Raw genomic sequence first — 128,142 nt, 5'->3', positions numbered from 1 at the left:
CCAAGCAAGACTTTAGTTTTCCATTTGGTGTTCATGAACACCAACTTTTTTTTGGTTTCATTATCTCTCTAACTTTTTCACTCATCTCTCTACCTCTTTTATTATTTTTTATTCACTTCTCCCTCCTAAACACCAAACCAAGGTGTTTGATAACTAAGGTCTTATTACCTCCAAGTCACAAATGAGTTCTCAACGAACTTGTGTTTTTTTTTTTAAACAGAAAGATACAATAAAAGTTAGAATAGTCTTCTCTTAAGAATGTATCCTAACTTATCTAAAGTTAAAAAATAAGAAAATTTACTATCTATGTATGGGTCAACTTCTTGATGCGTTTATATGTGATAACCTAATGCGGCAACATAATCTGCAGCGCGATTGGCTTCCCTTGTGTTGGTTATACGTCATCCATGATGAATGCTGGTTATACGTCATTCATGATGAATGCAATAATGTGCATATGTGTCAAGTCGAAAAAGGAGTGCTTGAGAATTTCTGTCTGACTAACATGCCAAAATAACTAGTGGCTTTCCTTAAATCAATTATTACAACAATTGTCGACACTTGCTAAAAGTCATATCTATCTCTACGGTTCAATTATTATTTTAATACTTTCTCCGTTCAGAAGATAACACACCATTTATTTTTACAATTTTTGTTGGAAATCCTAGTGAGAATACAAAAGAAAATGAGTGGGAAAATGTGGGAATATGAAAAGTCCCACATGGGAAAAACACAAACCATATTCAATGTTTATATTTGGGGATTTGAGGGAAATATTAGTTTAAGAAAGCATGTGAGTGGCATGGGTGGTCACAACACACACACGCGCGCGCGCCGGGCTCGGGCGAGGGCCGTGGGCCATGGGCCATGGGCCTTGGTATTTGCGGTTCGCGGGCGTGGGGTGGGTTTTGTGGGCCGGGTTATTCTTTTTGGTCAAGGGCGGTTTGATTAAGTCAGAAAACTTAATCAACCCACTAACTTTGGAAACTGCTCCATTAATCACGTCATTACTCCCCACTAGCCGTTTTATGACTGTTGCAGTTCCCCATGACTCCCGTAACTTCTCCACTAGCCTTTTTTTGCTGTTATAGTTTCCCAAAAGCCTCACTATAAATTCATCGTTTATTTCCACAAAATATACGAAAAACTTACAATCACATCTCTCTCTCAAATTCCTCTCTTTCTGGGCAAATATTCTGGTCTCCAATCGGGGATTGTGAGTGCACATAATTCTCGGTGTCGTGTAAACCCTGGAGGGCAACTGCAAGTGTTCTACTGCATCGGAGGTAGCGCGGAATTGTCTTTTAGAGCAGTGGTCCGGCCACGGCACGACAATCGGTTCAGTTCGTATTACGCAATATCCAGTTAAGTCGCTCCAATTACTTATTTAGCTAACAATCTAAAAGACAATTATTCTGTTATGGCTATGAATATGTCAAAATTTCTTATTCCTGATATGTCGAAATTGGAACCTCTTGATGGGAAAAATTATAAACGTTGGGCTGTTAGGATGAGATTTTATTTGGAGCAAATTGATATTGCGTACGTTATTTCTGATGTTGTGAAACCTGTGAATGATGATGAATTGCATGATTTTGAGGTTAAGTTTGCTAAGAATGATAGAACCTGTAAGGGAATGTTGTTGCATCATATGTCGAATGTTTTGCTTGACATTTACATGGGCTATAATCATGCTAGGGATATTTGGGATGGTTTAGAGAAAAAGTATGGAACTGATGATGCCGGTACGAAACGTTATTGTGTTAGTAAATGGTTAGGTTTTCAAGTTGAAGATGATAAACCTATTATTGATCAGATTCATGCATATGAGAATATCTGTATTGCTATGGCTGCCGAGGGTTTGAGTATATGTGATATAACTCTTGCTATTGTTTTAATTGAGAAACTGCCACCCTCATGGAAAGACTTTAGAAACCAGTTAATGCATAAGAAGAAAGACCTTACCCTAGAGGAACTCGTAGGCCACCTAAAAATTGAGGAGGAGAACCGTATTAAGGATAATAGTCAATCTGTATTTTCTGGGTCTGCTAAAGCTAATCTGGTTGAACCTAAGGGCAATTTCTATTCTGATAAGTTTAAGGGGAAGGGCAGTCAGTTCAAGCCTCAAGGGAAAATTCAGAAGTATAAGTTTAAGGGTAACTGTTTTGAATGTGGGAAGGCTGGTCACAAGTCCAGGGATGCAGGGTCAAGAAGAAGCCAGATCAGAATCAAGCTCACCTTGTTGAAGCAGTTGCTGATCCTAACAATTTTATTGCTGTTGTTTCAGAAGCTAATCTGGCAGGTGATGTTGCTGAGTGGATAGTTGATACAGGAGCAACCAGGCACATTTGCACCAACAAAGAAATGTTCACTTCCTACGAGAAGACTGATGGTGAAAATGTATTCATGGGTAACTCTGCTTCTGCAACTGTTCAAGGCAAAGGGAAGATCGTTCTCACTCTCACTTCTGGAAAAACACTCACTTTAACTAATGTTTTGCATGTTCCAGAAATGCGTAGGAATTTAATTTCCGGTAGTTTACTTATGAAAGCTGGTTTGAAGTTGTCCTTTGATTCTGATAGGCTAGTTATTACTCACAATGGGGAATTTGTGGGAAAGGGTTTTTGTAATGGGGGTTGTTTACTCTTGATGTTTCCATTGAAATTATGAATAAGAAAGCTAGTACTTCTTCTGCTTATATTGCTGAGTCTATTGATTTATGGCATGCTAGATTGGGTCATGTTAATATTGCTTCAATTAAAAGACTCAAACAAATGAACATGATTCCAAGCTTTTCTAAAACTGATTTTGCAAAATGTGAAGTATGTGTTGAAGCAAAATTTGCAAAGAAACCCTTTAAATCAATAGACAGACAGACAGAAGTACTAGAACTTGTTCATAGTGACTTGGGGGATTTTAAAAACTATGAAAGCAGGGGCGGTAAAAGATATTACATTAATTTTGTTGATGACTGCTCTAGATTCACCATGGTTTATCTTCTCAGGTCTAAGGATGAGGCTGAGGAGATGTTCCTCAAGTACAAGGCTGAAGTTGAAAACCAGCTAGACAGGAAAATCAAGAGACTTAGGAGTGATAGGGGGGGTGAGTATGACCCTAACACTCTTAAGGCGTTTTGTGAACAGAATGGTATAGTTCACGAAACAACAGCTCCTTACACACCCGAACAAAACGGGATTGCTGAAAGGAAAAATAGAACTTTAAAAAATATGATGAATTCAATGCTTATTAGTTCTGAGCTTCCTGATAATATGTGGGGGGGGGGGGAAGCTATTCTTTCTGCTTGTCATGTTTTGAACAGGGTGCCTCACAAGAAGCTGGACAAGACCCCATATGAGCTATGGAAAGGTCGAGCACCAAGCCTGAAATACTTGAAAGTGTGGGGGTGCTTAGCAAAGGTTGCCTTACCTAGTTTCAAAAGGGACAAGATTGGTCCAAAAACGGTTGATTCTATCTTTATTGGTTATGCTTATCAAAGTTCTTCTTATCGTTTTTAAGTTAAGGGTGCTAACAACTCTTATGCAAGTGGTAACATTATTGAAGCAAGAGATGCTGAGTTTTTTGAAAACACTTTTCCTTTAAAGATCTCTTGCATTAGTAATGATGTACCATCCTCTAGCACCTCTAATGTTTTACCCATTGCTCCTTGTTCCACTACTGATAATGAGTCTGATTTAGAACCAAGGAGAAGCAAAAGGGCAAGAAAGGAAACAAGTTATGGTGATGATTTTGTTACTGCTTTCCTAACTGAACCTTTCTTGATTACTGATGATTTTGTGTATGTATTTATCCTAGAAGACGACCCTAGAACCTATGAAGAGGCAATGAGGTCGGTTGATGCAGTTTTCTGGAAAGAGGCCATTGATAGCGAGCTTCAGTAAATCCTAAGTAATAATACTTGGGAATTGGTTGATCTGCCTAGAGGTTGTAAACCCATCACCTGTAAGTGGATTTTTAGGAAAAAGTTGAAATCATGTGGGTCCATTGATAAATATAAGGCCAGGATTGTGGTAAGGGGTTTTACTCAAAAACATGGCATTGATTATTTTGATACATACTCTCCTGTAACTAAGATTGCAACCATTAGAACCTTAATTTCTCTTGCATGCATTCATGATCTTGTTGTGCATCAAATGGATGAGAAAACTGCATTTTTGAATGGTGATTTAGATGAAGAGATTTATATGGTTCAACCTGAAGGTTTTGTTGTTCCAGGTCAAGAAAACAAAGTTTGTAAACTGGTCAAGTCATTGTATGGGCTTAAACAAGCGCCTAAGCAATGGCATGACAAGTTTGACAAGACAATGACTAGTAATGGCTATCATGTAAATGAAGGTGATTCTTGCGTTTATTATAAACATGATTCTTATGGTTGTGTGATTATTTGTCTTTATGTGGATGACATGCTAATTTTTGGTACTGATTTGGATCGAGTGAATGAAACAAAAAGAATTTTGCTGGGGCGAGGGCCGTGGGCCATGGGCCATGGGCCATGGGCCTTGGTACTTGGTACTTGGTACTTGGCGAATGCGGTTCGCGGGCGTGCCCCATGACTCCCGTAACTTCTCCACTAGCCGTTTTTTGCTGTTACAGTTTCCCAAAAGCCTCACTATAAATTCATCGTTTATTTCCACAAAATATACGAAAAACTTACAATCACATCTCTCTCTCAAATTCCTCTCTTTCTGGGCAAATATTTTGGTCTCCAATCGGGGATTGTGAGTGCACATAATTCTCGGTGTCGTGTAAACCCTGGAGGGCAACCGCAAGTGTTCTACTGCATCGGAGGTAGCGCGGAATTGTCTTTTAGAGCAGTGGTCCGGCCACGGCACGACAATCGGTTCAGTTCGTATTACGCAATATCCAGTTAAGTCGTTCCAATTACTTATTTAGCTAACAATTTTTACATTACGATTTTGGTCTTTTTTGTGATTCGTACGTAAGAAAATTTTAGTCATGTCGGATCATGTTAGATTCGTATTGATATATATTTTCTAAATATTAATTTTTTATAATTTTTACTTGCACACGATTTGAGATATTAAGATTCAAAATAATAGAGGTGAAGGACAATGATTCTTTTGGCGATGAAAAGGCATGAATTTTTTTTTGGTGCTGAAGTGACATGAAATTAGAGAAGGTAGGCCATGATTTTATGTTTGGTGGTGAAGAAACATGAATTTGGAGAAGAAATGAGCATGATATTTAAATAAAATAAGATAGGAAAATGTTTTCAAGGAGGGACAAGCGATACTCTAGTTTTCTTACAAATTTTCATGTTATTAAGTGTTGCCTAGAAAAACTAGAGGTGAAAGTTCAGTTTTCGGTCGGATTATGGCCCAAAAAAAGTACTCCGTAGGATTCACTCAAATTCCAAACTATGTTCTAAAATTTAAAATAAGTACATATGTAGGGCTGTCAAAAGTTGAACTAACCGATTTCTGACAAAAATCGAAGTGACCCGAAAAAAAGTTATCTCACATGCAATCCGCATAAGCATAATGACCCTATACAACTACATTATCCAATTTTACCCAAAATCAATTATACCGGACCCGTAACCGACCAATGACCGGAGTTGACACCCCTAAAATATATAAATGAAGACTTTAAATGGGCTTTTTGGTCTGACTAGGGGATTTTATTTGGATCAAACCTGAACATAGTTATAAAAAAAAGGTTTTGTTGAACCTGAAGTCGTACAGTCCAATCCAAATCGAAACTGAGTTTTTTTAGCATCATTTTTTTCCTATTTGTTTGTTATTTTCCCCACTTGCTTTATTATTTTTATTAGATTCAACTCTCCTTCCTTAATAGCCTAACTAGTTTTTGATTGCCAGCCCACTAAATCTCTGACTCTCTTAGAGTGTGTCGGTCAACATGTGACTCTTAATAAAATACAAAGGGAATAAAAAGTTGTAAATATTGAGGGATAAAATGGGTAACATTATGCATTCCTAGAAATAGTATAAAGGACAGTAAAAAAAACACATTATAAAATAAACTAAAATGGAAATAATAAATATCATTTTGAAATGGTTTAGTATAATTTCCAAAAAAAAAAAATACCTAATGAAACGGGTGTACATATAAAGTTGGCATTACTCAAACTGCAATAATGTTTATTCCATTGAAGATGGGATTGATTACAATTCTAGGGACCTGTGTTGCCTTTGGCTCATATTCGAGACATGTATTTCGTACTATATCTATTATCTATCTATCTATTACTATATACTAAAAGAGACAGCAGGAATGACACGTGTCAATTCCTGGTGCGATTTTTTCCCGCCAAAAATACTTTCCCAAAAAAATATATCTGTTTGATTTTATATTTATTTTCTACATTTTTTATAAAATATTTATGTATGGAAACAAAATTTAGTTTATAAATTATGGCAATAATAGATACGGCGTAATAATAATTATTCTAAATTGGTAATATTTTAGTCAAATTGCTATATTAATATAATGGAAAATATATCACTCAATGTTTTGGTCAAATTACCATATTAGCATTTTAAATAATAATATTAGATGAATAAATTTAAACGAACATGTTAAAAATGTTATAACTATGCAGTAGTTTGGGAGATATTCTGTTAAATATTTTGTGAAAAAATTTATCAAAATCCGTGCGTGCACGGGATCTAATCTAGTATTCTAGATAAGGAACATTTTCCCTTTTATATTTATTCTAGATAAGGAACATGTAGATAAGGAACATTTTCCCTTTTATATTTATACCTAAAACAATAGTCTCTCATATTGAAGTTAGATGCCTTCTGCCCACTTCTCTACATGGATAGTTGCTTTGTTAGCCTGTAATTCACACCATGAATAGTTCAAAATTCAAATCATTTATCATTTTATGGGACATCAATTAGAAAAGATCATATACAAATACGAAATACTTCATTGCCTGTTTGCCACAATAACAGTTTAAGAAGTCGGACAAAGTTCGATGAAAAAGACTATAAGGCTCTGTTTGGTAACTTATTTCAGTTAGCTTAAATGATCAGCTAGTTGAAATTTAAGGTAGCTTAAATGAATATATGTGTTTGGTATCCATTTAAAATCATATTTCAGGAGCTGAAATGCTGAGAAAATGACTGAAACACAGACGCTACTAAAAGTAACGTCTGCAAATCAGGTGCTGAAATCCTATCGCAACATTAGTTTCATCGGTATTTTAATTCGCTTCTCAAGGCCATTAATCTGACATTTTGTTGGTATTAAAGCGCTAATATACGACACCTGTGTATATTTGACTATGATGTAGGTAGTAAATGGGAGCAAAATTTCTTGTATCACTGTATCATAGTGGGAAAATATATTTGTTAGGAAATGTAATTATTTAATATGAATGATCAATAATTATATAATTAATACTTCGTATGAGCAAGTATATAAGGAACAACTAGAAACTTAAATAAAAACATGTTAAAAGTAATGGTCTACTAAATTATAATGAAGAGTTACGAAAATAGGTAAAGTGTAAAATATATTATAATAATAAAATTTCAATACAATGAAAATAAATTGTATAATCATCGTATAATTTAAGTTAGCTAAACATTTACTTTTGCCAAACAGTTGTCGTAATCAGGTAGGTTATCAGTTCAGGTAACTTATCAGTTTCAGACATCATCTTATCAATTTCAGGTAACTTATCAGTTTCAGTTTTATTTCAGCTTGTGTTGCCAAACATAGCCTAAATGGGTAACCTGTAGGCCCGACCCCGAGTAGTGAAAAGAGGGTAAAGGCAATGACAAAAATCATCAAACAAACAACAATAAATAGAGTGAATACCCCAACCAAACACCCCTTAAAGATTGAGCAAAGGGTCGCGCTGATAATCCAGCCAAACTACAGGGTGATTTAGAGTTAAAAGTCTTTTTGAGCTTGGCTTAATGGGCTTTTGTCCCAAAGGGGTTGGAGCTTCAGGCTAAAAGTGTATGTAAGACTGTAAAAGACCTGGAAATCAGGTTTCGGGCTTATTCAGATCTTTCGGGCTAGGCTTTTCTTTTTATAGGTGAAAACCGATTATCAAATAATCTCTCCGTAATTGCATTATTTTGGATCAAACTTTCAAAAGTTTGACCATGAATTCTCAGTAAAGTACAAGAAATAACATAATCATGTCAGGTCGATCTTGTTAGACTCGATTCAGTGCATATGAATTTTTTATTTTTTTTTATAAACTTTTACTCGTGTAAAATTAAGGTATTTAGGTTTTAAGTTGTATCTTGGTGACCGTGAAAAGACTAATGAAGCCAACATTAAGGGACGGAGGGAATAGCAACTTAGATTCACTCTTTGAACTTTAATTACCTCTTTATCCCAGTCGCATTGCATTGTGATGATAGCTAATATCAATGTTTGAACTGCAGTCCCCCCAAAAATCATTCCAGCCCAAACACCCTGAAATCAATTCAAATTTAATTTTTAGTAACAAGACCAAATATAAGTACTAATGTTGGTACATTATCCTAAAGGGTAGCATATCAATAATGATCTCATATGATATTCCGCGCTTAACAACTAATCATGTAGTAAACCGAGTCCGGATTCTCTAGAGTTTTAATAAAACTCTATAAGGTAGAGTTGTATCTAAACCATACATTTTAAAATCAATGCTTCATATTGATGAGAAAAAATAGGGGGAATTTTGGAAAGATAATATATATATGAACCATTGATGTATCATTCAATGGTTGATATGTTCAAACTCTACATCGTAGAGTTATTTTAGAACTCTAGAGGATCCAAACACCCTTGGTGCCCCGAGGATCCAAACTCTACATAGTCACTTGAAAGAAAATTAAGTTCCATTAGGAAATAATTTACCATAACTCCTTGGTCAAATGTCCAGCCTATCAAATACCCAAGTGGTGCCCCAAGCAAATAGTAACATCCGATGTTAATGTAAGCCACCGTGCTTTGCCACCCTGATCCTACCGCGACACCTATAAAACAAAGGTCATAAAGATGAGAATACAAGGCATGGGTCAACTAAATGTTGGCTAGCTACAACCGTTACAAGTAAGAAGAATTCTGCTGAACCAATATTGATGTCACTCCCAAGTATATCTTAGTTGATGGAGCTCGACTTTATAACCTGCTGATCTCTATGTCACAAGGTGAATTCCTCAAAACTCCACCAGCTTGTGTTGGTTAAAAGAAAATGCATTCATTCCCCTGTTCTATAAATATCGCATCATGGTTAACTTTTACTCCTCCAACACCTTATTTTGACTCTTAATATCTCAAATCGCGTGTAAGTCAAAATTATAAAAAAATAATGATATTTAGAAAATATATATATTCGATATAAATCTAACATGACTCCACATGACTACAATTTTTTTACGTAAGAATCACACAAAATGGCCAAAAGTCGTAGTGTAAATAGTACATAAAACAAAATGGTGCGATATTTACGGAACGGAAGAAGTATTATTTAATTGGTTGCGACAATAATAATATTTCTAGACATAGTAGACCGAGAAGAGAAATTACCGGAGAGGACGGGTTGGACACTGTTGAAGAGGATGGTGAACGCCAAGAGGACAGAAAGCTTCTTAACCTCTTCGATGACGGGTGGACTGGTTGAGAAAATAAAAGCAATCTTTTCGTGAAAAATCAAAACTAGCAACCAAAAGAAAATCCCTATTGCAACGGATGTCATAACCGCTACCATGGTTGCAAATTTTGCTCCATTTCCATTCCCTGCTCCTAGTTCATTTGATACCCTTACTCTGTTCACATTTCACTAACCCATCATTATTGTGAAAAAATTTGACCTAGTAATGAACATTCTAAGATCTGCCACTGTATAGGCTGTTTAATTTTGGTGTTTCAAAGTTGGGCAACAAGCCAACATACACGTATTAATAAAGATCGAAACAATACGCGTATTTATGTACTCCCTGCGTCTTTGATTCTCGATTATTGCTTGTCATATACAATTAAAGATGGCATTGGCACGGACCGGCCCGAGACCCTGACAGAAAAGACACGGTCCGGCATGAGCACGAGGTCGCAAGCTGTGGGCCGGACTTGAGCCCTTTTCTTGGAAAAGGCACGACAAATCACATTAAATTAACTAAAATTAGAAATAGATACGAAGCTCCGGCACAACACGAGGGGAAATGGGCTAGGGGATCGTGTTCTGGCCTCATTTTCAAAATTTTCAGCACACCATCACAAAATAAGTGGGTTTGACAACAAGGGGTTGTTCGAACCCAAGGCACTTGGGCTTAGCATGAAGCCCAGACCGGCCTGGCCCGACCCAATGTCATATTTAGTCTTTACATATACTCCCTCCGTCTCTAATTCTTGGTTGCTTGTCCTATTTCGGAAGTCTCAAATTAGTTGTATCACTCATGTTTTTTCAACGGAGTACCTACTTCAGTAACTCAAATCAATTGTAAATTTTCTAAAACTTTGTGTCATGTATTCATCCTAATCAAACATGTTTGGATGGGTCACTTAAATTAATGATACGATGATTCAACTCGAGTTCACTCAAACTAAAACAAATTGGAACAATTTTCGTTGCACCTCTATCCCTGTCCCTTTGTCAATTCAAGTGACCCATCCAATTTGCATAGGTACGAGTCAATTTTACCAATTTTTTTATATGAAAATAGGAAAGTGAAGACACAAACTTACCCAGTACCAGCAAAGAATGCCATAGGAATCATCATCTCCCATCCGTTGATGCTCATACTGTCAAATAAATGACGGTTACTATTTGCACAAATATTAAGATAAAAGTAGAAAAAGGTGGTTGAATATAATTAAATATGGATAAAGTAAGAGAAATGTGTAAAAAAGTGGGTAGGTAAAAAAAAGTAAGAGGAATTGAGTGGAAAATTGTAAATATTGCGAGGTAAGAAAGGTAAGGTAGTAAACTTTCGTATCCAAAAATAGAATAAAAAACTGTAAAGAAAATTATGAAACGGACTAAAACGAAAAGTGTAAAAATCATTGGCAAACGGGTTCATTAGGTTGAAGCATTGAATTATACTTATTCTGGAGAAGGAAAAAGAATCATACCATATGGATAACGCATCAAGGGCTATTTCGGCATTCTCCAGATTTCCAGTCATCAGTATCAATACTTTGTAGTACCAGTTTTCCAAACTGTTCATAATTATATATGAATTACATTATACTTGTTATTAGAGATATTACTCGGTAATAATCAAAATAAATACTAAGATTACAAAATATTCAAATGAATTGCGTACAAGAAAATGAATGCACTCCCTTCATTACACATCTAAGTTGAGACTATTTGATTAACTTACGAAGTATTGTATAAGATTGTTGGGTTACTCTATTTATTACAGAATAATCTGAAATCATATTCGGCTTATATGTTTCTAATTTCTCGATCATGTGTCCTCCAATATCAGTGGCGGATTTAGGGGGTACAAGGGGTACCGTTGCCCCCCATTCCCTAGATCCGCAGAAAAATATATAATAGTAACAGGGTTTTGTATATACTTAAAATTCACTATTATGTATCACATTAATGAGCTTCTCTTAGTTGGTTGAATGTTTAGCCTCATCATATGGAGCAAAGAGATGTAGGGTTCAAATCTTGGTAACCTTTATTTTTCACCACTTTTTTTTCCATTTATTTAGCTCCTTAAAACCTTTATTTTTTGTGAATTTCACTTTTGTACCTAGCTAAGATTAGTTGCATGGGTTATATAATTTTAAAAAAATGAAATTTGTAAACACAAATACACAATGTTAAATGTCATATACTCCGTAAATAGTGAAGAATAATATTTTCAATTCTTTTGAAATTTAATATGATTTCAACTTCATTAATGGTTTTTATATACACAGTTCAATACTCTCTTTATTTTTCTAATTGATCTATTGTTTATCGAAAATATTGAAAGACTAGTAAATCGTTGACAATATAACTGAAGTGAACGGTGGGTTTATATTTTAACTATTTGGACTTAAATATTACAACGAATGTAATTTTGACCCCTTTTTTGGGATCCTTTTTATAGCGGAATTGGACCCGGGATTTTTTTTTTCCCGTTGGTAGACTATATTTTTTATTCGCACCCCCATTTCTCAAATCCTAGATCCGCCAATGTCCAATATGAACTTACTATCTCCTAATTATTGTTTGAACGCATTAATTTTGGTATAATAGGCATAATGTCGTGACTTTTATGTCTAAATCTATTAGTCCTGTTCCAGCAAAAAAATATGATACTAAAAAGGAAAGTGTACAAATCATATTGAAATGAAGATAGTATGAAGAAGAGTATTACCAAAGCATGACGCCGGAAGCGGTAGATAGCTTGACAAACTCCCAAAGGCCGGAAAATGCCTCCATAGAGAAACCATCCCAAGTAAGGGGACACCCACCAAAAGCAGTGTAACCATACAACCCAAACACCATCACCCACCACCCAAAGTTCTGGGCGGCAGAAACACCAATAACGCCACACTTGAACACAGACATAAACAACCAAGACACGAACAAGTGTACCGCCAACGCGACCACTGAGATCCACGCCATGACGTTGGCCTTAAGCTGGCACTGCAGGAACCTTTGTAGCGGTAATTGAAAGGCAAAGCTAAAATGAAGTGGTATCATCCATAAGGTCACCTCTCCAGCCATCTCGGACACGTCGTCCGGTTGGCCTAATAGCTTTAACAAAGGTGTTGCAAATATGTACAAGGGTAACAAAAGGATGCAACATACAAATAACACAATCCATGACCTTTGCATGTAGACGCCCAACATGTGGTACTTCTTTGCCCCATATGCTTGCCCACATAGTGTCTCCAAAGCACTTGCCATTCCCAACTATTTTGTTTAACAAAATTCCTCATTTCTATTAGTACATTATTGCTTAATTTCTTGGCTTAAAATAGGGAGAGAAAACATTTGAACTTGATCAAAACATAATCAACCAAACAATTTAGCATTAAGATGTAAGAGTATATCATATTCACCTGATTTCATTTATACGGACTTAACTTAATTTATAAGAAGTTATTTGAGTTGTAAATTGAATTTAGATTTCAGCGCGTCTCCTGTGTAACTAGCCACACCATCAACTTGATGTGTGACGCGCACGCTCAAATCCCTCACTCACAACACTGGTGTTGCTTGACTTACTATGTTGGTGTTACTTGATTTCCTATGCTGATGTTATTTACACATTGTATTCGTTGTTACTTTTCTTGTTTTATTGCAGTATCTTGAATTTCATGTTAGAGGCTACTTGTATAGACTGGTGTTACTTGACTTTCTATGATGGTGTTACTTATACATTGTATTCGCTGTTACTTTTCTTATTTTATTGCAATTTCTTCAATTTCATATTAGATGTTCCTTGTATAGACTGGTGTTACTTGACTTTTTATGTTGGTGTTACTTATACATTATATTTGTTGTTACTTTTCTTGTTTTATTGCAGTTTATTGAATTTCATGTAAGAGGTTCCTTGTAAAGACTATTGTTAATTGACTTTCTATGTTGGTCTTACTTATACATTGCATTCCTTGTTACTTTTCTTATTTTATTGTAGTTTTTTGAGTTTCATGTTAGAAGTTACTTGTATAGACTTGTGCTACTTGACTTAATTTTTATGCTAGCTGGTGTTACTTATACATTGTATTCTCTGTTACTTTTCTTGATTTATTGCGGTTTCTTGAATTTCTTGTTAGAGGTTCCTAGCTTGTGTAGACGAATGTTACTTATTTTCTATGCTGATGTTACTTTTAAGTTCCCTTGACTAACGTATTGGGCTTATTTATAAGTGTGAACATGCCACATCATCAAGTTGATAGTGTGGCTTGTCACATATAAGACTTTAGGTTTAGATTTTAACACTTACTTTTTCTTAAACTTAATTTCTTAAACTTGAGTAGCAAATCAACTTAATATTTAAACTTTATACTAACGTCCTGATATGTTAACTCATGAGTTCATGCCAGGTTCTTTCCCAACTTTGAGTACTAGAGAAATAGAACTCCTCACAAAACCGTACTCTAGTTGTGAAGTGGTGAATGCAATAAAGAGTATGGAACCGTTCAAGGCCCCGGGGCCCGACGGGTTCCAACCGCTTTTTTATCAGCGATACTGGGATGTGGTGAAGAGTAATGTGATATAGATGGTTTGTGATGTTGTGAGTGGCAAAGAATTCCCAGAGAAACTGAACAACGCGTTCTTGGTCCTTATTCCAAAGGTGGATAGCCCGTACTTGGTTAACCAGTTTCGACCGATCGGGCTCTGCAATATTATATACAAAACAGTTACGAAGGTGTTGGTGAATAGATTGAAACCAGTGTTACCAAAGATGATTGCACCAACGCAATGTAGTTTCGTCCCACATCGACAAATTACAGACAACATAATCATTGTCCAGGAAATGCTCCATTCTATGAGGAAGAAACAAGGTGCTATAGGTTACATGGCACTGAAAATAGATTTCGAAAAAGCCTATGACCGACTTCGATGGAGTTTTATTCAAAATACTCTAGTGGAAATGAGGCTGCCTCAGGGTATGATTGACGTTATTATGCATTGTATCTCGACGACGAGTTTACAAATCTTGTGGAACGGAGAACCTACAGAGAGCTTTATGCCAACACGAGGAATCCGCCAAGGAGACCCACTGTCCCCGTATATATATGTTATGTGCATGGAACGGTTGTCACAACTAATTGAAAAGGCGGTGGATATTGGGGCATGGAAAGCAGTGAGAGCAAGTAGACACGGCCCCAAACTCTCAAATTTAGCATTTGCGGATGACTTGATTTTGTTTGGTGAAACCACAGTAGACCAAGCAAAGGTCATAAGCATCATGCTTAGAACAATTCTGTGAAAGATCAGGAAGCAAGGTGAGTGCATCTAAATCCCGAGTTTTCTTTTCAAGAAATACGAGTGACGAGACTAGACAAGCAATCTGCGAGGAGCTGAACATGGCGGAAGCTGAAGATTTGGGGACCTATTTGGGCGTTCCAACCATAAATGGGAGGACCTCCAAACGAGAGTACCAGTACATTGTCGACCGTATAAACGGAAAACTTGCGGGGTGGAAGGCAAAGACTATTTCTATGGCGGGAAGAGCCACTCTAGTACAATCAGCCATTAGCTCTATGCCCTATTATGCTATGCAGACAACCAAGATCCCTAGAACGACTTGCGATGAAGTGGACCGAGTGTCAAGAAAATTCCTATGGGGAGGAAGCGCTGAGGAGCGGAAAGTGCACCTGGTTTCTTGGAACACTGTAACGAAGGATAAGGTGGAGGGAGGCTTAGGTATCCGTTCGATGCGACAAGTAAATGCGGCTTTCCTTAGTAAGTTGGGATGGAGGATATTGTCAGAACCAGAGTCACTATGGGCTAGGGTACTTCGAAACAAATATTGTGAAGGGCGATGCGACCTCGACATGTTTACTCACAAACAGGGCGCATCCAATGCTTGGAGAGGAATTGTAGATAATATTGATATCCTACGACAGGGAGTGGGAATGGCAGTAGGTAATGGAGGCCGTACTTTCTTTTGGCACCACCGGTGGGCGGCGAAGCAGACCCTGCTAGAGTTAGCTACGACTAAACCTCCGTTGGGAATACAAGACATGACTGTCCAAGAACTTTGGGAGGCAGGACATGGGTGGAAGTGGGAACAATTTTCTGATTTCTTACCTCCTAGAGTGCTCCAATTAATTGATTCTTTTGAATTGACGGAGGATGAAGAAGCTATAGATAGGGTATTCTGGAACGGGTCGAACTCGGGAAAATTCACAATAAAGTCTGCTTTGAAAATTGTTCGTGGAGAACAAGAGATGGGGGTGACAGGAGGGTGGAATTTTGTTTGGAAGCTAAGAGTACCGCAACGGGTTCGGTTCTTTCTTTGGCTATTGCTCCATGATCGGCTTATGACCAATGCAAATAGATTCATTCGAAAACTAACAGATGACCCTAGGTGTTTTGTGTGTGGAGAGGTGGAGGAAAACATAGAACACATCATACGGAGATGCCCTGTAGCTACCCTCGTGTGGAGAAAATTCCCGGGAACGAATGACTATGAGATTTTTGGTCGCTCGTTCAATGACTGGGTGGTGAGTAATATGAGGAACGGTAACTCAAGGGATGAGGAATGGCCGATGGTTTTTGCCACAACTTTGTGGTGGCTGTGGAAATGGAGAAGTATGAGGGTGTTTGATAGAGTGGTGGAGATCCCGGTGGACCAACTGGGATTCATTATGGCAAGGGTAGAGATGAACAGACAGGCGTGGCAACGCGAGGAAAAGGTAGAGGGGAGAGGTAACAAGCCTTGTAGAGAGGTGTATGTGAGGTGGGAGTACCCAAGGGAGGGATGGGTGAAGCTCAATACTGATGGAGCTTCGAAAGGTAATCCGGGCATGGCAGGGGCGGGGGGGATAATTAGAGGGGCAAGAGGAGAAGTAATTGGATTGTATGCGGCAAATTGTGGAGCAACAACTTGTTCCAGGGCTGAGTTCTTAGCGGTGTTGCGAGGGTTAGCACTGACTTGGAACAAGGGGTGTCGCAAGGTAGTACTGGAAGTGGACTCGATGGTGGTGGTCCGTGAACTGCTAGGAGATTTGAGACCTAGCTCTCCTTTATATCATATTGTTCGAAGGTGCAAGGGTTTGATATTCGACCAAGAATGGGAAGTGGTAGTAAAGCATTGTTATCGAGAGGCAAATAGAGCTGCGGATTGGTTGGCAAACTACGGAGTCGGACTCAACCCGAAGCTAGTGATTATGGAGGCGGCCCCCATGGGTCTTCGAGACGTTTTATTGGAGGACCTTAGTGGAGTGGCGCTACTTCGTAAGGTCCCAACAGTAGCGGCCTAGTAGCAAGGGATGCTGTAGCTTTGTTTTTAGTTTAGTTATTTTCTGTTCTTTTGTCTTTCGTAGCCTAACTCTTATTTTTCTTTGCGCTTTGGAGCTTTGCTCTTCTTTTCACACCAAAAAAAAAACTATAGAAGCGAAATCTGAACCTTATTTTTACATTTGTAGCCAAAGTAAGAAAATTACCTATTTTAAACTAGCTTTTTAAAAAAAAAAAAAACTAGGAACTTAAGGAGTGTCACTGCTCCCGCAAGTTATTTACGGTTTGTTTACTTCAACTTATTTTGACTGATTATATAGTAAAAGTAAGTTTATTTTTTTCCCTGAAAGTGGGGTAAAACCCACATAAACAAAGGAAAACTGCAAAAATAAATTCAGATAAGTTAATTTCAGTCAAACTCAGTTATACTCCTACTAATTATGAATGACTCAATAAATATTATTTATTGTTTTAACATAAAGTTGGCATATAAATTACGTACCATGAGACCGTAATCGAGGCCAACGATGACATTGCAACCTATGGACATAGCAGCAAGCTCAAGGTCACCAAGGTGGCCGGCGAAGGCTTGAGTAGAAACCAACATAGTGTAAGTAGCAATACGGGCCACGATTGACGGGCCGACGATGTGCCATAACTTCTTGGATTCGACCCGTACCCGTTTTGCAAGACTACTACTACTCTCATCATCATTATAATTATCAAAATGATTATTTTGGTGGTTTTTTAAAAGGGGAACTTTTTGGTCTTCGAATTTGTTAGAGATGTTGTCTTTAGACATAGTAGATTTTTAGGACTATATTAGAGTCTAATTATCTAATCTAAAAAAAGACAACGAGTTGGTGAATCGATTGAGATTTGAAAGAGAGGGAATATAAAAGAGAGATGGTAAAAAGGCAAAAGGATATGTTATTGTTATGGAACTATTTATTAATAATCATAGGCAATATTATATTATATAGAGTACTATATATTTGAATGTCTTGAATAGTTGAATGATTGGTGTGGTCACTAATTAACTATTCCCTCTGTTATTAAAAGATTATATATTACTTTAAAATATTATTTTAATTTGGAATTGGGTCATAGACTTGATCGACGCAAGAAATTGAGTCATGGACTTGATAAACGAGCAATTATGTTGGCGATCCAGGGTAGAACAAACCCAATATACCAAATTAAGACGAAATGCCTTTTTCTAATCTTCTACTTTCTAATATACTGTATTTTTTATTTTCCAAGTACAAAATAGTAAATGCATTTTTTATTTTAATTTCCTATATCATATAAATAATTAAAAGTATTTTTTTTTCTAATTTTCTATACAAATTAGAATTATTTTTCTAGAATAAGATATTACATTACTCAATTTGTAAAGTAAAATATTAAGATTTTCCTACCTTTTTTGTAACATGTATAATAGGTTATAATAATCTAAATATTTTAATTTCCAAATATATTTATGACACGTAGCCTTGCCATGTCACCACTGTGACACGGCTTAAAGGTCGCATGTTGCGACCTTTATCATTTCCGATGTACAATTTAGAATCCGACACGTACATAGGATTGCGACAACTAAATATTGTCACACCTTGCGACCTTTATCATCACCCCATACTTTAAGGGGGTTTTAATCGACTTCTTAATTCGCTAAAATTGTCCGCGTATTAATGGTGAAATGGCTATAATACCCTTTATAAAAAAATCAGCCCCCTCCTCTCCCCTTATCTTCCCTTCACCCTCACCACTGCAATTTGTTGGTTAGTCTTTAGTCTACTCTTCCACAAGAGACTAACCGGTCAATCACTTGATATTTTCTAATAATGATCAACACATTCAACATTAGGAATACATCATTATCAGAGTGTTGTTTGGATCATAAATTTATCATAATTTCACTGGTAATTCTTGGACAATAATCCATTAGAAAACGTAAATTAAGAAATGTGTGAATTGGTCTCAATTTGACAATTCTAATGCCAAAAGGGATAAAGTTCGAATGATTTTTTTCATTTTAAACTTTCTTCGTATTTTAAAAAGAGATATACTTTGACCGACACGTAATTTTAAAAGAGTGGGTTGAATTTATTAAAATAAGATGAAAGTGGGTAGTGGTTGAATTATTTATTATAGTAAAAAGATAATGGTGAGTAATTGTGAGAATCACAAGAAAGAAAGAAATATTAATATAATTGGAAGTGGGGACCAAGACATGTCAAAAAAGAAAAGTGTATCTCTTTTTAAAATACGACCGTTTAAGTAAATTGTATTTTTTTTTTAAATACGGAGGAAGTAATTATTATGAACCTATGCCGGTGCCGCCCACAAATTGCGGCCATAACCACGGTCCAACATCCCACAAATGGCAGCAGCGGCCATGGCTCAGCTACGCAAATGAGGTTATTTGGGAAAGGTAGCTCCATGATTGTCGACACAATTTTATTTGGAATACTGCCGGAAAATATTGGTCGGAATACTGCGGGAAAATATTGAGGTTGCCATTGAAGGGGTGAAAAGTGGAGGGGTAGGGTAGATTTTATAAGGGTGAATATGTCATTTCAGGTAAATAACGAGAGTGATTTTAGCGTACGCAGACGTCGAATAACGATACATAATTTTAATCGCATGTCTTGTTCCCTACTATTTCGGATTACGTACTTATCGTTGCTCCTATTATGTGTGAAAAAAGATCTAACAGTATGCCGCCTCGTCAAACTCATACAATGGTCGTACTTGCTAAAAGTCATCTCTATCTCTACTGTACAATTATTTTTTTAGATTTTACTTCCGAGTACATGTTCCGGCTTTCTTTTGTCTATTTATTGTCTTCTTTTGTCCTTTTTTCTTTTCGATTTTTGTGTTGAATTATTTGCCAACATAAACCAAACCTAAATTGTCATCTGATAAGTAGCTCACATGTTAGCTCAACTTCAACTTGATCAATTATCCGATTCGAAGCTAGAGTTGGCAATTTCTGATACGACTATTAAAATTATTAGATTAAAAAAAAAGCACGATAATCTATGAATCTATATTATTAAAGTAGAGTGGTAAGGAATAAGAGGCCTTCAAAATCCCAATTCTTAAACCACAACTAATCCACGCCATCACCCTTAATTTCCTTAACTCAAAGTATCGTATGGTAACTAATGGGCAATAAGAAAAAAAAACAAAAACAAAAAAAACAGAAAACAAAAGTTGATTTGATATGTTGATTAATCAACCTGTTGTGATACCATGACAAAACAATAGAGAGTGTTTGAGAAGTCGTAGTCATCTATATTTCATGGCTGCTTAGTAATTAGATATTTATACAAGCTATTGGAAAAACAATAAACAAAGTACCGTATGGTAACTAATGGCAATAAGCCAATAATACTAGTAATGTAAGGTATGAAAACTAATGCCAATAATTCTAGTAATGTAAGGAAACTAAATGGCAATAATTACAAATGTTGATACAATAGTAACATCTTTCTAATAATATGTCACGCGAGTATGTGACACTCTCGCTAATCTTACTTAAATATTTCATGCTATACACATTCATCTATACCTAGTATTTAAAAAGTAACACCATAGATTATTAGAAGCCATGTGGCATCTCATTATTAGAAGACATGTGGCATCTCTCTTTTCATCCATCATTTTGTTTTGTTTTATTTTTTCAATTTTTCTTTATTGTTTCTATGATTTACAACTTCCAATGCCTCTTCCACTCAACTTTCCTTATTCAACATCAAGTTATTAATAGTCTAATATACTCATTAGTAGGGATGTCAATGGGGCGGGGAGGATGCGGATGTACGTCCCTCCATCCCCATCCCCGCCTAAAATTTTCATCCCCATCCCCGCCCCATCACCCATGGCGGGTACAAAATTCATCCCCATCCCCGCCCCAATGCGTGTAACCTAAAATCCATCCCCACCCCGCCACCCAACTGGGTATCCATCCCCGTCTTATCCCCGCTTCATACCCGCGCTAATACCCGCCTAATTTTTCTTATTTAGCAAACATTTGCCATACATACGGAGTACTCAAAATTAACTATAGAAAAAAAAAAAAAACCTTATGACTAAAGTAACCTATATAATCGAAAAAAATACACGTCATAACAAAAAAATCCAAACAAAAAACATAAAAATCATTTTTAAAAAGGAACACCATAGATTATTAGAAGCCATGTGGCATCTCATTATTAGAAGACATGTGGCATCTCTCCTTTCATCCATCATTTTGTTTTGTTTTATTTTTTCAATTTTTCTTTATTGTTTCTATGATTTACAACTTCCAATGCCTCTTCCACTCAACTTTCCTTATTCAACATCAAGTTATTAATAGTCTAATATACTCATTAGTAGGGATGTCAATGGGGCGGAGAGGATGCGGATGTACGTCCCTCCATCCCCATCCCCGCCTAAAATTTTCATCCCCATCCCCGCCCCATCACCCATGGCAGGTACAAAATTCATCCCCATCCCCGCCCCAATGCGTGTAAGCTAAAATCCATCCCCACCCCGCCACCCAACTGGGTATCCATCCCCGTCTTATCCCCGCTTCATACCCGCGCTAATACCCGCCTAATTTTTCTTATTTAGCAAACATTTGCCATACATACGGAGTACTCAAAATTAACTATAGAAAAAAAAAATACCTTATGACTAAAGTAACCTATATAATCGAAAAAAATACACGTCATAACAAAAAAATCCAAACAAAAAACATAAAAATCTCACCTAAATTTATATTATCACCTAAAGATGCAAATAAATCCAAATTCACCCCCATCACCCATGACGGGTATGAAGCGGGGCGAGTGGGGATGGGGCGGGGCGAGTAGGGATGCATGGGGTGGGGAGGGCGGGGATGGGGCGGGTTCAACACAAAATCCACACCACCCCTTTAACATCCAATATTTATTCAACATATAATTTTTATATTTTTCCAACTTCAAATTACACCTCTATTTAATTCATATATTACCAAAAATCAGAAGTACACACTAATTAAAACTTCAAAAGACATCTGAACAACCACTATACAATCGTCCATTCTGTGAATGGACTCAAAAGCTAGTTTATATTAAGAAATATGCGTTGCATAAAACTCAGACTTATGATCTGGTTTGTAAACAAATTAGTTTACTGGCAACCTAAATCAAATTATATGTCCCGTGAAAAAAACAAAACAAATTATATGTCATATTTCATAACAAAATATAAATGAAAATTTAATAAATCATGATTTATTTGGGTGTGCTATGTCATTTGTTAATCGGGACCATGGATTGTGCCTAGATATGGATATATCCAGTGGATGATCACTATCGAATCAACTCTCAACTGAGGGCGCACTTACTCTCTAATAATTTCGTCGCCCGCTCTAATTAAACGGATAAAAATCCGAATTAAATGGATGAAAAGCGGGTGATATCCAGGTCCGAATGCAGGTGATGTTTTTTTATCCATCACCAGACCCACCACCCGTTTATCACCTGATCCATCATCCATTAATTTTATATATATTATTTTTATGTTTTAAACATAAAAAGGGTGTTAGTAAATCTATTATTTATTAAAGTTAGTGTTTATTTAATTTTTTTTGGTTAAAAGTTATGCACGATGAGAAACAATTATATGTTTCGGTAGTAAATGAAGGTATATAAGTTTTCTTTTTTGCTTATTATTATGCATATTCTTAGGTGGTGAATTTGCAGTGGTTAATAGTTTTCACCCGAATATCATCCGATCCACCCGGTTCATGAATGAACAAAATGCGGGTGATGCGTCACCTGATCCAAATCCCACCCATTTCATACTAATTGTGCCTAAATACTAGATGTATTTAAAAACCACTCTGTAATACGAAGTATAACTACTCCGTACATGAGTAGCGTTACATTAAACAATAATAAAAGTTGATAGTGTTTTTTTCTTCTTATACTCCCTCTGTATTTTTGTATAGAGCCACAATTATTACTCCGTACTTAAAGCCTTATTTTTTAAGAGTCACAACTCTACTTTTGATAATTTTTACACCCATTTACTAATACTTTATTATTATTTACTTTTTTATGAGCCAACTTAAATCATAAATAATTATATTTTTGGTAATTTTTACACCCCACTTATTTTTTCTATATTTCTTTATTGTCAACTACTCCACTTTAGGGATGTCAATGGGGCGGGGCGGATGCGGATGTATGTCCCTCCATCCCCATCCCCACCTAAAATTTTCATCCCCATCCCCGCCCCATCACCCATGGCGGGTACAAAATTCATCCCCATCCCCGCCCCAATGGGTATAAACTAAAATCCATCCCCGCCCCACCACCCAACTGGGTATCCATCCCCGTCTTATCCCCGCCCCATACCCGCGCCAATATCCGCCTAATTTTTCTTATTTAGCAAACATTTTCCATATGTACGAAGTAATGAAAGTTAACTTTAGAAAAAAAAAATATCTTACGACTAAAGAGACATATATAATAAAAAAAAATATACCCGTCATAACAAAAAAAATCTAAACAAAAAACTTAAAATTCTCACCTAAATTCATATTATCACCTAAACATGCACATAATACAAACTCACCCCATCGCCCATGGCGGGTATGAAAAGGGGCGAGTGGGGATGGGGCGGGGCGGGCGGGGATGGGGCGGGTTAAACACAAAATCCACACCCGCGCCATCACCCATGGCGGGTACGATTTCTATACCCATCCCCGCCCCATCATCCGCCAAACCTACCTTTATCCCCGCCTACTTGGGGCGGATGCGGGGCGGGTCTCCAACGAAACCCTCCCCACTGACATCCCTACTCCACTTGCACCATTATTATACCAAATTTAACTATGCTTCCTTAATACTCCCTCCTCCCCAAAATTATAGTTTTGTTTTCTATTTCAGACGTCCCAAATTAATAGTCATGTTTCCTTATTTGGACATGATTTTTTCCACTTTCCCATACACAATATTCCACTTTCTCATACATTACATTATGCTTTTCTTAAAACTCGTATTTTAGTCCAACATGAATATAATCTTGGGACGAAGAGAGTACTTATGTTTCAGTAAGTTCATGCCTTTTCCAAGAGTTGCAAGAAATTGGGAATAACTTTTTAGGTGAAATTTGCAACTTGCAAGTAATATTGCATAGCCAAAAAGCCCAAAAGGTTTTACACGTATAAGATGTATAATACATTTATGGTGTATTGGGTTAATTTTTACAGGTAACTTTTTATATATTTTGATTAACTTTTATATTATAAAAAAAAAGGAGGAAGGATAATCATTTTAAGGATGAATTGGTTACCTTTATACAAAAAATATTTATCATCATAAAATACGGAGTAAGTAATCTTAACATATACCGTGGTAACTTTAAGCTTTTTAAATTAATTTATATTCTCATATACAATGCTAAATTTTAGCCCGTGTGATGCACGGATTCTATTAAATTGTTAGGTTTAAATAAAACTCCTATATATATATATACCAATTTATATATTATATTAGATTAGTATTTTATTTTTCATTGAATTTCATTCTAGATTTATTTTTTAATTATGAGAGTGTTTGTTTTTGGATGAAATTGTATATACGTAATATGAATAATTAATGAATAAAAATTTCTATGTTGCACTTAATTATTTATCTAGGTGGCACTCGACTTTTTTAATTCAAAATTAATTTTGAAATATTATTTTTCATTGGCGTAAACCATTATATTTCATACGTGGCGCTCTAATATTGGATTAATGTTTGATTTTAAATTGAATTTTACTTATTTTATTTTAGATTAGTGTTTGATTGTGGATGAATTTTATTTTAGATTTATTTTTTAATTTTTAGAGTGTTTGATTTTAGATGGAGTTGTATATATTAATAATTAATTAATTAAAATATCTACGTGGCACCTAATTAATTATCTACGTAGCAAATGATTTTTTTAATTCAAAAATAAATTAGAAATCTTATTTTTCATTGGCCGAAACCATTAGTAATCCTAGGTGGCGATCTAATATTTCAGCAAATATGCCTCCTTTATATATATAATATATATATTGGTAGTGTTTGGTTGTTAGAGGTTTGGTAGAAAATTAGAGGATTGAAGCAATTTAGAGGTTTGACATTTCAAAACCTCTAATTGGAGTGTTTGGTTGTTAGAGGTTTGGAATAGATGATTCTTCTCAAACCTCTAAATCCAAAAAGTAGCTGAGAGCAGCCTTTTTCATTAGAGGATTGGGATTTTAACGTGTATTTACCATATTGTCCTCAACAACCTAGTGTTTTACATTAATTCATTGTACTGCTTTCATTATTTCATTCTCTTTCATTCTCTTACCTACGGTTCAAAATGAAACCTTTCACCTCCATAGTAGATCCAAGGTAAGAATCCTTCCTTGTAATTTTTTTCTTTTCCAATTTTTTTCTTATTATTTACTGCCCTTTTCTATTTATTTTGGATTTTTTTCTTGAAATTTTTATTTATTTATTTATTTGCACAAACATGTACATATTATTTTTGCAAAATATTGTTTAATTATTTTCATGATATATGTAGTACATTTTATTCCACAAAAATATATTTTACATGTATATCTATCATACTAACAATTTGTACTTTTAAGTTAAACAATTCAATATGACAATGTCTTTATTTGTCATTTTACATATTCAAACAGCTAACAGCTAACAGCTATTTACCAAACACTTTTATACAAACTGTTAATCCAATCAGCTAGTCAAAACTGCTAATTCAATAAGCTAGTCAAAACTGCTAATTCAATCCGCTACAGCTAACCGCTAACCGCTAATCACCAAACAGGGCCATTAGATTTATTATACACCAACTTTAAATTTGGTTTTGTTCAATTTTATACAGTCCAATCCAAATCGAAACTGATTATTTTTTTACTTGGAAAAAGTTTATTCAACGAATCAAGAAACTGAAATGTGTTACTAATTCGGTTTAGATTGAATTGAACTACGATGTTTATTTCAAAATGGCTAAGCCCATTACGGCTGCCCTCATCATCAAAATCACTAAGCCCACTTGTCTTTAACAATCTATAAAGCCCATTAAAAACCCCATTAAAAAGCCCAGGGATAGATGCAATCCAGCCATAATGCAGCCCAGCAAAGAAAACTTCATTCCCTTTGTCTTTGGCAGAAAACTTTATTACATTTATGCAACGTTTCTGCACAATACGTGCACGGTCAAATCGGGCCATCGAATCGGTTATAAAAAAATTAGTCACGTTGAAATCAGTCAATGTTTTTAGTCAGGTCGATTTCGATCAGTTCGCTTAACTTAATTTGGATGAAGTCAATTATATATTGTTTCGGTTTTGGGTTGATTTCGATTCGGGTCAACCTTGGATTTGATTTGAACTAGTTCTGTTTAAAACGGTTCTTACCGATTTGATTTGTTTCCGGGTCGATTTTGGTTCGGGTGTATGTCGAATTTGGGTATTTAGCCGAGTTATTGTGGGTGCGTGTCATGTTAGGATCGAATAAGTTAGGGTTTGGATCAAGTTTGGATATGTGACTCTCGGGTTTGGGTCAATTCATCTCGACGTATCTCGAATTTGGGTCAATTGCGAACAAGTCAGGTCATATCGGATATCGAATTTCAATATCACAGTTGTTATTGGGTAAAGTCGGCTTTCTGATTGTTATTAGATCGAATACGGGTTCTGTTGACCCTGATTTTGGTTGATGACAAATAGCAAACTTCCTGATTAAAGTTTCTGTTGTGTCTACAAGTAAAGTGTTCATGTTCCAGAGAGGAACTTGAGATGGCTGTTGATGTTCCTGAGGTGGAATGCGCAAAGCTAGGAACTACAAACTGACACACATCAGAGGAACAACAAATGCACAGAAGGGTGAAGTTTCCATGTGATGAGTGCCTCTGTCCCTTTGGAGGAACTCACCTGTTCCAGAATAGGAACCATTGCAGCTGCTGAGTGGTAGCTCCAGTAAAAGGATAAACACGAAGCTAGGTAGTTAAATACTCTTAGATTTTGTGTAAAATAATAATAGTGTTAGTTTAGATGAACAACACAAGAGGGGGGGTGAATTAGTGTTTGTAGATGTTGGATCTACTTTTTCGCGGAATTAAAAACATTAAGAGATTGCAAGAGAGATTTTAGCGTGGAAACCTCTCTACCCTAATAGAGAGGAAAAACCACGGCCCCGTAGGGACTTAAACCCTTTTACTAATTAGGAAAATCATAGTTCCCTAAACTCAACTCCCTTATGAACAGTCCCTCAACCGTTCCTTCTCAATGATCTCTCTAGAGATCTTCTCTCTCAACTCTTCAGCTCGACTCAAGCTGATTCTCTCAATTACAAGGTTCACTCAAACCCCTTCCCAACTCTCAAGTATAAAAGATAGAATAACAAATAGAATCTGAAATTCTGCTGGAGCAGGAACTACGTATGTGGAACATGAACTGACGGTACTGACGTGGGTTATAATGTAGATTTGACTTAAGCACGTAACACCACTAAGTCAGACAATTTTCCTAGACTTATGAATGCAGTATATATAGTGATGCATGTTACCTATTAACCCTAGAAGATATATTTTATGTTTATCTTTTATTTAGGAATCCTAGACCTAATAGAACTCTATCATGATAGACTTTTATCCTAAAACTCTAACAAACATATGATCGAATAATAACTCTTTATGCAGTAGATATATTAATGAAAACTCTATCTAAACGACACTCCTTTCCTATCATGACTCTTAAATAAGATAAACATTATTTAACTATTAACTAATGCAATCCTAATTACTATCAAACACATAATCCTAACTATACTAAAACTCCTTAGTACATGACTTAGTATTATTATGTTTAGACTTCTATTAGGACATAAACTCTAAGGTAACGTGATCTAAATACTATACTCATGCAATCCTATATACTATGTGCAGACTAGGACCAGTACCCTCGTCATTGACACTGTTCCACGTACGTTGTTCCACCAGCTCCGAACTTTCAATTTCTAAGACAAATCTATTAAGCACACTAATGCTACTAGATTTTCTTCTCTTCTCTTTCTCTGTACTTGTACTCTTAATTCTCCTCGAGTCCAAGTTTCTCTTCTCTTGGATTCTCTAACTCTTGAATCCTCGTTCTTCCTGTAAGTTTTTGGGTCTTCTTCAAAGTCTTACCTACACACGTCATTTATCATTTTTTTGCATGCATAATAAACCACGTTAGATATTGAGTCAAGTATGATAGATATGCATAAATCATATATTATAATATTTGCTTGACTAAAATACACATAAGATAATGTGGAATATAATATATTAATACATAAATAATATTCCTACCCTAATAAGAACTTTAATATGTATGGAAAATATTATGTGACTCAAATACCTAAAATACAGTGAATCTAAACAGTCCTATATTATGCATAATACTAATTATGAAAGCTTAAACTCTAAGCGTTTAATCTTTCCTAAAATGCTTATGCAAACTAAAACTCTTAGACTCCTAAACCGTCTACAATACATCATAATATATGATAAATGACACCAGCTATGATATGCATTCCTAGAAGACTCCTAATGCATATCTAACTATATGAAGAGTCCTAAGCACATACAACTATATGTACTTATGATAGGATAATATGAGAGACCTAGACTAATGCAAAATTCTACGTCTAATAAACAACTTATCCCAATATGGACTCTTACCTACAATATAACAAATATATTAGGATGCAAATATGAAAGTATTATATGCACTCCTAAACTCTATTAACGCATACAAGTACATGTCGTACATGTGACTAGGAACAGGAACAGTCAGACAACTGGGAACTCTGATAAACAGTTTCTGATCTCTTTCTGGTTGTTCCTGCTGGACCATATAAAGTATCATTTCGTTCTTCCTTTGTCACTGTACTTACCACATGAAGTTTACCAATGTAAATGCTAATTTACATATAAACAACATGTATGACGTAGTCATCTTCACTTTAGTGAACAATAACTTCTTATTGCTCGTGTTACTTGTTTCTTGTTTCAATCATAACTTGTTCATCCTGCGCGAATCTTGACACACATGTTAAATAGATAATCATCATTAGTTTACAATCATCAAAACCTCATTACTCAACAATTTCCCCCTTTTTGATGATGACAAACTAATGATGCTTATCACACTTTAAGCATTAAAAGATTTAGATCTATTCCCCCTTAATTTTATAAACCAACAACTAATGAACAAGTAAAATGATAGAGTAAGAGCAATACTGATAAACACCCAATTAGATAAGTATTTAGACCGTATTATATCAAACAATAAGCATCATACATACTCTTCCCCCTTTTGGCATTATCGAAAAGGGTTATTGTGCACACAATCTTTTTATGTTAACCATACACACCCTGAGTTTATATGTCACACACACCACCTTATAGGTTAGACACTTTTTTTGTCCCAAAAGTACTCGAGTTTCCAATTTTGAACTAAGGATGTTGTTGCTACATAATTACAATTCACAATCCAAAGACCCAATGTTAGAAGCGATGAAGTAACTTGACAAATAATAACAAAAAAATTAGAAGAAATGGTTTCAATGTTAATTGCCAAGGGCGAGAATGAAGTAGAAATGGTGTGAAGAAAAGGCTTGGTGAATAATCGAGTAGAGGGAACCAAGGGTAGATAATGTGTTTGTGGTTTCTTCTTTTAAATGAGGTCCTCAACAATCATTAGAGCTTTTTAATGAATATGAAACCAAACCCAACACACCTCCATCTCTTTGTATGTAGCACCTTATCGTACCAAGTTCCCATATATCACCAATCTTCCATAAGGAACTGACATCATAGTGAAACGTGGACTGACTGCTGAAATCAGTGCCTGCAGTGGTTGTACAACTTACCAAGTTTAGTGGAACAGGAACTAACAATAGTGTTGCTTCCTTTTCCTGTTCCTGGTCCTAGAACCGTCTGTTCCTTTACTGCTCAACGAGTGTATGAGTTTAAATTTCTGTAACTCATTGATATTATTCATAATAATTGAATTCTAGGAGAAAATAATAAAGTACAAGAATTGATCACCTTTGCTTCAATTTTTTGATATATTTTTTTTTTTTTTTTGGTTTTTTTTTTGATTTGTTTTTTTTTTTTTTGATTTTTTTTAGTTTCTTTTTTTTTTTTTTTTTTTTTGAAACAAAGGCGTCATTACAAAATTTTGAGCTTTCCTAGAGTATAAGATCATATAATAATATAGAAAGGACTTACCATTAAATATAAGTTCCACCATCGAATATCAAAATCATGTTCAATGTTCCCTACCTTATTCCCCCTGAGTTCCTTACCATCTTCTTTCATGCGGAACCTTATAGAAGTGAAGTTCCATATGTTACCTAGTAAATTTCTATGTGATACGTACATCATACGGTGATTTTCCTTCAAAGATTTTATTGATAAATAATAACACGCTGCTTCTACTTCATCTTTGACTTCCCTCTCAAAACATATTCATAATTATTACTCTTCATGCATCGTCGAACCATAGGAAAGAAGAATATATATTTTTGGAGTTCAAGGGTAGTGAGAATATGAAGTGGTAGAGTACACATATGATATGAGATAAGGAAAGAATATTCAAAATTATTGAAAGATGATATGGAGAAAGACAAGATCAGGATTGTAGAGTATGATTGAACTTAGCACACACCCACAATCATAAGATTGTAGAATTATGCTAATGGCTCGGCCTGGGTAGGCTCAACCCAATCATGAAAACACAAACCTGACTTGGGGAATGATATTGGTATTGAAAGTTTGTTCCCTCTAAAAGATTTAAAAAGAAGTACAATATTTCAGGAACACTACTGCCTTGTTCCTTCAACGTTTCTTTCATTGTTCCTTTGGCAACTTAGGAATTTTGTATTGGGACAACATCCAAATTTCTCAACGAGTCCTCTAATAATTTTGGGCAAGTGAATATGTCTTTTAAAACATGAGAATTGAGTGTGACACATTGACTTATAGGTGTGCATGATTTACTTCAATTGAAAAGTGTACAAGGGCCCTAAACGAAAAGTTTATTTGTGAAAAGAGTACTTTATGCTCATGTTAGTTTCAACAAGTCTTGTTCCCTTACTATTTGGTGATAGCATCAAAAGCATTTATTCACATGAAATAACATTTAGAAGGTTGCTTAAAATAAACGGTGCAATATTCATGCAATTTGACACATTATTAACATGAGTAAGAGTGTTATACCTCACATGGTTTGATCATTGATGGCTTACTTATGAGTTTCATTAAGTGTTAGTTTCACATTTACTCCAGTTGATCATTGTGGCCCCTTTTATTAGTTGAGATCTTGTTCGTGTTCCTTTTTCTTCTTTGCTGGAACGCTCTAAGTGATGCTGAATGGTTCGTCTCAACTGCTCCCTGTTCCCTGTTCCTCTTTCATCTGAACAGGAACTCGTTCTATTTCCTTTTGTCTTTATGCTTGACCATGCTTCTTCATCTTGGTTTGTCTCTCGTAGATCTGAGGAATAAGTTGCATTGGCCGGTTTGGGGTCTTTATTAACCAGTAAAGCCTTTGTTTTCGCTCACAATGATGTAATCTAAAATCAAAACCCAAGTGTAATCTTTTGTGCAATTATAAGGTTAGTAGATTAGTCTTCAAGAAATAAATATATATATTAGAGCATAGAAATAAATATACAGAAAATTCAAGATGTGAATACTCCCTTTTGATAATCTCTTACAACAGTACACCTTGTTGATGTTCCTTGTTGTATATTTACTAAGAGAGTTGTTCCCGAACTTCTGTTATATTTCTGAGATTGAGTTCCTCATGAGTTGGACCAGGAACTTATACGTCGGCGTCAAAGCCTTCTCATGGATAAGTTGTTTTTCGTTCCTGTATTCTTAGGTACTTCAGTTGTTCCTCCAAATCTTGGTCTCTGTTCCCTTGATACGTGGAACATATTTTTACTCTTCAATTTCATTTACTTCAAGAATAGACCTTCAAAACCTTATCGTTAATTTGCACAACTGAGCAAACACAAAGTGAAGTTAATAATATAAGAAATAAAGGAAACAAAGTAAATCACACAAAGTAAATAAGGATTTTGATTAAACTCCCTTCTTCATATTACTCATAACTCAGTCTCCTTAACGTAGTCTTTGAAACTTCAATTTAATTCATATGAATTTGTTCGTTGTCTTCATCCATCTTGATTACAAGGAACTGACTTGTTGTGGAGGAATTGGATTTACTTTTTACTGTTTCCTTATCCAGTTCCTACTGCGTCTGTTCCTAATATTTCAACGGACCTTAAGGGATACACCATCTTTCCTTTCCTTTTTCTGTGATTTGTTTGCTGTCCATTTCTTCGTTATAGATCTCTTGCATGATGATATAAACATGTAACACAGCTTCTCTTCCAGAACCTCTTTTAAAGGCTTTTCGTGAGACACACTTACATGTCTTCAAATATGTGCATGAATAACATTTTTGTCATGCGCTTTATATTGTCTTTTCTCACATATGGCCTGCAAAATAGATCAGTTCTTGATCTTGGGTACCCAAATTTGCTTGAGTCCCTTGTTGTTAGTAGGAGTAGTCAGATGTGCCTTTTTTCAAACATGTTTTACTATACTACTAATACTAACAAGATTAATTATGCATTCATATGGTACTGAATAAGTAAATAGTTCATAATGCATAACCTTCTTGACTTTAGGCATACTATTTGAAAATATTAAAATAACAGTGCCTAAATAATTCAGTTCCCATAAGTAGGAACAATCAGTTCCTCCAGATCTGTTCCTTGTACTGTTTCTAGTGAGATGAAGATTGATAATTTTTTGAATGATTTGAAAATCTTCTCTTCCATTGAAGACACATAAAAATCGTATTTAAATCAGTTAAAGTCGGATTTCAAATTCTAAAAATAGATAAGGTCATCTTTACTAGAAACAGTTGTAGGAACATGTCTGAGTTCCATCAAAGTCAATTGAAAACTTAAAGTCGGAAATTTCCATATAAGCTACCTACATGTGTTCAACACTTCACCAATAAGAAACTTATTTTGATTCGTAAAACCTGTTTTGAAATTGATATGACTTGTTCCATAAGCGATATATAGGTTGTTCCTAGTAAATTCAAATTTTGAAAATTTTATTTTGAAAATCTGATTTTTCCTTTTTATTTGCATTATGAAGAAGTTCAATAATTTTTAAACACAGATTTCAAAACTCTTTTGGAACCAAAAATTGTTTTACCGAAAACAACACAAGGAACAACGAATCTCAGTTCCATCTCAATAATTTTGGTGTTCATGGTCACGTGGTTCAATTCAAGTTACATGACCTTTTCGACAATTTGCAAAAACAATTTTTGATATCTCAAATCAATATTGCTTTTAACAAGTCTTGTTGCACACATGTTCCTGGTAAAATATTTATGAAACAAATTCTTTGTAATTTTTAAAATCTATTTAAAAATCAAACTTTTCAGATTCAAGATAATAAAATTATATTTCAAACCTTTTGGAAAAATAGAAATATTTTTAATATCGACAAGACTAGTAGAAAATTTTAATTTTGCTGGAATTGTGCAACAAACAAGACCACTTTGTTCCTCTTCAAAACCGCAAGAACTATTTTAAATTTAAAGCAAAGCCCTATTGAAAACTTGTAAATGAACATGGTTAATTCAAGGTTGCTCACAATCAATCGTTGATTTCTATTTCTGCGTTACGGAATGAACACACATATGGCCAATAATATATAAAGTATGATGTTCATAATATTTAACAATTAAGAGCGAACATAAATAATATCATAAAGATTGAAAATTTACCTCTAATTATTTTTCTTCAATCTTTGTGTTAATCATCATCATCAAATACGTGCTATCCTCCTTTTCGTCCATCAGGAACAGCTGAATTGTGGGAACTGTTTCTTTCAAAACATTGTTCATCTTTTCCCGGATCACTCATCAGAATTACCTGTAAAATATAGAGCACCAGCTCTGATACCAATTGTTAGTTTAGATGAACAACACAAGAGGGGGGGTGAATTAGTGTTTGTAGATGTTGGATCTACTTTTTCGCGGAATTAAAAACATTAAGAGATTGCAAGAGAGATTTTAGCGTGGAAACCTCTCTACCCTAATAGAGAGGAAAAACCACGGCCCCGTAGGGACTTAAACCCTTTAATAATTAGGAAAATCACAGTTCCCTAAACTCAACTCCCTTATGAACAGTCCCTCAACCGTTCCTTCTCAATGATCTCTCTAGAGATCTTCTCTCTCAACTCTTCAGCTCGACTCAAGCTGATTCTCTCAATTACAAGGTTCACTCAAACCCCTTCCCAACTCTCAAGTATAAAAGATAGAAAATAGAATCTGAAATTCTGCTGGAGCAGGAACTACGTATGTGGAACATGAACTGACGGTACTGACGTGGGTTATAATGTAGATTTAACTTAAGCACGTAACACCACTAAGTCAGACAATTTTCCTAGACTTATGAATGCAGTATATATAGTGATGCATGTTACCTATTAACCCTAGAAGATATATTTTATGTTTATCTTTTATTTAGGAATCCTAGACCTAATAGAACTCTATCATGATAGACTTTTATCCTAAAACTCTAACAAACATATGATCGAATAATAACTCTTTATGCAGTAGATATATTAATGAAAACTCTATCTAAACGACACTCCTTTCCTATCATGACTCTTAAATAAGATAAACATTATTTAACCATTAACTAATGCAGTCCTAATTACTATCAAACACATAATCCTAACTATACTAAAACTCCTTAGTACATGACTTAATATTATTATGTTTAGACTTCTATTAGGACATAAACTCTAAGGTAACGTGATCTAAATACTATACTCATGCAATCCTATATACTATGTGCAGACTAGGACCAGTACCCTCGTCATTGACACTGTTCCACGTACGTTGTTCCACCAGCTCCGAACTTTCAGTTTCTAAGACCAATCTATTAAGCACACTAATGCTACTAGATTTTCTTCTCTTCTCTTTCTCTGTACTTGTACTCTTAATTCTCCTCGAGTCCAAGTTTCTCTTCTCTTGGATTCTCTAACTCTTGAATCCTCGTTCTTCCTGTAAGTCTTTGGGTCTTCTTCAAAGTCTTACCTACACACGTCATTTATCATTTCTTTGCATGCATAATAAACCACGTTAGATATTGAGTCAAGTATGATAGATATGCATAAATCATATATTATAATATTTGCTTGACTAAAATACACATAAGATAATATGGAATATAATATATTAATACATAAATAATATTCCTACCCTAATAAGAACTTTAATATGTATGGAAAATATTATGTGACTCAAATACCTAAAATACAGTGAATCTAAACAGTCCTATATTATGCATAATACTAATTATGAAAGCTTAAACTCTAAGCATTTAATCTTTCCTAAAATGCTTATGCAACCTAAAACTCTTAGACTCCTAAACCGTCTACAATACATCATAATATATGATAAATGACACCAGCTATGATATGCATTCCTAGAAGACTCCTAATGCATATCTAACTATATGAAGAGTCCTAAGCACATACAACTATATGTACTTATGATAGGATAATATGAGAGTCCTAGACTAATGCAAAATCCTTTGTCTAATAAACAACTTATCCCAATATGGACTCTTACCTACAATATAACCAATATATTAGGATGCAAATATGAAAGTATTATATGCACTCCTAAACTCTATTAACGCATACAATTACATGTCGTACATGTGACTAGGAACAGGAACAGTCAGACAACTAGGAACTCTGATAAACAGTTTCTGATCTCTTTCTGGTTGTTCCTGCTGGACCATATAAAGTATCATTTCGTTCTTCCTTTGTCACTGTACTTACCACATGAAGTTTACCAATGTAAATGCTAATTTACATATAACCAACATGTATGACGTAGCCATCTTCACTTTAGTGAACAATAACTTCTTATTGCTCGTGTTACTTGTTTCTTGTTTCAATCATAACTTGTTCATCCTGCGCGAATCTTGACACACATGTTAAATAGATAATCATCATTAGTTTACAATCATCAAAACCTCATTACTCAACAAATAGCTAATAAGATAAGTTATGGAACTGTAGGATATTTAATTAAATATTTATTAAGATTTTATCAAAATATTTAGCAGCAAGTTTTAAGGAAAATTATACAAATAAAATTTTCTTTAATAAAATCTGTTTTTATCTTTCTAGTCAAAACAGTTTTACTTTCCCTAAAACTTCTCCTAAAATCTGATTTATTTTATTAAGTATTTTTCGCAAATCTTTTAGTGGTTGACAAAGTCTAAACCACGATTTTCTCTAAGGAAGTTTTCAGGGAAGTGGTCTTCCCTTGATCCACAAGTTATGGATCGTGGAGACCAAGTAGTGTAGGTGTGTGAACAGTTGAGATTTGAAGGGAACTAACCCTAAGGATTATCTCTATAAAAAGAGTCGTCTGTTTTCTGAGAAAAATACACAAAAACATTCTACTAACTTTCTTATCTATCAAAACGCTTTCAAAAGAGTTTATAAAATCGATTTGTGTCCTAGCAAAATTCGAGTTCCTAAGTTCCATAAATATCTAAAAAGCTTTATTATTATCTAGAGTCTTGAAAACAAATTGTAATCTGAGTGAGAATAGATTGAGTAATCTTGTAAAGACTTTGAGTTAAAGTCGAGAAAAGAGAGAAACAAAAGAGAGGGTAGTCAGAGTCGATTACGGTGAGAAACTTGAGTTAGAGAGGAACTCAAGTTGTTATATTATTGTAATTGAGGAATTATATTAATATAAAAGAGTTTTGAGGTTTTCTCTTCTTGATTAGAGTCAGGAAGTTTCCTCAAATTGAGTAACTTTTGTTTCTGTGTTTTTCAGTTCCTTTAAATTGCTTTAAAGTCGAAAGAAACTCACTAAAGTTCCAAACACAATTCACCCCCCCCTCTTGTGCGTGTTCCTATTAAACTATCAGATTCAGTTTAGTTATAATTATCGAATGAAATCGGGATGATTATCATATTATAGTGTAATTTAAATCTTCCAGTTCACAGTAGTAATCAGATACTTCATGAATTCCACCTCCTACAATTCGAATTTTCATTTTTGGATACATGAACTCCACCTCCGTACTCCATATTCAATTGAATTTTTGTATTTGATTATTTGTTCAAAGTAATTAAAAACTATCCATTTTACTTTTAAAAAATAATAAAACTTTTATTTGATACAACTAAATTTGTAGGCCCCTAATCATTTACAGCTAGTGTGTGGTTTGGGCGGATGTCCTGGTTGATACTTTGAAGTTTTAATGACTAAATTTGGATTTTTCTCAATTCAGCTCAATATTTGACCAGAGTACGTGTAGATGTAGTCCATAAAAGTGAAAAGATTCTTTAAGTTCATCAACTACACATGTACATTGCGTCATTTATCATGCCAATTAATTTTCAATTAGATTAACTTACAATTCGTTTAATTTTATATTTTAATGGAATTGAATTAAGTGTTTCAAATTAATAAACACAAAATTAGATATATGCAGTGCATTTTTATAGTTAATGCTTATAAAACTTATGATATGATATTATTCGATACAACTAAATTTATAGGCCCTTAATCATTTACAATGTATAATGTATTCACAACCGGCCTTAGGTTCAATTCCTCTTCCTCCATAGCCAACTCAACAATATTCCGTAGCAAGATTTTCCAACTACTACGTAGATTCATCGACTCCACTTTCTAATAATGAGTTTACTTTTTCAACTTCTTTGACATTTGATTCCATAATTTTATATTTGTATACTTTTCATTTTCTCAATTATAAGTATAACACATTTAGAGACGGCCAATGTGATGGGTTGGGTTGGTCGTGAGTGGATTTGGTGGGTCGAGGATAATTGATACACGATCCGCCTCAGGTAAATAATGGTGGGTCGAGTCGTGGGCTGTATCGGAAAAAATGGACACAGTACATGATGGGTCGTGGGTTACGTGGGTCGTGGGTCGAGGTGGGTTGTGCGGGTCGGGTGGGTCTAATGGGTTTGGTGGGTTACGACAATTATGTTCCGGTGGGTTTAGTGGGTTTACATGAGTTTTAGGAACTGATTTGGATCAGGTGGGTTTGGACAATTAATCAAGCGATAAAAATTTATGAAATTTGTATGAACTTAAATTAATTAATTTTTATGTTATTTGCTTACATAAATATGGTTAATGTATATTTGCAAAATAAAATTAGAACTTATTAGCATTTTAAACACACAAAATTGTTTAAATTAGGATGAGTTTCGCGGGTTGCGTTCGTGTGTTGGGTGGGTTGAGTTTGTGTCTTGGGTTGGGTGGGGCGGGTGTGCCGTGGCGGGTTGTGCCAGGTCCGATGGGGTGGGTCGGAATGGGTTGTGTTGAAAAAATTCGACCCACAACACATCAAAAAAATATCCGGGTTGGGTTGGGTTGTGTCATGGGTCATAAGTGTGTCAGACCCATGTAACCCACTATAAGGTGTGTCAGGGTGGGCTGGGTCAAACCCGACTCACTGGCCATCTCTAAACACATTACGGGTTAATTATAAGTATAACACATTATGGGTTAATTTTATATTTGTATAATTTTCATTTTCTCAATTATAAGTACGACACATTATGGGTTAATATTTTTTTGAGGAAAGCTAGTGGCCTAATTATTTTGATAAATCAGAGTTATGCGATGATTTTCTTGAAATGTATTTTAATTTATTCCATCATTTGGATGATTTTTACACTAATTGTATATGATTTAATTAATGATTAAATAATTTTAACAAGTTAATTAATTGTTCAAAGGGGATGTAGCTCAAATGGTAGAGCGCTCGCTTTGCATGCGAGAGGCACGGGGTTCGATCCCCTGCATCTCCATTTCTATTTTTTTTAACCATTACAAAGGGTTATTATAGGATCTATTCCAAAATTAAAACACCTTTTTGCAGTATTTTTAGGGATGTCAATGAGCTGATACACTCGTGAACAAGCTCGGTCAAAGCTCGTTCATTAGTAAATAAACGAGCTTGAACAAAAAATTTAAGCTCGTTTAATAAATGATACTAGCTCGAACAACCTACTGTTCAGCTCGTTTAGGCTCGCGAACAACTCGTTCATGTTCGTTTCTAAGCTCGTTCGTGTTCGTGTATAAGCTCATTTTAAAGCTCGTTTATATCACATTTTTTAAAAATGTTTCTATAGTAAATATAATAAAGTATTAACAAATAATATATATATATATATATATATATATATATATATATATATTATGATATTATTCATAAAATTTAGCTAAAATTAAGGGTAAGAAATTGACTAAATACTAGTATACTACCAAAACTACCAAAATTGCCAAAACTACCAAAACCGTATATGTTTACTATTCTTATTTCTTCAATCAAGGATATATTAATATTCTTAAATCTCAAAACCCTTAGGTTTATATTTTATGTTTTATAATTTTTGAAAATAATATTTCTCTTATTAATATGATTGTTTAAATTCGATCTTGTTTGTTTATTAAGGCTCGTTTGTTAAAAGCTCGTTTATTAAGGCTCGTCTGCTAATATCTCGGCTCGACTCGAGCTTGAACTTAAACAAGCTACTCGTGAGCTAAGCCCGAACAACGAAAAATTAAATGAGCCAAGCTTGAACCGGAAAAATGAAAGCTCGGCTCGAGCTCGAAAATTTCTTATTAAGCCTAGCTCGAACAGCCAAATACTCGGCTCGACTCGGCTCGTTGACATCCCTAAGTATTTTAGAGGGATACAAACATAATATTAACTTAATCTAGGTGATTATTTCTTTTCTTTTGGGTCCGAATAGCTATAAAGTGCAATAATATTACAAAGGAAAGAGAGACATTCGATATGTACCCTATTATACATATGACCTCATTTTTAATCATTATTAGTTGTTGGACGACGCGCTATCGCGTGCCGTCCTCCAAGGTAGGGAAAACGTATGACATAGTTATTTTTATTAAAATATATCAAAATATGTTTAATTAGTATTATAACCATGTATTTGTAGGGAAAAAAACTTATTGTTCAAGGATTGCTAATAACATTTGTTTTGTAAGGGAGCTGAAATAAATTGTGTATATACATATCATGTTGCACACCTCCATTTACGAATCTAGTCGCAATCAAAATATGATGTACAAATACGCCAAAATTGAAACAAATCCAGCAACTTCATCTCATATTAACAACTTAAACCATAGTATCAGAGGGGGTTAAAGCGATACAACTTAAACATTTTATGGGGATTAATTAAAATCAGCTATTCTTTCCTATGGGACATGATACAACTTAAACATTCTATGGGGATTAATTCCTTTAATTTTCCGTTTCGTAGCTGCTCTTCACATTCTCATTCAAACTACAAGCTACTGCAAAGTGTTTTTTAATTTTTTATGTAGGTTCATCAATACCAAAATATTGTAGATCAATTCTGAAACAGCAAAAGAGGCAACAGTTGCACAGCTGGTCTATTTCTTAATGCCCTTGTGCTGCTTATCAATATCACAGAGGACAAATGCAGATGATACAGAGGGAACTAAAGGGAGAGAACAAAGTGCAATTCAATCTCTTAAGTATGGCCGGAGCAAACTGACGAACAATTAGGCTCACTTTGAAGGGATCCAACTGCTCAACGATAGTCTCAAACTTTAATTGCTTCCCCGGCTTTCACAAGATCCTCCAGAGCCTTTGATATGTGTCCCTCATTCAACCCATCCAGATGAACACCTTTTTCAAAACCAAAGTCTACACAAAATATTGGAAAGTGTCAAATTTGGTGATGAAAATCATCAGAAGTAGCCGATCAAACCTCGAAATTGCTGGGACCAAGAAAGTCCAGACGAGAAACAAATCATTTAAGATAAAATTTTAATCCTCCATTACCAGTTTTAATTTTAAACATCGGGTTTGACTTCTATCCTTGCTAAGAAGTCAATGACATTAAAAAGTCCATCTACTACGACTCATATATAATGTGAGGTTGCTGATAATCTTAGATTAATTGATTATATATGCCAGACTAAGTTTTTGAGAGCCTCTTAGATTAATTGATTAAGTAAAACACACCAAAAACCAACCACAACCTATATGCCACACTGCTAACATAGACCTACAGTGTTCCTGATGACAAAGCTACATAGAGCCTAGCCTAATTCTGTATAATTTCCGTTAACTGGCCGGGAATTGACATGACACCTTCCATACAAAAATATGTAAGTGGTCACATAAGGAATATACAAACAATGGCAACCATATCATTTTAAATTCATATTTTACGCCATTCTTTTGATCACTTGTCTAAATTCACTTTATTGTTCATTTCTTCTATCTTTGTAACATTGCACATCCTACTAATCATCGTTATATCCACCCCTCTCAATTTATCAAACTCGAATTTGCTTAATTGGATAACATTTTACTCACACATTTAGTTGCATATTATCCAGCTAATGCTAGTAACTGGTCGTCATGCCAAATTATACAATATACACATCAGAGCAAAGATTATCCGCTAGATTAAGCATACTCTCCCTCCCCTTCCCCAATCGACAAGTTTATTATCTCATACCAATATCTAGTCATTTGGCTTTGTAAGCTGTAACCAAAGAACTTAAGCTAGGTTATAATAATTAAGTTTCAGAAAAGGGGAAAAAGATAGAATTCATTCTTAAAATCGAAATGTATAAACATAGTACGTACACCTAGAAAAATGTTAAAATTCATAAATTGAGGGAAGATAAGAAGAAAATACCTAAAATTCCTTTGAAGTCAAACGAACGAGCGAATGAGATAACTTGGATAGCATCACATGATCAGAATTGTAAACCCTAATCTGAAATATCAAAACCCCAAATAAATCAAAATCAAAATTTATAAACAGGATTACATAACCTAGAAAAATATTTCTCGCAGCAATAATCTAGGTATACCAAATAAATACCCATAATCTTTAATCAAACCTGTGCAGATCGACATGCAAGCAGATGAGGAGTCAAGCCTAATGCCCTCAATTGTCGCACACTATGTTGAGTAGGCTTCGTTTTCTGCATAATAATACAAGAGGTCACAACTCACAACAGACAAAAAAAATGCTCTGAGAAAAATAGAAATGAGCAAAATATGAATTTTATATGGCCATATAACAAAGAAAATGCAAACAATAACAAATTATCTGAGCCCACGAGTCATTTTAGGAGTAAAAAAACCTGCTCACCCATAACACCTAGAACAAGAATCAGCTGACATGAATGAGGAAGATTTTTTTTTTCCTGTAACACACCCAAAAAAATTAATTGTATAGCAAAAACTACTTCAAATCCAACACAAATAATTAGACATACCAACAGTAAAAGATAATGTCCGAAACGCTTCAATAAATGACATTGACTCAATGTCACCTACAAAAGTCGCACAAAGATATTCACGGGTCCAGTTCTCGGAATCAAAAAGAAAATTTCTGTCATTCATGTCAGCCTGACTCCTCTTCTTTTGAATCAAGGATATCAACAGCCACAAATCCAAACTCTATGCTCATTCCGGTCAATTTATCATACATAACCTGAATTAAGCCAACAACTATCGCTTATTAGTTTTACCCAAATGATAAACCTTTCATATATTACCCAAAAATCACATTTAAACATCAAATATTACAAATTCAACGGGGAATACCCAATTACCCACCACCCAACAATTTCCCACCACCGCACTCGCCCCTTTTGTAAGACTGTAACTATGACATATGCTGCAAGTAAAATAAAGGGCCATACCATTACCTTTAGGAAGCCTATCTATAGCTAGCTTCCACCCTTTCACCCCCCCCCCCCCCCACACACACACACATTTAGCTAGCCTTCATCTTCTCGTTCTTTTTGCCTAATGCTCGAATTTTTTGACCCCTTCAGAATTAATCACAAATTTCAAAAACCCACCCTAAAAAATACAGAGTACCTAATTTGTGCTATTAATCAAGAAAAAGAAAGAAAACAAAAACACCAAATCACATCAGAATTCAATTAAACCAAACATATTTCAACAAAATCAACAATTAAAAACAAGAAACAAAACCGTAGTTTGAAAAATTCAGAGAAAGGAGAATCATACCAGGGAGAAAGAGACGAATTGATAGGGAGGAGATTCAAAAGGAGTACGCGTAGTGAGGATAAACCTTCCCTCGGTTCCTAACATCTGCTCCTACTCACATAACCTTCTCTCGGTTCCACCTGATGTGTCTCCTCAATCCGATTCTCCTCCCGTTGGTCCTGATAACAAACCACCAAAATCACTCAAAATTAAATTAACCTAATTTACACAATTCAAACTAATTACCAACATAAACCTAATTACCAACAAAACAAACTCTAAATTTTCACTGGGCTCTATACTCTCAAAAATATGAAACCAAATCGAATTTCAAGCAAAGTGAAGCCCAATGTTAAGAAGATTCTAACCTTAACAAGACAATTGACTATCAAATCTAGGTTTATGGAGAAGGCCATTTTGTAACTGAAATTTTTGGAAACCATTGTGGATCGAAGCTTTCCGAGTTACCAAACGCTGAAGTGAAACTGAAGTTTCGTGTGTGTACTTAGGAAGTTTGAGGGATTTCAAGATCTGGGAGTTATTTTTTTTTGGACGGGAAGACAACTGGGGAGTTGGAGGGAGCCAATAAGTGGGGGAGTAGTTATTACCACGGATCCGTTTAAGGGCGTTGTTAAAACCTGCGTTGGCTTTTACAACTTCTGTAGTAGTGGTTATGCCTGTAAGTTCTTTCTACCCTACTTTGTGTTTTATCTATGGTAAGTTTCTACTGGCTTCTGGATCTCAAAAACCCACCGGTTAATCTCAAGTGACAATGGCACTGAAAATAAACTAAATGATTGGATTAGTAAAGAGTACCTGCTGTTATAGTCATGAAACTCTTCTAATTCCACCTCATCACCTCCATCACCATAACGACTTTGCTATGTGCTTCCTAACTGCCTCAAGCTGCTAAATGGTTGACATCTCTCATTGCAGTACAAGCATAAGAATCTCATTTCACCTAACATATACAGGTAGATAAGAAGTAATGTACAAATTAGACGACATAGAATGAACTACTTGGGTAATGCCTTCAGAAAGTTGTAGTTGCTTGTTACCTTCCCAAAATATGTAAGGAAGCCATTCAAATGTTTTAAATACTCTTCTGGGTGTTTTTTGTGTCTCTAGACGACAGTATAGAACTATTCTTCTCCCTTCACTTGGACAGATGCATATATAGCTGGTGACAAAGCCTCCTTTCTTGCAATAATCAAGGTATTCAACCTGAGAGAAAGAATAAAACAAATTAGCAAACATAAAACAACTCAGCAAGCCTACTACCTCAAAAACAAGCAGCTGCAGCGACTATTGGCCCACTTATCTATTTTGTGTTGACCTCACAAACAGGATGTCATGCTAAACAGTTTAATATGCCTTAAAATCAACCACTATACCAACCAAACATGCCACTGACTGAAAAGAAGCCAAGGAAAAGATCATTAATAAGCGGCATAGAGCTCTAAGTTAGATATGTAACCAAGAAGCCAACTTTTAATCCAAGTTTAGCCGATTTTGCTGCCAAAGCTAGACCAGCTGGACCACAACAATAACCACCATATCCAGCAGTACATTGGCATCTATTTGACGCAGTTGCAAATAAATGAACCAAATAAATTCATAAAGCGCGAATGCATATATGCTGTAGCATCTCGAAACTACATCCAACTGCAGATAACAAAGACACCAACTCTATGTCCGAAGATCAACATTCAAACAATGCTAATCCAATTCAATTTTATCAAAGTTATTCTCACACAGTAAGAATAACCCCTCACCTATCAACTAATAGAGAAAAAGTACAGGGGATGTGTCACATTTCCAAATGATAAGAAGCTAGATATTGTATGTATATCATGTAGGAAAATAGTCCGGTTAAAACAGATAAGCCCTTTATTTTGTACATAAATAACAGACTCAAAAGGAGTAGTTTCAGACTCAAAAGGAATACTTTTTAAAATAAATGGCTTACGGAGTGTGGTCAATGATGTCATGATGAACTGAGCAATATTTCCACGGTGATCAGGACTGTTAGATGGTGAAGGAAATAATGCCCTTGGTCCAAGTATGCATTCTATGTTAAGTCTAATAAGTGCGGTTCAGTATTAATTAACAAGTTAATAATTCAGTGAGATCAAGTGAGCTGAATGCCTAGCTAGAGGCCGCTTCAGTTCAAGTGGAATTAATGATATTAATCCACAGCTTACTCTTGACTGAACCCGTAGGGTCACACAAATAGTACGTAAACGGATCAAGTATTTAATACTCCATCTATGGATATTCGGAATCGACGGATCTTGGTTTCAGTGGGAGCTGAGATCGTCACAGGCAAGAAATGAATACTCCGGAAACGATGATATTGCCGGAAACGGAAATATGGATCGTATCGGAAATATAAATATTATCCAAGTCGTAGATGTTGCCGGAAACGGAAACATGGTACATATCGGAAAATATTATCGGAAATGGAAATATTGCCGGAATCGGAAATATTGCCGGAAACGGAAATATTGTCAGAATCGGAAATATTATCGGAATCGGAAAATAATTCCGGAAACGGAAATATTAAATATTTGTTCGAAACGGAAATTAATTCCGGAATCGGAAATATTAAATATTGTTCGTATCGGAAATGAATTCCGGAATCGCGAAATTAATCGGAAGCGTATCGTACGAATTAGCATCGGACGAGGCCTGCCAGACGAAGGCCCAGCACGAAGCCGGGCCATCGCCCAGCAAGCCAGCGCGCCACAACGCACCAGCCAAGGCTGCGCCAGGCCCACCGCAAGGCAGGCCCAGCGCGCGCCAAGGCTGCGGCAGCGTATGGGCCTCGTGGCAATGGGCTGCGAGCTCACGGGTTGCGCGCGCGCATGGCGCCCCTCGTGGGCTGCTGTGCGCGCGTGTGTGTGTTTGTGTGCTATACGAATCCTAAAGCTATCAGGTTTCGACATATGATTAAATTCCTAAACCTAAAAGGATGAATTAATTAAATAAGAATTCTATTAGGATTGTAGTTTAATTAATTCGTATCCTAATAGGATTCCAGTTCCTTTTCCATACCTCTATAAATAGGTGCCTAGGGTCATAATTTATAGACACGATTTCAAGTATTCAAAGTGATTTTTGAGAGCAAAAATTCAGTCATACAATTGCCTACACTAGCCGAAAATTCTAAGTACCTTAAGGGCGATCCTAGTTGGTCAAACTTAAGGCGGATCCGGACGTGCTGTGGACTATCTACGGAGGGACGACACTTGGAGTCCTAAAGACTTGTTCTTGTTCGGTTCAGGCGCAGCTAGGGAAGGCACGCAACAAAGTGTATGCATCTAAACTATGCTAAATGATTATGTGTAAATAATATGCTTTCCTGGCTTTATGGTTTTTCCGCATGATTTATGAATTGTCACATGTATCATAACCTTACAGATGGATATGTTGTAAGAAGAAGGGGACGTCTGCATTGTCACACAAAAGATGGCAGATGGCAATGCAGAGGGTGACACTACAGAAGAAGGATCAGCCAGGAAATTTAGTAAAAGCATATGCAAAAAAGAGAGGATGTGGCAGAGATGAAGAAACCAAAGAAAACTCAGGATTCAAAACAAAGAAAACTCGAAAACCAATACATCATCCACATCCACCAAATTAAGCATATTAAAAACACAATTTGAATACAAGAAGAAATCAGAACTAACAAGACTCGGGAATAAAAAAAAAAACTCGAAAATGAAATTCTGCAAAGAAAACCCAGCTACCCAGAGTTTATCTGTCAAAATTTCTATCTACTTTTAAACATTCCCACTACAGTCAGATGTTGATGAGAGTTACAGTAAGTATATGTGTAGCATAGATAGTTAACATTTGACAAATTAACACTAATACTCGACTAATGAAAGAAAACTAAAATGAGAAAATTAAAACGAAACCCATAAACAACAAAGAAAGGAATTAACACTTTCAATACATAAATCATGGAAATAAATCAATCAAAGAGTACAGATGAAATCTAATTTGAACTGCAGAAGGATCAGTCAGAAATTTTTTAGTAAGAACATATGCAAAAAAGAGAGGATGTGACAGAGCTGAAGAAACCAGAGAAAACTCAGGAATCAAAACAAAGAAAACTCGAAAACCAATACATCATCCACATCCACCAAATCAAGCATTCCCACTAAGTTGCAAACAAATGGGATATAAAATAAAATCCTAACATCAGTCATGCAGAACTTTAAGTTGTTGTTAAGTCTTGGAAGCAATGCAGAATATGGTGTTGCCAGCCAGAAACCCCCAAACATGACAAAAGGTACCAACAAGCATAAAGGTAGAAAAGATTAAGGCACTGACCTTTAAATCTTTAAGGGTAAGTATAGACACTCGACTTGAACAAAGCTCCAAAAAAACAACCTAAAACCATCATAGCACAGCAAAAATAAGACTTAAAAGCATTCATAAAATCAACCAAATACATAATGATAACTAAAGCAGGCACCTGAATTGGTAAATAACAAACTCAAAGTTGTAATATAGTGATAGAGAAGCACCTCCGGTTTGAAGAAACTGATTACAGATTGAACCTCTCCGCACGAATCCTGCAACAAAAAATTAAAACATGCTTCAACCCTGCCTCTAAATTGAAAGGAAGAAATTAATGTATTTTTTGTCAACATATCACCTAGAATAAAAATTGACGACTGCATGAAAAGCATACTCCGAGATAGGAAAGTGGCTGTTCTATTTCAACACACCTACTTAAGAATATAATTTCCCCTATGGGCCCTCACTGGTAAATTGGACTCTCAAGATCCAAAGTCAAGCCATTTTTATCAACAACGTGAGAAAAAAAAAATCACACAATAACCCACCCAATGCTTTTATCTTTCATTTTCAAATAGTTATATTATTATTGGTAAATAAGAGCAAACAATCATAAAAATTTACCTCAAAGCTGATTCTATTGACCTGAAACTCTGTAAGCCATTACCTAAACAAATTGAGCTTCTTTAATTGTAGATGAGTATGATATCCCTCATCCAAACATAGAATTCATGCAACTGATATTTGTGAAGTGAAAAGAACAAAGATTTAACTGAGAAATTTGCCGTTTTTGATACACGGGTGACTGGGTGGGACTCAAGGTCAAAACCAACTCATAATACAACACCAAAAATGCGCAATGTAATTCACTCCGCCGTGTCAAACACATTTTCCAAGTAAAACAAAGGAGAAAGAAAAAATCAAAACTTATTTGTTTTCCAAATAATTAATATAAACAGATACACCCCTCCCACTAAACATTATGATAAAAGCATTGGTAATTCGTAATTGGGGCAGGATCATTACCCTCGTTGGTAATTGAGGCTCTCGTTGGTAAATAAATCTAATCCCAAGACATTGTTTCAACATTTCATATTTCATCCTTAAATGATAATATTGTTGGTAAGAACAACAACAAACCATCAAGTAGAAATCATATTTTCTGACTAACCCGGCAATTCAATCAAAAAAAATAGCAGTGAAGTGTCAAAATTAAATCATCACATCTTAAAATGTCAAATAAAATTTTCAACAACTAAAACAATGTTCGAATCATCACAATCAATGAATTAATTCCACGAAAAACAATAATCCGACTCAACACTAATTCAGGCCAATTAATTAACAACAAACATAGGAAAAGCAGTAATATAAGCCAGTTAATTAACTACCTCAGACACATGAGCAGTTCCGATGACATAAACGTCGCAAATTTCACCGTCGCCATTGTTGCACGACAAAACAACATTACTTGAAAGCTCTTCAGGAAGAGACCTATTTTCCGATTCTCCGCCGCCGCCAACGCCACCTTCACTCTCACTTTCCCTTCCACTAATTCTCTCTCCTCCATAAGCAGACCTATCATCACTATCAATTGCGATCAAATTAGGGTCGTTGCCGTGAATCGGCGAAAGTGGTCTAATTTTGCGTATGAAGATGGTCGTTTTGTTTTTTTTAGGAAACCACATTCAGTAAGCGTATGAAGATGGTCGTTTTGTTTTTTGTAGCAAACCACATTCAAGGAAAAACTGGAAAGGCGAGCACTTTTAGAGTTACACTCTTCTTATAATTATAGTAACAAAATATATTAAGACGACAAGATCATCAGAATCAAGAGCACAAATAAATCTAATTTTTCATTACATTAGAGCATCAATCCGAGTATATCTTTTATTCTTTTACTACCAAAATTAAACTAACATGCTAAAATAAAATCAGCTACAAAACCAAAAAAAACAGCAACTCATAGCGCTGACTTTGCTCATTAGACTATTGTCGAATCTCAGATATCTCGTTGCCTCTGCTGTAACAAAGAGTGTAGACAATTACAAGTAAGAGATGTGAAGACCAGTCAAAACAACAAAATACAAAGTTAATCCTAACTAATCCACTCACTTTGCACAAATTCAAAAGAAAATCAAACAAAAAGCTAAGAAACATACAGGATCATTACCAAACAGATAAAGCGAACCTGAAAAGCCGAAAGTACCAAGAGTCTGGTTCAAATACTTGATACAATGCTCCAAATTGTTCACATCCGCCAAATACATGTTACTGTCATCAAACATCACAATCGGTTTCTAAAATTCTATGTCATTGTCATGAAAAATCACAATCAGTTTCTTTGAAAACAAAAATAATCAAAACCCTAACTTCAAATTGAGTTCGGCGTTGACGATGAAGCTCATTTTTTAGCAAACTCAACCACTAACCCAAACACAGAAAGGTGAGAAGTTTAAAATACCTTGCACGAAGACGGATTAAGAGCTCGTAGTTTCTCCGGTTTCATTCCCTTTCTGTTTAACACCAAAGCCAAACCATGAATTTTATAACTCTGCATAAATCATAATCACGATCTTTAAACCTAAACCTAATCTAAAGAAAAATTACGAAACTTAGAGAAATTACCATAGAACGCGGAGATAAGAATATTTAACATAACTCACCATTTTCGCCGCGAGGAAGCCTTGGGAAGAGGAGATAGAAAGCAGCAGGGAGGAGGGGAGAGAGTCGCAAGGTAGAAGGAGAAGAAAACAGGGATCGAAAATGACCCGCAAGAAGAGAGGAAAGAGAAAGGGTGAAACAGAAAACGAAGAGGAGGAATAAAGCAAGAGGTTGAGATCAGTGAGTTTCAACACGTGGCAACATCCAATAGCTCGGATAAAACCGTAGTAAAGAGTTAGAGTCGGGGGTAAAATTGTAACAACAGTATTGGATGAATAGTTAATTCTCACTCCTTGCTTTTAAAAGGGTATAAGATGTCAGTATCTCATTAAATTGAAAATTATAAGATGCACCCGGGTGCCCGTGATCCCTCTCGCGTTTTCTTCTTACGTATAAAGGAAAAACTGAGAGAAGATGTCGTACACCCGGATACACCTAATATATTTGCATTCAATTGGTTACCATAGACGATTATGATTCTTTTTCTTTTTCTTTTCTGCCTCGAGTCTAGAAAAAGATCAATTATACTTATAAATTTGAACTACAAGAAAAAGATTAATTATATATATATACTTGTAAATTTGAAATACATAGATGAGTATATATTTTGGCCTAGTGACCAAGATTGATTGCCCACGTATAAAGTGTTGTGGGGTTTTTCCGGTGAGATACCTGGGAGGTTTCTTGGTAACTTTTACAGATTAAACAAGATTGTATTTTTATAGAGAGAGGAAGTAGAGAGAAGGCAGAGCAGTAATTGCTCTAGAATGTATTGATTGTGACCCTTTTTTCTAGGGAAGTGGGAATATTTATAGTACTAGGTTTTTGGGGGAATGACCTAATATTCCCCTTACATGATTGGCTGGGGAATGGGAGGAGGACACGTGTCCTTTCTCCTTACAATTCTCTGGCCTCTTTTGGCAATAGTGGGCTGTTTGGGCCTATTGTGCTTAGTCATTCACTTGGGATACATACTAATTAAGCCCCTTTCCAGGTATAGGTTTTATACATACATTTATACACACTTAAATACATACACTGTAGATACCTAGATTAATACCCATGCCTCGGAGTAGACTTCGTATGATTTCTGCTTTAGGGGGCGCAATACGTGCCATGTGTCACGTCCTCATTGGTACACGAAGGCACGGTAATTTTGCCCACAACATTTGCCCCTCAAGAAGGGCATTTCTGGAAACACATTCCGGGTATCGCTTCTTGACTCTTGTTTTGCATCTTCATCTTTGGGTCAGGTGTTGAGATGGTGACACGTGTCACCTTTCTCCATTTTGCCCCTCCCTATATATAGAGGTGAGGGGGGGTAAATTTCATTTTTTACATTTCATTTTCACAGAGCTTTCATAGGCGATTTCCGGCGTGTTCCTACCACCATCAGGCGATTTTCGGCCACCAGGAGACTCATCCTTTTCCTCGTCACACTCATCCCGTTCTTCGCGAAACTCATCTCGTTCTTCGCGAAACTCATCCTGTTCTTCACCAAGTACTTCGCAGATCTTTCAAGGTTAGTTTTCGCCTTTCTTGTTTTTGTTATCCTCTCGTCATTTTTCCCTTTGTTAGCGGCCGACCTCTTAGTACTAGGTAAGGGTTTAAAGGTTTTATTTAAGATTTTTCCGCCGTTCATCTTTTGTCGGGGCGGACGTCCAATCGCGTCTTTTTCTTCATTGTTGGTCACCCCTAAGCCGTGCTTCGTTCACTATGCAGAAGGCATGGCTAGAACCAAGCAAACGGCAGATCCGACGCGCCTGCGCTTGCGGGAAGAAGCATCGACACCTCCTAGGGAGAGATATTCTTCCACCGCCTCGGCAGTCGACGAAGAATTTGCCGAACTCTTTCAAGAGATCGACGAGTACGTCGAGGCGGGGGAGCAGGCGGCAAGCTCGTCGGAGGGTACAGCGAGCCAGGCAGTGGGGGAGCCAAGCGTCGCTCCATTGTCATCGGCCGCCGAGGAACAAGAAGCTGCTCCCCAGCTTATTAGGCCCAGAGGACGGGAGGAGGCCCAATTGCTTCCGTCAGAGATTCACCCAGACGTGGGCTGGATGCGGTGGCTAGACAGGCACGGAGCCAAGATGAGGGATGACCTCTGCGTGGGGGAAGGGTACCAAATGCGCGTGCCGGCCGGTCTGGACTCGACCGTCAGCCTGCTTGCCGAGGGAGAATTCCCTGTGTATGCCGCGTCAATCAAACTCGGCATGAGATTCCCTCCACACCCCTTCGTTGTGGAGGTGTTAGATGGTTTCAATATTGGGGTGGCCCAGCTGACCCCCAACTCATGGGCGGATATCTTTGGCTACATTGCCAAATGTGCATTGAACGACGTGGAGCCGTCCTTCAACGCCTTTCTGCATCTGGTCTCCCTCTCTCGTTCCCCCAGTGCCGCCAAAGGGTGGTTTAATCTGAGCAGCCGTGGTACCTACCAGACAGTGGTCGGCAAGCTCAGCAAGTGGCATATGTGGAGGAAGAGGTGGGTCGTGTTTTATACTGACGACCAGGAGATGTATGAGAGAATGAGCCGTTGGAACTGTGACGCCAACTTCATGGATCGTGACGAGCCCCTTCCCCCCCTTACTGCCGAAGAGTGGGATCAGATAATGGTCCTGTTCAAGGCCAACACTTACCACTTAACAGTGGATAAGAGTTTCCATGTGCCGGCCGAGTGGTTGCCGCACATTAGCCAGTTTCGGAACGAGGCCTTTCTAGCGGCCGTAGGCTTAGGATATTCCATGACTCGAGGTTGTATGCCAATTTATGTGCCGTTCTGCGTTGGTCTATTCATTTTTTCTAACTTTGGATTTCTTTTGTTCACAGAGGAAGGAATGAGCAAGCTATCGGCGGCGGATATTGGGAAGGGCGATATGACCGATTGGATGGCGGACATCTATGAGGCCAAGATGCAGAAAGCCAAGGCCGAGTTGGAGGAGAAGGTGAGTATTCTTCTTAGGTTGTCGTTTTTTTTTTTTTTTTTTTTTTTTTTTTTTTTTTTTTTTTTTTTCTTTTTGCAAGTTAAACTTCTCCCGTCCAGCGTCTATAGTGGACGTCTTTTTAGTGACGAGCCGATATCCTGATATCTGACCCGTGTTTGCTAAGGTAGGCCTCGTCACTTTTTATTGACGGGCCCCTTAGTTAGCGTTTTTTCAAGTGACTCGTGATTGATAGGGTACGCCTCGTCATTTTTGGGACGGGCGTCCTTTTTAATGACGAGCCACTTTTCTGCGATTGACTTGCCCTTGATAAGGTACGCCTCGTCATTTTTAAGACGGGCGTCCTTTTTAATGGCGAGCCACTATTTATTGAGTGACTTGTGATTGATAAGGTACGCCTCGTCATTTTTAAGACGGGCGTCCTTTTTAATGACGAGCCACTATCTTGTGAGTGACTTGTGATTGATAAGGTACGCCTCGTCATTTTTAAGACGGGCGTCCTTTTTAATGACGAGCCACTATTTGTGAGTGACTTGTGATTGATAAGGTACGCCTCGTCATTTTTAAGACGGGCGTCCTTTTTAATGACGAGCCACTATCTTGTGAGTGACTTGTGATTGATAAGGTACGCCTCGTCATTTTTAAGACGGGCGTCCTTTTTAATGACGAGCCACTATTTGTGAGTGACTTGTGATTGATAAGGTACGCCTCGTCATTTTTAAGACGGGCGTCCTTTTTAATGACGAGCCACTATCTTGTGAGTGACTTGTGATTGATAAGGTACGCCTCGTCATTTTTTAAAACGGGCGTCCTTTTTAATGACGAGCCACTATCTTGTGAGTGTCTTGCGATTGATAAGGTACGCCTCGTCATTTTTAAGACGGGCGTCCTTTTTAATGACGAGCCACTATCCTGTGAGTGGCTTGTGATCGATGAGGTACGCCTCGTCATTTTGAAGACGGGCGTCCTTTTAAATGACGAGCCACTACATGGTGAGTGACTTGCGATAGATGACGAGGCCTAATATTTGACTGTCCTTTCTTTTTTAGCAAGCTAAGGACGCGGCTAGGGCGTCAGGGAAGAAGAAGGGGACGACTCTGTCCCAGCTGAAGAAGAGAGCTGTGCCGGCTGGCTCGGAGACTCCGAGTACCTTCAAGAAGCCAAAACCCCTACCTCGCCGTCTCGTGAAGAAAGACGAGTCGAAGGTTGCTGAGGGGGGATGCCCTGATGACGAAGAGATGGGCGTGGACAAGCCGTCTCTGGTGGTGGACTTGGTGGAGGACCCTCTTTCGGGAATCCCGGCCGACGTCCGCTCTCAGATACCGGCGGAGGTGGCCCGCCGAGCTAGGTCTTCGGGCGGTAAGTATTATTCGAACGTCGTTCAGACGTATCGAGCCTCCTCTGGCAGTTCTTCTTACTCTCCGCGTCATCCTAAGGCCATTGTTTTTCCTATAGCCAAAGACAAAGGGAAGGATGCAGCTGCTGCCGAGGATGAGAACGTACCTGCTACTCCACACTATTCGTCAAAGGATAGGGTGGCTATATGCCGCAAGGTTTTTAAGGCCGTCCCCGCTGAGTATGTTGCTTCTCTTCCTGGCCGCAAGACTGACGCCCAGTTTGGTGCGATCCAGGCCACTCTTCTCGACGTAAGTCTATTTCCAACTTGCTTGTACTTGTCTTCCCTTTTAGAGTCATTTACTAATATGTAGCTTCTTCTGCAGTTGTTCTGCCGCATGGAATTCTGCAAGAGCTGGAAGGCCCGCACTGCTGAGGAGCTCAAAGCTCAGGTGGCTGAGTCCACCCACCATGGTGACTATGCGTTCAAGTCCATTGAAGAGGTCCGCCTGCAGATGCAGACGACCATAGACCTTCAAGCGAAGGAGGTGGCTGCGTTGAGATCTGACAAGGCCGAGCTGCTTAAGAAGATCTTGGCGCAGGACAAGGACATGGTGGCAATGGTCGAGGAAGCCAAGACAGCGGCGGCGGAAATACGGGCGCTTCAGGACCAGTTGCGGGAGTACCCTCAGGTCAAGGAGGCGGCTGAGGAAGCCGAGCATCTTCGTGGGGAGCTAGAGACGGCCAGATCGCAAGTTCGCACCTTGCGTGAGCGTCTTCTGGAATCCTATGATCAGGGGGAACAAGCGACCAAGGACGCTGTTAAGCACGCCTGGGAGAGCCACATGTCAGAGTATGATCTTGGGTGGTTCCAGCGGCGAATGGAGCACAGTGCCGCTGTGTTGGCTGCTGAACGTCTTGGTCAGCCGCCCCCTGAGTTTGTATCATCTGATGACGAGGACGATGCGGCCGCCCCCTGATTTGCTTCCTTTCCTATTTTTTTTAAAAAATTTTATTCAAGCGTTCCAGTGCCTAAGGGCAAAAACAATTATGTTGTAAAGTTTTGGCGCTGATGGCGTCTGTATCATTGTGCCTGCTGAGCACACAACAATTCTCTTTCTTTTTCCTGGTCAGGAATTCTGAGCTACTTTCACACGCCTTTCTACGGGCGTTGTTTTATAAGTAAATAGGTTTTTTGATGTTTCTCCTATCTCGCATTTACTTGCTCTTCATAATTTGATTATTCCTTGATCAATAGGCTTAATAGGCTTAATCAATAGGTATGGTTGCCAAGGTGCATCCGAGAGTACACTAAGCACGTTAATGCCGCAGGCAACTGAGTAGGCGCTAGGCCCTACTTTGGTCGTCACTTTCTTTGGCGAGCGTGTCTATAACGATATTGATTGGCGCAAGTCAATCAATAGGTATGATTGCCGCTAGACATGCTCGTCAAATGGACTGGCCGGCCAAACATTCGTGCCGCCGCGCTTTTTAGCAAGCAACCTTTGTTTCGAAGTTAATCGTGCCGCTGAACTTTTGAGCGGACAACCTTTGTTTCCAAGTGTTTGGTGCCGCTGGCAACTGAGCATGCGCTAGGCCCTACTTTGGTCGTCACTTTCTTTGGCGAGCGTGTCTATGACGATATTGATTGACGCAAGTCAATCAATAGGTATGATTGCCGCTAGACATGCTCGTCAAACGGACTGGCCGGCCAAACATTAGTGCCGCCGCGCTTTTTAGCAAACACCCTATGTTTCAAAGTTTCGAAGTTATACAATTAGGCTTTGTTTCGAAGTTAATCGTGCCGCTGAACTTTTGAGCGGACAACCTTTGTTTCCAAGTGTTTGGTGCCGCTGGCAACTGAGCATGCGCTAGGCCCTACTTTGGTCGTCACTTTCTTTGGCGAGCGTGTCTATAACGATATTGATTGACGCAAGTCAATCAATAGGTATGATTGCCGCTAGACATGCTCGTCAAACGGACTGGCCGGCCAAACATTCGTGCCGCCGCGCTTTTTAGCAAACACCCTATGTTTCAAAGTTTGTTCATGCCGCTGGGCTTTTGAGCGAACAACCTATGTTTCAAAGTTGTTCATGCCGCTGGGCTTTTGAGCGAACAACCTATGTTTCAAAGTTGTTCATGCCGCTGGGCTTTTGAGCGAACAACCTATGTTTCAAAGTTGTTCATGCCGCTGGGCTTTTGAGCGAACAACCTATGTTTCAAAGTTGTTCATGCCGCTGGCACGTATTATGCTGTACTGGTCGGCCAGCGGCTTGCTTATATTAGGAGGGTAGTTGGATAGGTGATCAGCCTACAACTTGGTGCTAATCTGGGCCACTACTTAGGCTTCAAACAATTAGTCTTGCTGAGTTTTTGCTAATCTGGGCCACTTCTCAGGCCGTCATACAATTAGGCTTTGGTTATGCATTGGAGTGTATATGTTTATATTCATTGTGCGAACAATAAATATTACGAAACAAATAGAGTAGTATTATTTATAACTTTGCAAGGCGAATTTAGCCGGTTACAAAAGTAATTACTACCCTACTATGACCATTAGAGGCCGCCCCTTGGGCAATGGATCGTGGTAAGTAAGACAAGGCTTAGCACATATCTTAGAAGAAATATTTCTTGAGGTTGTCGGCATTCCAAGTGCGTGAAATAGGGCGGCCTTGCATGTCTTGAATGCGGTAGGTTCCATCTCTAACTTCATCATAGATCTCGTAAGGTCCCTCCCAAGTGGGCGTCAGCTTACCTTGTTCATTTGCTCGTCCTGTGGACTCCATTTTTCTGAGGACAAAATCTCCCACTTTGAGCACTCTATTAGAGACTCTCTTGTTGTATTCTCTTGCCATCCTTATCTTGTACAGCTGTTGCCTGAGCGCTGCATTTCCTCTAACCTCGGGCAGAAAGTCCAAGGCTGCTTTCATTGTCTCCCAGTTAGCATTTTCGTCATACAGCATGACTCTCAACGTTGGCTCACACATTTCTATGGGTAGGACAGCCTCGGCGCCATAGGCTAGCAGGAAGGGCGTTTCACCGGTTGAATTCTTAGCCGTGGTGCGGATGGACCATAAGACATTTGGCAGCTCATCAGCCCATAGACCTTTGGCTTCGTCAAGCTTCTTTTTAATTCCTTCAGAGATAATTTTGTTGAACGCCTCAACCTGACCATTGGCTTGGGGTCGTCCGACTGATGCAAAACAGGTGTGTATACCGTGATCTGCCAGCCACTCTTTCAGCTTAGGCGTCTCAAACTGGGGCCCATTATCGAAGACTATAGCCTGTGGAATCCCAAAGCGAGTCATGATGTTCTTCCAAATGAATTCTCTCACATCAGCAGTTTTTATGTTTTTGAGCGCTTCTGCCTCCACCCATTTGGTGAAGTAATCTACGGCAACGATGACATAACGCCTTCCTCCTGGTGCGGTCGTGAATGGGCCTAGGAGATCCATCCCCCATTTAGCAAATGGAATTGGGCTTATAATGGGCGTCAGAACTCGTGCCGGTTGATGTATTAGGTGAGAAAAGCGCTGACATTTGTCACACTTCTTGACCAGTGAGATTGCGTCCTCCTTAAGGGTCGGCCAGTAATAGCCGGTTCGAAGTGCCTTTTCAGCCAAAGCCCTTCCACCAATATGCGAGCTGCACAACCCCTGATGAAGGTCTTCTAAAATTTCCTGCCCCTTCTCAGGTGTTACACATCTTAACAAAGGACGGGAGTAGGCCTTTTTGTAGAGGGTGCCGTTCCACATTTCAAACCAAGAACATTTCTTTTGAAGTTTTGCCGCTTCCCTTGAGTCTTCGGGCAAGACTCCATTCATTTTGAAGTTTACTATGTCATCCATCCATGTGGACGTTCTGTCAAGAGTTTCCACTTCCATTTGCTCAACACTTTTGTGCTCTTTTACCTCCCAGAACACGTGCCGAGGGGTATCACAAGACGCGGAACTTGCCAACTTTGACAGGGCATCAGCTTGGTTATTTTCCGAGCGAGGGACTTGCCTTACTTCAAAACTTTTCAGTGGCTCTACTTCCTGATGGACGGCCTGCATGTATTTGACCATAGTCGGATCCCTAGCTTCGTAGGTCCCATTAACTTGGCTCACAATCAGTTGGGAGTCAGATAGTGCTACAATCTCCTCGGCGCCTGCCGCCTTACACATTTTAATGCCACAAAGCAGGGCTTCATATTCGGCTTCATTATTTGACGCCTGGAAGTTAAATCGCATAGCATATTCAAAAGTATCTCCTTCTGGGGAGTGACAGATTATCCCTGCTCCACATCCATTCTGTGTGGATGAGCCGTCTACATACACTGTCCACACTGTGCTTGTATTCTTGGCAAAGTCTGGCCTCGTCATTTCAACAATGAAGTCGGCACATGCCTGCCCCTTGACAGCTTTCCTCGGCTCATAGGTGATATCAAAGGCGTTCAGCTCTATTGCCCAATTCAGCATTCGTCCTGACGCCTCCAGCTTTGTGAAGGGCAGTTTGAGCGGCTGATCGGTGTAGATCACAATTTTGTGAGCTAAGAAATAAGGACGGAGCTTTTTGCTGGCCATGAACAGAGCTAAGCCAAACTTTTCCACTGTAGGATATCTAACTTCAGCATTTTGAAGAACATGACTGACAAAGTATACCGGCATCTGTATTCCCTCCCTCTCTGTCAGTAGAACGGCACTCAACGAGTGCTCGGACACGGCGAGATACATGTACAAAGTCTCTCCTAGCAAGGGACTAACAAGACGAGGCAAGGTGTGTAAGTGCTCCTTTAATCTGACCAATGCCGCCTCGGCCTCGTCCGACCATTCAAACTTGGCCTTCTTTCTGACAGATCTAAAAAAGTAGTGGCACTTGTCTCCAGCCCTGGAAAGGAATCTGCCCAGGGCGGCCAAGCAACCTGTGAGCCGCTGGACCTCCTTCACTGTCTTTGGTGAGCTCATATCAATTACTGCCTGGATTTTGTCTGGGTTAGCTTCAATTCCTCTTTCATCAATCAAGAAACCTAAGAATTTGCCTGCCGTCACCCCGAACACACACTTCTTAGGATTCAACCTCATGTTGTAAGCTCGAATAGTCTCAAATGTCTCTCTGAGATCAGTTATATGCGCCGCCCTCAGCTTACTTTTTACGATCATATCGTCAATGTAAGCTTCAATATTCCTGCCGAGCTGCTTAATGAACACAGTGTTAATAAGACGCTGAAAAGTGGCCGGTGCATTTTTTAACCCAAACGGCATCACCTTGTAGCAGTAAAGGCCTTGTTCAGTAACAAATGACGTTTTCTCCTGGTCGTCAGGCCACAACGGAATCTGGTGAAACCCTGAGTAGGCATCCATAAAGCTCATCATGGCATGCCCCGCTGTAGAGTCGACGAGCCGGTCAATCTTGGGCAATGGGAAACTGTCCTTTGGACATGCCCTATTGAGGTTGGTGTAATCAACACACATTCTCCAGGTACCATTAGGTTTTTTGACGAGGACCACATTAGCAACCCAGTCGGGGTACTGACTAGGCCTGACGAACCCAGCCTCCATCAACTTCTGTATTTCCGCGGCTGCCGCCTGATTTCTATCTTCCCCATGGTTCCTTTTCTTCTGACGAACCGGTTTAACGGTTGGGTCCACATTCAGCTTATGGACGGCCACAGCAGGGTCAATACCCGGCATTTCGTCCACCGTGAAAGCAAAGATATCTTCAAATTCTCTCAAAAGGTGGACCAATTCTGCCGCCAGCGGGTCGTCAGGAGAAATCCCAATGGGCACTACTCTGTCAGGTTTGTCTGTGTTTAAAACCACATTGAAATGGGCCCCAACAGGCTCTGGGCGTCTCTCTTCCATGTGCCCTGCTGAGATAGTTAATGTTTCTTTGACGACCTTGGGTTGCGTGTCGCCACATTTTCGTTTGTTGCTCGACGTCCCTTTCTCTTCACCCGTCCCCCATGCTTCTGGACTCAAGGTGGTTAGGTAGCAATCTCTAGCTTGTTGCTGGTCACCATGTATAGTGCTGACGCTCCCATCGTCACAAATGATCTTAAGAAGCATCAGATGAGTCACAATGACAGCCTTTGCCCTGTTCAATGTGGGACGCCCCAAGATGATGTTATATGCCGTCAGATCTTTCACTATGAGAAAACGGACATCCATTTGCCGAGATTCCTTTTTATTTCCCATCCTCAGAGGAAGGGTAATTATGCCGACTGGGTGGATGACACTACCTCCGAAGCCTATAATGGGATAGTGGATTTTCTCAATTTTTGAGGGATCATGTTGCAGCCGATTCAAGCACTCTAGACTAATTATGTCCGACGAACTTCCTGTATCAACCAAAATACGCCTAACCCTTAGGTTAGCTACTTTTAACTCAATTACCAAAGGATCGTCATGCGGGGTGGAGATTTTACCACGGTCGGCCTCGCCGATTTCAACTTTTGGAAACGGGTCAACTGTGGCCTTGCCGGACAGCATCACTTGTCCCAGTCGCTTGGCATAATCCTTCTGGCCCCTCATGGTCGGCCCGCCGGCGGCCAATCCTCCTGAGATGACTGCCACGCACTCCGGGTCGGTACGATTCCCATCTTCCTCCGAGGGGGGGGATTTGTTTTTCTTGTAGAAGGGTTTGCCAGAACCTCCCGTGTTCCTGCTGATATAACTTTTTAAGAACCCCTTGGTGGCTAGGCCATCCAATGCCCTTTTCAAGCTCTTACATTCATTGGTGTCATGCCCAATGTCACTGTGAAAGTGACAGTACAGTTTGGGGTCCCTACTTTCTGGTGGTGACTTCATGGGAAATGGACGATCAATGTCATATTTGGACCCGACGTCCATCAGGATTGTGTACATGTCTGTGTTATACTCGAAACGCTCCCGATCATAAGTTCTGGGCCGTTTCTGACCTGCCGCTCCGGGGGCCCTGTCTGATTCTTTTGCAATAGCCCACGTCCCGTTAGGCCGGTTCTTCTTTTCAAATTTCTCCTTTTTTGCCGCTAGCTCGGCGTTATCACTTCCTCTGGGGTCTTTCGGGACGCTGCAAATCTCTGTTGCATGAATGAAGGCCTCCGCCTCATCCAGCACTTCTGCCATTGTTCGGACGCTTTTCTTTACCAGATCAAACTTGAAAGAGCCCTTTTTAAGCCCTCGAATGAAGTTATCGAATGCAACACCATCTGGCAAATCCGGAATTTGCCCTGCCTCTAGATTGAATCTCTTCACATAACTCCTCAGGGACTCGTCCTTCCCTTGCTGAATCCTACTCAGATGCATGCTCGTCTTCTTCTCTTCCTTGTGAGCCATGAACCGAGTAGAGAACAATAGCTCGAGCTCCGAAAAAGAGCGAATAGTTCCGGCTGGAAGTCTCTCGAACCACTTAGAGGCTACTCCTTTGAGTGTGCCCGGGAAATACTTACACCAAGTTGAGTCAGTTGTTCCTTGGACATACATGTGATGCCGGTAAACCAAGAGGTGCATGTCCGGATCTGTGGTACCATCGTAAGCATCAATGTTGGGCGGCTTGACTTTGGGTTCCCTCGGGGCTCTCATGATAGAGTCTGCAAAAGGGGTGGTGTGCCCTAATGCCATGTTGGACACCCCCTCCTGAATGTGATATACAGGGTCTTGACGCCTGGAGTAAGGTAGCCGCAGGGAGGACTCGCGTCCGCGAGTTTGACGGGTTGGACGGGTGGCCCCTGGACGTGCCTGGCTCAGATGCGTATAAGTTGGATGAGGGAGAGGTCTATCCGGCATGACGGGGGTTGACCCGGTGTCAGAAAGTTCCGACTCAGAGTCGGGCAACTGCTCTGCGCGTGGCTGCTCACGTCCTCGGGACGTTTCTCCGACCAGCCGCCGTGGCATTCGGCGTGGTAGGTAAGACATGGTCTGATTTGGCTGACTTGTTGGCGGCTGTCTCCTTAGGTCCTCGCCTGTCAGCCTGGTCCAGACATTTGGGGGGCGTAAAGAAAGTGTTGGCCTATTGCTTGCCGGCCTCTCATGATTTGCAGCCACAGCAGTGGTGTAAATCAGCATACTCTTCTGTACCTCAGCATTAACTGTCTTCCCTACATCAGCTTGGAACTCGGCCAAAATAGCCCGAAGAGCACCCACAGAGACAGGCATATCAGGGTTCTCCTCTATTACCGTATCCACCCGAGGATCCAGGTGTCCTCCAGGAGGGGTGCGATTGGCCTGGTCGTCCTCCTCGCTGAGCACCTCTACCTCGGCAGTGTGACGAGGGGTGTGCCCGGCCGCAAATGTACGTGCGGCATCTTCAGTGATTCTTGTGGCCGGCGTATGATGTTCAGTCGGCATTTCTCTTTCGAGGGGTGGCCTCTCTACGCGTGTAGGCCGCCCAGCATCGTTGTCCTGTCGTTGATCTTCCATGTTACCGTACCTCCCCACAGACGGCGCCAAATGTTGTGGGGTTTTTCCGGTGAGATACCTGGGAGGTTTCTTGGTAACTTTTACAGATTAAACAAGATTGTATTTTTATAGAGAGAGGAAGTAGAGAGAAGGCAGAGCAGTAATTGCTCTAGAATGTATTGATTGTGACCCTTTTTTCTAGGGAAGTGGGAATATTTATAGTACTAGGTTTTTGGGGGAATGACCTAATATTCCCCTTACATGATTGGCTGGGGAATGGGAGGAGGACACGTGTCCTTTCTCCTTACAATTCTCTGGCCTCTTTTGGCAATAGTGGGCTGTTTGGGCCTATTGTGCTTAGTCATTCACTTGGGATACATACTAATTAAGCCCCTTTCCAGGTATAGGTTTTATACATACATTTATACACACTTAAATACATACACTGTAGATACCTAGATTAATACCCATGCCTCGGAGTAGACTTCGTATGATTTCTGCTTTAGGGGGCGCAATACGTGCCATGTGTCACGTCCTCATTGGTACACGAAGGCACGGTAATTTTGCCCACAACATAAAGTATTAAGTTCAAGTCTCATTTCCCATTTGTAAAGTGTACTCCCTCCGTTCCATAATGTTCCTCACTTTTCCATTACGCGTGGTCTCCAATGCACTACTTTGACCGTTAATAATTTTGATTTCGTATTAGTAAAAATTATAAAAAATTGATATTTAGAAAATTTATATTGAAACGAATCCAATGATATCCCACAGGTTAACATTTATACTCTTAATCATACTATTAATTACGGTCAAAGTTTATACCACGTGAATAGTACACATGAGGAACATTATAAAACATAGGGAGTATGAGTTAAGACTCATTAGGATTTAGGACCCAAATAAAACGTAGTAATGCACTATCATTGCAAAAGAAATGTAATTCAATTAGACATTAATCACTATTCTTTTTCTGTGCAAATGAGTAAGAAAGGGCAATATAATCAGAGTTAAGTTAAAGGTTGGGGTTCAACCTTTCACATTTTTCACTTTTTAGGACCTACATCTTTTTTTTCACCCTTTGGGACCTCAAACCTAAATTCTGGTGAGTTAACCATAGTCTAACTCTCTTAACCCACCGTTAACTAAAGAAGGAATTTAAAAAAAAAAAAATGCAATTGAATACAATAAAAAATACAAACAAAATATTTAAAAAAAAACAAAAACAAATTTTCTTGTATTTTCTTCAGTAACCCGGAACAGGCGAGAGTGAAAGTAAGAAGCAGGGAGGAAGAAGATGAAGAGAAAACAAGATCTTTTGGTCTCCTTGTTTGCTTCTTGGTTGAATTCAAGGTACTGATTAAGTTCCATCCTAGTTTCCTCTTGTTGTCTTCCTCTAATTAATTTAATTGCTCCGATTTCGCGTTTTTCTTTACTGAAAATCTGCAAATAAACTTCTTTATCATCCTAGTACTTCTCCTCATATGATTTCTTCTCTCCCGAAGTGAGGCTTTTTCACTTGCAGCCATCTCGTTTTTTTATCTAAAGTACAAGTGTACAACCCAACACCCCAACTTTTACTTTACCAAAACCCCAAATTTTAATTAAATAAAAAATCTACCCACTACTATTACCAATCTTTGCGCCATAAGGCGTTCTTTGTTTTACTTTTCTAATTCTTTGTCATTTAAGTTTTAGGAAGACAGATAAAATCTGATCATAAAATCACAATTGATAAATTTCATAAAAACCAAAATCTCCCAAATTAAGAACCCTAAATTGAAATACATTTCAATTGATCAAATTTATCAAAATCGTATATCTTTCCAAATCCAATATTCTAAGTCGAAACTCTAAGTCGAAACTCTTAATATACCAATTAATCCCAAGCACATTACAATTGAAAATACCCTATTTAATTACAACAGATTACAACGGTGAATGTGATTTCTTCTTCATGTTGGTCATTATTTCGCTTTCTCATTGGTTGTTGGCGTGCAAATGTAATGTCGCCGCGTGGAACTTAACCCAAGGGACTCAACTTTTAACCCAAGAGACTAAGCTTTTGTTTGATTTAGTCAATGTTGGCCGGAAAATGAATAATAGGTTTCAAACGGTGGGAAAAAAAAAGTATAGGTTCCAAACGGTGAAAAATGTGAAAGGTTGGACCCCAAGTTTTAGCTTAACTCAATAAAATCGCATGCCCTCGTACTTAACCATCTTTCTTTAGGGGTCATTCTTAACCAAGATTCACAAACGGAAAATGAATTCGAACCTGAGACTTATCGTACATTAATTTTGTCACCGTTGGTAACGATTTTATCATGATTCAGGAGATAGTCGTAGGACGAAATATACATAGAAAAAAAGAATTGAGTTGAATAACAAAAAAGTTTTTTTTATTAATATAATAATCCAATGTACATGGGATTCGTTACAAAAGAATTTCTACTCGACAGCCCAACTAGAATCCATGAAATAAATGTAATCAAATTCAAAATAAATACAAACAAGAAAGACAAATTAATTAATTTAATTTAAAGAAAAAATGATCTAAAAAACCAAGAAAACTCGATTATTTTTACACCATCAAAGCAGCAACGAACCCACCAAAGATCATGGCGCCTGCAACGGCGGACCTTCCGGCGGAGTTAGGGGTGTCACTAGCTGGGGTATCAGCTGAGGGACCACCAGCACCTGGTCCGTCAGCGGAGGGACCACCAGCACTTGGGCCGTCAGCGGCGGGAGTAGGAGCTGGGACGAAAGCGGCGGGGCCAGTGGCGGTGGTTGGTGAAGGGGTTGGGGCGGCAGTTGGGGTGGCGGTTGGGGTGGCAACTGGGGCTTGAGTTGGGGTGGCAGTTGGTGGTGCGACGGGAGCGGGAGTGGTGGTGGTAGGAGCGGGTGCAGGGGTGGTGGCGGTTGGTGGTGCAACGGGGGCGGCGACGGGGGTGGGTGATGGTGCTTGGGCCATACAAGTGGCAACCAAGAGGGACAATAAGAAGAAAACTTGAGTCTTAGTGTTATACGCCATTTGTTGAGATTGTTTTAGAGAGAGAAAATGCGGCGGAGGCGGAGGCGGAGGCGGCGGTTTTAGAGAGAGAAAATACGGTGGTTTTAGAGATAGAAAGAAGAAGAAGGTTTAAAAGTTGTGAGATGACAAAGGAAGAGAATAAAGTATTTATAATGAGGGGTGGGATGACTTTTTTGGTTTGGCCATGACTAAGGCGGTGGAAATGTGGAATGAGTTGGAAATTTCATTCTTTTTAAAAAAAATATTAATAAAATTATTGAGGATACTTTTGTGTAAAATAAACTTTTAATTACTTTCCATGTTTCTCTTATTCTTAGCTAATAAAGCATCTTATTTGTTTCCTTAATGAAAAGGTTTTCAAAGATCAAATAATTGGATTTAATGTGCAAGTATTCAATTGTATATGTATGTTTAGAAATGATTATGAAAATGAGTAAATGTGATCTTCTTTTGATGGGATTTAAAATCATGTTTTAAGTGAGTGTGATCTTCTTTTATGGGACGTAAATACGTAATATCATATGTTTAGAAATTATAATATTCATTTTCACCCTCAAGATTAAGAGCGTATGTAATTTTTGAGTTTTTGGGAGAGTATCGATCCATACACGAGCCTTTAAAATAAACAAAAACAATGAGTTCATTTAGCTATTTATTTAAGTAGATATATGTGGGCTTCAAATGAACGATCCATAACTTTTTATAAATTGTACGGAGTACAACATTGTAAGCTAAGGTGTACAATACATAAATTTTGTATGAGTTTGTTGTACGCCTGTACGCCTGTATGGTTGTATTATCTAGTTTAGGACTTTAGGTTAGATAGCGAAATTTTCATACAGGTTTAAATAAATGTATAAGGTCATTCTCGATATTAATATAGAGTAGATATATGCCACAATACACTATAAATTGTGAAGCTAAAACATACTCCGTAATATTTTACGAGTATTAGTAGAAAAGTTAATTATTATTATTTTTTACGAAAAGTTAATTAATTCAGCTCAAAAATTGTTGATTTTAAAATTATTTTTTACTCAAACATACTCTGTAAGCTTAATTTCGTGTCTACATAAATTGGTACAACTTATTTTCTGTCAAAGGAAAAGTCGAAATAGAACACATATTGTTAATTGCTTGGGTCATAAAATAATTATAAATAAAAAAAAGCTTGTTAATTTTGACTTTAAAACTCAAAAAATAATTAGTGAGAAATGACAATGATATAATTAACCGCGTGAAAGTAGTCAAGTACATTTAGGAAATAGGAATTAGGAAGTTTCTTACTCGTACCTAATTTGTCAATTATGTGAGAGTTTGATTACTTATATTTAAGCATTAATTCTGCTTGCCACCTTTGAAGTTTTCAACCTTTCTGTTTTAATTTAACAAAATAAGCATGTAAAATTGTAAATACTTCGAGTGAGTTTATCTCTCATACTTAATTTTAAATTTTAGACTCTGTCACGTTTGTTTTTCACTGATTTTGGTATTATTTAATTATTATTCAAATTTTTACAAACCTTTCTCCTAAAGCTCCTCAAAAAAACACCTCGTAATAATTTTAGATGACGTGCCATTATGCCATTGGTTAATAAAATAATCACATGTAACTATTTTCCATCCCCGTGTTTACCCATGTGCTCTACCAAGACCAAACAAGAGTACATCTTGGAATGAGTTTGTATTTTTCAAAGCTAATTCCCTATTTTTTTTGGTTAATTTTAGAAAAATCCACTTCAGTAAAATTCAGCTCAAAGAAACAAAGTCTAACTTCAAGACTCGTGATAGTCTTGAACTACATTAAAAAGTATTCCATATTACATAAGACCGAGTAAATTCTCATATCAATACTCCTTCCAAAATTGATATTTAATCTGATCTGATCTGAAATACTCCGCAAATAATAACTTCTGAAACATGGTAAACTAAACAAGGCTCTGTTTTATTGGACTTATTTTGACTGAACTTAACTGAACTTATCTAAACTTAACCGAACTTATCTGAACTTATTTTATCTGGAAAAAAAATATTTTGTCTGAAATAAACTTTTTTGTGTGTGGAAATGTCTGAAAAAAAAACTTATTTTTGCTAAACTTATATTATCTGAACTTATCTGAACTTAACTGAACTTATCTGAATTTAACTGAATTTATCTAAATTTATTTTTTCAGAAATAAGTCAAAATAAGTTAAACAGAACATAGCCTCGAACCTTAAAAAAAGAGGACACGTGTAAAGGTTTAAGGAAGAAGTCAGAGATGTAAAAATGGCGTGATGGAAGTGACAACTATCAATGTCAAAATTAACACGTGTGATTAGTCAGTAAAATGTCCGCGTCTATTTCCGCCATCTTTTCTTTTACTCGAATTTTGGTTATCCGATACTTCCTTCTACGCGTTATTTATTTCTGTGTTTGGTATGTTTGTTGTTCATGAATTTTATGATTAAACAATTAAAATAAGGTCATGGTAAATAGAATGGGTCAACTTTAACAACTAAAAAATGGTCAATCGATGGTTAGAAACTTCTTTTAAGTGTTAACATAAATATTATAAATAAATAAAAATATTATAAACTTTCTTTTTTCCTCTCATTCATTTTTAAATTTGCTTATATACGAGAAGAGATGTAAACGAGTCAAGCCGAGTAATACCATGTTAATTTATATTCAGATTATATTTATTTAATTTTAACTTTGGTGGCTCGAGCTTGAGCCCGAGTTTTCAACTGAGCTCAAAATTCTATTCAAGCCGAATGTCTCGTTTATTATTCGAGTCAAGTTAATAATCGGGTTTTTCTTAAATGAGTCTTGCGCTTTAGCGTTTAAACATTTGAAAATCTCACAAGTTATAATGATATCTAATAATAAATAAATCCTAGAGTAAATCACTTTATTCGATAAACAAACTAATAATCTAAACTAACAATCGTGAATAACATTATAAAACCTTAATTATGTCCTATAAAATTCCTCAAACTCATAATCTCAATTGACATCATAGTTGTTCATTAATTTATATGAACGAGTATAGATGTGTTCATCTTCTCCCTCTAAAATAAACAACATTCCTCCAAAATTGGAGATATTTGGAGGAATAATAGAGTTCACCTTCTCCCTCTTTTTCTTTCCCACTCCCGTCTTTTTCCTTTTATCTTGCTATCCAAACACAACGTTAAAGATGTCTCAAAATCTGAGTTGGAGTTACTTGGTACATAATTAATTAAGATAATTTATTAAATTAATCATAGTATGTTCCAAATAAAATTAATAATTGGAGGACTACCAACTACCAAAGATAAGTTTTAATTTTAGAGCCAGCAAATTTCAGCTTGGAAGAAGCCGGTTATATTATACAGTAGTTATGACCTTGTGTGCGTCAATTATCAATTAATGATTGGGATAATTAGCCTCAACTATAATTTATATGTTTTTTTTTTTTTTTTTTTTTGACAAGTATATATATATATATATATATATATATATATATATATATATATATATATATATATATATATATATATATATATATATATATATATATATATATATATATATATATATATATATATATATATATATATATTATAATTTATATGTTTCCCTCAAAAAAAAAAAACAAACTATAATTTATATGTTGGCCAACAATCAAAGTGATGATTTTCATTAGATACATTTCACCTTTGTGGGTTTTTAAATGATTATTATGGAACAAAAGATTCATAATTAAATACTTCCTCCATTCTTTATTAAACGACACAATTGTACTTTTGGCATTATTCATATAATATACTTTGACCATCAATTGTGATTTATACTTAACAAAAAATATAGTCATGTGGGGTCTTGTTATAATCGTCTCATCCTATAGATTTATAATATCAAACTTTTATAATTTTTAACCATTGATAATAAAAGGTATTAATGGTTGAAATATTGCATTGGCAAACGTGACAAAAAAATTGTGTCATTTAATAAAGAATGGAGGAAGTAGGAGTTAAAATTCTCTATTTTATAATACGTGTACATTTTACGACACTTCATAATTAATCAACCATTTATTTTTATTTTTTTTGGCTACCGGCATCTATTTCTCTCTCTTTTTGTTATTTTTTTTATTTTACTGAAGTCCGATTCTCAGTTACGCGGTCTCTCTTTCCAAGAGCATAACTTTAGCTATTACATTCCTTTAAGTAGAAGGCTCATTTTCTACTAAACTTTTGAACTCTAAAATAAGAATAATAATTTGTATTAACCAATCGAAAGAAATGATTCATAAATTGTGGAACAAAAGATTCGAACACTTAGGCCCTGTTCTGTTCACTTTATTTCTACTTATTTCAGGAAAAATAAGTTCAGATAAGTTTAGTTGAGTTCAGATAAGATAAGTTCAGGAAAAATAAGGGTTGACCAAGTACAATTCATAACTAAAATAACTTCTAATAAGTTCAGATAAGTTCAGATAAGATAAGTTCATAAAAAATAAGTGAAAATCAGGTAAATAGAATGCACCCTTAAATTAATTGTAGTAAACTGAGCAACAATGAGTAGGCCCACTCAATGAAGCTGCTTGAGTGCGAGAGGGTTAACAAAGAAAGCAACAATAATTAACCAGAGTATTTTTTTATGGTAAATGTGCTGTTAATTATGCTTTCCAGGCAACGTTGCCTGGTTAAGTTTTGTAAATGTGCCAGAACGTTCGATCTTATTGCTAGTTTTGCTGCCCACTATACAACTATGCTCATTTGTGACTTTTTCATTCTAAATGGAAATATTGCTCACAAATTGACTACACTCATTGCTCTCCATCTCTTGTTAAATATGTATAACTAAAGAGGGTTGTGGGCCGGGCCGGTCCGAAGTCCGATCCGATACGGTAAAAGCACGTTCCAGCACAAGAAAGAAGTTGTGCGCCGGGTGCGGACCAAGTTTTTCGGGGAAAAAACACGACAAAGCAGGACATGACTCGACTCGGCACGATAAAGCACGCTAAATTTAGTAAAATTAGGCCTGGACACGACAACCCGTGAGTTTGGGCTTGCTTTGAACTTTTCGGCTCGGCCCAACACGATGCAGAGTGGACTTGGCGTGGGTTGGGCATGTTTAGGCCCACAATACGAGGGCTCGGCCCGAAGTCCTACTCGGCCCACGACCATCTTTATATGTACTCGGGTTGAGGTCGAGACTCGAGACAGATGAAATATCTTATATGCACCTCAAAATTAAGGGTGACCCTACTAAATTGGTAGGTACATCGCACAAGTGTTTCTAGCCAGTTTCACAGGTCAGATTCATTGGAAATGATGGAGGATTATAAGGGAAGTCCTCACATATGTAGTTTGATCCCATAACCTTGAGGTAGCATTTACCACTAGGCCAAACCTTAATTGGTTGTTTCAAGTTAGATGGAGTATTTCACACTTTCATCACTTATACTTCGTATTCTTTTGGTGTAGTGTAAAAACAGTTCATACGAGTCTATGACCTAATTTGCCTTATACAGCTAACACAAGTTGGTGAAGATCATAAGGTCAAGGCCCATCAGCTGTGTTAGGGTGGCTTGAGCGTTGACTTACATAGCTTAGCGTTTTAACTAGAGGTTTAGTAAGATTATTCTTCTTTCTTATGAAGTACTGTCTTTATACATACTTACTTAGTATTGTAGTACTGGTGTCTGCTGTCTAAAGATGGTCGTGGGCCATGCCTGCTCGAAGCCCAACCCGTCACGAAAAAAGCCCCGTCTGACACGGGCACGAAAAAAGTACAGCTCAACACGAGCACGAAGTCGTGGGTCGGGCCCGTGCCCCTTTTTTTGTGGAAAAGCACGACAAGGCTCGACCCGACATAGCAACACACGCTAAATTTAGTAAAATTAAGTTGGACACGATGACCCTACCCGACAACCCATGGGCCTTGGCACTGTTTTGAACTTTTTAGCCCGGTCCGATATGATGGAGAGTGGGCCTAGCGTGGGTCCGACCTGTTTAGGCCCATGGTATGTGGGCTCGGCCCGAAGTTGGAGTTGGTGTGCTATGTCTAAATTGGGCCATTAAAGTTGGACTTGGTGTGCTATATATTTTACATGGGCCTTGACATTTTATCATCAATAAAATTATTGATGGCCAGCCCTAAGTGTGTTAGAGAAAAGCCGGTCCATATCGAGGTAGAACACATTGGACTGAAATACAACTGGCCCGTTCTACGAGTAGAACACATATCGTATAATGATATGTTGAGAAGATCTATACTATATACTCCCTCCGTCCCGGAATACTTGACATGTTTTCCTTATCGGACCGTCCCTTAATACTTGACCTGTTTCTAAAAATGGAAATATTCTAACAATATTATATTATTTCTCACTCCACCCCATTAACCCACCTACCCTCCACTCTATACAAAAAATAATTAAAAATTCAACCCCTACTCTCCCCCAACCCCACCTCTTAACCCACATCCCACTAACTACATTAAAATAATACCCCACTATCAACTACTACCTATTAAATTAAATAAGTCAATTCAAGTTCCTTAAACTCTGTGCGGTCAAACCGGGTCGAGTATTCCGGGACGGAGGGAGTATTAAAATGCATTATTCTTCAAACAATAAAGTCTTTACCAGTAAGCTATTACATATTTCGTGTTATCATTGCAAAAGAATATAGAAGTAAATGTGAATGTCATTAATGTATCGTCCAGACCCAAAAACTAGTTATTATGTATACTCCGTATCATGACCTTATAGGCTTTGAACAATTATGATTTTTTTTATTCCTTTTCCTTTTTCCATAATGTTATAATTTCTTTTTAGATACAGATAAGGTCTGGTATGATTATAATCCTAGCATAACCGATCCCGAGTTCTTACCTTAAATTATCAAATTTGCGGTCTCCATTTCATTCTGATTGGGCCGATGAACAAGGAGCAACACCCCATATCTACAAACTGTATAAGAGAACGAGAGAAAAAAAGACAAAAGTTTTCTCAATTTTAGTTAAATGCCACTTACCAACAGTGGCGTATCCAGGATTTTGAAACAGGGTAGACACTTTTAAATGGAAAAAAAAACTACAATTTTTTTTAAAAAAGATACAATGAAAATGACGATTTGCGGAGTATTAATTATAATTTCACCGTTCACCGTTATTTTATAAATTCTAAGATTTTAAAGATTATACAAGATAAATATGTATACGCAGTACTCCGTGTTATATAAGCAAATAACAACAAAACTTTAAAAATATACGAAGTAGAAATTAAAAATCAGTTGAGAATATGACGTGCCACCCGAAAAAAAAAATTGAAATTTTAAATACTTGGCGATCTAAACATGAGGTTTATATTTTTAATCTGCAACAAACTACCATAAAGGCAAGATGCTAGATTGATTAGTGAGGAAATCTAGTTAAGATTGTCACCTTTGGTCATGGGTTCGACTACTACATTCAACAAATTTGTGTTTTTTTTTTCTTTTTTTAAATACCCAGTCTATTAAAATAATTTTTCCGTAAAAAAATTGGGTAGACAAATGTCTACCCAATTTACAATGTACATCCGCCACTGCTTACCAATCGTATTATTTCTATATGTTCATACATATATTTATTTATTGACAACAACACCGTCAAATTTTAGTTCCAAACGAATGAGGTTGGTTGCATAAATAAAAGATTTTGTATGCAAATGGTCTTCGACTCCCTTCTAATTTTCTGAGCTCTCTAATTTTCAACCCGATTCGACCCGAACCCGACCCGAACTATATCCATATCAAGATTGGGAGCTAATGACATTTGTCGAAAGTGGAGGTTGTGTTTGAACGAGGAGAGAGCAAATTCAAAAAGACAAACACGTAATAGAGTTGAATTCTCCGTATCTCCCAAAATTCCAAATTTCCTCTTTCATTCTAACCCGCAAATCAACGTAATTCTCACCTCCACCGTCATCTCGATCCCTAATCTCCGATCAACTCGCCGCCGTAGCCACCGCCATGGAGGAAGTCAAACTCGCTCCCGACGCCACTCACTCCGTTTCGCTGGACGAGGTAGCGCTGCACCGCGAAGACGATCTCGAGCAAGGAGGCAAAAACAAAAAGTCGATGCCGGAAAATGACGTCGTCGATGACACAAACGGATCACCGGATGGAAATTTGAAGGCGGCGAAATCGGTGAAGTGGAGCGAACAATTGGTGTCTGAATCGACTTATACGCCTTCAATTGAACCAGATTCTTCGCCGTATTCTCACTCTTCGGCTGGATCTAACCCTTACGTTTCGCATTCCTCTACTCCTTCTCTTCCCGATGCTCCCTCTTTTAAAGGTCTGGCTCTGATCATCATCATCATTGTAAATGTAATTGTAATTGAATTCTGAGATAATTTGGAAAAAAAAAAATTGATTTTGATTTGAATGTGCTATTTTTGGTGGAAAAACAGAAAGGATGGATTCAGTTAAAGATGTGCTGGGAAGATGGGGGAAAAATGTGAAGGATGCTGCAAAGAAAGCTGAGGATTACGCTGGCAATACCTGGCAGCATTGTATGATTTCTGTCCCCTTTTCATGATTTTGTTTTCTTTGGTTTGTTAATTTGTTATGTTTGACGCTTCTTTTCACGAATTGTCAGTAGATGGGCATTATTTTAGGTGCAGTTGATTGAATATTAGCTTCGTTTCGGTGAACGATAACCTGACAAATGATGATAGCATGTTTTCTGAATAAGATGTAGTTGAATGATGCCTAATATTTATCTATATGGTGCATATTATATTATGTAGGCTTTTTTGTGCAATATGCATTTAAGACTGTTTGAGATAGGTTGAGATTGGAGATGAATGGAAAATGCCCAAATGCACTTTGTTCGAAAATGAAACACTCTTATCTGAATTAAGGACCGACTTGCTTGTTTGGTAGTGTGCAAATTCTGTTGGGTAAGGTGTGACAAAAATATAAGGATAATGCTTCCTCCCTTTTAAAATGGGGTCATAGGGGTAAGTCTTGGGTTAGGATGCTAAAGAAGTTGAGCTTTGAGCTGCAGTAAGTTGTGAGATTTATCATACAAAGACTCCTCATGTTGAAAAGTTTGTTTACAAGGCAAGCTCTAATTTATATATAGGAAAGATATAAGTTTCAAATGTGGACAAATACTCCATCCGTTCCAAACTAGTTGCAGCATTAGCTTTTGGCAAAAAATTGAATGGAAGTGAAACGAGTAGAGAGAAATGTGAGTTGATGAGTTTGGGCACTGGGCAGCGGGCACCAACTTAATAGGTATAGACTAGGGAGGGAGAAGCTTTCCAGAGAGTGTATGTCTATACTAATTTGGGACATGCCTAAAAGGAATACGTGGGGAACGCTTTAGGACAGAGTGCACGTTATGGTGAGAGAAGAAGTGAAGAGTATACTTTGGAAAACAAGTTTTAATTTTGAGAAATTTGTATAAGATTAATGAGAGACTGGACTCTGAAGAAAAGCAGCAGGGTTGGTTTAGTTGACAACTATGACAAGTCTATAACAGGAGAGAAGATGCTTGGACCAATATAAACAAACCTATGTTAGCTATCAACGTAATTTTTTGTGGCGTCTTAACCTACCTTCAGGCCAATCTTGCTATCAATGCAAGTCTTCAACCGTTATATATTTGATTATTAATAAGTAAAGCTTATAAAAAGTTGATTTGTTGATAATATACTTTGAGAAGAATCTAACAAGATCTGGCACGACTATGTTTTTCCGGAAGTATAAACTACTAAGTATAGTCAAACTGTCAAAGTAGAGTATGTGAATAACACAAAATCATAGCGCTACATCTATAAATAAACAGTGGAAGTATGGGACAAAGGAAAGGGAACGGGGCTTGTTTAAAGTAGTTCGTTTAGGGAAAGGAAAACAAGAGGCTTGAGTCAAGGGAGATGCATCATGTATGGGGTTATCATGTCTTGTAAATAAGAGTGTCAACAATGTAACCTTAAGGTTCAGTGGGGTGCCTTAGAGTCAAGGGCCTGGAGCCCTGGATAGTATGATGGAAGTGCAATAGAGTGCTCTCAATTCAGTTGGTTAGGAGCAAGCTTAAGCGGAATGGTGATAGCCTAAGAGGAGGGCTTTGTATCGGTTCTACCATTAAGGTCAATCATTAGTGGATAGATTATAGAAGACACTACCTGACATGTTGTTGGTTGTATGCTTGGAAATGAAGAGTACATTCAGTTTTTTTTTTGGTTTGCAAGTGACCACAAATTTCTTTTAACACACCAGGGAAAATACTAAAATGTCATTTGACTCACGGTGATGAAAAATTGATAAATTGGAGACATGGATGATCAGTGACCACAAACCATATGTTAGATGGGAATATGGGATACATGAGAACCAATGAACCATATGGTTTTATCGTAATTATAGAGGGACTTGGATGCTTTGTTGTGGAAATGTGGGAAGGTCATTGAAACAGGTTGAGAACAATTGAGGGGAGGTGTCATAACTCATAAGCTAAAATTATCTCAATATTTTCTTATGGATGGCATTCCTATCTGGGTATCCGTCACCAACCTATGACGGTTGCCCCTCCTCAACACTAATGCCTCCTAAACTCAAACAACCACCTTTAACCAATTTTTTTTTCAAAAAATTAGAACATCAAATAAAATTACCCGCCTTGTTTTATCCTCAATTTGACAAAATTGGACATAGATCCTTTATTGGCTGGTTGACGGGTGTGTGTGAGAAGGGTAAGGACAGTGGTGAAGAGGCGGATTGTGCTAGTGAACGGAGTACCTGAGAGAGGAGGATACAGGTGGGTTGAAACATTTTATCTCAGTGGTGGTTGTTGGTGAAGGATAGATAGGGGGTGGTTGGGAACAAGGCGAGGGAGCATGTGGAAGAAGAAGAAGAATAGAAGAGGAGAGAGAAATGTTAAATGTCGACCTTTTGGTAAATGTTAACAGATGATAAGTTTTCATTGTAATCGCGTTAGCAATGGTTTTTAGTAGTAACTAAAAAGGTTATTTAGGGGATGGAACAGTAACCTCAAGGCTCCATAGGCAATCTCAAAATGTGAATGTTATTTTTTCTTGGTCTTTTGTTAACTCCGCCACTAGCCCACTAGTCTTGGCTTATCAGAGATGAGCAACTGAACATACTAATATAAAATTCTTCTGCTAAAATTCCGAGTATTGGGGAGCTGACTAATCATGCAATTAGTTTTGTTGGGTTTGGTGGGGAGAGTGAGAAGGTTGCTTTGGCTAGATGCCATTGTCGCTATTTTGTGGACTGTTTGGCTACTCTTGCTGGCTGGACTGGAGTTGCCATTTTTTTCATGATAATGATGTCCCATGTGATATGCTGTGGGAAAAGTTTCCTCGCTAGCTTCTATATGGGGTAAGGCGGTTCGTTCTTGCCAAAATTTTCGACAGGGGAGATTCTAAGAAATTGGGTAATTTAAAGTTGGGGTTTTTCAATCAATTTATGAGCACATTTTATCCTCCTTTTGTACTTTTCTACGTGCAGTAAATAATTAAAAAGTTACGTGTGAGAAGCTCTTTCATGTCATTGATATTTCCCTGTTCTGTTCTTATTATGCATGCGTCTTGGATCACAGACAGAGTGGGAGGTCTTTCTGCCTTCTAATAACTCTGCGCTAATTATTTTAAGTGTACACAGTGCCTGATTCCCTTGTTTTCTGTATGCAAGTGTAGTGGTAAGCTTTCAAAGTAGACTCTACTAGCTGCTTTTGAAGAGCTAGTGTGATGAGTTAGACTGGATGATGTCTATTATTTAGAGTGCATCTTTTTCTACTCGGAGAATCAAAATTATAAAGTTTCATGTTAGTTTGTCCGCATGGAAGTTATGTTGTGATGTGTCGGTCGGGAACTATTGAAAGGCTTGACCACTTTGAAGATCATTAGCATTGAGTTGTGATATGCAATTGGTGGCATTGCTCACACTGGCTTTTGTATGAGTTAGTTATGACTTATGAGCACAATGAAGCTGCATGCTTGCTCTCTTTTGCTCAAGGAAGGGATGTTGTTGGAGCTGTATTTTCTATTTTGTGCATAACAAAATATCACAGGGTTTCTTCTGAAGTACAGTGGGACAGCAATTACTCGTTTTTGAAATATATGAGAACCACATGTTGAAGTGAAAGCATTGATTCCTCCTAGTTGAAAATTCAAAGCCTTGCAATGCATCATTCAAAGGCTTGCATAGTTGTTGCCCTGCTGATTTTGTGAACTTGTGATTAGGACACGTCATTTTCTTCCTTTCCATTCTCAAATTAAGACTTGCATGTGTAAGCTGAAATTGAGGAATACTTTTTCATCACCTTTTTTGGAGGAGGGGGGTGGGGAACACTTTCTTTTCTGAAGAAAAGCCTATCCTCGTTGAATTGGGAGTTGCTTATGAGTTTGGTTTCGTGCCATATGTGGCTGTGTCCTCCGTGGACTTCTGTATACTTTTAGGATTATTTAGGCTGCATGTGATGTCGATTCAGTGGCTAATAGCGATACAGTGAGAGTATTTTCTTTCAATTAAAGATGTAGGTGCAAATTGGATTCTTTTCTTTTCCATATGTCATTTTACAAATGCTAAATGCTAGTGATTTGTTAGACATGCCAGTCTTATTCTTTGACATGTTTTTTCGTGTGCTTTCTGATAGTGAAAACAAGTCCTAGCTTTGCTGATGCTGCTATGGGAAGAATTGTACACAGCACTAAAGTTTTAGCCGAGGGAGGTTATGAGAAAATCTTTCTCCAAACATTTGACACAGTTCCTGAGGAGCAGGTCCAGGATTCTTATGCATGTTACTTGTCTACATCAGCTGGCCCGGTGATGGGAACACTATATGTATCTACAGCCAAGCTTGCCTTTTGTAGTGATAACCCGCTTCCTTACAAAAATGGCGATCAGACTGAATGGAGTTACTATAAGGTGAGAACAATCATATTGGCTCTTGAATCTTTTCAATGATTTTTGTTTTTTTGTTTTTGTTTTTGTGGGTAGGATTGGTGGGAGGGTGGGGGATAAGGATAAATGCTGGAGTTGATAGGATTGTTGGAAGAAACCTGCTATTGTGCTACTATAATAAAGTTTGGCCTCAGTCTATCACTCTTTCAGTACCATAAGGTAATTTGTCATAGATTTGGTAACTGCAAAGGTTGTTATAGGCAGTGCTAAAGCTAGTGATCGTTGGTCTCAATGATTCCAAATTCAAATCCACTCCTTCATATAGCAAGTGTTAAGGGATTTAAGACCTTCCATTTTGTTCGACTTTTTTCTTACGTGATGTCAAAAGTGATTTTCATAAGGCACGTGGAGGTCATGCTGCATTATACTTGAAGCTTGAAGGATATTTTTGATTAGGAAATTATTTGGATCCATATATTTCTTATCTAGGACATAACAAAGCTTATTTTACAAATGTACCATTTAGTGTTTGTAAAGTCCTAACCAAAAGTCAAGTGTATGCGTCTCTGGTTACTATGAAATTATGGTTCATGTGTGAATTTAACACACATATCGGTGAAAGAACTAGACTGTTGTGTTTTGGTGACTAGAGAAGAGTTGATTGACATTTTTTTTATGCTGCAGCAGACTGCAATCAGGTCTCCATTGATTTTGAGCTTTTTTTTGCTTAGTACACGGGAAAACAAAATCTGTAACTAGACCAAGGATTTGCTATGTTCTGCTTGGTTGTTGTTATAGTTGTTTGTCAAGATGTGACTGCCATTTTGGATAATCCGTAGTATAGTTACCTATCTGTCGCGAATTGAGTTGAAAGAATTACCTAGTCTTTCCAGCTTTGGGTTATACGTAGTATGTACTAAAATAAAAATGTCTCAGAAAACTTCCTGTGCTCATTTCCTGTGAAGTTACAGGCAGTCTGCAAAGAAGCAATATTAAGGGGAACCGCTAATTAGTGAGGAGGAATATAATTCAGTTACTGTTGGCTTGAATTAATAGGTAGTTAGTGTGTTAGTGACTTAAGAGGGAAAGCCCTATAATCCAGTTAGTTTGTTAAGAGTAAGAGTAGCATGTTGAATATTATTAACAGTGACTAGTAATCTGTAGTCTGGGAGAATGCCATTCCTCTCGAAAGATAGTCTAGGTTGTAATTGATGATTAGTCACCTTAATTAGCATTAATACAGTCATATCTTTGCTTGTTTTTCCCTAATCATTCTTCATCCTCTCTTAACATCTCTTTCCTGTCCTAAAATCTTGCCATTTTTGGCTAAAACTCTGAGCTAATTCATAGGACAGTTGACTTCAATTAGGGTCACTAACTATCTTCGTTTAGCAATTAGGCTGCATAAAACTGATCTCTTTTGAAACACTATGGTAGCAACTGACTTTGATTGACCTCTTATTACTCGAGGTTGGGGTTAGGAAGCTGTTCTGAATAGAGTACAGTAGACATCAGGTGATTCCTAATGGAACTTCTGTTTTCAGATAAAGAAATCAATAGTCATATTGGTAAAGGTTGGGAACCTTGAGGTATGGACTTGTTCTGGCTAGTTATCGGCACAATCTGGGAGTGGTTTTCTGCTTTCTGTTTTTTTTCATACGTATTAGAGTAAATTTTTTTTTGCTTCCTATGCATTGATAAATGTTTACTACTTTCTATTCACCCTCCGATAAAGTTTTATGACTTCGTTTAAGGGTGCATTCACCTGATTTTTACTTATTTTAGTTATAAATTGTACTTGGTCAAACCTTATTTTTTCTGAACTTAACTGAACTTATTTTAGTTATAAATTGTGCTTGGCCAACCCTTATTTTTCTGAACTTATTTTTCCTGAAAAAAATGGAAATAAGGTGAAAGTACCTGAAATATGTCAACCAGCTAAGAATATGTCGAATCATTTGAAACAGGTGATCATCCCATTGCATCAGCTAAAAGCAGTGAACCCTTCTTCAAGCCGAGTAAATTCAGCTGAAAAATACATCCAGATTATATCCGTTGACAACCATGAATTTTGGTACATGGGTTTCTTAAATTACGACAATGCCGTCAACATTCTTCAAGGAGCTTTACAATCCCGGGATTTGCAATCCGTATGAGAGACTCCTCCGTTGATAAAAGGTAGCCTCTTGACATTTCAAGATGTGCTTTTATTTAAAGCTTATTATTGTGCTCGTTATATTGTAGGTTTTTGACAATGTAGCTTTTATGTGATTCTTTTGGGAGGATAGAGAAATCTAATTGACTATTTATATAATTATATATACTTGTTCGAGTCCAGATCGTTGTAATTTTGCACCGTGCAACGACCTGGCTATATACTAGTACCAATAGCGCTTATCACCGTTATTACTGCTTCGTTTGTTTTCCTGCTTGACTTGGTTGCGAAAGGCTTTAGAGCTTATGTTGGCACGTTTCGAGGACAACTTGCTCTTGTAACTTGTAAGAAGCTTGCCAACCCTAGTTCTCAAGCTTTTGTATGCCTTAAGATGTGATTAATAGAAATTTTTTACCGTTCTATGTAATTACTCTGTACTTATCTTTATATTAACTAGTTTTTTCACCTGGGTGATGCACTGATTTCTTAATTATTTTTGTTGTTGTATTGTTTACATAGTATAGGAAATGATAGCAAAACTTTGAAACTATACAAGATGATGCATTTAGATTATGATAAAGTTGTAATTAAAATGTGAAAGAAACAAATTAATTATATGAGACAAGACATTAAGGAGAAGTTGAGAAAATGATAAAGTCATGAGGGAAATAAAAGATGGATTTTACAAAATGAAAATTGAAAAAAATAAACAAATAAATGTGATGACATGTAGCGTCATTGTTTTCAAAACTTTATGTTTTAAAATATTAGTATAGATTAGAGATATTATCGAATAATAGAGTATGTTCAAAACAATATATGTCTTGGTGGTTAAAACTTACGAGCTCAAATAATGTACAAGGGTCAGGGGGGTGTATAAGTGTACGTATAAGACGGATGTATTCGCATGTTATTATATTATTATTATTTATACTTGCTATTTCATCTCCTTCCCCCCCCCCCCCCCCCCCCCCCCCTCTCTGTCTAATAAGTGAATTTAGGTACTGGGGAATTAGTCACTTTGAGATACATAATATAGTGATGATAATATTATTTTGATGTCAATGTGATATATTTAGGGGAAATAGCAGAATTATTTGTAAACAACCAAATGTAATTTTGCTCCAACTTATGTTTGTATTCGGTAGTGAGTCGGCTGAGTCCGAACTACGTACGACCACACTTGAACATGAACAATTCTCTGTAGTCGTACGGCTCATATCTCTGTGTCCTTGAGCTCGAATGTACTACGTATTACGTATAAGCGTTTTTTGGAGCTTGATTTTGAGTTAAATAAAGAGTAGAAAAGAGGAGACGGTGAGTTTGTGCGGTATATGTGTACACCTATGTGTACACCTGAGTGTATCGTGTACCCTCTTAAATTTTTCTGTTACATGTGCATATCATGTGATGAAAGAAAATAAGAGGAAGGATCCATAAACATAAAATATCGGTGGGTATACATGCACCTGAGGAGGAAGTAAATTTTGATATGAGAAGTAGAGCGATTTTCTTCCATATTGTCTAAAGAACGTTAAATTCCCAAAATAGCCACTTTATAACTTATTTTTCACTATACCGTTCACGTCAGCAATCAAACCGGTTTTTTTAATTGATCGGCGATAAACCGCCAACTGAAATAGCGGTTGACACACATAAACTGCTATTTCAATTAACGATTTAGCTTAAATGAACCGCTATTTCATTTAGCGGCTCGCTTGCAGGCCCAGATAATCAGACTCCCTCTTGCTTTGATTTTAAAAAACGAAATCACAAAAAAAAAGCTATGTATGCGTCCCACCTTGCGCTATTTGCGTGTCACTCATCTGCTCCGGTCCGGCGGAAGACGTCGCTGAATTCTGCCACACTGTCATCGGCCGTCATCGATTTCGCTCCATTCGCTACAGCCTCACCCTTCTGCCGCCAACCACCTCTTGAGGTGGCCGAACGAAGGTAAAACCCTAACTTTTCATTTTGAAGTGACCTATTGCGGTGGAATTCCGAAACCTTTTCAACCATCTCAGCGTCATCTCGTAGAGGCGATCTTTTCATCGAGGTTGGTAAACTAGCAGTTGAGTATTTGGTTTTGCGTGGATTGTTGTCTACAAATGTTCTCCCATTTGTCTACAAATGTTCTCCCTGGCAAATATCAAAATGGCAGTTTGAGAAATAATTTTGGGTTTTGTTTTAAAGCAACCGCCAATTTGAGTTGGCAGTTTATACCATTGAACCGCCAATTCAAATGGTGGTTTGTGTCAAAACAAAACCGCCATTTCAGTTGGCGGTTCTAAGCTGAACCTGGAAAAAAAATTAATTCTCTTTCTTCCATGTTGACGTGGACGGTATGGAGGAAAATAAGTTAGAAAATGGCGTATTTTGAGAATTATTTAATCTTTAAGCTATATTGAAGAAGTAATTACTCCCTCCGTTCCTAAATAAGTGTCACATTTGGGCTCGGGCACGTTAATTAATAAAATTGTAAAGTGCGTAAGAGTTAATGATTGAGAATGTTTTTTTTGGGGAAAGGATAAAGTAGATAATTGTTTAATTGAATAAAGTACAAATAAAAGTGTATGTGGGGATTGAAAAGTGGAAAAGTGGAGAATGTGTAAGTAAAAGTAATTATGATTTATAGAAAAGTGGGAAAAGTGTATGAAAAAGTGTGAAAAGTGTATGGAAAAGTGGGAAAAGTACATGTTCAAAAATAGAAATGTGACACTTATAAGGGAACGCCAAAAATGGAAATGTGACACTTATTTAGAAACGGAGGGAGTACATATCAGCCACCAAAAAGACAAAATAGGAAAAGAACAAGCACTAAAGGACAAAACATTAAAGGACAAAACACAACAATCAAATGGTGTTTAGTAATTTTATGTGATGACCCTCTTTTTTCCTGAAAAAATGTTTTTTTTTTTTAAAAAAAAAAAGCGTTTTATGTCTCTGATATGTTTATGTTTTTGCTCGCACATATCTGAGTGTCGCCTCGCTGATCTCTGCCCCTGAGCGGCCCTAAGAATTTTTAGAGTATGTGATGATGATAGTGACGTGGCATATGTTATTTCCTATAATAGCAAGCCTCCTCCCCCCTATCATTTAAGTGCTCAATGGGGATGACCCTAATGAAGTTGGAGATGATGATGATGAAATCGTGGACGTCAAGAGGACAATATGTTTGCGTGTGAACGAATGTGTGATCGTCGACCAACAACTTCCCCTAAAATACACTAGGTACATTTTTGTTGTATTGAATTTTGTGGTATTACGATTAATTGCGGAGCTAGGAATTTATCGTTGAAGGGCGAGGAAAAAAAGTAGGATAGATTGTTTCACAAGGAGTGTAAAACAATGGAGGGAAATTGAATGAGGTAGTCGATCACACATAAATGTTTCATCTATTTCGTTTTTAGGTGGTAAAAATAAGTTTTAATTTTTTTAGATGGTAAAATACAAGTTCTAGTTTTGTAAGTGATAAAAAATAATTTTTCGATTATTTTATGTGCTAAAAACAATTTATCCAAAAAAGTATAAGTAAATTACCTAGAGAAATGAAAAATTAAAAAAAGAAGCAAAGAATTTACTAGGGTAGAGATTTGAGCCATGAATATTTGTTCCAATATGATTTATTTCAACACATGTTATCACTAAAGCAAAAAAAATTTAACACACAAAAAAATCATAACCCCCATACCCGCCCCTCTCTGTCTCCGCCACTGGTATACAAAGTACGTTGTAATGTCCAGAAATGGTGCGGTATGTTGGACGTTCGAATCCTACACGCTCCAATATAAGTTTGACCATGGTGCGGTAAGTTGGACGTTCGAATCCTACACGCTCTAGTGTCTGACCATGGTGCGGTAAGTTGTGTCCGACCATGGTCCGATAAGTTGAACGTTCGAATCCTATACGCTCCTCTCTGACTAGAGATTTGAGAGAGGATATTGAGATATATTAGTATACGAGAATAATAATAATGTAAAAAACATGGTATATGGAATAAATCCAAATTTAAGTTGTTTTCTCCTACCTCCTTCCTATTCTCTCAAACCCTAGCTCTCCCAAATTTTTTTTTGAATTTATTTGTTTTGTTTTGTTTTATTTTCAGGTTTGCAATAATGTTTGTTATTGTGCGAAAGACGTTTTTCCCTCGAAAGACATACATTGGTCTCTCTCCTTGCAAGAGAATTTTCATTTTGTTTTCTAATGTCCAATATCGCGAGTCTAAGGGCGTGTTCGGCGGTAGCGTTTGAGGTAGCGGGTAGTGTTTTGACCTAATCAAGACGCTACTTGTAAAATTTGTAAGTGCTTGGTAAAGTAGCGATTTAGGTAGCGGTTAGCGGTTGAGGTAGCGGTTGGGTAGCTTTTGTCAAACGTTAAAATTAGTAGCGTTTAAGGTAGCGGGTAGCGTTTGACAAATTTATAATAAAGTTTTAAATAATATTCTTGCGTTTATTTTTATTTTTATAATATCAACCGCTACTTTTACCGAACACTCATATTAGTTACCGCTACTTTGACAGCTAACCGTTACCCGCTACTATTCACCGCTACTCGCTACTTTAACCGCTACCCGCTACTCAACCGCTAACCGCTACTCGCTACCGCTAATTTTGCCGAACAGGACCTAAAGGAATACTATAAAATTTGTTTGTTGATTAACATTTTTATGGAATTGCAATGGGTATCATTTTTTTGAATACGTTTAGATATGATGAATCAAATGGAAATTATCCTCACAGTTACAACAATAAATCATTAGATCGTCTATCCAAAAAGGTTGTATGTTACATCGATATGTTCGAGAGATGTACCACATTGCAAAATCACCTCGACGATTGTAGTTATGATCGATGAAAGAAAAATTGCTTGAGTCAATTTGCTATGTATTTGTCAAAGTCAAATTTCCAACGTCTAACAATAAATAGGGAACTTACCACCAACACAAGATGGCGGGGAATTCACCTTATGATTTAGAGGTCACAAAATCGAGCCATCATAACTACGTTATGCTTGGAAATGGCTCAAGCGTTGACCTAAAACTGGTGTGATCAAATGATGTGATTAGACCACAAATTAACACAAAAAGGAAAACCAATTATAAGGATCAAAGACTTAATTTATCTTCATGTTGCCTTTAGGTTGGTTATTATTCCCTGCCGACAGTGGGTTTCTTTGCTAATAAGCATGATTTGTGTCTTAATTATCATAATTAGGTTTTAACAATGGTTTACCACGTTGTCTATGTTCATTTGTTCTAATTAATTTCATCATTGTGTTTTAAAATTAAATTTTTTTTCTTATTAAATCAGCATCTTCAAATGATTTGTGGCCCTCTAATAATGTTAATTTCATTTCTTAAACACCAACTAATTTCATTTTTTCAATCCTTGTTGCACGTGCACAGAAATGTCATACGGGTTTTCTTTTGGGTGAAATACGGGTTTTACAAAATGATAAAGGTACTTAATCGTTTCCTAAATGTTTAACTTGCTTATCTTAAATTTTAACATCTACAAATATTTGAAAAATATTATTGTGTGTGAATTAAAGCAAATATGAATAAAGTTCGAGAGATGAATAAAAAAAATTAGTGTATAAGAAAAAATCGGATAAACTAAGATATACTCCGTAGTGATTAGTAAGTGCTAAAATATTGGAAAGGTTGTAAGATTAAAAGGACATTTACTAAAAAAAGAATAAATTAGGTTGTATGATTAAGGTTCTGTACGTTATGTTCACCTAATTTCCACTTATTTTAGGAAAAATAAGTTCAGATAAGTTTAGTTAAATTCAGATAAGATAAGTTTATGGAAAATAAGGGTTGACCAAGTACATTTTATAACTAACATAAGTTTTGATAAGTTCTATAAGTTCAGATAAGTTCGGATAAGTTCAGTTAAGTTCTAATAAGATAAGTTCAGGAAAAATAAGGGTTGACCAAGTACATTTTATAACTAAAATAAGTTTTGATAAGTTCAGATAAATTCAGTTAAGTTCAGATAAGATAAATTTAGGAAAAATAAGTGAAAATTAGGTGAATAGAACGCATCATAAATAAGAGGATTCCCTAATTTTAGTTTGTATGGTTACGAAATTAAAAAGTGTACAAAAAGAAAATATCATAAAATACGTAGAACTCACCTTATTATTATTTTTTTGCATAAAGTAAAATATTTAAAACTTTTCAACCAAACCAAGACATAATTACAAATAAACTAAATTTAACTTTAAACAATGAAATGGTACTGGATTATGATGATACACTACTACTATAATATATAGCCTTGTATTATAAGCGAGACCCAGGAAGACCATGTCGATCAATTTTTTTATGTTATGATCATCAAATTTCCAAATTTGGCTCAAATTTATGGAATTTGATGATTGCTTGGAATTTCATACTCCATAAATAGCAATAAAGTTTTTAATATCTTATTTTAGAGTTCCCTTTGTTTTTGTTTTGTTGTTTACGATTACTATATAAATACATGATGTGGATCTTGATTAACCTATATAGAACTTAGGGCATATTTAGCTCACCTTAATTTTTATGGTTTGATCTAATCTGAGTACTGTTTTATTATTTTATCATACAGGCCCTCAAAGTATAGTTTATTTTATCTTATTGGTCCTTATTATAATTTATAAGAAGGTGTCATTATATTGAGCGTATTGACCCTTATCTAATCTTATTTTTCGTATTATCTTATATAAACTTATCAAATATGAAGTATTATCTTATTTGAATTCTAAACTTACTGACCCCTTATTTTACCCTATATATCTTATCTTAGTAGACATGAAACAAGGTGAACATAACAGAGCCGTAACCTAAAATTATTTTTTCTAATCTGATATGATCTGATTTTATGATTTGTGTTTATGTTTAAGATGCAAGAATGGAGACTTAAATAAAAAATTATAATTAATGTTAATTGATTTTTAATGTTATAAAAGCTATACAAATAATTTATATTTATATATATATATATATATATATATATATATATATATATATATATATATATATATATATATATATATATATATATATATATATATATATATATATATATATATATATTCAATCTAATATATATATATAAAGGAGGCATATTTGCTGAAATATTAGAGCGCCACCTAGGATTACTAATGGTTTCGGCCAATGAAAAATAAGATTTCTAATTTATTTTTGAATTAAAAAAATTGATTGCCACGTAGATAATTAGGTGCCACGTAGATATTTTAATTAATTAATTGTTAATATATACAACTCCATCTAAAATCAAACACTCTAAAAATTAAAAACTAAATCTAAAATAAAAGTCATCCAAAATCAAATTCTAATTTAATAAATAAGATTTAATTTAAAATCAAACATTAATCCAATATTAGAGCGCCACGTAGGAAATATATATAATGGTTTCCGCCAATGAAAAATAAGAATTCAAAATTAGTTTTGAATTAAAAAATTCGTGTGCCACATAGATAAATAATTAATTGTCACGTAGAAATTTTTATCAATTAATTATTCATATTACGTATATATATACAATTTCATCCAAAAACAAACACTCTCATAATTAAAAAAAATCTAAAATAAAATTCAATGAAAATTAAAAAACTAATCTAATATAATATATATATATATATATATATATATATATATATATATATATATATATATATATATATATATATTATAGGAGTTTTATTTAAAATATAACAATTTAATAGAATCCGTGCATCGCACGGGCTAAAATCTAGTTTTATAATATTGCTATTGTAAATTGAATACAAATTTATAGAATTAAAAAAATATGTTATAAATACTTCTTCCGTTTCTTAATAGACACATCAATTAGACTTTTAACACTATTAATTTACTAACTTTGACCATGTTTATTACTAATTTATAAGGATAAATTTATTTATTTTCTTTTTAATTGTTATTGGTTACTCTCAATATATATTTCAACATTTTCCTCCGTAATTTTATAATTTTTATTAATATGCAATTAAAGATATTGATTGATAATTTGTTTTAAAAGAAATATTGATAGGTCAAAGTTTGATTCTAAATAGAGTAAAAAGTCAATATATTTATTGTGAAAGGGAAGAAGTAAAGTAGAGAAGTCCCCAAAACATTTTCGATTTGCTTTTTTTTTTTTTATGGGGGTTTGAGTTTTAAATATTAGGGATAAATTTATGAATTTTATGATTATGTTCTAAAGTTATAGACCTATTGCAATAATATATTCCGTACTGCGTAAATCCTGGAAATCTCATAGTAGGCTAGCAATCTAGCATACCTATAAATAGTTGTTCATAAATCATAACTCATGGTAACTAGATGTCTATACAAATTTAGCATCCCTTTCCCATTAAGCCTCGTCTATAAGGTCACTAAAGTACTACTACTAGGAAGGTTTTATGAATGCAATAACGTGATCCTTCCGTTTCTAAATAATTGTACGAGTAATAATTTACAAAAGATTTTGCGCGCATAATGTGTATAATACATTTAATTTATTGTACATTAAAATAATTTTATGTAGATTTTTGTAACTTTAACCTAGTTTTTAATAACTTTTATATTGTACAATAAGTTAATTGATAGATAAATATTTTAAAGGTTTAAATGGTTAATTTTATACATTATTAGTGATTTTAAGAAATACGGAGTAACTTTTATTAAAATGAAAAAAAATTATCCCTAAAAAATAGATAACTTTTACATATATAAATGTAAGTTTTAACCATTTCGAGTCAACTTTTACTCCGGTGTACAATATTTATTGTACATCACTTGTAAATAAGAATTTGTGAATAATTTAACGGTATATTTGTAATACTTAAGCGGACGACGGGACTATAAATATTACTTAGGTGTATCAGTGTATGTGTGTTATGTATTAGTAAAAAAAATACTATGTAAAATATATTACTCCGTATATTTAAATATATTGTTTGGTTCAATTTATTTTAAATTATTTCTTATACAAAACAAGTTTAGTGAATTAACTAGTATAATACCCGTGCGATGCACGATTTATAATCTAAACATATATTATTATGAAATCTGATAGACAATTATGATCAATATAGAGTTTATAGATATTCTTCAAATAAAAAATGATTAATAATGGATAAACTGTTATTGCTCATTCGGTATCTTGCTTATTAAAACAATTAAAACAAATAAAGGTACATAGATAAAATTATTTCCATTCTCATTCACCACTTGTGTCAAGCGTAAGTTATCTTACCCGTCTTTCACTTCGTTATTAATACTCACTTAATACTCGCACAGTCACTCGTCAACCTGATTACCCGGCCACTTAACATTTATCTAGACCATGTACTTTATTGAGCTAGAGATGACTTTGAGGCGGGGGAAGACTTGCACACCCGCACCCACCTACAATTCTCATCTTCATCCTCCCATCCACGATAAGAAGGATACCCACCCCTCTCAACCCTCGTCTCGAGAGGTATAAAATAAAATCCATCACCTTTTCACCACCCCCATCCCCGTGTATCCACACCCACCCCTAAACTCGACTTTTTTTTGGTAAGAGAGTTTGAATTTTAAAACTCTATTATGGAGCTTCTGAAAATCCGCATGTCTGATTAGAGTTACTGAGTAAATAAACGAAACATTATAATATGTAAGTTAGATGAAAGATTAACGACTCAGACGGGTACAATCTAAAATCCATCATCGCCCCTTCGTCCGCCACGAATACATTTGTTGACCCCATTGAACAATAAACCTTCGTCCATTGCCGCCCAATTAGGGCGGATGCACAGAGAGATCTCCCAAAAGACCCTCCCCACTGACAATCTGACATCCCTATATTCCATAAATAATCCAAATTTCCTTTCAACTAAATTTTAAATATATTGACTTAAGTTTATTACGAAGTTTTAAAATTAATTGTATTAGTTATAATATTGAAAAAATTGTATTTAAAAGTGACATACATAATTAGGATTGGTGAATGTTCTTAAATTCGATCAATTCAAACTCACCCTATCACCAAGGTGGTTACATGTTATTCTTATACCCATCAACTAAATATCTCTTTTTGTTAGTCAACATTAGTCAATCATCTATGTTTAACTTTGTCGTCCGAACAATCTAAAATCCAAACTCGCCCCATCACCAAGGTGGTTACATGTTATTCTTATACCCATCCACTAAATAGCTTTTTTTGTTAGTGAACATTAGTCAATCATCTATGTTTAACTTTGTCGTCCGACCAATCTAAAATCCAAACTCGCCCCATCATCAAGTGTGATTCACCATTTACATATATTAATATTTTTTTGCACAAAATTTCGTGATATTGCAATCATTTACATTAATACATAAAACTTATTTTGTTATTGCAAACATCTATTACTATATACTAAAAGAGACACCAGGAATGACACGTGTCAATTCCTCGTGCGATTTTTTCCCGCCAAAAACACTTTCCCAAAAAAATATATCTGTTTGATTTTATATTTATTTTCTACCTTTTTTTATAAAATATTTATGTATGGAAACAAAATTTAGTTTATAAATTATGGCAATAATAGATACGGCGTAATAATAATTATTTTAAATTGGTAATATTTTAGTCAAATTGCTATATTAATATAATGGAAAATATATCACTCAATATTTTGGTCAAATTACCATATTAGCATTTTAAATAATAATATTAGATGAATAAATTTAAACGAACATGTTAAAAATGTTATAACTATGCAGTAGTTTGGGAGACATTCTGTTAAATATTTTGTGAAAAATTTTATCAAAATTCGTGCGTGCACGGGATCTAATCTAGTATTAATAATATGGAAGTTAATCATCTAAATCTTATGACTTTGGACATAGTTGATTTTGATATATTATTCAAAACGTCAATCAACATGCTCTTAAGACTTCAATAATATAAGCGAATAAATTATTATTCGTGCTCCGTATAAAAATATTACGATAATTAGACCTATAAAATGTTTGAGACAACCTTATTAAATACATTAAATCAATAGCTAACTTTTATTATGCATATTGTACGGGTAGCCCTACCGGCATACCGGTAGGACAACCCATAACAGCTGTATCATAGGCATATACTCATAAAAAGCACCAAAGGTGCAGTCGGTATCCAGGGTTTACAATCCCAGCCGGCATTGCTCTGACATCATCTACCTATCAGAGCCGAAAGAGAGGATCCGGAACCAACGGGTAATAACCCGGGTCCTCCGTACAAGTAACCCGTCTATATATACGGACCCCCATCAATGCCAAAGGTACGCAATTCCAACCCAATCATTCTTACAAGCATTTATTACAGAGCTATCAGCATAATCTGACTTAAGCATCGGAGGGGTAATTCTCGGATCACCCCCGAGACTAGTTAACGGTTTCACTGTGCAGGATCCAGTCAGCAATCTCAGTCGGAAGTCAGTCATCCCTTTCCTGTTCCAAGTCCACTACCGGAACAATTGGCGCTAGAAGGAGGGGACCCCACTTGTAAACAGAACCCACAGCCAGACCAAAAAAAAAAAAACAAAAAACCCGGACCATCAAAAATTACCCTTGAGAATGGAGAGTACGCAGTCGGATTCGTACAAGAGAAGCAAAAAGCAGGCCTCGAAAACAACCCCGCGGAGTACACAGACGACAAAAGCAACAACCCCATTGAAATCCACGCTGTTCTCAGCAGAGCCAATAATAACACCCGTCAATGACCAACCCACCCCCCAGCTAGGGAGCCAGTCGGTAGTCAGCAAAACTACGACTGCAGCAACACCCTTACATGTCCTTGGATACTCAGTCGAGGACGACGACTCAGACGGAGAGCCCGAAAGCCCAGCCCAGGACGATACACAAATACCGTCTGAACTCGCTGGTCAATTCTCGGAGGAACAGTTGGCTACGGCAAGAGCGGTGATGGCCGCGTTGTCGGCCCTGAAGCCAGCGAGAAAAGCAAACACAGAACCCGCACCCAGGACAATCACAAACCAGGCTACGGAAACACCAGTCGGCGAGAAACGGAAGAGACTGCCGATAAGAAACCTATTCGGAGAACAGATCCTAGTGCAACACGAACAACACCCCAATACAAACCAGGCGATTGCTCTGCGCAGTCGGCCAGAACCCATGGTCATCGAAGAGACAAGAGAAGCGCCCCAGAGATACGCGCCGCGCCGTTACACCATCCAACCTGCAAACTCCCCCCTGTGCGCGGACATTCTGGAGGAACCAATGGAGAAATTGAAGTTCCCACTCGGCAAGTATGACGGATCCACGGATCCGGAGGTCCATTGCAACACATTTGAGCAACATATGATGCTGTATACAGATTCTGACGCCATGTGGTGCAAGGTATTTTCCTCAACGCTGCTGGGAGTGGCATCCGGCTGGTATAAGGGACTACCAAAGGGGTCGGTATACAACTACCGACAGTTAGAAGCAGAGTTCATGCTACGATTCATTAATCGGCAACAGAGAAAGAAAACGTCGGGAGAACTGATGGCAGTCACCCAAAGAAGCGGAGAGTCCTTAAGAGATTACCTCACCAGATTCAACAACGAGTCCACCAGCATACCAAACTTGCAACAAGAGATAGCTGTGGTGGCCCTGATGAGAGGAATGAACCACTGCGAGTTCAAAAAATACTTGGGAAGGAAATCCTTCACCGATCTGGGAAGCGCATTGGTAAAGGCCCATGACTACATCAAAAGCGACGAGCTGATGACAATCCCAAATCACTTTCAGTCGGCACAGACTAAAAATGTCGCACCAAGGCCGGTTCAGCCGGCGCAGCAAAGTCAGAACAGGGGGTTCAGAAAGGATGAACAGAGGAGGGACCCAAGAGGGAGAGATTACCAGAAACAGTCAGCCAGCATATACCCCACATTCCATGAATACACCCCGTTGAACGCCCCAAGAGCCGCAATTTACAATGTCAACAAGAACGAAAACTGGAAGAGGCCACCACCAATGAGCGACAAACCCAGACCACAGTCGAAGTACTGTGCATTCCATGATGACTGTGGACACTACACGGAAGACTGCAGAGACTTGAAGGATAACATCGAGGATATGATCAGGAGAGGCTACCTGACACAATATAAAGCCCGACAGAACAACAACAACAACAACCAACAGAATAGCAGCCGGCAAGGTAATAACACAAACAACAGGTTACCATCCACCCAAACACCACTCCGAATAGAGCAGAAGGCACCAGAAATCAGTCGGAGTGGAGAGGTTAGAAACAATGGCCAGAAAGGGCCGACAGTATGGGTCATATCCGGAGGACCGTGCCATGGAGGAACAATCAGTAGAGCCGGCAGAAGACTGGGCGAACACCGCCACCTGATAAACTACCATAGCACCAGAAAATGGCCGTCACCCCAAGTCATGCCAAACATCTCGTTCACCCCAGCCGACTGCCGCGGAATTATATACCCTCACGACGACCCACTGGTTTTGGGCCTCGAAATAGCAAACTTCCCAGTAAAACGAATACTGGTGGATGGAGGGAGTTCAGCGAACATTATCTTTTGGGAAGCCTTCGTTCAGCTGAAGATAGACGAGAAAGAGCTCACACGAGTCAACTATCCTGTGATAGGATTTTCCGGAGCCACGGTCTTCCCGGAAGGTAGCATCAGGCTACCAGTGCAGATTGGAGAGGGAAGGACCGCAAGGGACCTAATGGTAGACTTCTTGGTAATCAAAGTGTCGGCTGCATACAACGTCATAGTAGGCCGACAATTCATCCACGATGCACAGGTAGTGGTATCAACATACCATCTAACCATGATATACATGTCTAACTTTGAGAAGGCTGAGAGAATCCGAGGAAGTCAAGAGTCAGCAAGATCATGCTACTTGACGGCATTAAAAACACCAGGCCGACTGACCACATCCAGGAATATAACGAGAGAGGCAGCAATGAAAAGACCGGCAAAAGGCCAAACCCCAAAATTGGAGGGTGAGCAATCTCTGTTGCCCAAGAAGGAGAAAAGACAGAAAATGGAGTCACCCACAATCGAAAGCATCGAAAAGGGGGCTACTTTACCTAGGGTAGAGGCCGGAGGAGAGTCGGAAGAAGTCGAGCTGGTAGAAGGAGAAACTGGCAGAACAGTGAAGATAGGAACCGACATTGACCCCCAATTGCGGGTAAACATGATCGGTCTATTGAGAGAACACGCGGATGTGTTCGCATTTTCCGCAGACGAAATGCCAGGTATAAGCCCAGACGTAATCGAGCACCGACTGAATGTCGACAGAGCAGTCAGGCCGGTAAAACAAAACAAAAGAAACTTCTCAACAGAAAAAAAATCAAGCAATACAAGAAGAGGTAGAAAAGTTGCTGGCAGCAGGATTTATTGAACCATGCGACTACCCAGAGTGGTTGGCCAACGTCGTAATGGTTAAGAAGTCAAACGGCTCGTGGAGAATGTGCGTAGATTTCACAAACCTGAATAGAGCATGCCCGAAGGAATGCTACCCACTGCCAAGAATCGACAGGCTAGTCGACTCCACATCTGGCCATGCGCTGCTCAGTTTCCTTGACGCATTTTCCGGATACCACCAAGTCAGCCTTGCAAAGCCCGACAGGAGGAAAGCAGCATTCATCACTGAGGGGGGAGTATTCTGTTACAAGGCTATGCCATTTGGGTTAAAGAACGCTGGGGCAACATACCAAAAGCTGGTCGACAGAGTGTTCGCAAACCAAAAACGCCGCAACATTGAAGTATACGTCGACGACTCCATAGTGAAAAGCAAATTGGAGACCGACCATTTAGACGACCTCAGGGAAACGTTTGAAACACTACGCCGTTACCAAATGAAGCTGAGCCCCAAGAAATGTGTGTTCGGAGTGAAATCGGGGAAATTCTTGGGTTTCCTTGTCAGCGAGAGAGGCATAGACGCAAACCTAGATAAGGTAGAAGCAATACTCAGTCAGCCCCAACCAAGAAGCGTCAAAGATGTACAAAGGCTGACAGGAAGAATGACAGCTCTGACAAGATTTGTTAGCAAATCAGCCGACAAGTCGATCCCATTTTTTAACACTCTTAAGGAGAACGGAAAATTCCAGTGGGGAGAAACCGAGGAAAGGGCCTTTGAGAAGGTAAAAGACCATCTTCGTGCTTTGCCGACGATAGCCAGGCCGGAAGAGGGCGACAAGCTACAGTTGTATGTGTCCGCTTCAGCCCAAACCGTTGTTGCCGTACTAATCAGTGAAAAAGACAGAGTCCAGCAGCCGATATACTTTGTCAGCCACATTTTGAATCCGGCAGAAGCGAGATACTCGTTGATAGAGAAAGTAGCCTATGCAGTCCTGATAGCCGCCAGAAAGCTCAGACCATATTTTGATGCACATACCATACAAATCCTGACGAACTTCCCACTAGAGAAAGCTTTGCAAAAAATGGATACAGCCGGCAGGTTGTTGCGATGGGCAATAGAGCTGTCGGAGTACGATCTTGAGTTTCACCCGCGCAATGCAATTAAAGCACAAGCCTTGGCCGACTTCGTAGTCGAAGCATCTTATCAAGAGGATGAAACCAAAGCAGAATCCTGGGAAGTATCAGTGGACGGATCAGCCGCTCAGTCGGGAGCGGGAGTCGGCGTTGTCATGACTTCTCCGACAGGAGATAAGTTCGAATACGCAATCAGATTCACTTTTGCAGCTTCGAACAACGAAGAAGAATATGAAGCAGCCATTGCAGGGGTACAGCTATGTTTGTTGGCAGATGCCAAGAAGATAGTAATGACAACAGATTCTCAGTTGGTAGCAAATCTGTTTTCGGGAGAGTATGAAACAAAAGAGCCATCAATGCGGCGATATCAAGAAAAACTGAGGACGCTGACAGCGAAATTAGAGGCTTTTGAGATCAAGTTGGTCCCTAGAGCATTGAACACTGCCGCAGACAGCCTAGCAAAACTGGCCAGTTCGAAAGCAATCGAGCTTAGTCGATCAGTAATGATAGAAATCATGCACAGAAGGAGTACGGAAGAAAAAGGAAAAGAAATAATGGTCATCACGGAAAACAGAGAGTGGTACGACGATATCTGGTCGTACAAGACGACGAGAGTGCTCCCGGCTGATGTCAGGGAGGCAAAGAAAATAAAAAAAGACGTCTGCTGGTACGTCATATATCAGGGACAACTCTATAAAAGAGCATTCAACCTCCCCCTGGTGCGGTATTTGACGGCATACGAGTCCGCAAGGTTAATCGAAGAAATGCATGAAGGAATATGCGGAAACCATGTAGGAGGAAAAACACTAGCCTTGATCTGCCAAAGACAAGGTTACTACTGGCCAACCATGCTCGAAGACGCACAGAGCTACGTCAAGAAATGTGAAAAATGACAGCTGTTTGCCCCAGTAATACGTATGCCAGCAAATGACTTGATGCCTATTCTGAATCCAATTCCATTCGCCCAGTGGGGAATGGATATTGTAGGACCCTTCACAACAGCCTCAGGAGGCAGGAAGTTCTTGATCGTTGCCGTCGATTACTTCACAAAATGGATTGAGGCCGAGCCGGTAGCAAAGATAACAGCCAACCAGGTACGGAAGTTCATCTGGAAAAACATCATAACAAGGTTTGGAATACCGACAGCAATAGTATTCGACCATGGATGCTAGTTCGACTGCGAACCTATACGAGCATTCTTGGCAGACTACCGGATCAAGTTCGCATACGCGTCAGTCTGCCACCCACAGAGCAACGGGCAAGCCGAGCCTGCAAACAAACAAATACTCATAGCCCTTAAGAAAAAGCTGGATGAGTTCAAAGGCAAGTGGGCAGACACAGTCCCAGAGGTTCTATGGGGTAACAGAACAACGGTTAAAGAAGCAACGGGAGAGAGCCCTTTCAAACTATGCTTCGGATCAGAAGCAGTCATACCGGCTGAAGTAGCACTACCCACCTTCCGCATCCAGCATTATGAAGAACAGGGAAACGACAGCTTACTCAGACACCAGCTAGATTTCTTACCAGAAGTCAGACTGCAGGCGGAAATTAAGTCGGCTGCATACAAGAACAGAATGAGCAGGGCCTACAACAAGCGAGTAAAACATAGGAATCTAGAGGTAGGAGACCTTGTACTTCGCCGGACGGCAGCAACCGACAAAGCTCAAAAACAAGGAAAACTGACTGCAAATTGGGAAGGGCCCTATCAGATATGGGAAGAAGTGGTAGCTGGATCGTACAGACTAATGGAGATGGATGGAACACCGCTGAAGAACTCATGGAACGCAGATACTTTAAGAAAATTCCATGTATGAAGTTGTATGAAAAAATGATGTAGTAGGGCCGACAGTGCCATATTTTGAAATCTAATATATGAGCTACAAGTATATTCCAGGTAAACTATACGACACAAAACGAAGTAAAAGGTTGAGCACATTGGCTCCGTCAGCAATGTTGCAAGATACGATATAAATGAAATCAAAGGTTGAGCACATTGGCTCAGTCAGCAATGATGCAAGATACGATATAAATGAAATCAAAGGTTGAGCACATTGGCTCAGTCAGCAATGTTGCAAGATACGACAAAACGAAATCAAAGGTTGAGCACATTGGCTCAGTCAGCAATGATGCAAGATACGATATAAATGAAATCAAAGGTTGAGCACATTGGCTCATTCAGCTATGTTGCAAGATACGACAAAACGAAATAAAAGGTTGAGCACATTGGCTCAGTCAGCAATGATGCAAGATACGACATAAATGAAATCAGAGGTTGAGCACACTGGCTCAGTCAGCAATGAGGCAAAATACGACATAAACAAAAGCAAAGGTTGAACACATTGGCCCAATCAACAAAGAGACAAGATGCGATATATAATGAAATCAAACGCAAGAAGACGCCACTGCGTGACAAATTGCATAAAATAAAACAAGCGAATAATACATCAAGTGCATCACATAAATGTTAACAAACACAGGGACGACAGCCACCACCCAAAAATAGCTAAATGCGGAGTGAGTAGCTACTAAAAGGCACAAACATACGCCACAAACGGCGCAGTCAAGACGAAAATAACGTTCTTGAAACAATTAATACACGGCAAAAGACAAGTGCCACAAACAGCTAAAAGGTACCAAAAAAGAAATTGTTTATAAATTACATCCGCTAAATGATATTCAAAAACTACCAACAGACATTAGCAAGTATGAGGACTGAAAAAACTGTTGGAAGAGCCACAGGAAGAGCCTGGTGATGACTGCCAAGACCGTCAAGCTGAGCCGTCTGCATCACTCCAGTAAGCAGACTCAGGAATCTCTCTGTCTGGCAGAAAGCGAGGGTCAGCATTTTGAATAACGATGTCTGGGAAGGTCTGGGTCTCCATGCCAGTCGGATCAACATGGCCACCCTCTTCATAGGATACCTCCACCTTACCCCAGGCAGCCTCAGTCAGCGTCAAGGCTTTGACGGCACAACGATGGGCTGCAGTCCACCCACCATTGTAGCGCCCCTTCATCTCCTCGCAGTAGAAGTCAGACTTCATAAACTTCTGCACAGCCTTCAGCGCCACAGCCTTGCGATCATCCTTAGCAGCCTTTTCAGCATCCTGAGCTGCCTGCAGCGCCGCATCCAGCTTAATCTGCAGCTCAGCCGTCTTCTGCTCTTCGGCCGTCAACTTGGCTGGAAGAAGCTCTAGTTCAGCTTTCCTCTTGCCTGCGGCAATGACATCCAGCTCAAGTCTCGCAATCTCCTTCCGGCAGTCAGCTTCAGTCTTGACCGATTCAGCAAGGTCAGTCTGAAGCTTCTCTTTCTCAGCTTGCGATCGTTTTAAACGACGTTGATAACTCCGATAGCACTCCACAAGCTCGGTAGCAGATTGCGTCACCTGAAAGAAAAAATCGCTCAGAGCTGAAAATAAAACCAAGTATAAAAATAAAAGAAAGTATATAAAAATATATATATATATATAAAAAAAAACAAGCAAGTCAAAGAGGGAAGTAAAATACCGAGTACAGGTCATGCATCAACTGTGCAACCGGCGTCTCAATCTCCTGGGGTATACCGTCGGCGGGTGTAACAACTTGGCGCAGAGACCGGTAGCCTAGTGTACCTCCGTCTTTGGGACGGTAAAAAAGGATAGACTCACCCCTCAGAACATCACTCTGCGGCTGCCAGTGCTCTTCAGCATGACCGGGAGCAACAGCTAGACCGACAAGAGTATCCGGAGACAGCACAACAGTTTTGTCCTCAATAAACCCCCCAGAACGAACTATAACCCCATACTTAGAGGCCGAACTGGCAGACCGGTTCATGGAAGGACTATGCCTCGACACAGGCACAGGGTGGATCGGATCGCTAATCAAATCGCTCAACACCTGCTTCCGGTTCAGTTTGGACATCAGGTCGACATCCAAAATCTCAACCGACTGAGCAGGCTGTTCAGCGTTCTTCGTTCCAGCGCCAGATGTCTGCACAGGCTTGTCGACGCTGGCGTAGACGTCTTTCACCTTCTCCTGCGCTGTCTTCGCAGCGTCATTTTTCGACCGTTTGGGAGAATTGTGTTAGGTTATGATACATATGACATTACATAGATCATGCGGAAACAACCATTAACCCAGGACAACATATTATTTACACATAATCATATAGCATAATTTAGATGCATACTCTTTGTTGCGTGCCCTCCCTAGCTGCGCCCGAACCGAACAAGAACAAGTCTTTAGGACTCCAAGTGTCGTCCCTCCGTAGATAGTCCACAGCACGTCCGGATCCGCCTTAAGATTGACCAACTAGAATCGCCCTTAAGGTACTAGAAAATTTCGGCACTTTTATGAGCAAGATGTGTGTTTTAATTTTCTCTCAAAAACTCACTTTTTGAATACTTTTTAAACTTGTTATAAATTGTGAGCCCTAGCCTCATATTTATAGGGGTATGGAAAGGGAATCGAAATCCTATTCAGATACAAATTAATTAAACCTAGAATCCTACAAGAACTCTAATTTAATTAATTTATCAAATAGAATTAGGAATTTAATCATTAACCGAACTCTGCATGTTTTAGGAAACGTGCACGAACACAAACACTTGCACACACACGCACGACAGCCACGATGGGCCCCCATGCGTGCGCGCGAGCAGCAGCCCACGCAGCGCCCGCGCGCGCTGCGCGCTGCGCGTGCTGTGCGCGCTGTGCAGCCTGCTGGGCCTGGCCTTGCGCTGGGCCTGGCGTGGCTGTTTGTGCGGCGCGCTTGGCTTGCTGGGCGATGGCCTGGCTTCGTGCTGGGCCTCGTCCGGCAGGCCTCGTCCGATGCTTATTCGTACGATGCGCTTCCGATTAAATTTTCCGATTCCGGAATTCATTTCCGATACGAACAATATTTAATATTTCCGATTCCGGAATTAATTTCCGTTTCGAACAAATATTTAATATTTCCGTTTCCGGAATTATTTTCCGATTCCGGTAATATTTCCGATTCTGACAATATTTCCGTTTCCGGCAATATTTCCGATTCTGGCAATATTTCCATTTCCGATAATATTTTCCGATACGTACCATGTTTCCGTTTCCGGCAACATCTACGACTTGGATAATATTTATATTTCCGATACGATCCATATTTCCGTTTCCGGCAATATCATCGTTTCCGGAGTATTCATTTCTTGCCTGTGACGATCTTAGCTCCCACTGAAACCAAGATCCGTCGGTTCCGAATATTCATAGATGGAGTATTTAATGCCATTAAATACTTGATCCGTTTACGTACTATTTGTGTGACCCTACGGGTTCAGTCAAGAGTAAGCTGTGGATTAATATCATTAATTCCACTTGAACTGAAGCGGCCTCTAGCTAGGCATTCAGCTCACTTGATCTCACTGAATTATTAACTTGTTAATTAATACTGAACCGCATTTATTAGACTTAACATAGAATGCATACTTGGACCAAGGGCATTATTTCCTTCAGTCTCCCACTTGTCCTTAGGGACAAGTGTGCATTTCCTAATTCCTTTGTCGCTCGATGCTTGCTCTTGAACATAAGGTAAGAGTTGTCATCCTTATTACGTCCAGAGGTGTTCCTCGGTTTCAGAGTTCAACTGATCAAATAACCAGATAATCATAGCCTATGATTCATCCGAGCACGGCCATGCATTTCACAGTTTCTAGCTCTCCGAGTGGCCTTGTACAACTTTTAAGCATCTCATCCCGATTTATGGGAGGACAATCCCAATCTTGCGATCTTGAGATTAGACTTCGTTTGATAGGTGATTACCTGAGCGTTGCCTTTATAGCCTCCTTTTACGGTGCGACGGTTGGTCAACGTCAAAGCAACCAGTTCTCAAACAAGTAATCTCAAATCACTCAGGTATTGAGGATTTAGTGTCTAATAATTTAATGAAATTTACTTATGACAGACTTTCATCTCTTACAGTAAAGTTTCATAGGTCTTGTCCGATACTAGTCTTCCCAAAGTAAGTATCTATGCAAATGATTATGACATTGCCATGTCCACATAGTTCAAGAAACAGAACTACTAGTCATCTTGCATTCTAATCGTCTAACGTTTTCTATGCGTCCAATTTTATAGAAAACTCCGATTAGGGACCATTTTCAACCTTTGAAATTCAAGTTCACTTGATAGACATTTCTTAGTCACAGGACTGGTCCTGACAGTCTATCTTGAATATATCGTCAAATTGAAGGGACTCATCATTTAATAAACCACAAATTAAATGGAAAAATGAATTCATTTCATTTATTGTGAATGATTAACCAATAATGTTTTACAAAGATTTAAACTCTAAAACTTTAAAACATTAAACAGAGACATCAAAGCCATTCTCCAATATGCTTGATTCCCATAGCTGCAGTGTGCGAGTTGTGCTTCGCCTGCGGCAGAGGTTTAGTTAATGGATCTGATATGTTGTCATCAGTTCCAATTTTGCTTATCTCGACTTCTTTTCTTTCAACGAACTCTCGTAGAAGGTGAAATCTACGAAGTACATGCTTGACTCTCTGGTGGTGTCTAGGCTCTTTTGCCTGTGCAATAGCTCCGTTATTATCACAATACAGGGCTATTGGTCCTTTAATGGAGGGGACTACACCAAGTTCTCCTATGAACTTCCTTAGCCATATAGCTTCCTTTGCTGCTTCATGTGCAGCAATGTACTCCGCTTCAGTTGTAGAATCCGCAATGGTGCTTTGCTTAGCACTTCTCCAGCTTACTGCTCCTCCGTTGAGGCAGAAGACAAACCCAGACTGTGATCTAAAATCATCTTTGTCGGTTTGGAAACTTGCGTCCGTATAGCCTTTAACAATTAATTCATCATCTCCACCATAGACCAGGAAGTCATCTTTGTGCCTTTTCAGGTACTTCAGAATATTCTTGGCAGCAGTCCAATGCGCCTCTCCTGGGTCTGACTGGTATCTGCTCGTAGCACTGAGTGCGTACGCAACATCCGGGCGTGTACATATCATAGCATACATTATTGAACCAATCAATGATGCATATGGAATCCCATTCATTCGTCTACGCTCATCAAGTGTTTTTGGGCACTGAGTCTTGCTTAGAGTCATTCCATGAGACATGGGTAGGTAGCCTCGCTTGGAGTCCGCCATCTTGAACCTATCAAGCACCTTATTGATATAAGTGCTTTGACTAAGTCCAATCATCTTTTTAGATCTATCTCTGTAAATCTTGATGCCCAATATGTACTGTGCTTCTCCTAGATCCTTCATCGAAAAACATTTCCCAAGCCAAATCTTGACAGAGTTCAACATAGGAATGTCATTTCCGATAAGCAATATGTCGTCGACATATAATACTAGGAAAGCAATTTTGCTCCCACTGACCTTCTTGTATACACAAGATTCGTCCGCGTTCTTGATGAAACCAAAGTCACTGACTGCTTCATCAAAACGTATATTCCAGCTCCTGGATGCCTGCTTCAATCCGTAGATTGACTTCTTTAGCTTGCATACCTTTTTAGCATTCTTTGGATCCTCAAAACCTTCAGGCTGTGTCATAAACACAGTTTCTGTTAAAACGCCGTTTAAGAAAGCAGTTTTGACATCCATCTGCCATATTTCGTAATCGTAATATGCAGCGATTGCTAACATTATTCGAATAGACTTTAGCATTGCAACTGGTGAAAAGGTTTCATCGTAATCCACACCGTGGACTTGCCTGTAACCTTTTGCAACCAATCTAGCTTTGAAAACTTCAAGTTTCCCATCCTTGTCCTTTTTCAGTTTGAAAACCCATTTGCTTCCAATGGCTTGGTAGCCATCTGGCAAATCGACCAAATCCCATACTTGGTTTTCAGACATGGAGTCTAATTCAGATTGCATGGCTTCTTGCCACTGCTTGGAGCTAGGGCTCGTCATAGCTTGCTTGTAAGTCGCAGGTTCATCACTTTCAAGTAATAGAACGTCATAGCTCTCGTTCGTCAAAATACCTAAGTACCTTTCCGGTTGAGATCTATATCTTTGCGATCTACGCGGGGTAACATTTCTAGATTGACCATGATTCTCACCAGATTCTTCTAAAGATCTCTGAGTTTCATCCTGAATGTCATCTTGAGCATTCTCTAGAGTTTGTTGTTCGACTCGAATTTCTTCGAGGTCTACTTTTCTCCCACTTGTCATTTTGGAAATGTGATCCTTCTCCAAAAAGACACCATCTCGAGCAACAAACACTTTGTTCTCAGATGTATTGTAGAAGTAATACCCCTTTGTTTCCTTTGGATAGCCCACAAGGATACATTTGTCAGATTTTGGATGAAGTTTGTCTGAAATTAATCGTTTGACGTATACTTCACATCCCCAAATCTTAAGAAAAGACACATTTGGAGGCTTTCCAAACCATAATTCGTATGGAGTCTTTTCGACAGCTTTAGACGGAGCTCTATTTATAGTGAGTGCAGCTGTATTTAGTGCATGTCCCCAAAATTCTAATGGAAGTTCGGCCTGACCCATCATTGACCTGACCATGTCTAGCAAGGTTCTGTTCCTCCGTTCCGACACACCGTTCCATTGTGGTGTTCCAGGAGGAGTCAATTCTGATAGAATTCCACATTCTTTCAGATGGTCATCAAATTCATAGCTCAGATATTCACCGCCTCTATCAGACCGCAGTGCCTTAATCTTCTTGCCTAATTGATTCTCTACTTCACTCTGAAATTCCTTGAATTTGTCAAAGGATTCAGACTTATGCTTCATTAGGTAGACATAACCATACCTACTGAAGTCATCAGTGAAAGTGATAAAGTAGCTGAAACCACCTCTAGCATTTGTACTCATTGGTCCACATACATCTGTATGGATTAAACCCAATAGTTCATTTGCTCTTTCTCCAACTTTAGAGAAAGGTTGCTTTGTCATTTTGCCAAGTAAACATGATTCGCATTTACCATAATCCTCTAAGTCAAATGGTTCTAGAATTCCTTCCTTTTGAAGTCTTTCTAAGCGTTTCAAGTTTATATGGCCTAATCGACAATGCCACAGATAGGTGAGATCTGAATCATCCTTTTTGGCCTTTTTGGTATTTATGTTATATACTTGTTTGTCGTGATCTAATAAATAAAGTCCATTGACTAATCTAGCAGATCCATAAAACATCTCTTTAAAATAAAACGAACAACTATTGTCTTTTATTAAAAAGGAAAATCCCTTAGCATCTAAGCAAGAAACTGAAATGATGTTTTTAGTAAGACTTGGAACATGGAAACATTCTTCCAGTTCCAAAACTAGCCCGGAGGGCAACGACAAATAGTAAGTTCCTACAGCTAATGCAGCAATCCGTGCTCCATTTCCCACTCGTAGGTCGACTTCACCCTTGTTTAACTTTCTACTTCTTCTTAGTCCCTGTGGATTGGAACATAAGTGTGAGCCACAACCTGTATCTAATACCCAAGAAGTTGAATTAGCAAGTATACAGTCTATAACGAAAATACCTGAAGATGGAACAACTGTTCCGTTCTTCTGATCTTCCTTTAGCTTCAAGCAATCTCTCTTCCAATGCCCCTTCTTCTTGCAGTAGAAGCATTCGGATTCAGAAGTGGGTTGACTGACCTTCCTCTTTGCAGATTTGGCGCCAGTTTGCTTAGTTGGGCTGGCCTTGTTGCCACCTTTCTTAGCATTCCTCTTCTTTCCAGATTTCTTGAACTTGCCCCCACGCACCATAAGCACATCCTGCTTATCACTTTTGAGCGTCTTTTCAGCGGTCTTCAGCATACCGTGAAGCTCAGTGAGCGTTTTGTCCAGACTATTCATACTGTAGTTCAGTTTGAACTGATCATACCCGCTATGAAGAGAATGGAGGATGGTGTCTATAGCCATTTCCTGAGAAAATTGCTGATCCAGCCGACTCATATTCTCAATGAGTCCAATCATTTTGAGAACATGTGGACTTACGGGCTCGCCTTTCTTAAGCTTGGTCTCAAGAATTTGCCTATGAGTCTCGAATCTTTCGACTCGAGCCAGATCTTGGAACATGTTCTTCAACTCACTGATGATTGTGAAAGCATCTGAGTTGATGAACGTTTTCTGCAGATCCGCACTCATGGTGGCGAGCATTAGACATTTCACATCCTTGTTGGCATCAATCCAACGATTGAGGGCTGCCTGAGTAACCCCGTCGCCTGCAGCTTCGGGCATCGCCTCATCCAGGACATACTCCTTTTCTTCCTGCATAAGAACTATTTGCAAGTTCCTTTGCCAGTCAAGGAAGTTTTTCCCGTTCAACTTCTCCTTTTCGAGAATTGATCGAATGTTGAATGAATTGTTGTTTGCCATATTAAAAACTACAATTGAAAAGAATAAACAAATAAATAATCATTCACAGTTTCTCTTAATAAACTTAAATTCTAGCATACATGCATAATTCAATGTTTATTAAGCATTTTATTCAAATTATGTGTTCCGGCAGGTGTGAATAAAATGATTCCAAGATCCTAAAATCATTGAAGAACTAAGCACAGTTTGTCGACTTAATCCTAGAACATCTTAGGTAAGCAAAAGCCTTTTGCTAATAGTCTAGAAACTATTCTTGGTTGATAGGTACGTCTAAGAACTTATTAGGTAAACCTATCGAATTTGCCACGACATAAAAGGACTCCTTACTTATATCGTTGAGTTTCACCAAAACTAACATGTACTCACAATTATTTGTGTACCTTGCCCCTTTAGGACCAATAAGTAATACCTCGCTGAGCGAAAACTATTACTAGATTGATGTAAAGGATATCCAAGCAAGTGTATATTTTGGCATGGCACCTTTTAACTCAATTTTTAAGTTTGGAACTTAAGGCTCTTACTATGTTGGTTAGATTTTAAGTGAACTAAAATCCTTAATCATGCAACATAATCAAGCTTTTGATCTCATGCATTTTAAGACATATTTAAAACAATAAATAACTTAAAACATGCATAAGATAAATGTGATCTAGTATGGCCCGACTTCATCTTGAAGCTTTGACTTCAAAGTCCGTCTTGAAAATCTCCGTGGGAGGCACCATTTTCTTCAAATAGGATAAGTTATAACTAATTACAACTATTTGATGGTACGCAGACCATATTTGAATTGAAAAATAACTTTGGTACTTTAGACCAATTACATTCAAATTAATGGTACGCAGACCATATTTTCTATCCTATTTGGGCCATACTAGTCACTTCATAACCTGCAAAACATTACATATACAATATATACCATTCACCCATTCATTATCATGAATGGCCCACATAGCTGGTTAGTAAAACACATTATGCATCACGTAAACATTTGCAGCAATCAATCAAGGGCACCAATAATCTACCAATTATTCAGTCCTTATTAATTCTAATCAAGTTGTTTTAACCTTAAGGATTTGTAGACCTAATCAAGAGTTTATGACTAAAAAGCGCTCCCACTTAAACCAATAAATTTATATGCTTTACTAATTTTAAACATAAAAATGTATTTCTAGTCCAACCGGAAACATACAAATTTAATTAAAATTTAAAGCTCATATCAATTTATAATTGAATCCAAAAAGTTTAATTTAATTTCAGTCGTATTTAAATTAATTCATGATTTTAATTTTAGTAAAATAATTAGAATAAATAACATTTATTATAATTACAATATTCAAAATTAAAATCCAAGAAAATAATTTAAATTATTAATTTTAAAATTAATTAAAATTACGTGAACTGAAATTTTCAAATTAAACATTCAAAACGATCTTTAATCGTAACGCAAACACCCTACGCGTTGCACGCCCATGGGCCGCACGCACACAGCCATTGCTGGCCAAGTGCGCGCAGCCCATGCGCTCGTCGCATAGCTGCTGCATCCCCATCGCAAGCCTCCGCACGCATTGGTGCTCGATGCGCGCGCGACATCGCTCGCTGGGCGCGCGACATCGCTCGCTGGGCGCGCGACATCGCTCGCTGGGCGCGCGAGCCATCGCTCGCTGGGCGCGCGACATCGCTCGCTGGGCGGGCGACATCGCTCGTTGTGCGCGCGAGCAATGCTGGCTGTGCGCGCGAGTCCTCGCTCGTTGTGCGCGCGAGCAATGCTGGGCACAGCGCTCGTGGCACGCGAGCTTGCGCTCGCTGCGCGCGAGGCTGCGCGCTCTTGTGCGAGGCAGCGCGCGTTGTGGCGCAGCTCGCTTGCTGCCCACACGCGACTGCCTTGGCTCGCCCTTCGCCCATGCCCATTCGTCCATTGCTCGTGGCACACGACACAAGGCAGGGCTGCTGCCTTGTGCTCGTGCACTACGCCCTTGCTCATTGCATTCGTGCCGCACGGGCGACGAGCTCCCTTGCTCGTCGTCGCATGCCCGCATTATACAACACCCCTTAAGGGTAACACGAAGCGTCCATTGCTTCGTGCGTGCAAGTTTTATGAACGAATCGCATAAAAATTTAAAATTTATATTTAAAATTAATGACAAATTAATAAATAATATTAATTTCATAATTTTAGGGCGAAAAATCGAAAATTTATTATCCAATTGATTTCCGATTGTTATGGATTCAAGTCTAGGTCATAAAATTTAAAATTTATCATAAATTTACAATTTTTATGGTGGTTTTTAATCATAGGTTTCTAATTAAATTACAATTAATTATGAAAATCAAATTAATTCTAAATTATTCTAATTTTCAACAAATTAATCATAATTACAAATTAGATTGCATAATTAACAAGACTAGGCATTCAAACTTGTTAAACATATGCAGTAGGTCAATCAAAAATTCAAGATTTATCAACAAGAATCGCAAATATTTAATTTAACATCTTAAATTTACTAAATTTTGCATTCGAAAAACTAAAACCTTCGAAAAGTCATAGTTAGGCTTCGAATTTGAGAATTCTGGGTTCGGCAGAAAAATACAAATTTTGTCAAAATTTTAGAATGCCTTTTACATGCGGAATTGACACAAAAATCACTCAATTCGGATGAGTAACGAAGAAACTGCCGAAAAACTGCGTACGTATAATTAAATAAACGCAATTTGCAATTAATTAACAATTACGAAAATTAATCACCCCTTTTAATTCTTGCAAATTTGTAATATTTAACCATGTTCATGCAATTTAGATTATGAAAATAATAAGGGGCTCGTGATACCACTGTTAGGTTATGATACATATGACATTACATAGATCATGCGGAAACAACCATTAACCCAGGACAACATATTATTTACACATAATCATATAGCATAATTTAGATGCATACTCTTTGTTGCGTGCCCTCCCTAGCTGCGCCCGAACCGAACAAGAACAAGTCTTTAGGAATCCAAGTGTCGTCCCTCCGTAGATAGTCCACAGCACGTCCGGATCCGCCTTAAGATTGACCAACTAGAATCGCCCTTAAGGTACTAGAAAATTTCGGCACTTTTATTAGCAAGATGTGTGTTTTAATTTTCTCTCAAAAACTCACTTTTTGAATACTTTTTAAACTTGTTATAAATTGTGAGCCCTAGCCTCATATTTATAGGGGTATGGAAAGGGAATCGAAATCCTATTCAGATACAAATTAATTAAACCTAGAATCCTACAAGAACTCTAATTTAATTAATTTATCAAATAGAATTAGGAATTTAATCATTAACCGAACTCTGCATGTTTTAGGAAACGTGCACGAACACAAACACTTGCACACACACGCACGGCAGCCACGATGGGCCCCCATGCGTGCGCGCGAGCAGCAGCCCACGCAGCGCCCGCGCGCGCTGCGCGTGCTGTGCGCGCTGTGCAGCCTGCTGGGCCTGGCCTTGCGCTGGGCCTGGCGTGGCTGTTTGTGCGGCGCGCTTGGCTTGCTGGGCGATGGCCTGGCTTCGTGCTGGGCCTCGTCCGGCAGGCCTCGTCCGATGCTTATTCGTACGATGCGCTTCCGATTAAATTTTCCGATTCCGGAATTCATTTCCGATACGAACAATATTTAATATTTCCGATTCCGGAATTAATTTCCGTTTCGAACAAATATTTAATATTTCCGTTTCCGGAATTATTTTCCGATTCCGGTAATATTTCCGATTCTGACAATATTTCCGTTTCCGACAATATTTCCGATTCTGGCAATATTTCCATTTCCGATAATATTTTCCGATACGTACCATGTTTGCGTTTCCGGCAACATCTACGACTTGGATAATATTTATATTTCCGATACGATCCATATTTCCGTTTCCGGCAATATCATCGTTTCCGGAGTATTCATTTCTTGCCTTTGACGATCTTAGCTCCCACTGAAACCAAGATCCGTCGGTTCCGAATATTCATAGATGGAGTATTTAATGCCATTAAATACTTGATCCGTTTACGTACTATTTGTGTGACCCTACGGGTTCAGTCAAGAGTAAGCTGTGGATTAATATCATTAATTCCACTTGAACTGAAGCGGCCTCTAGCTAGGCATTCAGCTCACTTGATCTCACTGAATTATTAACTTGTTAATTAATACTGAACCGCATTTATTAGACTTAACATAGAATGCATACTTGGACCAAGGGCATTATTTCCTTCAACTACACCAAGTTCTCCTAAGAACTTCCTTAGCCATATAGCTTCCTTTGCTGCTTCATGGGCAGTCGGCCACCGTTTGCTCTTCTTTCGGCACAGTCAGCCTGTAGCCCTCAGGTAAACCCAAAAAACGACCACCAACCTCAGAATGCAGGTTGGCAATGGCCTCTTTTACAAAGTCACCATCTATCTCAGTGGTGAGGGCAGCAGAATCATTAGGGGGAGGGGCCGGAACCAAGAACGCAGCGGCCTCACCTTCGAAATTCACATCGGCGTCCAAGGCCTCTTCTTCAAACACTTGCTGCAAGATCGCAGCATCCTCCTCTTCTTCAAACACTTGCTGCAAGATCGCAGCATCCTCCTCATCTTCATCAGAGTCGGCAATGGGCGGCGCCCTTAACCCAGGAGACCTAGATTCAGAAGACTCCAGTATGGAGTCGCCAGGGGTGGAAGGCACATCACCACTACCGGCGGAATTAGCCTCACCCGCATCATGGACGGCAGGCTCCTTCCCGGCCCGTCGATTACTTGTAGACGGTTCGGCGTCTGACGGCATGGCCCTAGAAACATATATATTGCCGATGTTAGTACCGTACTGTTAGGTTATGATACATATGATATTACATAAATCATGCGGAAACAACCATTAACCCAGGAATACATATTATTTACACATAATCATATAGCATAATTTAGATGCATACTCTTTGTTGCGTGCCCTCCCTAGCTGCGCCCGAACCGAACAAGAACAAGTCTTTAGGACTCCAAGTGTCGTCCCTCCGTAGATAGTCCACAGCACGTCCGGATCCGCCTTAAGATTGACCAACTAGAATCGCCCTTAAGGTACTAGAATTTTCGGCACTTTTGAGCAAGATGTGTGGCTGAATTTTTCTCTCAAAAACTCACTTTGAATACTTTGAAACTTGTTATAAATTGTGAACCAGGCCACATATTTATAGGGTTATGGAAAGGGAATTGGAATCCTATTCAGATACAAATTAATTAAACCTAGAATCCTACAAGAACTCTAATTTAATTAATTTATCAAATAGAATTAGGAATTTAATCATTAACCGAACTCTGCACGTTTTAGGAAACGTGCACGAACACAAACACTTACGCACACACACACGGCAGCCTCGATGGGCCGCCCATGCGTGCGTGCGAGCAGCAGCCCACGCAGCGAGGCCTGCGCGAGCCACAAGCCCACGCAAGCACCCGCGCGCGCTGCCACGGCCTGCTGGGCCTGGCCTTGCGCTGGGCCTGGCGTGGATGTTTGTGTGGCGCGCTTGGCTTGCTGGGCGATGGCCTGGCTTCGTGCTGGGCCCTCGTCTGGCAGGCCTCGTCCGATGCTTATTCGTACGATACGCTTCCGATTAAATTTCCGATTCCGGAATTCATTTCTGATACGAACAATATTTAACATTTCCGATTCCGGAATTAATTTCCGTTTCGAACAAATATTTAATATTTCCGTTTCCGGAATTATTTTCCGATTCCGGTAATATTTCCGATTCTGACAATATTTCCGTTTCCGGCAATATTTCCGATTCTGGTAATATTTCCATTTCCGATAATATTTTCCGATACGTACCATGTTTCCGTTTCCGGCAACATCTACGACTTGGATAATATTTATATTTCCGATATGATCCATATTTCCGTTTCCGATAATATCATCGTTTCCGGAGTATTCATTTCTTGCCTGTGACGATCTCAGCTCCCACTGAAACCAAGATCCGTCGATTCCGAATATCCATAGATAGAGTATTTAATGCCATTAAATACTTGATCCGTTTACGTACTATTTGTGTGACCCTACGGGTTCAGTCAAGAGTAAGCTGTGGATTAATATCATTAATTCCACTTGAACTGAAGCGGCCTCTAGCTAGGCATTCAGCTCACTTGATCTCACTAAATTATTAACTTGTTAATTAATACTGAACCGCATTTATTAGACTTAACATAGAATGCATACTTGGACCAAGGGCATTATTTCCTTCAGTCTCCCACTTGTCCTTAGGGACAAGTGTGCATTTCCTAATTCCTTTGTCGCTCGATGCTTGCTCTTGAACATAAGGTAAGAGTTGTCATCCTTATTATGTCCAGAGGTGTTCCTCGGTTTCAGAGTTCAACTGATCAAATAAACAGATAATCATAGCCTATGATTCATCCGAGCACGGCCATGCATTTCACAGTTTCTAGCTCTCCGAGTGGCCTTGTACAACTTTTAAGCATCTCATCCCGATTTATGGGAGGACAATCCCAATCTTGCGATCTTGAGATTAGACTTCGTTTGATAGGTGATTACCTGAGCGTTGCCTTTATAGCCTCCTTTTACGGTGCGACGGTTGGTCAACGTCAAAGCAACCAGTTCTCAAACAAGTAATCTCAAATCACTCAGGTATTGAGGATTTAGTGTCTAATAATTTAATGAAATTTACTTATGACAGATTTTCATCTCTTACAGTAAAGTTTCATAGGTCTTGTCCGATACTAGTCTTCCCAAAGTAAGTATCTATGCAAATGATTATGACATTGCCATGTCCACATAGTTCAAGAAACAGAACTACTAGTCATCTTGCATTCTAATCGTCTAACGTTTTCTATGCGTCCAATTTTATAGAAAACTCCGACTAGGGACCATTTTCAACCATTGACATTCAAGTTCACTTGATAGACATTTCTTAGTCACAGGACTGGTCCTGACAGTCTATCTTGAATATATCGTCAAATTGAAGGGACTCATCATTTAATAAACCACAAATTAAATGGAAAAATGAATTCTTTTCATTTATTGTGAATGATTAACCAATAATGTTTTACAAAGATTTAAACTCTAAAACTTTAAAACATTAAACAGAGACATCAAAGCCATTCTCCAATATGCTTGATTCCCATAGCTGCAGTGTGCGAGTTGTGCTTCGCCTGCGGCAGAGGTTTAGTTAATGGATCTGATATGTTGTCATCAGTTCCAATTTTGCTTATCTCGACTTCTTTTCTTTCAACGAACTCTCGAAGAAGGTGAAATCTACGAAGTACATGCTTGACTCTCTGGTGGTGTCTAGGCTCTTTTGCCTGTGCAATAGCTCCGTTATTGTCACAATACAGGGCTATTGGTCCTTTAATGGAGGGGTTTACACCAAGTTCACCTATGAACTTCCTTAGCCATATATCTTCCTTTGCTGCTTCATGTGCAACAATGTACTCCGCTTCAGTTGTAGAATCCGCAATGGTGCTTTGCTTAGCAGTTTTCCAGCTTACTGCTCCTCCGTTGAGGCAGAAGACAAACCCAGACTGTGATCTGAAATCATCTTTGTCGGTTTGGAAACTTGCGTCCGTATAGCCTTTAACAATTAATTCATCATCTCCACCATAGACCAGGAAGTCATCTTTGTGCCTTTTCAGGTACTTCAGAATGTTCTTGGCAGCAGTCCAATGCGCCTCTCCTGGGTCTGACTGGTATCTGCTCGTAGCACTGAGTGCGTACGCAACATCCGGGCGTGTACATATCATAGCATACATTATTGAACCAATTAATGATGCATATGGAATCCCATTCATTCGTCTACGCTCATCAAGTGTTTTTGGGCACTGAGTCTTGCTTAGAGTCATTCCATGAGACATGGGTAGGTAGCCTCGCTTGGAGTCCGCCATCTTGAACCTATCAAGCACCTTATTGATATAAGTGCTTTGACTAAGTCCAATCATCTTTTTAGATCTATCTCTGTAAATCTTGATGCCCAATATGTACTGTGCTTCTCCTAGATCCTTCATCGAAAAACATTTCCCAAGCCAAATCTTGACAGAGTTCAACATAGGAATGTCATTTCCGATAAGCAATATGTCGTCGACATATAATACTAGGAAAGCAATTTTGCTCCCATTGACCTTCTTGTATACACAAGATTCGTCTGCGTTCTTGATGAAACCAAAGTCACTGACTGCTTCATCAAAACGTATATTCCAGCTCCTGGATGCCTGCTTCAATCCGTAGATTGACTTCTTTAGCTTGCATACCTTTTTAGCATTCTTTGGATCCTCAAAACCTTCAGGCTGTGTCATAAACACAGTTTCTGTTAAAACGCCGTTTAAGAAAGCAGTTTTGACATCCATCTGCCATATTTCGTAATCGTAATATGCAGCGATTGCTAACATTATCCGAATAGACTTTAGCATTGCAACTGGTGAAAAGGTTTCATCGTAATCCACACCGTGGACTTGCCTGTAACCTTTTGCAACCAATCTAGCTTTGAAAACTTCAAGTTTCCCATCCTTGTCCTTTTTCAGTTTGAAAACCCATTTGCTTCCAATGGCTTGATAGCCATCTGGCAAATCGACCAAATCCCATACTTGGTTTTCAGACATGGAGTCTAATTCAGATTGCATGGCTTCTTGCCATTGCTTGGAGCTAGGGCTCGTCATAGCTTGTTTGTAAGTCGCAGGTTCATCACTTTCAAGTAATAGAACGTCATAGCTCTCGTTCGTCAAAATACCTAAGTACCTTTCCGGTTGAGATCTATATCTTTGCGATCTACGAGGGGCAACATTTCTAGATTGACCACGATTCTCACCAGATTCTTCTAAAGATCTCTGAGTTTTATCCTGAATGTCATCTTGAGCATTCTCTAGAGTTTGTTGTTCGACTCGAATTTCTTCGAGGTCTATTTTTCTCCCACTTGTCATTTTGGAAATATGATCTTTCTCCAAAAAGACACCATCTCGAGCAACAAACACTTTGTTCTCAGATGTATTGTAGAAGTAATACCCGTTTGTTTCCTTTGGATAGCCCACAAGGATACATTTGTCAGATTTTGGATGAAGTTTGTCTGAAATTAATCGTTTGACGTATACTTCACATCCCCAAATCTTAAGAAAAGACACATTTGGAGGCTTTCCAAACCATAATTCGTATGGAGTCTTTTCGACAGCTTTAGACGGAGCTCTATTTATAGTGAGTGCAGCTGTATTTAGTGCATGTCCCCAAAATTCTAATGGAAGTTCGGCCTGACCCATCATTGACCTGACCATGTCTAGCAAGGTTCCGTTCCTCCGTTCCGACACACCGTTCCATTGTGGTGTTCCAGGAGGAGTCAACTCTGATAGAATTCCACATTCTTTCAGATGGTCATCAAATTCATAGCTCAGATATTCACCGCCTCTATCAGACCGCAGTGCCTTAATCTTCTTGCCTAATTGATTCTCTACTTCACTCTGAAATTCCTTGAATTTGTCAAAGGATTCAGACTTATGCTTCATTAGGTAGACATAACCATACCTACTAAAGTCATCAGTGAAAGTGATAAAGTAGCTAAAACCACCTCTAGCATTTGTACTCATTGGTCCACATACATCTGTATGGATTAAACCCAATAGTTCATTTGCTCTTTCTCCAACTTTAGAGAAAGGTTGCTTTGTCATTTTGCCAAGTAAACATGATTCGCATTTACCATAATCCTCTAAGTCAAATGGTTCTAGAATTCCTTTCTTTTGAAGTCTTTCTAAGCGTTTCAAGTTTATATGGCCTAATCGACAATGCCACAGATAGGTGAGATCTGAATCATTCTTTTTGGCCTTTTTGGTATTTATGTTATATACTTGTTTGTCGCGATCTAATAAATAAAGTCCATTGACTAATCTAGCAGATCCATAAAACATCTCTTTAAAATAAAACGAACAACTATTGTCTTTTATTAAAAAGGAAAATCCCTTAGCATCTAAGCAAGAAACTGAAATGATGTTTTTAGTAAGACTTGGAACATGGAAACATTCTTCCAGTTCCAAAACTAGCCCGGAGGGCAACGACAAATAGTAAGTTCCTACAGCTAATGCAGCAATCCGTGCTCCATTTCCACTCGTAGGTCGACTTCACCCTTGCTTAACTTTCTACTTCTTCTTAGTCCCTGTGGATTGGAACATAAGTGTGAGCCACAACCTGTATCTAATACCCAAGAAGTTGAATTAGCAAGTATACAGTCTATAACGAAAATACCTGAAGATGGAACGACTGTTCCGTTCTTCTGATCTTCCTTTAGCTTCAAGCAATCTCTCTTCCAATGCCCCTTCTTCTTGCAGTAGAAGCATTCGGATTCAGAAGTGGGTTGACTGACCTTCCTCTTTGCAGATTTGGCGCCAGTTTGCTTAGTTGGGCTGGCCTTGTTGCCACCTTTCTTAGCATTCCTCTTCTTTCCAGATTTCTTGAACTTGCCCCACGCACCATAAGCACATCCTGCTTATCACTTTTGAGCGTCTTTTCAGCGGTCTTCAGCATACCGTGAAGCTCAGTGAGCGTTTTGTCCAGACTATTCATACTGTAGTTCAGTTTGAACTGATCATAACCTCTATGAAGAGAATGGAGGATGGTGTCTATAGCCATTTCCTGAGAAAATTGCTGATCCAGCCGACTCATATTCTCAATGAGTCCAATCATTTTGAGAACATGTGGACTTACGGGCTCGCCTTTCTTAAGTTTGGTCTCAAGAATTTGCCTATGAGTCTCGAATCTTTCGACTCGAGCCAGATCTTGGAACATGTTCTTCAACTCACTGATGATTGTGAAAGCATCTGAGTTGATGAACGTTTTCTGCAGATCCGCACTCATGGTGGCGAGCATTAGACATTTCACATCCTTATTGGCATCAATCCAACGATTGAGGGCTGCCTGAGTGACCCCGTCGCCTGCAGCTTCGGGCATCGCCTCATCTAGGACATACTCCTTTTCTTCCTGCATAAGAACTATTTGCAAGTTCCTTTGCCAGTCAAGGAAGTTTTTCCCGTTCAACTTCTCCTTTTCGAGAATTGATCGAATGTTGAATGAATTGTTGTTTGCCATATTAAAAACTACAATTGAAAAGAATAAACAAATAAATAACCATTCACAGTTTCTCTTAATAAACTTAAATTCTAGCATACATGCATAATTCAATGTTTATTAAGCATTTTATTCAAATTATGTGTTCCGGCAGGTGTGAATAAAATGATTCCAAGATCCTAAAATCATTGAAGAACTAAGCACAGTTTGTCGACTTAATCCTAGAACATCTTAGGTAAGCAAAAGCCTTTTGCTAATAGTCTAGAAACTATTCTTGGTTGATAGGTACGTCTAAGAACTTATTAGGTAAACCTATCGAATTTGCCACGACATAAAAGGACTCCTTACTTATATCGTTGAGTTTCACCAAAACTAACATGTACTCACAATTATTTGTGTACCTTGCCCCTTTAGGACCAATAAGTAACACCTCGCTGAGCGAAAACTATTACTAGATTGATGTAAAGGATATCCAAGCAAGTGTATATTTTGGCATGGCACCTTTTAACTCAATTTTTAAGTTTGGAACTTAAGGCTCTTACTATGTTGGTTAGATTTTAAGTGAACTAAAATCCTTAATCATGCAACATAATCAAGCTTTTGATCTCATGCATTTTAAGACATATTTAAAAGCAATAAATAACTTAAAACATGCATAAGATATTTGTGATCTAGTATGGCCCGACTTCATCTTGAAGCTTTAACTTCAAAGTCCGTCTTGAAAATCTCCGTGGGAGGCACCATTTTCTTCAAATAGGATAAGCTATAACTAATTACAACTATTTGATGGTACGCAGACCATATTTGAATTGAAAAATAACTTTGGTACTTTAGACCAATTACATTCAAATTAATGGTACGCAGACCATATTTTCTATCCTATTTGGGCCATACTAGTCACTTCATAACCTGCAAAACAGTACATATACAATATATACCATTCACCCATTCATTATCATGAATGGCCCACTTAGCTGGTTAGTAAAACACATTATGCATCACGTAAATATTTGCAGCAATTAATCAAGGGCACCAATAATCTACCAATTATTCAGTCCTTATTAATTCTAATCAAGTTGTTTTAACCTTAAGGATTTGTAGACCTAATCAAGATTTTATGACTAAAATACGCTCCCACTTAAACCAATAAATTCATATGCTTTACTAATTTTAAACATAAAAATGTATTTCTAGTCTAACCGGAAACATACAAATTTAATTAAAATTTAAAGCTCATATAAATTTATAATTGAATCCAAAAAGTTTAATTTAATTTCAGTCGTTATTTAAATTAATTCATGATTTTAATTTTAGTAAAATAATTAGAATAAATAACATTTATTATAATTACAATATTCAAAATTAAAATCCAAGAAAATAATTTAAATTATTAATTTTAAAATTAATTAAAATTACGTGAACTGAAATTTTCAAATTAAACATTCAAAACGATCTAATCGTAACGCAAACACCCTACGCATTGCACGCCCATGGGCCGCACGCACACAGCCATCGCTGGCCATGTGCGCGCAGCCCATGCGCTCGTCGCATAGCTGCTGCATCTCCATCGCAAGCCATCGCACGCTGTGGTGCTTGCTGCGCACGCGCGCTAGCGCTGGTCGCACGCGAGCCATCGCTCGCAGTGCGCGCGAGCCATCGCTCGCTGGGCGCGCGACATCGCTCGTTGTGCGCGCGACATCGCTCGCTGGGCGCGCGACATCGCTCGCTGTGCGCGCGAGCCATCGCACGCTGTGCGCGCGAGCCATTGCTCGCTGGGCGCGCGAGCTATTGCTCGCTGGGCGCGCGAGCAACGCTGGGCGCAGCGCTCGTGGCACGCGAGCTTGCGCTCGCTGCGCGCGAGGCTGCGCGCTCTTGCGCGAGGCAGTGCGCGTTGTGACGCAGCTCGCTTGCTGCCCACACGCGACTGCCTTAGCTCGCCCTTCGCCCATGCCCATTCGTCCATTGCTCGTGGCCCACGACACAAGGCAGGGCTGCTGCCTTGTGCTCGTGCACTACGCCCTTGCTCATTGCATTCGTGCCGCACGGGCGACGAGCTCCCTTGCTCGTCGTCGCATGCCCGCATTATACAACACCCCTTAAGGGTAACACGAAGCGTCCATTGCTTTGTGCGTGCAAGTTATATGAACGAATCGCATAAAAAATTTAAAATTTATAAAATTAATGACAAATTAATAAATATTATTAATTTCATAATTTAGGGCGAAAAATCAAAAATTTATTATCCAATTGATTTCCGATTGTTATGGATTCAAGTCTAGGTCATAAAAATTTAAAATTTATCATAAATTTACAATTTTTATGGTGGTTTTTAATCATAGGTTTCTAATTAAATTACAATTAATTATGAAAATCAAATTAATTCTAAATTATTCTAATTTTCAACAAATTAATCATAATTACAAATTAGATTGCATAATTAACAAGACTAGGCATTCAAACTTGTTAAACATATGCAAGAGCTCAATCAAAAATTCAAGATTTATCAACAAGAAGCGCAAATATTTAATTTAACATCTTAAATTTACGAAATTTTGCATTCGAAAAACTAAAACCTTCGAAAAGTCATAGTTAGGCTTCGAATTTGAGAATTCTGGGTTCGGCAGAAAAATATTGTTTTTGTCAAAATTTTAGAATGCCTTTTACATGCGGAATTGACACAAAAATCACTCGATTTGGATGAGTAACGAAGAAACTGCCGAAAAACTGCGTACGTATAATTAAATAAACGCAATTTGCAATTAATTAACAATTACGAAAATTAATCACCCCTTTTAATTCTTGCAAATTTGTAATATTTAACCATGTGTGGCGACGAGGCCCAGCACGAAGCCAGGCCATCGCCCAGCAAGCCATCAGACGAGGCCTGCCGGACGAGGCCCAGCACGAAGCCAGGCCATCGCCCAGCAAGCCAAGCGCGCCACACAAACAGCCACGCCAGGCCCAGCGCAAGGCCAGGCCCAGCAGGCTGCGCAGCGCGCACAGCGCGCACAGCACGCGCAGCGCGCAGCGTGCGCGGGCGCTGCGTGGGCTGCTGCTCGCGCGCACGCATGGGGGCCCATCGTGGCTGCCGTGCGTGTGTGTGCAAGTGTTTGTGTTCGTGCACGTTTCCTAAAACATGCAGAGTTCGGTTAATGATTAAATTCCTAATTCTATTTGATAAATTAATTAAATTAGAGTTCTTGTAGGATTCTAGGTTTAATTAATTTGTATCTGAATAGGATTTCGATTCCCTTTCCATACCCCTATAAATATGAGGCTAGGGCTCACAATTTATAAAAAAGTTTAAAAGTATTCAAAAAGTGAGTTTTTGAGAGAAAATTAAAACACACATCTTGCTCATAAAATTGCCGAAATTTTCTAGTACCTTAAGGGCGATTCTAGTTGGTTAATCTTAAGGCGGATCCGGACGTGCTGTGGACTATCTACGGAGGGACGACACTTGGAGTCCTAAAGACTTGTTCTTGTTCGGTTCGGGCGCAGCTAGGGAGGGCACGCAACAAAGAGTATGCATCTAAATTATGCTATATGATTATGTGTAAATAATATGTTGTCCTGGGTTAATGGTTGTTTCCGCATGATCTATGTAATGTCATATGTATCATAACCTAACAGTGGTATCACGAGCCCCTTATTATTTTCATAATCTAAATTTCATGAACATGGTTAAATATTACAAATTTGCAAGAATTAAAAGGGGTGATTAATTTTCGTAATTGTTAATTAATTGCAAATTGCGTTTATTTAATTATACGTACGCAGTTTTTCGGCAGTTTCTTCGTTACTCATCCAAATCGAGTGATTTTTGTGTCAATTCCGCATGTAAAAGGCATTCTAAAATTTTGACAAAAACAATATTTTTCTGCCGAACCCAGAATTCTCAAATTCGAAGCCTAACTATGACTTTTCGAAGGTTTTAGTTTTTCGAATGCAAAATTTCGTAAATTTAAGATGTTAAATTAAATATTTGGGCTTCTTGTTGATAAATCTTGAATTTTTGATTGACCTCTTGCATATGTTTAACAAGTTTGAATGCCTAGTCTTGTTAATTATGCAATCTAATTTGTAATTATGATTAATTTGTTGAAAATTAGAATAATTTAGAATTAATTTGATTTTCATAATTAATTGTAATTTAATTAGAAACCTATGATTAAAAACCACCATAAAAATTGTAAATTTATGATAAATTTTAAATTTTTATGACCTAGACTTGAATCCATAACAATCGGAAATCAATTGGATAATAAATTTTTGATTTTTCGCCCTAAATTATGAAATTAATAATATTTATTAATTTGTCATTAATTTTATAAATTTTAAATTTTTTATGCGATTCGTTCATATAACTTGCACGCACAAAGCAATGGACGCTTCGTGTTACCCTTAAGGAGTGTTGTATAATGCGGGCATGCGACGACGAGCAAGGGAGCTCGTCGCCCGTGCGGCACGAATGCAATGAGCAAGGGCGTAGTGCACGAGCACAAGGCAGCAGCCCTGCCTTGTGTCGTGTGCCACGAGCAATGGACGAATGGGCATGGGCGAAGGGCGAGCCAAGGCAGTCGCGTGTGGGCTGCAAGCGAGCTGCGCCACAACGCGCGCTGCCTCGCACAAGAGCGCGCAGCCTCGCGCGCAGCGAGCGCAAGCTCGCGTGCCACGAGCGCTGCGCCCAGCATTGCTCGCGCGCACAACGAGCGAGGACTCGCGCGCACAGCCAGCATTGCTCGCGCGCACAGCGAGCGATGTCGCCCGCCCAGCGAGCGATGTCGCGCGCCCAGCGAGCGTTGGCTCGTGCGCCCAGCGAGCGATGTCGCGCGCCCAGCGAGCGATGTCGCGCGCGCACTGCGAGCGATAGCTCGCGTGCGATGAGCGCTGGCGCGCGCAGCGAGCACCAATGCGTGCGGAGGCTTGCGATGGGGATGCAGCAGCTATGCGACGAGCGCATGGGCTGCGCGCACATGGCGAGCAATGGCTGTGTGCGTGCGGCCCATGGGCGTGCAACGCGTAGGGTGTTTGCGTTACGATTAAAGATCGTTTTGAATGTTTAATTTGAAAATTTCAGTTCACGTAATTTTAATTAATTTTAAAATTAATAATTTAAATTATTTTCTTGGATTTTAATTTTGAATATTGTAATTATAATAAATGTTATTTATTCTAATTATTTTACTAAAATTAAAATCATGAATTAATTTAAATACGACTTAAATTAAATTAAACTTTTTGGATTCAATTATAAATTGATATGAGCTTTAAATTTTAATTAAATTTGTATGTTTCCGGTTGGACTAGAAATACATTTTTATGTTTAAAATTAGTAAAGCATATAAATTTATTGGTTTAAGTGGGAGCGCTTTTAGTCATAAACTCTTGATTAAGTCTACAAATCCTTAAGGTTAAAACAACTTGATTAGAATTAATAAGGACTGAATAATTGGTAGATTATTGGTGCCCTTGATTAATTGCTGCAAATGTTTACGTGATGCATAATGTGTTTTACTAACCAGCTATGTGGGCCATTCATGATAATGAATGGGTGAATGGTATATATTGTATATGTACTGTTTTGCAGGTTATGAAGTGACTAGTATGGCCCAAATAGGATAGAAAATATGGTCTGCGTACCATTAATTTGAATGTAATTGGTCTAAACTACCAAAGTTATTTTTCAATTCAAATATGGTATGCGTACCATCAAATAGTTGTAATTAGTTATAACTTATCCTATTTGAAGAAAATGGTGCCTCCCACGGAGATTTTCAAGACGGACTTTGAAGTCAAAGCTTCAAGAAGAAGTCGAGCCATACTAGATCACATTTATCTTATGCATGTTTTAAGTTATTTATTGTTTTAAATATGTCTTAAAATGCATGAGATCAAAAGCTTGATTATGTTGCATGATTAAGGATTTTAGTTCACTTAAAATCTAACCAACATAGTAAGAGCCTTAAGTTCCAAACTTAAAAATTGAGTTAAAAGGTGCCATGCCAAAATATACACTTGCTTGGATATCCTTTACATCAATCTAGTAATAGTTTTCGCTCAGCGAGGTATTACTTATTGGTCCTAAAGGGGCAAGGTACACAAATAATTGTGAGTACATGTTAGTTTTGGTGAAACTCAACGATATAAGTAAGGAGTCCTTTTATGTCGTGGCAAATTCGATAGGTTTACCTAATAAGTTCTTAGACGTACCTATCAACCAAGAATAGTTTCTAGACTATTAGCAAAAGGCTTTTGCTTACCTAAGATGTTCTAGGATTAAGTCGACAAACTGTGCTTAGTTCTTCAATGATTTTAGGATCTTGGAATCATTTTATTCACACCTGCCGGAACACATAATTTGAATAAAATGCTTAATAAACATTGAATTATGCATGTATGCTAGAATTTAAGTTTATTAAGAGAAACTGTGAATGGTTATTTATTTGTTTATTCTTTTCAATTGTAGTTTTTAATATGGCAAACAACAATTCATTCAACATTCGATCAATTCTCGAAAAGGAGAAGTTGAACGGGAAAAACTTCCTTGACTGGCAAAGGAACTTGCAAATAGTTCTTATGCAGGAAGAAAAGGAGTATGTCCTGGATGAGGCGATGCCCGAAGATGCAGGCGACGGGGTCACTAAGGCAGCCCTCAATCGTTGGATTGATGCCAACAAGGATGTGAAATGTCTAATGCTCGCCACCATGAGTGCGGATCTGCAGAAAACATTCATCAACTCAGATGCTTTCACAATCATCAGTGAGTTGAAGAACATGTTCCAAGATCTGGCTCGAGTCGAAAGATTCGAGACTCATAGGCAAATTCTTGAGACCAAGCTTAAGAAAGGCGAGCCCGTAAGTCCACATGTTCTCAAAATGATTGGACTCATTGAGAATATGAGTCGGCTGGATCAGCAATTTTCTCAGGAAATGGCTATAGACACCATCCTCCATTCTCTTCATAGCGGGTATGATCAGTTCAAACTGAACTACAGTATGAATAGTCTGGACAAAACGCTCACTGAGCTTCACGGTATGCTGAAGACCGCTGAAAAGACGCTCAAAAGTGATAAGCAGGATGTGCTTATGGTGCGTGGGGGCAAGTTCAAGAAATCTGGAAAGAAGAGGAATGCTAAGAAAGGTGGCAACAAGGCCAGCCCAACTAAGCAAACTGGCGCCAAATCTGCAAAGAGGAAGGTCAGTCAACCCACTTCTGAATCCGAATGCTTCTACTGCAAGAAGAAGGGGCATTGGAAGAGAGATTGCTTGAAGCTAAAGGAAGATCAGAAGAACGGAACAGTTGTTCCATCTTCAGGTATTTTCGTTATAGACTGTATACTTGCTAATTCAACTTCTTGGGTATTAGATACAGGTTGTGGCTCACACTTATGTTCCAATCCACAGGGACTAAGAAGAAGTAGAAAGTTAAGCAAGGGTGAAGTCGACCTACGAGTGGGAAATGGAGCACGGATTGCTGCATTAGCCGTAGGAACTTACTATTTGTCGTTGCCCTCCGGGCTAGTTTTGGAACTGGAAGAATGTTTCCATGTTCCAAGTCTTACTAAAAACATCATTTCAGTTTCTTGCTTAGATGCTAAGGGATTTTCCTTTTTAATAAAAGACAATAGTTGTTCGTTTTATTTTAAAGAGATGTTTTATGGATCTGCTAGATTAGTCAATGGACTTTATTTATTAGATCACGACAAACAAGTATATAACATAAATACCAAAAAGGCCAAAAAGGATGATTCAGATCTCACCTATCTGTGGCATTGTCGATTAGGCCATATAAACTTGAAACGCTTAGAAAGACTTCAAAAGGAAGGAATTCTAGAACCATTTGACTTAGAGGATTATGGTAAATGCGAATCATGTTTACTTGGCAAAATGACAAAGCAACCTTTCTCTAAAGTTGGAGAAAGAGCAAATGAACTATTGGGTTTAATCCATACAGATGTATGTGGACCAATGAGTACAAATGCTAGAGGTGGTTTCAGCTACTTTATCACTTTCACTGATGACTTCAGTAGGTATGGTTATGTCTACCTAATGAAGCATAAGTCTGAATCCTTTGACAAATTCAAGGAATTTCAGAGTGAAGTAGAGAATCAATTAGGCAAGAAGATTAAGGCACTGCGGTCTGATAGAGGCGGTGAATATCTGAGCTATGAATTTGATGACCATCTGAAAGAATGTGGAATTCTATCAGAATTAACTCCTCCTGGAACACCACAATGGAACGGTGTGTCAGAACGGAGGAACAGAACCTTGCTAGACATGGTCAGGTCAATGATGGGTCAGGCCGAACTTCCATTAGAATTTTGGGGACATGCACTAAATACAGCTGCACTCACTATAAATAGAGCTCCGTCTAAAGCTGTCGAAAAGACTCCATACGAATTATGGTTTGGAAAGCCTCCAAATGTGTCTTTTCTTAAGATTTGGGGATATGAAGTATACGTCAAACGATTAATTTCAGACAAACTTCATCCAAAATCTGACAAATGTATCCTTGTGGGCTATCCAAAGGAAACAAAGGGGTATTACTTCTACAATACATCTGAGAACAAAGTGTTTGTTGCTCGAGATGGTGTCTTTTTGGAGAAGGATCACATTTCCAAAATGACAAGTGGGAGAAAAGTAGACCTCGAAGAAATTCGAGTCGAACAACAAACTCTAGAGAATGCTCAAGATGACATTCAGGATGAAACTCAGAGATCTTTAGAAGAATCTGGTGAGAATCATGGTCAATCTAGAAATGTTACCCCGCGTAGATCGCAAAGATATAGATCTCAACCGGAAAGGTACTTAGGTATTTTGACGAACGAGAGCTATGACGTTCTATTACTTGAAAGTGATGAACCTGCGACTTACAAGCAAGCTATGACGAGCCCTAGCTCCAAGCAGTGGCAAGAAGCCATGCAATCTAAATTAGACTCCATGTCTGAAAACCAAGTATGGGATTTGGTCGATTTGCCAGATGGCTACCAAGCCATTGGAAGCAAATGGGTTTTCAAACTGAAAAAGGACAAGGATGGGAAACTTGAAGTTTTCAAAGCTAGATTGGTTGCAAAAGGTTACAGGCAAGTCCACGGTGTGGATTACGATGAAACCTTTTCACCAGTTGCAATGCTAAAGTCTATTCGAATAATGTTAGCAATCGCTGCATATTACGATTACGAAATATGGCAGATGGATGTCAAAACTGCTTTCTTAAACGGCGTTTTAACAGAAACTGTGTTTATGACACAGCCTGAAAGTTTTGAGGATCCAAAGAATGCTAAAAAGGTATGCAAGCTAAAGAAGTCAATCTACAGATTGAAGCAGGCATCCAGGAGCTGGAATATACGTTTTGATGAAGCAGTCAGTGACTTTGGTTTCATCAAGAACGCGGACGAATCTTGTGTATACAAGAAGGTCAGTGGGAGCAAAATTGCTTTCCTAGTATTATATGTCGACGACATATTGCTTATCGGAAATGACATTCCTATGTTGAACTCTGTCAAGATTTGGCTTGGGAAATGTTTTTCGATGAAGGATCTAGGAGAAGCACAATACATATTGGGCATCAAGATTTACAGAGATAGATCTAAAAAGATGATTGGACTTAGTCAAAGCACTTATATCAATAAGGTGCTTGATAGGTTCAAGATGGCGGACTCCAAGCGAGGCTACCTACCCATGTCTCATGGAATGACTCTAAGCAAGACTCAGTGCCCAAAAACACTTGATGAGCGTAGACGAATGAATGGGATTCCATATGCATCATTGATTGGTTCAATAATGTATGCTATGATATGTACACGCCCGGATGTTGCGTACGCACTCAGTGCTACGAGCAGATACCAGTCAGACCCAGGAGAGGCGCATTGGACTGCTGCCAAGAATATTCTGAAGTACCTGAAAAGGCACAAAGATGACTTCCTGGTCTATGGTGGAGATGATGAATTAATTGTTAAAGGCTATACGGACGCAAGTTTCCAAACCGACAAAGATGATTTTAGATCACAGTCTGGGTTTGTCTTCTGCCTCAACGGAGGAGCAGTAAGCAGGAAAAGTGCTAAGCAAAGCACCATTGCGGATTCTACAACTGAAGCGGAGTACATTGCTGCACATGAAGCAGCAAAGGAAGCTATATGGCTAAGGAAGTTCTTAGGAGAACTTGGTGTAGTTGAAGGAAATAATGCCCTTGGTCCAAGTATGCATTCTATGTTAAGTCTAATAAATGCGGTTCAGTATTAATTAACAAGTTAATAATTCAGTGAGATCAAGTGAGCTGAATGCCTAGCTAGAGGCCGCTTCAGTTCAAGTGGAATTAATGATATTAATCCACAGCTTACTCTTGACTGAACCCGTAGGGTCACACAAATAGTACGTAAACGGATCAAGTATTTAATGGCATTAAATACTCCATCTATGAATATTCGGAACCGACGGATCTTGGTTTCAGTGGGAGCTAAGATCGTCACAGGCAAGAAATGAATACTCCGGAAACGATGATATTGCCGGAAACGGAAATATGGATCGTATCGG

General features: G+C 38.2%; 5 protein-coding genes, 2 long non-coding RNA genes and 1 other non-coding gene across 10 annotated transcripts; 5 read left to right on the top strand and 3 right to left on the bottom strand.

Annotated features, from left to right (window-relative positions):
- Window positions 1-6,510: 6,510 nt before the first annotated feature.
- On the bottom strand, window positions 6,511-17,800 carry LOC110791754 (protein DETOXIFICATION 27-like). 2 transcript variants are annotated; one of them, XM_056841023.1, is made up of 8 exons: window positions 17,376-17,800; window positions 12,330-12,871; window positions 11,083-11,169; window positions 10,696-10,752; window positions 9,541-9,626; window positions 8,869-8,987; window positions 8,353-8,442; window positions 6,511-6,840 (listed from the first exon to the last, which is right to left on the bottom strand). In XM_056841023.1, the coding sequence occupies exons 1-8, from the start codon at window positions 17,673-17,675 to the stop codon at window positions 6,793-6,795; spliced, it is 1,329 nt and encodes a 442-aa protein (XP_056697001.1). In that variant the 5' UTR covers window positions 17,676-17,800; the 3' UTR covers window positions 6,511-6,792. The 2 variants fall into 2 exon arrangements, with proteins under 2 accessions (XP_056697001.1, XP_021852204.1); XM_021996512.2 differs by having other exon boundaries at window positions 6,512-6,840; window positions 9,541-9,779.
- Window positions 17,801-38,799: 20,999 nt separating this feature from the next.
- On the top strand, window positions 38,800-38,872 carry TRNAA-UGC (transfer RNA alanine (anticodon UGC)). The gene has a single exon. It is a non-coding gene; the product is annotated as a tRNA-Ala (tRNA).
- Window positions 38,873-42,358: 3,486 nt separating this feature from the next.
- On the bottom strand, window positions 42,359-48,366 carry LOC130470194 (uncharacterized). Its single transcript, XR_008930134.1, has 6 exons — window positions 47,640-48,366; window positions 47,443-47,502; window positions 44,160-44,325; window positions 43,918-44,062; window positions 43,123-43,280; window positions 42,359-42,577 (listed from the first exon to the last, which is right to left on the bottom strand). It is a non-coding gene; the product is annotated as an uncharacterized lncRNA (long non-coding RNA).
- A 3,114-nt stretch (window positions 48,367-51,480) lies between these two features.
- Window positions 51,481-53,091, top strand: LOC130470193 (uncharacterized). The gene is made up of 2 exons (XR_008930133.1): window positions 51,481-51,598; window positions 52,903-53,091. It is a non-coding gene; the product is annotated as an uncharacterized lncRNA (long non-coding RNA).
- An 897-nt stretch (window positions 53,092-53,988) lies between these two features.
- LOC130470597 (uncharacterized) lies at window positions 53,989-55,701 on the top strand. 2 transcript variants are annotated; one of them, XM_056841022.1, is made up of 3 exons: window positions 53,992-54,374; window positions 54,471-54,661; window positions 54,737-55,595. In XM_056841022.1, the coding sequence occupies exons 1-3, from the start codon at window positions 54,254-54,256 to the stop codon at window positions 55,328-55,330; spliced, it is 906 nt and encodes a 301-aa protein (XP_056697000.1). In that variant the 5' UTR covers window positions 53,992-54,253; the 3' UTR covers window positions 55,331-55,595. The 2 variants fall into 2 exon arrangements, with proteins under 2 accessions (XP_056696999.1, XP_056697000.1); XM_056841021.1 differs by having other exon boundaries at window positions 53,989-54,661; window positions 54,737-55,701.
- Window positions 55,702-65,084: 9,383 nt separating this feature from the next.
- On the bottom strand, window positions 65,085-65,860 carry LOC110783804 (classical arabinogalactan protein 7-like). The gene has a single exon (XM_021988184.2). It carries the CDS (start codon window positions 65,736-65,738, stop codon window positions 65,289-65,291), a length of 450 nt encoding a protein of 149 aa, XP_021843876.1. The 5' UTR covers window positions 65,739-65,860; the 3' UTR covers window positions 65,085-65,288.
- Window positions 65,861-73,506: 7,646 nt separating this feature from the next.
- Window positions 73,507-80,968, top strand: LOC110783819 (GLABRA2 expression modulator). The gene is made up of 4 exons (XM_021988204.2): window positions 73,507-74,054; window positions 74,170-74,271; window positions 78,384-78,655; window positions 80,599-80,968. The coding sequence occupies exons 1-4, from the start codon at window positions 73,727-73,729 to the stop codon at window positions 80,785-80,787; spliced, it is 891 nt and encodes a 296-aa protein (XP_021843896.1). The 5' UTR covers window positions 73,507-73,726; the 3' UTR covers window positions 80,788-80,968.
- An 11,420-nt stretch (window positions 80,969-92,388) lies between these two features.
- Window positions 92,389-95,187, top strand: LOC130470205 (uncharacterized). Its single transcript, XM_056839849.1, has one exon. It carries the CDS (start codon window positions 92,389-92,391, stop codon window positions 95,185-95,187), a length of 2,799 nt encoding a protein of 932 aa, XP_056695827.1.
- Window positions 95,188-128,142: the final 32,955 nt, after the last annotated feature.

Source organism: Spinacia oleracea, chromosome 3 (genome assembly GCF_020520425.1).
Source record: "Spinacia oleracea cultivar Varoflay chromosome 3, BTI_SOV_V1, whole genome shotgun sequence".
NCBI classification, from domain to species: Eukaryota; Viridiplantae; Streptophyta; class Magnoliopsida; order Caryophyllales; family Amaranthaceae; genus Spinacia; species Spinacia oleracea.
The sequence above is the reverse complement of the archived record's forward strand: the minus strand, read 5'-3'. Positions and strand labels throughout refer to the sequence as shown.

Bases quoted from the DNA above. Each gene is read 5' to 3' on its own strand.
- LOC110791754 (XM_021996512.2), bottom strand. From the start codon at position 17,675: ATGTCTAAAGACAACATCTCTAACAAATTCGAAGACCAAAAAGTTCCC. The intron at 8,988-9,540 runs GTAATTTCTCTT...TTTGTTTTATAG, and splicing joins TGTCCAACCCGTCCTCTCCG to GTGTCGCGGTAGGATCAGGG. The intron at 6,841-8,352 runs GTAATTAAAGTT...TGTGAATTACAG, and splicing joins AATGCGACTGGGATAAAGAG to GCTAACAAAGCAACTATCCA.
- LOC110783819 (XM_021988204.2), top strand. From the start codon at position 73,727: ATGGAGGAAGTCAAACTCGCTCCCGACGCCACTCACTCCGTTTCGCTG. The intron at 74,055-74,169 runs GTCTGGCTCTGA...GTGGAAAAACAG, and splicing joins CGATGCTCCCTCTTTTAAAG to AAAGGATGGATTCAGTTAAA. The intron at 74,272-78,383 runs GTATGATTTCTG...GCTTTCTGATAG, and splicing joins TGGCAATACCTGGCAGCATT to TGAAAACAAGTCCTAGCTTT.
- LOC110783804 (XM_021988184.2), bottom strand. From the start codon at position 65,738: ATGGCGTATAACACTAAGACTCAAGTTTTCTTCTTATTGTCCCTCTTG.
- LOC130470597 (XM_056841021.1), top strand. From the start codon at position 54,254: ATGGGCGTGGACAAGCCGTCTCTGGTGGTGGACTTGGTGGAGGACCCT. The intron at 54,662-54,736 runs GTAAGTCTATTT...CTTCTTCTGCAG, and splicing joins TCCAGGCCACTCTTCTCGAC to TTGTTCTGCCGCATGGAATT.
- LOC130470205 (XM_056839849.1), top strand. From the start codon at position 92,389: ATGGAGAGTACGCAGTCGGATTCGTACAAGAGAAGCAAAAAGCAGGCC.